This window comes from Callospermophilus lateralis, unplaced genomic scaffold (assembly GCF_048772815.1).
Source record: "Callospermophilus lateralis isolate mCalLat2 unplaced genomic scaffold, mCalLat2.hap1 Scaffold_65, whole genome shotgun sequence".
NCBI lineage: Eukaryota > Metazoa > Chordata > Mammalia > Rodentia > Sciuridae > Callospermophilus > Callospermophilus lateralis.
In genome coordinates, this window is record NW_027514826.1 from 1,346,026 (window position 1) to 1,490,204 (window position 144,179).

Sequence of the window (144,179 nt, forward strand, 5' to 3'; positions counted from 1 at the left end):
CTAGGCAACAATCTCTATGTTTGTCTGGGAAATGAAATGAGACACACAGATGAAGTTTTCCTTACACATTTGATAAAACATATTGCTGTAATGTACCTTTTAATAGGTGTCCATCTCAATGTATTTTATTACGTCTGAAAAACTCACAGAGACTATGAGGCAGAGTTCAAGACGTAGCCAGCAGACACTCTCAAATCTTCCCTTGTATGGAGAACTGCTTGGGATGTGACTGAACAGAATAAAATTCAGGATATATTTGAATTTTTTTGTACTTGACTTTTGGGACTAACTCACAAGGGCAAGATTATTTTATTTTAATCCCTTAGGTTTTAATTTCTTTGAATTTATTTTGAGTTGTAAAAGGATAAACTCTGTTGCTTAATCCTTGTTAGTCTGCTTTCTCCCTGCAAATGTCCTAAGGAATTATATTAAAGTTGAGAAATCTTATACTGGCATTTTTACTACTGGAACATTCATAAATTTTATTCTTGCACTATCCCAAGGTGACTTGAATTCATTATATCACCTCTTGTTGCCTACATCAGCTATCATGTTGCGACATAATACAAATGCAAAATTGAAACTTATAATTCCAGTTTTCAATTCCAATTCCAATTCCTTGACCCTAGATGAAAAATTGAGCTTTGAATTTGAAGGCACAAAAATAAAAATAAAAATAAAACTCTGTGATTGTGAAACACAACAAAAAGCCTGCTAGCCAAGTGTTTTAGTCAGCCTTTTGGTTGCTGTAACCGAAATATCTGACAAGAACAATTTTAGAGGAGGAAAAGTTGATTTGGGCGTACATGGTTTCAGATTTCAGAGATTTTGGGCCATTCCTTGGGACTGGAGGTGGGGCAGAAGAATGTGGTGGAGGAAAGTGTCTCACAAGATGACCAGAAAACAGAGAGAGAGAGAGAGAGAGAGAGAGAGAGAGAGAGAGAGAGAGAGAGAGATTCCACTCACCAGACACAAAATATATACACCAAACTCACACTCCCAGTGCCCATCTCCTCCAGCCACACTCTACCTACCTTCAGCCACCACTCAGGTAATCCCATCAGGGGATTGACTCTCTAATGGGGTTAAGGCTCTCATAACCCAATCACTTCTCCTTTCAATGTACTTGCATGGTCTTACACATGAGTTTTGGGGGCACACCTCACATCCAAACCATACACTCAGATTATAAGGTGGCTTTTTAAAAGAATTAAGAAAAACTGGAACAATTTGTGAGTATTGTGTCCTATTGAGCAGAGTAGACACACTGTCTTAGAAATGTGGCATCATACAAGTTAGGGACAGATTGAGGGAAAATTACAATTGTTAAAACTCTAGAATTTTCAGATTTTTATTGATATTTCCATATAATCAAGAAATGTGCACCATCATGTTTTGTAATTCAGTACCTCACATCTGTAAGTAACTAAAAGATAGGACAAGAGAAAAATTATTTTGGGGATACTGGTGGGATGGAAACACAAGGAGAGAGAACAGCTCTGTAACTGTAACATCTGTGGGTATTTTTTTCTCTTAACCTATTGGATTTGATCTTTAGGCTAATGATCAATCAAGGGCAGGACCTTTCTTTTAGAAGGGATCTGCATTCTATCAGGGCTAACAGCATGAACCTTTAGAAGCCAACTTCACCAAAACAAATACTACATTTTTTTGATTACCTTCTATGACTATTAGCAAGCAGTTTATATTTTTCCTCCCAGGAAGCCATGAGATAGAATTGATAGAAACCAAAAAGTGAGTTTCAAGCTGACAAAGTAGTGCCCCAACTCAGAGACGTATGTTCCAGAACTAAGGAGCTGAGTATTTCTCTAAGAAAGCACCAAGTGCCATCTGAATGCTTGCGGATATGCTGATCTACCTACCCTGTAACTATTTAAATAACTCGTTAGGTAGACTAGGAATTCTTTAGCATGAAATACTTTTGGTTAAATTCATCTGTCCCATCAAAAGCCATGAAATTCAGACCAACATTGATTCATTAGTTGTAAACATGCTCCCATACATTAGTTTTAAACATGCCCCTTGAACTACAATGGAGTTATGTCCCAAGAAACCCACTGTGAATTGGAAAATCTGAAGTTTAAAGTGCATTTAATACACCCAACCAACATCACGGTGTAGCAGCATGGTATGCCGGAGACTATTGATGGTTTACTCTCAAAAATGGCTGAGTGAGATGCATGGCTTGCTGTCTCAGAACAGCAATGAGAGAATAACATATTGTGAGCTCATGAAAAGATCAAAACTCAACATTCTAGGTACAGTTTCTACTGAAGATCTATCACTTCCACTCCACTGTAAAATTGAAAAACCATAAGTGAAACCATTGTAAGTCAGGGACTATCTGTATAATTTTGTCTCTATCATAAAAATCTAGAAATAAAGGTAATGGAAACAAAGAACAGTTGAATAGGCATTGGCAAGCATGATACACCTCTTCCAGATCCCCATGGAGGCAGAAGGCCTGGGGTGGCTGCCAACAGCAGGAGTTTACAGTGGATGGACCCAAGTGTCACTCAGCCTAAATCATCCTTTTACTGGTTACCCAACAGGCCAAACTGGCAGCTTCTCCTGAATATTCTTTTGCTCCAGGTATCTGCAAACTATGAGTCTAGAGTACTTTTATTATAGTAGTAGTATATTTGTAGTTTATAAACGTTTGAGGCTATACTTTTCTTTCTTCTGGGATTCTTCATGGTTTCTTCTCCTTTAGGTTTTGGCACTTAATGCATATGATATTCATTATATGTATTATAGTAAGCTTGGTTCAAACCCTAAATATACATCTTGTGAAAAACTAAAAGGCATCCCCTAGATTTCCAGGAACAACTAACATGGTCATTGCCATAGTTATCTTGTTTTTAAACTACTACTTCTAAAAAAGTACTACAAATAATATATGGCACTGTTCCAAACCTTGTTAACTCTCATTGAACTCAAAACTTTTTGAGTTCACACACTACAGTACTCACAGAAGATCTCTGAAGGCATAGCTGACTTTACCTTTATTCTGTACATATGACCTAGACTGATATTGCTGCAAAATACATAATTTGAAATTGAATATTAAACACTATCCTTTTTGTTTTCTACCTCAAATAAGTCAGTCTTGAGCCATATCCAAAACAAACACTACATTTTTCTTGCTCCCCTTTATATTTTAGCCTCTGTATTTGTTTTCTTTCTCACGGTCTCATTCATTTCTATGAAGATCTAATGCATTTTGATTTTCCTAGTTTTCTGCTAATTATTGCCCTCTAATTGTGGTAAATAAACATCTACCTCACAAAAACTCCATTGTTAGCTTTTAAGGTTTTAAGATTAGTTTCTTTCTTTTCTTTTCTTTTTTTTTAAACTTCATTAGCAATAGACTGAAGTAATTTTCAGCACAATTTTATGATTACTTCATTTAGAAACTCATCTAAATTCTTGAGGAGAATGTTAAGAATTTTTTCACATATTATGCAAAACCATGGATTTTCTGAAAAGAAATCATTGATCAATGAATAATATCAAATAAGTGTATTTTCCAATATATTGATTAACTTGGACAAATTTCATAGTAGTTTATCCTGCTTTTGTGTAATAGAAGAAATAATTTAAATCAGAAAGTTTAAAGGAGCCATTCTGAGTTATTTTATTTATTTTGTTTTGTTTCATTTAATGGTATTGAAAACTGACTTTTATAACCTATTTGTAAAATTCTGTGAGCCAAAATAATATCTTCCATTCACAGTGATAAGATATCAGCTAAATACTTATACAAACACAAGTATGTGATTAAAAAATGTCTCTAAAAAAAGCTGTTAAATGCCACTCCTGCTATACATCTCAGGAGGGGTTCCCTGCCTGTGGGCAATCTAGGGAGTGCTCATTTCTTGAAGCAGAGTATGGACTTGACTTTTCCCCCATCTGTTCTCCAAAATAATCAACAGTATCAAATATGTCCAGCTAAGGTACATTATTGTAATGGCCTTAACCTAACTAAGTAACTCCTAAGTAACTCCATTTTTAAAATAAACCTGCAGTTCCACAAGACATAGCCTACAGAGTCCTCCAATAAGAATCAGGCATAGCCTGATTAAGACAAGTCACTTTTCACAATCCTCATAAAACTCAGAGTGAAGTTACTGTCATTTGCCTTTGCCCTGATGAGAGTTAGAGATGAGAGATCAGGGTGGAAACCACCAAACCAGACATCCTGACCTGAGAATGTAAGATGTCACTAAGAAAACCAACAGCCGATAGGGACTTAAGGGGTGAGTAGAAGCCCACAAATTTAATATAAATGATGGAACAAATGTAGGACATTCAGCCAGCCGACACTTATGCCCACATGCCTGATAACCTGATGAGGACCTGGACAGACATCCCAACTCTTCTCATCATCTGCTTGATCCTCTGCATCATCCTCACTACTCTCAAACTCTACAGACACATCTTGACCTTGATGAGAAAGGTGACTTCTCCATAGGACCCTCTCCTCAACTGGCCTTCAGCTCTACCCCTGGAGAGACCTCCATCAATTCCAGACCTGATCACTGCAGTCTGAGTGAGTGTGCATCTGCTGGACTTCAACCCTAAGATTTTAGACTCTAGACCTGGCACTTAAGCCTAGCATGCAGAAGGAATGTCTTTCATGAGCCTGTCATGATTAGGTGTGTTGCAGCGCTTAGAATTAACTTAGAATTGTTCGTTTTGAATTGATTGTGTCTATTGCAGTGCCCAGCATGAAGGATTGTCATTTTCTTAAGAACCTATAAAGTGAAATTGTATTGAGTGATTTGAGTGAATAAAGTATTGAAAAAGGCAGAAGCACATGGACATTCTTTATTTCTCCCCTGGACTCCATATGTTGCACCTTTGTCCATCACGACAATTTTAGGGACTGGCATTCAGGGCAAGCCCAGGGATGGAATATGAACACTGGTGTGATTCGCAGAGATAATGGAAGAGTTCTAGTTTTGACATAGAAAGTAGGGAGAGAAGAGCAAAGGATCAAGAAGAATTTTTGATCAGTCCTTAATGCTTTGATTCTATGCCTTTACTAGAAGTTAAATGTCTATATCTTCTGGAATTAGGTCAGTAGAAGTTTGACTTTGCTTATATATAATTTATATAACTTATATATTGCTTTCTCTGTAACCACTTGTATATAACTAATAGACAATATATAATTAACTGATAATTGCTTTCTATGAATACAAAAATTCAAACAAAAAATCCTCCACATAATAATTAGCTGGAATAATAGCCAAACCCTGTTTTTAAGGTTATTTACACCCCCCTCCAAAGCACCTATGTTTGAAACCCAAGAAGAGTACTATTGTCCAGAAGTAGCATTTAGTTTGTCTTTTGTTATGGTTTGGAAGTGAGGTGTCCCCCAAAAGCTCATGTGTTAAGCAATGCAAGAATATTCAGAGGCGAAATGATTGGATTATGAGAACCTTAACCCCTTCAGTGGATTAATCCCCTGATAGGTATTAACTGAGTGGTAACTGAAGGCAAGTAGGGTGTGGCCAGAAGAGGTGGGTCACTAGAGGCATGCCTTTGGGTATATATTTGGTGAGCTGAACTGAGTCCCTCTCTGCTTCCTGGTCATCCTGTAGCTGCTTCCCTCCACCACACTCTTCTGCCATGATGTTCTGCTTTACCTAAAGCCCAGAGGAATGGAGCTGGCTGTCTATGGACTGAGACCTGTAAAGCTATGAGCCCCCAAATAAACTTTTCCTCCTCTAAATTTGTTCTTTTTAGATCTTTTAATCATGGCAACAAAAAAGCTGACTAAAACACATTTATAGTGCTAATGATTGGAATTATTTCTGTAGGTTTCCTTTGACATCTGCTAAGAAACAATGATGATTTTGTGTAATGATTCTATATTCATAACTTCTATTTGTCTTCCTCCCCAAAATGCAGGAATTCAGTACTAAAACACTTTAAAAATATGTTTTTCTTTTTTCTATTTCTCATTGCAAAAATAATTTTTGTAAGGTATTTTAGGCATTGTTATATTCAAGGTTGAAAAGGGCATGACAAGTCAAAATATTAACCTTAACTTTATGGAGAAGAATGTAGAATTAAATGATCTATTTATTGAGCACTTGAAAGAACTAAACCTGTTCCTACCTCCTAGCATGCAATCTGGGATACAAGGACAGTGGCCTCATGTTTATAAGAGGAATTTTAACTCACTCTTCCTGCTATGTCACTTTGTAGCACTCTATCCCTTACAATCTTAATAAACTAGTACAATAATGGGTAAGCAATAGGTATATTTGTCTTCTCAAAATCACAGTTTTTTCCCATAGGACAAGAAATATTCAGGTTCACCCTTGGCTAGGTAACTTGAATTTGAGGATTATATCAATTATCTGACTCAATGCATAAACATAGGCACAAAAATTTGGAAAACTGAGAGTACTCATATTATATTCTCATGTTAATATTGAAAACTACTAAACTGTGCTGTAGTGTTAAGTGTCAAGTGTTTATATTGAGAGAATGTCTGTCTATTTTCCATGCACCTTCTCATGATTGCAGATAGCACTCTTGAAATAAATGTGATGTATTAACATTGTTTCATAGTTCAGAGGAAAAAATGATATATACAAAGCATATGCAGGTATATAGAATAATCTTAATTACTTTAACCTCAACTTGTGAAAAAGCTATAAATTCCCATTTCACATATGAAATGGCATAATTTTCATTGGTCCACACTTCTGTATTAAATATGGATTGGACATATATTTCAGACATTTGTTTTTTGAAGAAATATTAGATGCTCTATTACATATGGAATTAAAAACAACTAGCATAAGGCAATTTCTGAAAATTTTCTAAGTAAAAATAAAATTCAACTTAAATTCATGTTATTGCAATCCAATAATTTTTCATTGCACATTTAAGTATTCAATATTAATAAACAAAACTGTTTCAGGTTAGCAGTAAGAGGAATCCATGCTGTTTACTTGATTGGAAGGTACTAGATCTCCTCAGAAAATACAGTGACAGAACAGATGAGCTTTCTTTCAGGATATAAGGTGGCCATAAAGAGAAAATATTGGCATAAATGTGATTTTTAAAAATAAGCTTTCTTTTTCTATTTTAAATTAATTGTCTCCTAGCATGTATTTAAATATTTTTAGTGGTAAAAAAAAAATAACACAAATGACATAAAATATCAGTAATCTAAATGTTTTGGGGGGTCATTTGAAAACAAAATCAATGTTTTGTATGGTATCTTTCCCCACCTGCTTGCTTTGATTTCCTTTTTTTTGCATCTCATGAATAAAAAGTATTTAGTTAATGACCTCCCATCCTTTTAAGAAAATGACTATAATAAATTTGCCTCACTCAGCCTCTAAGATAATCAATGGTAGAAACGGAAGAAAATAAAATTTACAACAGCCACAGTGGTAAACTTTTCTGAATCTGAGAAAATGCTCTATAAACTGCAGGCTGATGGAAATAAGAAACCAATCAGTTCAGCTGTAGAAAGCAATAAGCTGTCCCCTTTTGATCCTTTGCTCTTGTCTTCCTGTTTTAGGATTTCAAAATCTTTATCAACTTGACAGCCATTCTTCTATTTCTTAGATTCAACTTCATCATATCAGCATCTACATGTCAACTCAACATCTTCTATATTGAGTTAGAGACCGTTTGTGTTCATCAGCTTTCCATTACTATAACAAATAGCTGGGATGGTCAACTTTCAAATACACATTGTTTATTTTGGCTATCAATTTTAGAGGCTCCAGTCCATGATCAGTTGGGTCTTTTGCTTTTAAGGCGGTGATGAAACAGTACATCGTGACAGAAGATCGTGGCAACACAAAGGGGCTCCCTCTTGGCTAAGAAGCAAAAGAGAGAAAGGGAACAGAGCCTGGGAGTCTCACTTCCCTTTCAAGGACAATCCTCTGGTGACCTAATGACCTCTCACTAGGCCATAGTGCTTGAAGTTTCTATTACCTCTGAGTAGTGCCAACTGCAGACCATGATTCTAACACATGGGCCTTGGGAGGACTTTTGAGTGATAAGAATTTGGGTGTAGCATCTATATTCCCATAAAACAAGTGGGAGAGAGCCAGAGGGCACTGGGGGGAAAATGTTAGCTTACTTTTTTTAAAAATTTAGATGTAATGACTATAAGTTGAGTATTAGAAACAGCGGTGGGGTCAGACGACCAGTCATGGTGCACAGTGGGATTTTTAAAGATTCATATGCGCTTTTCACTCAGAATGTTAAAAACTCCAGTGGTATAGAGGGTAAATGAAGAAAGGGCACCTCTTGTCACTGTAGGACCCAAATTGAGAAACTTCTTCTAGTTAATGAAGGAGCACATGAAATCAGCACACACTCCTGACAGTATTCATGTTCAAGAAAAGAATAGGACCTGCACTCAGGGTGGTACATAATGGTTATAACCATTTCTTATTCCATGTGATTTGCTGAGCACTGAAGTCTGGGGAGAATTCTCCTCATTTAGTAATGAGGGACTTTTAATAGAGAGAATATTAAAATGCATGATAAAGAAACAAAATCATCATGAAGTTTCAGAGAAGTGAAGACTCTCAAAATTTTATATTGTAATAAACATTTATGACCATTTTTTACTATTCTTTTCAGAACACGGGATGTTTCAGCATTAATTAAGGACCAGGTGCTGAACTATGCTGAATTCAATGATTCTACAATGTAAGGGCTTTTGAAAGCCAAGCTCTCTAGCCAACAACTCTGCCTTATATTGTATTTTTCTTTCAAGCTTCAATAAAGTCATGCTTCAATTTCAGATTTGTTTAAGCAAGAGACATAAAGCTTTAACTGGGCAAAAGAAATAAGTAAATTGTTTTAAAGTAGTTAAGAATATGGCATTTCATTTTTTACTCATCTTAATAGGAAGTAGTTTTTTTAATTTAAAAATTTATTTAAATTCTGTTTGTTTTGTTTTTTGCTACTGATATCTGTCTTCTTAAAAAAAAACCCACTGCATTAGTTCTTTGCAAATATCTTGTCTATATTTTCTAAATAGTGCATACAATATGGAGAAAATACAACTGAATCTTGTGGAAATGTGGATCTGAAATAGAATGATTAGGCAATCAAAGAATAAAAAAGTAATTTTATCATATATAGCTGTTTCACACAGAATATTGTATGAAACCTCCATTTAACTTACCCAAATTTAATAGATTCGAAATTTGGACTAAATTACTGTACAGTCTTTGCATCGAGCCACATCTTTAGAAACGTTATGTTCAGATTTATACCAAGGAAGAATGATGATAAAATCAATTCCAAAAAAATAGGTAATCATGATAATGGTTCAGCATATTTCCATTCAAAAGTACTGTCCCAGAATTGCAGACCCTGAAAGCAAATCTTTAGTACCAAACATATGGTATTATACTGAGGCACTGGAACAAGTTCCATGAGACTTATATTCTGACTCTTCTCTTTAGAAAAAGGCATGTGTCTTTGGACAAATGAACTTGGGCTTCCTCTTCTCTGTGGTATCATTCTGGAGACTAATGTCTGCCACATAATAGCCTGAATAGGTAGTAGTTATGGTGATTATTAACCTTTTTCCGGGTCAGTCCTTTTGCTTCATTCTTTCATTCATCTACTCAGCTATTTATTAATATCTACTCCTGACATTGGATAATGAACATTTCTGGTGATAAACAAAGAAAATTTGATTAATGTTCTTTTCCTATTATTGCTTAGTTCTTTGAAACAGTTCAGTGAATTTATTGCCAGTGTTCCTCAGAAAAGTACAATATGATATCCGGCACAAATTCTTTCATCTGGTTCCCAACTACTTCTGTGGTACAGTGTATCAGAATGATTGTCAAAATTATACTTTGATGGGGAAGGAGAGGGGTAGAAGCTGTTGTTTAGGTAACTGGGGGGTCTGTGGGAGAAAAGTGGTTAAGGGTATCAGTCCGTCAGAAATGTAGACCTAAGATTTCGTCACCTGTAGCTGCTTCTCCATTTTCATGTACAACATACAGTCTGATCTTCTGAGCTTTTATTTATTATATAAATATTATATATAATATAGTTAAAATATTTTTACACCTTTATGACTTACAAATAACAATGTGATACATGTATATGAGGTATAAGGATCAAATAAGAGTAATGAACATTTTCATCTCATTAAATATTAATTATTTCTGTGGGTTGCAAACATTCTTATTGTTCTAGTTATTTTAAAGTCTATCAAAAATTGCTGTAACCAATCATTACCCTCCTTGGCTATAGAAAACCAGATATAATTACTTTTCTTTGAACTTTAGTGACTCTTATCTAATGTCTTCCCCCTCCTTCTCACTCTATTCCACTCTATCATTCTATGAGAGACATTTTAGTTTTTTTTTTTTTTAAGTGGGTTTAAACTCATGGTGTTTGTCTTTGTCTAGCTTATTTTATTTAACACAATGACCTCCAGTTCCATCCATGTTGCTATAAATGACAGGATTCAGCCTTTCTATGACTGAAAACATTCCATTGCATTTATTTGCCCCATGTGTCTTCTCCATTCATCTACTGATATATACCCTGATTGATTCTGGATCTTGACTATTGTAACTAGAACTACAAAGAATGTTTGGAATACAGGTATTTCTGATCTGATAATTTAGTTTTCTTTTTTAACATTCTTACTATGGAGATACCAATATTTTTATTTTCTGAATATGGTATTTATCTTAATCACTTTTACTACTGTGCATTTATTTTGAGGATGGAAGTTGGAGCAGATTACTCATTGATTTGTACTAAAATATCTTGTGACAGGGTCCTGACCTTTGCCACCATCTAGAAATGGACTTTTAAACACAATTAATTTTTTAAAAACTAAAATTATTATTTTAAGAATTTCTAGTTAATAGAACACACTTTTTTTTAGACCAAAGTATTGTATAGGTATTTGGATTTTTTTTTAAAGTACAGTACTTGTCTGGACTTAAAGGCTTGGGTTAGTTGAAGCAAAATGCCTTATCATAATAAATGTTGCTTAAGAGTTACTAAATTTTTACCAATTAGTAATTTTTTTTCAAAATATAATGCCAGATTCTTTATATAAACAGGAAAGTTTATTTGTTATTAAAGGACCCAAAACACATCAAAATGGTATAAGGATTTTATTAAACCGAAAACATCTGAACAAACAGAAGCCACAGGAAGAAACTTTATCTCAATTTCCCTTTCCTGACATCCAAAACCACCCAAACTTACAGCTTCCATAAATCCCCCACTGAGGGAGGTTCCTGTTCAACTTTTAGACTGATCTCTATTACTGGATGTGAATAATCAGCTGCTATAGTTCATCCATTTGAGGAGTTCCTGGCCAGGACGAAGGCTGCCAATCAGCACTGGTATGAAAAATTGTGAAAATGAGCCCAGCAGCCCTTCCAGACTTTCCCCCTGAAGCCCTTAACACCCTTTCCTTTGTTAAGTGGGTAGACAAGCACTTGCACCTGGCTGTTTGGGAAGCCACTCCTCACAGAGTACTGCACCTGTGTGAATTAAACTTTTATCCTGTATGACTGCTAATTTTTGTACCTTGACAGAGTCACCAGGTCAAACATAATTCTGAGTGTTTCTGTGGAGGTGTCTGAGATGAGCTTAACATTTTAGTTAATTGATTGAGTAGAGCAGATTGCTCTCCATAATGTGAGTAGGCCTCTTGCAATCAGTTGGAGGCCTGAATGGAAAGAACTAATCCTGCCTGAAATATTAATTTTTCTGCTTGGCTGCCTTTATGCTGAAACAACAGTATCTTCAGGCCTTCGGACTAGAGCTACATTATTGACTTTCCTGGTTCTCAGGTCTTCAGACTGAGCTCTCTTTTGACTGCCCTGAGTTTCTAGCTGGTCTATTGACAATCTTGAGACTCGTCAGTATTCATGATTGTGTGAGCTAACTCCTTATAATAACTCTCTTTACCCATAAAAGTGCACACTGATTCTCTGAAGAACTCTGATAAATCCTGCTAATCTATCTATTTATTGTCAATCAAATTGTGGACCCTGACCACCCAGAAGTGATTTAGCAGGGAAATATTTTCCCTCCAAAGGTTTTGAGAACAAGGAAAGTTCTCAAAGTATGGTCAGGACTTCCTGCTTATTCTGGAGGCTGCAGATGAAATCTAGGACACTCTGATCAAACTGAAAAAGCTAAGCTTTCTCACAGGTCATTCTGCTGGGTCTCTGCTCAGAATCTGGTGGAGCAAGGTAAAAACAATCTTTACTTGCCCTTTACAAAAGAGAAATTTCCAAAATTTAGATTTACAATTTTTTTATTGTTGTTTAGAACAAGTTCTTTGACTGTTCTGACTTGGTTTGATTAGTACTTCAGAGGCTTCCAAGAGATAGCCACTGTATCCATTTGTCTCTCTCTTGTGCTATTGTTCTGTCTTATACTAAGTGTACTTTGTTATAAAAAATGAGAATCAAAGGGTAAAACACAGTCAAAGGTACTATATGTATATTGTTTTAGTTGGCCTCACAGACACATTATCTAGAGGGAAAATACAGACCTATCCCATCAGTAGCCCCCAAACCTCTTTCTTGCGATGAAATTGAAGAACTGGTTTAATTATAGATTTCCTTTTACAACAGGGTGTTCTTATCCTCACCTTTTCACCCCACACTACTTCAGTCTTTTCAGTGAAGAAATAAAGGACATTGGATTCAGGAGGAAGTCAAATCTATTAATTTGTGCAAAAAGTATGAACCATAAACTCTTTCATGATCCCTCACTACTCCATGGTCTTTGCCATGGTCCTTACTTCAATCCAGCTTTCATTCCTCTTCAGTGATGGAGATCCCCAGTCTATTCTACATGATTGCCTTACATCTATAGAAGTGTGCTCAAAGCTGAAAAAATTATTCTCTCAGACACTTCCTTAGACTTAACCCTCTTCTTCAATATCCCTTGCAAATGAAATTTTTAGGGAAACACAATCTGCTGGCTGATTCATGGATCAACTTGTTTGGACCAAGAAACACCAAGATTGCTGCTAAAACATTATTTCTTAGTGTTGGTGAGACTGTTTCTAAAAGAAATAGCATTTTAATTGGTAGTCTGACAGAAGAAGATCGTCTTTGCTGATAGGGGTGAACATCATCCAATTTGTTGAGGGCCCGAATAGTATAAAAGGGTGGAAGAATGAATTTGCACCCTGTATAAATTAAGACATTCATATTCCCTGCTCACAGACACTGGAACTCTGGGTTTTCAGGCCTATGGACTTGAATTGGGATTGACACAACTGCATCCCCCACCCCCAACACACATTCATACACCATTTTCAAGCCTTTGGACTGGGACTTAGACTTAGATCCTTATCTCTCCTGGTTCTTGGGCCTTTAGAGAGACTGAATTATACTGTTGGTTTCTTGGTTCTCCAGCTTGCAGATGGCAGATGATGGTGTCTCCGGCCTCTATAAACTTGAAAGCCAATTCCTATAATAAACACCTCTCTCTCTCTCTCTCTCTCTCTCACACACACACACACACACACACACACACACACACTTATACAGACATGGACTAAGTAACATATCCATCAGCAGTGAACCATATATAAGGCAACAGTCCCATAGGATTACAATGGAACTGAAAAATTTCTATTGCCTGCTGACATTGCAGCCATTGTAACATCATTGAGCAGACACACATGATGTATTACTTGTGTAAACAGACCTTCTGCCTTCCAATTGTATAAAGGTATAGCACACGACAATTATATACAATATAAAATATGTGTTAATGATAACAACGAGGTCACTGGCTTATGTATTCATTATTTTATGTTTTTTATTGTTATTTTAGAGTGTACTTCCTCTATTTAAAGAAAATAGTTAACTGTATCTAACCTCAGGTAGGTCCTTTAGAAGGTATTCTAGAAGTCATTGTTATTATAAGAGGTGATAGCTTCATGCATGTAATCATCTCTGAAAACCTCCCATTGGTAGAAGAGATAGAGGTAGAAAGCAGTAATAGTGATGATCCTAACCCTGTGTCTGCCTAGGCTAATTCATATCTCAGTTTAAAAACCAAAAAAAAATTAAAACTTATTGAATATGACAAAAGAATATTTTTGTAAAGACGTGCATTGTTTTGTTTCATTACAAAAGTCAAAATTTGTAAGTTTAAAAAAGTAAAATATTTTGATAAACTAAGTTTAATTTATTTAGCATTAAAGAAAATTATTTAATACATTTACTGTAACTTCAATGTACATGGTTAACAAAGTCTACAGTAGTGTGATGGTTTGGATGTGAGGTGTCCCTCTAAAAGCTCTTGTGTGAGATAAATCAAGGTTCAGAGGAAAAATGATTGGGTTATGAGAATACTAATCTAATCAGTGAATAATTTCCCCTGATGGTATTAACTGAGCTGGGAAAACTGGGTGGTAACTGAAGGCATGTAGGTTGTGGCTGGACGAGTGGGTCACTGGGGGCATATATTTTGTATCTGGTGAGTAGAATCTCTCTGCCCCCTGATCATCATATGAATTGTTTACCTCCACCACACTCTTCTACCATGATTTTCTGCCTTATCTTGGGCCTAGAGGGATAGAGCCAGTTGTCTATGGACTCAGACCTCTGAAACCATGAACCCCTAAACAAACTTTTCCTCTTCTAAAATTGTTCTTGTCAGGTCTTTTAGTCACAGCAGCAAAAAAAAAAAAAAAAAAAAAAAAAAAAAAAAAGAAAGAAAAAAAAGAGAGAAAAAAAAAGAAAAAAAAGCTATCTAAAACAAGTAGTCAATGGTAACAGCCTAGGCCTTCACATTTACTCATGAACATAGTACTCACTGAGTCACCCAAAGCAAATTCCAATCCTATAAGCTGTATTCATTGTGTCTTAATAAATGTAGCCATTTTTATAATTTGTACCCCGCTTTTACTGTATCTTCTCTGTATAGACACAAAAATAACATTATGTTACAATTGTCTATAGCATTAGGTATTCAGCCTAGCATGCTGTACCAGTGTATAGCCTAGGAGCAATGGTCTATACCATATAGCCTAGCTATATAATAAGTTATTCCATGTATTTATTTGTACACATGCTCTGATATTTGCACAATAATAAAAAATGCCTAATTACACTTTCCTCAGAATGGATCTCCATCATTAAATGACATATGACTATATATCTGTAGATAACATATATTCATACATTTAGCCACACATGTATCCTATTGGTTTTGTTTCTTCCGTGTACTCTAATGTATATAATAACTGGTTACACAATAGTTTTTTCACAAGAAACACCTGAGGCATACTCTTTGCCTTCTCTAAGATCAGCTCATTGTCAAAATCCTAGTTTTACTAGCTCTTATGCTTTGTCAAAGGAGAAAATTACCATATTTACTGATTCCAGACATAGTTTTGAAGTTTTGCATGTTATTGGGACAATTACAAGTCTTAGATTCTTGGCCTTTGCCAGCACTCCTATTGCTAGTGGACATTAATATGCTGACCTATGATAGACTATTCATCTTCCTACTGAACTTGCTATTGTTCAGCACATACCAATAAAACTAATAATCTCTAAGAAACAATGGGGCTTAAAAAGCTGCTGAAAGTATCCTGCATTTGTCCTTGATATTACTATCAGGCAAGTGTTGAACAACCTGAAAAAGACAAATGGCTATCAAAGGCTGCCAAACAATGATTAGATGTGTTTATTATACATTGGAACAAATGCACATGCTGTAGCTCCCTATCCTTTGACTTTTATCTCCCATCTAATAGGACATATGTAAAAAAGAGAGGAGGTCAGGAAACTTAATGACAATTGGTTCTGTCCTAAAATCCCAAACATTCTGACCAAGCCACTTCCCAATGCATTGTTTGTTAATCTCAACAAGTTTCTGGAAGTTATCATCATATTTCATGGAATTATTTAAGACACATTCTGCTCTTGGCAGTAGTCCAAGTATACTCTAAAAATTTATCTCCAGCCTTTGCATATTCTTACTCTTTGGTTATTGTCTGTCTGTTTGGTGGACTAACTGAAACTATCAAACCAGATATGCTGATTCTAAAATAGTGGTGAAAAAAATAAAAACTGAGGTTTTCCCTTATTTTGGCATTCCTTTATAGATCAAATCAGATCAAGCCACGTTACTGTAGAAATAATTTTGATGAAAAATACTAGGGTAGTCATTGAAATTTAATATCTCCTATCATTCTCAAACCTCAGAAGCAGAGATTCATTACCTCTCTTCTCTTTCTCCTTTTATAAAAATCCAGTCCAACACTGGGTGTGGTGGCACATCCCAGCAGCTCTTGAAGGTGAGGCAGGAAGAACCCAAGTTCAAAGTCAGCCTCAGCAACTTAGTGAGGCTGAAACAACTTAGCAAGATCTTGTCTCAAAATAAAGAAAGAACTAGTGCCGCAGCCCGGCTGGCTGGGCAAAATAACCGGGGGGTGACGAATGACTTGTGTACGTTGATGCAGCAGGAATGGAAGCCCTTTATTGTAGGATAACAGAGGTATTTATACATTTTGCACAGCTTATCTTAATTAGCATAAACTAGATACAGCAGTCAACCAATCAGGAATCTTCACACTTAATGGCTCGCTTTTGTTACTTTACAAACTATTCCCTCTGGCATTTTGCCAGGCGCCATCCAGACTTGTTTACAGACTCTAACAAACTAGGAATGTGGTTCAGTGGTTAAGTGCATGCCCCTGGGTTCAATCCCTGGTACACTTACACACATGCAAATCTAGACTACCCAAATAGGAGACATGGATTCACCCTGTTTGAATTAGCTTTTGGTTGTCCTATAGCCAGGCATCTCTAAGCTTCTCATTCCAGGATTAAGCAAGCATTATTGGATTTTCAATGAAGAGTTGTTATGATGTCTATTTATATACTATATATAAATAGACATCATAACAACATTCCAAGCATATATATATATATATATATATATATATATATATATATATATATATATATATATGCTTGGAATGTATCATCAACAGGTATAAAAAGTGTGGCTTCTACCCACTGACAAATCCTGCCATCTTTTTCAATGAGGAGATAGAGTACATATCAAAGTTTCTATTTATTTATTTTAAATAAATGTTATAGTGTATATTTAAGGTATACAACAGAGGGCTATGGGACACATAGAAATGCTACAATAATTACTATAGTGAAGCAAATTACTGTGTTCATCATCTCATAGTTACCTTTGTGTGTGTGTGTGTGTGTGTGTGTGTGTGTGTGTGTGTGTACGGCAAACTCTACTCATTTAGCAGAAATCCCTAATGCAATTCAATTTTTCCAACTATGGTTTCTCATGTCGTACACTAGTCTCTAGACTCGTGCATCCTAAATCCTTGACCTATATCCATTTTTCCATTTCCTCTGAATCCTAACCCAGGTAACTGTTCTCTAAACTCTGTATGTTTGACTTCTATTTTGGATCCCACAATCAGAGAGATTATGAAATATTTTTTTCTTTGTCTGGCTTATTTCATTTAGCATAATGTTTTCTAGGTCCATTCATGTTGTGACAAATGACAGAGTCTCCTTTTTAAGGCTCAATAATTTTCCATATTAAACATACACACACCACAGTTTCTGTATCATTTGTCCACCGATAAACACTTAGATTGTGTGCATATCTTGGATATTGTGAATAACGCTGAAATGAACATGGGAGTACAGATATCGCATCAAGGTGCTAAATACATTTCCTGTAGGTGTATACCTAAAAGGACAATTGCTGATGCACATGATAGTTCAATTTTTAATTTCTTTAGGAATCTCCTACTTTTTTTCCACAATAGCTGCATTAATCTACATTATCACCCACAGTGCGAAAGGGTTTTTTTTTCTCCACATAGCTAATATTTGTTCTTTCCTGATGTTTTGGTACTAGGTATCCTACTGGCTGTGAGGTTATATATGACAGTACTTTTGATTTTCATTTTTTTCATGAGTAATGTTAAGCACCTTCTCATTAACATCTGACTATGTTAGTGTCTTTTTAGATAAATGTGTATATTAAAATCCTTTCCCATAAGTTTTTTTTTCTGTTATTGAATTGTATGATTTCCTTCTAAAATTTAGACATTAGCCCCTTTTTTGATATATGGTTGTAAAGAAATTTTTCCCAAATGGTAGATTACTATTTTATTTTATTGACCCTTTCCTTTGCTATGCAGAAGCATTTTAGCAGTACTGAGTATTGAACGCAGGGGTGCTCTCCCACTGAGCTGTATCTCCAGTACTTTAAAAAAAAATTTTTAGATCTAGGTACTAAGAGTTGAACCCAGGAGCACTTTTTCCAGTCCTTTATTTTTTATTTTGGGGCATTGACCCACCAAATTTCCTAGGCTGGGCTTGAATTTGTGATCCTGCTACTTTGGCCTCCCAAGTCACTGAGATTACAGATGTGCTCCACCATCTCAGCATGGTCATAGGTAAAATTACTGGAAGGAAATTTCTTCCTTTGAATTGAAAACATAAATGGCATTCAACTGTTCTTAAGTAAAAAATACCAAATAAATACTATAATCATTCTCTATAATTTGACTGCAAAGTAGGTTTCTTTCAGTTCTCTAATAATATCACAGGGAAAGAGAATGACATTTAGATGGATATTTACTCAATCACAGGAAAATATTCCTGGGCTTAAGGCTCTACCAAGGGAACATGGAATAGAGCTTACCTATTCTTATCTTTCCTGGTGACCAGAAATATAGATGAGTGCATTTAAGATCTGGAGTATCCTGATTGGGTAATATTTCCTCTGTGGAGGCTAAGCTGAAGGTTTCCTCTACCTTCTATTTCTCAATTTGATTTTGCTATCGTAGCCTGATGGAGGTGCAGGGAATACGGAAATATATAGATGTTAATACAGCTGATGATAAATGTCATAAGTCACCAGACCTCATCCTTGTGGGTCACAGATTCTAGCCTGACCTTGGTCATGTTCAACCTTGATCTCTTTATTTGTTATGACAATGAAGTATATAAAAGGTTATTACTCAAGTGGTCAGGGCAATGTAGACTCAGATACCTGGTGCCACTTTCTTCACCAGATATCCTGCCTTAAATGCCAAAGTGTGAGGTCCTTTGTACACAAACATCACAGTATAGATGTACCAGGTAAGTCATCCTAGAAAACTCACTTTTGAACTGAAACATCAAGCTTCATTCAATAATGTGGATAGTTTTTCCAAATTGAGGACTTATGATTTAGAAAGAACAATTATAAGAATTTACAAAGCAATTATCTAGATATTTAATGTCTCTATGTGGTTCTTGGAAGCTTCCAGTTGTACTCTGAAATCATCCCATCTCAGATACACTGACTACCCAACAAGGAGAAGGTTGTGCAGTCTGCAGTGGACACTTCTTATTGTTTTTAAATCAGAATGGACAAGTAGCATCTGATTTACACCATTTCAAAGATGGTAATATTCTATATCACATTAAGGAGACACAGCCATTTAATTGCATTGACCCATTCCCAGAACTAGAAGACTGCTTCAATGGGGGTGGGGAAATGTGTTTAGATTTGTTCCTTCTTGCTTATTCATTCTTTTAATCTATATTATTATTTTTCTTTTCAGTTATCATACAATATAAATATGAACTTCACTTTTCTTTCCATAGCAATTGGTTCAGCTCTTTGTGAAACTTCTTGTGAAGTTTCAAGTAGGGGAAATGAAGTAACCACCAACTCACCAGAATGGCATAAAAATGACTTTAAGTTGAAAACATATGAACAAACAACAGTCATTGAAAGAAACCTTTCCAAGCTTATCTTCATGGAGTTAACCAGAGCCTTCTGAATGCACAGCTGCCAAAAATCTCCCTCTTTGACTCTTAGCACTGGAAGGTGAGAGTTCACTTGCCATAAATCCTTCCCTGGTGAGCTCCCAGCCAGGAAGGAGACTGCCCATCAGCGTCTGGGTGAAAAATGGAAGGCTCCCAATGGAACCTGCCATATGTTACCACTGAAACCCCAAACTCATTGTCTTTAGTTAAGTTTATATATAAACCTTTACCCTGGCTGCCCTTGGAGCCACTTTTTATAGAGTGTTCTCATATGCTCTAAACTTTTCTGTTAATCTGTCTGTTTGGGACTGTGATCTAACTTTAATTGTAGGTAATTTTTCTGATTTTACCACTTCCTCATGCATTAGATATTGATTTATAAAAATTAGAAAATATGAGAATATGCATACTGTCTAATTTTGTTCTCATATTTAAGATTCTTGCAGCATAGTAGAATGGATTCAGGCTTACTTAAAAGTGAACAGATTTTGAGAGTGAGAGATTAAAAATTGGAAAATAAAATCCCCAAAGTTAAATAATTTTAATAATTCTTAACTCAAATATACAGCATTGAGGAAAACTGATAACTCAAAATGTTATAGGATGGTGACAGATATTTCCAGGCATATTTTATATTTTTTATATATGTATTTTTTTTAGTTGTTTAGATCTTTTATTTTATTTATTTATGTGCAGTGCTGAGGTGCGAACCCAGGGCCTCACACATGCCAGGGAAGTGCTCTACTGCTGAGCCACAACTCCAGCCCCTATTTTATATTTTTTAATAATGAAATACACCATGGTAAAGGTGACTTTTCTAGTCTTCCATGTGTTTCAAGTTGGTTGACTTGTTCAAGTTAATACTGAGATACTGTATTAGCTTTTCATTGCTGTGAAGAAAAGGTGGCTGACATGAATAACTTAGAGGAAGAAAGATTCATTTTGACTTATAGTTTCAGAGATTTCAGTCCATGGTCAGCTGGCTCCATTGCTCTGGGCCTGAGATGAGGCAGATCATCATGAGAAAGGTCATGGTGGAGGCCAGCTGGTCAACTCATGGCAGCAGAAGGAGGGGGAAGAGAGAAAAAGAGAGGAAAGAGAGAAATGGAAAGAGATAGGGAGAGGGGCAGAGAGAGACAGATAAATAGGTAGATAGAGACAGATAAAGGGTAGGATGGGGAGGGAGACAGAGAGAGAGAGAGAGAGAGAGAGAGAGAGAGAGAGAAACAGGGACAAGATAAAGTCCCCAAGAGTAAATCCCCAAGGATGCACTCATTTTTACTAGGTCCCACTTCCTACACTGTCCACTACCTCCCAATAGTCCATTCAAATCGTTAATCTCTCACTTAACCCACAGATGACGGCAGAGACCTCATGATATATTCACATCCCAAGGATTCCCACTTTGGATACTGCTGCATTTGGGACCACATCTTCAAACACATGAGTCTTTGTGGGACCCAACATATCTAAGTCACAACGTGCACTTTCCTGTCTGTGATGGAAGAATTTAACAAAAATATCTTGCAGTTCTAACATTTTAATTAATGTAATAGTATTTCAAGATATATTTCTTACACAAAGCTATTCTGAATTGCTAAGAAACATTTTTTTATATACTTCCAATAATACCAATCACAACAAAATAATTTAGGTTTAAGGTAAGTTACAGAATTAAAGAAAAGATTGAGGTGAAGGTGAAGCTAAGCTTTTTAAAGATATGCTATTTCCTAATTATGCAGAAGCCATTTTTCCCTTTGGCTTGATTCTAAATTGAAAAAAAAATGTGAATGTAAAACGAGAAGAGTATGTGTTTCAAAAGCCAAGAAAACATAGTTAAAACTACATAAAGCACAGGTCAGGTTTTCATATTGATCAGATTAAAGTAGATTAATGTTTGTTCTAAATTCTACTATACTTAGTTAAATTCAGTTACTCCTTTTGTTAAAAACATATCTTTATTCTTTTAAACAGTAAGTATCTATAAAGTGCTATTCAACATGCAAAAGAAACATCTAAGCATGGCCCTTCCTACTAAATTTGGTGCTCTACTCACAAAGGAGTTGCATGATTCTTTCAATTAGCTTTAATAATTATAATTCTTATCATTCTAATTTATGGTGGGCTATAAAATTAACAAAAATGTTTTTAAAAACCCCAATTTGTTTAATGTGTATTCTATCTTCTAAAATAAATGAACCCAAAATAGAAACATTTTTTGGACAATTAAGTATTAGATATCAAACATTAATGAAATATCATTCTATTTACTTATTAATTATCAAGATTTAAATACATTAAACATATTCTCTCAAACCTGGCTGGCAAAAGAGGTAGATAATGTAATACTTACATAGCCAACTTAATGTTCATTATAAACAAGTAAGAAGTAAAGAGGCAGGAATCCCCATTGAACTCATATAACAAGTTAATGACTCAAAAGCCAATCCCATGATAATAATCTTTCCTTTGGTATCACTGTCATATGTCTTCATTTGATAAAATAAACCTGAAGTACATTAAGGCACAGAAAAAACTTGAGTGAATGTAAAAAATAAAATGTTATTAACAAAGGAAACAAAGTCTATTTATAACATATTCACTAGGAACCACATGCAACTCTTAAATATTTGCATTACTTTCTTTTGGCAAATCTAATGTTCCGAATTACAGCCTAATTGTACTTGAATATTATATTAACAATATAGAGAAATCACAGTACCTTATCCACAAGTGTTCAGTAGCTGACTTTTAGTTAATAGTTTAATGAAATTTCATCATCAGTACTAAAATAAAATGATACAAAGTATATTTTTATTGGCAATGGGTCAAATATATTATGACATACAAAAGTAGTACATTATATTATTTTTAAAAGCTTTTATCATTTGAGGCAAAAATTGAATAGCAAATCAGATAAGTCATGTTTTCATATATTTCAAAAACGACAAGACACTCAAGAAATTGCTCAGTTTTCTTTAAACAGAATTGAGATCAATGAAGATACGTATTATCTGAAGGTAATACTAATATCTTTTCTTTTTCTTACAATTTCGGAATTTTTGGCTGAATTCATTTCCTCTATTGTTTTCTGTGCTACTATCACTGTCACTGGTTTGCTTTTGCCTCTTTCGGGTATTCATCTGATAAAGGTCAGAGTCACTTGGTTGTTGGATAGTCCATTCATAGGAGCTAGGTCCAGCATCTAGATCTGGAACATGACTCAGTGAGGAAGACCCAGACGTGCTACTGGGAAGTTGGGCTGTCATCTCATAGAAAGGAAGCTGCAGCACTGGATTATGTGCATGCCGCTGCTGTGGGGGAAAAAAAAAGTCAACTTATATACCAAAACAAATCCAAAATGCTAAGTTAAATGCACATTAAAAAGTCTAATGCTTGTTAAAAGTAACATGAATTATGCAAATAGTCATGAGTAAATCAAATTGTATTTTGGTATAAGAAAGGCAGTGACTTCATAGTAGGAATGTGGGAGCTTCCTTAAATCCTTAACATAAACATTTAAAGGTTTATTAGTTTACTACAATATAGATTATCAAAGAAATATAATGCAAACCACATATGTAGTTTTAACTCTTCTAGGAGCCACAATATAAGAATAAAATGAAACAGATAAAAATTTTTACAAATGTATTAATCTCAATATATGGTAGAGACATGATAACTAAAATTTCTAACTACTCACAGCAGATTAGAAATAAACTGTGATACCTTGAACTTGTCTTTCAACTCACTTCCATCTCTACCAGAGAGGGGGGGGGAGAAAGAGAGAGACAGAGAGAGAGAGAGAGAGAGAGAGAGAGAGAGAGAGAGAGAGAGAGAATAGAATGGAATATGTTGGGAAAAATACTTTCATAGTTTCAGGTAATGAATGGTTGTTCATTAATATTAACTATATGAGCACCAAATACTATGAATGTTTTTCATGTTCTTCATAAATTTGTGTCATATATATGCTAAACTAAATGGGTATCAAACTTACCAATTTATGAAAGAAAAAATATTCTTGAGGTAAAGCAGTATTATTAATGGGAAAAAACTGCATGGGAAAGGAAGATCTGCCCAAGGTTTCTTCATTCCTTTTGAGAAATAAAATGGAAAGCAAAAAAAAATCCTTAAAATTCTTAGGTACAAATATTCTTTTCTCTTAACAACTTAATGAGGGTTGTCCATAATCAGAAACAGAGACAGAAAGATCTTCTCTGGTAGCAGTTAGAATTAAATATCTTTAACAAACACATGCAAATAATGTTATTATATTGATAATGTAGTGTCAAAACAATACATTAATTAATTATTTTATTACTAAATATTGAAATTTCAACATTCAGAGTCACATTTGGTTTTCTGATATGAAAATGTTAGACCAGCACTTGTATTTATATAAAGACATACAACATTTAGATAGTAACAGAACAATAGCAAGTCATTAATCATCACTGGACATACAGTTCAATCTTCTACAGATATAAAAACAAAGAGGGAGAAATTATCATCAATTTATTTTTAAAGTATCTTTACTATGTAAATATATAAACTGTACTCCTTCCTAAATGGACTACTAATGTTAACATAAACATGTTGACTGATATCTTTCAGGCATTAAGATAATCAAAACATCTCTAATTAAAAAACTGTGGTGTTCCCCAAATTTCATTTATACATGTGATCGTTGCTCTTATGGAGATGTTATAAATCCTGGCTAGGTTCTGCAGCTACTCTTCAATAGTCTACTAGCTCTATAGTATACCCTAATTTTAATGCTAACCACTAATCCTTAGGCTAGGAAGCATACTCTAAGGGAGGCTGAAATCAGCACTGGAAGATGGGAAGAAATGACAGAATGTAGTCAGATGGATGGGGGAGACTCCATTTATAAATACTGAGAGTAGTATCCCAGAAGTCAGTAGAAGTCAGAAGTCCATACTTCATTAAGAAAGAAATTAGAAAAATATAAGTTGTTCCATAGGGGTATACTGAATAAACATTGAGGCTGCTGAATGGCTGATCAGAAAGTTCTCATCACCTTAAAAAGAGTAGCTCTCATATAACAGTGGGGTTAAAAAATGAACAGGAAGAAAGGATGTGAAAGATAAAAATATTTATTAGTGAGAGGAAGAAGAAAAATATGGGAGCCCAGTTAGGAGACAAGGTGAAAGGTGAAGGGAAATTACAGAGTAGGGATGACTCCACAGCAGAGGTGAGATAAGCTGCATTATGAAAACAAGTGTCAATTGTCTAAAACCAGTATTTTTCCCACGTGAATCTTTGGACACATAGTTGTCTGCATGGAGGAATCACATGTAAATTAAAAACTGTTATGGATTGATACATTCTCTTCATTTTCAGTTAATGAAACCCTCAGTACCTTAGAATGTGGCCATATTTGAAAACAGGATCATTGCATATGTCATTGGTTAAGACATGTTAATACTGGAATAGGATGGATCCATAACCCTTTATGACTGGTATTCATATAAAAAAGGAATATTTGGAGATAAAAACAGAAGAACAACATGTGAAAATAAAGGCAGAAATGTGGGTAAAGCTTCTGTCATTCAAGGAATACCAAGCAATGCTATCAAAACAACAGAAGAATAGGGGAGAAGCATGGGATAGATTCTTCTTCATAGCTTAGAAGAAACCAGTGCTTCTAATATTTTGATCCTGGATGTCTAGCCTCTGAAATTTTAAGACAATTAATTTCTGTTGTTTAGGCACTCTATAGTACGTTGTTACAGTGGCTCTAGCAAATTAAAAATTAGTTCAATTAAGAGCAAGGCATAAGAGGCAATAAGAAGTCAAAAAACCCATTTACAAGGAAGACTAATGAAGACTAGATTACATTTGCACATCACAACCAGGACATGATAACTCATTCTCATACTTCCTTTATGAAATACCAAATACTAGAAAAAAGTACTACCAATGAAATGTAGTGTCATGGGATATACATATGACTTTTTTGACATTATAGTCTAGACTCTGAGATGATTTACAAACCATGTATCAAACATAAGATAGTTATACTGCAATCTTCTATTGCCTATCTATTCTTTTAAACTCCAAATCCTACAAATATTTTGTTCTTTTCCCAAACCCAAAGAAAATAAAGTAGTTTTTTGCCCTTGGTATTAAAGAAGAGGGGAAGCTATTACATCACATATATGGCTCAATCCATAAGTGTATAATGATTTCCCTATCTTAGTAGTAATTTTCCTTTTGTTGAATACTTACAATATATTCAGTATTTTAAGTACCTTGTATTTATTATAAAATTTTATTCTCATAAAAACTTTTTAAGTATTATTTTAATTTTAGAGATAAGGATACAGAAAGGTAAAATAACCTCCTCAGAGTCACAGCATTAATAAAGTGGCACTGGCAGAATTCAAATCCAGGCAATCTGATTTTATTACCTACTTTATTAAGTTCTCTTTATTCTCCCCAATATGGAAATTCTGGGGAGAATAAAAATATGGAGCACACTTATTTGGGGTTTAGTACTTCTGCCAAAGATAATTCTGGGTATTTGCCAGTCCCAAAAGGTCACTCTCCCATGCCTTAGGGGGCTGATACAGTTAACAAGGGATAGGATGTTTGGTTATTATTAGTTTATTTGAAAATATTCAGTTCTGCCAAAGACAACAAGAAAACAAACAGGATGGACAAAATTCTTAAAAATGCTTAGTGTAGATTGTAAGTAAGTTAGCAGTTTATTAATAGCAACAGAACTGTGAGGGATAAAATAAGCAAGAAACCTAGGAAGCCAAGATAGAATTCATAATATATACTAATGGATAGTGAATGATTTAGATCTTATAACACACAAAAGAGATGGATACCTACTCCTGATCATGCCTAACAGTTATAATATAAAGAATAGTAGTGTACAGTTTATCATATTTATTTTATCATTTATATTTATATTCTGTTGCATAAGTCTCTTAATAAGTGTTTGTTTATGTAGTACTTAACTTGGGCACTTTAAAAGTTAGGGAAATTTGAACTCTGGGCTCCTAACCTTATGTGTCATTTTAATGTCATAGTTTGTGATCATTTTCATATTGTAGTTTCACTATGAACTGTTGGGCAGACTTCCTGAGATTGTTTTGATTAAAGCTTTAGTCAGTTGCCTGAGTTTTTTAATTAGGAAAACTCAAAGAATATTACTCAATATGTTTCTCTGTTGACAGTTTCATTCATGTATGATAATGATTAAAATATAATAGAACCTTTATATATTAACAATAGCAAAAAGAAAATAAGGTAATCAAAAATTTTGGTGTGTCTTGAAATCATTTTTAACCCATGCAAACTCTTAAGATTTCTCTCATCTTCCTTGAATCTATACTTGATAAGGGAATTGAGTTGAATTTTCAGTAGATTATTTCACATGATTGTTTTATTCAAATCATACCTGCTCTTCCTAAACCCCTAGATATTTACCTCTAGGATGGCATGCTTTGCTCTTGTTGACATGAGAAATCATTGATTACATCTGTCTTTTAAAAAGGAAAAAAAATCTGATAAGTGAAACTAGTCAGGTATTTTAAGAAAAATGAATATAATGGAAGTGGAGAGGTAACAATAAAAACAATATATAATTTATATGTCTCTCTGTGTATATTCTAATTATATGCATATATATTTGTAGTATAGTTGCTGACTCATACTACCTGTAAAAATGGCAGTTTTTGTTGTTGCTATTATTTCTGTCATTTAACAATATGAAAGCTATTCTTAGATTTCTGACAGTATTTGTCTCATTTGTTTCTCATAGTTTTCCAAATCCTGTGTTCTAATATTCTGGCAAAGATGTAAAAGATAGATCAATTCAGCTTTCTCATTTCATAGATGTGAAAAGTGAAATATAGGAAATTGAGTCATTTTCCTAAAAATCATGAAACTTGCATTTATGGTAAAGTACGCTTAGCAAACTTGGTAAAATGCAAATTCTCATTCATGGGCTGGAGAGGAAGCCCCAGTTTCTGCATTGCTAATAAGCTGTTAGGTGAGGCATGGGTACGGAAGCACACTTCAAGTAGCAAGGGAATAGCATAGCAAGTCATGCAACCTTAATAGCCAGTATGTAGGACAGTGACTTTTCCAAGACCCATGGGATTCTGAGCTCATTGTCTCAAACAAAATTATTATATTTGTCTAAATTGTACCAATACTCTTCTGATGTGTCCAGTAATTTATTACTGTTGACTTATGAAAATCAAGTGCATACAAATGACTAATTTACTGTACTAAAGTCACTTTAACACAAGGGTGTTGTGAAAGAACATGAAATGTGTAATTTTAAATTCATGTCCTGGTGGCTAGATATCAGGGCTAAGTGACTCAGCCTCCATGAACTTCAGTTTGCTCATTTTTAATTGAAAAGAATAGTTACAATACTACCTCATAGAATTGTGAAGCTCAAATGAGATAATGTAAATGTGTGATATGGTAGATTGTAAAGCAATAATCCACTGTTTTCCCTTTAAATGCATTTTCTTTTAATTCTGTTGAATAATTTCCAACTGTAGATCTTCTCCATGCAGTTTCATGGACTACTTGAATCTCCTAGGTTATACATTTAAAAATGCAAATCTACCTACCAATCAGAATCTCTGGAAATTGCCCCAGGAAACCACATTCTGAACAAACGTACCCAGTATTTTTTCACACAGTTTTTTAAACCTATGCTTGGGAAATCCTAGTTTGTTTTGCTTGTGTAGTCAGATTTCTTGTCAGTCATTGTCCACATATTTTTATAAATAAGTGATTGAATATCTTGATTTTGTATAACACATTGAATCAATATTTATTTTCTGAATTTGCATTGGTGGCTCAGAACTAAAATTTAAAATACATTTTTGCCTTTACTTTTGCTTTTGACCTCTATCCTTGAGGGATCTTAGAGTTTCACCTATACAATTTTGTTTTAACTGCTGCTATAACCACATAAACACCTGTCTTGGTGACATCAGTGGGTCAATTGTTTCAGGTTTGGGATTCTCTTTATTCTTGATACACACAAATAGGCAAATGGACTAGTGAACTTCTGATGGGGGTCTTATTTGTGTTGCTCAAATGTGTACAAAATAGCTTATACCATAAATATGTTGCTATGGCTTTTTGGATTTCACCTGAAAATGTTCTGTTGTTTCTTATTTTATGACCTTAGGTCATTTAATCTGTTTAATCATCACTTTATTCATATGTAGAATATGTGAAGAGTAAGGAAATATAAAACAACACAGGACTTGGCATGGAGTGAGTGCTAAATAATCATATGCCATATGATTATTGTTGATATGAATGCTGTTGATAACAAATCCATTTTGTTTTCAGAAATAGGGAAAGAGAAGGAAGGAGATTTTGGGGTACACTTTTTGGGATGAGATTGTGGTTTAAGGGGATTATCATAGAACAATGGATTAAATTCAGGATATGTGTGAGGATTTGTAACTTTTTATGCAAGTGTTGGTCAACACTGAAAGTCACAAGATAAAATCATTTGTCTTAGTAGTTTACCAACCAGGAAAATGTGTTTGGAGTCAAATAATATTATAGTAGTAGAGGACATTTGTCTCAACTCCTTCCATTTAAAGATGAGAGCATTATTGTATTAAGTGAGTAAGTCAGAAAGATAAATATCTCATGGCATGATCTTATTCATATGTAGAATCTTAAAAAAGTTATCTTGTAGAGGTTGAGAGTTGGATAGTGGTTACCAGAAAATTGGGAGGGGAAGTGGGAAAGGAAGATCAGGAAAAAGTAGGTCAACACATCCAAAGTTACAATTGGATAAGAATAAGCACTGGTGTTTTATCACCTGTTAGGGTGACAATATCTAATAATATATTGTATATTTCAAGATAGCTAGAAAAGAGGATCTAGACTTATCACCAGAAAGAGGTACTAATGATTGAGGTACTATATATGCCAATCTGATTCAGTTTTTTTTTTAAAGGTTTAGGCATTGAAACCAGGGGCACACTATGACTGATGTATATCAATAGACTTTTTATTTTTTATTTTGAGACAAGTTCTCACTAAGTTGTTCAGACTGACCTTGAATTTGTAATCCTTCTGCTTCAGCCTCGTTACAGGCATGTGCCAGTTATTCAGTGTATATATGTGTTGAAATGTACTCCATAAACATGCAATTATTATATGGTTGATTACATAAAGTAAGGCAATAAAATATTTCAAAAAGTGAAGAAACCCGGGCTCAGGGTTGAGAGGCATAAGAATTTGTTCAGAGCTGTAAGGGAAGTATGAGAGGGACTAGAGGCCCTTGGGTTTTAGCTGCTCATGCCAAGGGCACTGTTCATTCTTTGGAATGTTGTGATCATTCTGTTCTCATTATTACAGCCATTGTAACTGTAATGAGAATGTATTGTGAAGATACAGTTGCACAGTGTAGAACAATTTTCCCTAACTTCACCATGTATCTGACATTTTTTAAACATTTTTCTGCTACTTTATTTAAAATTTGAAACCTAAAATGATTTTCAGCATTCTTTATCAGTGTACCTCTCTTTTGACAATTTCCAGAATCATTATCTTCCTAAGAACTAGCAATAAACTCCTATATTGTTTCCCAATTCTCAATTTTTAATCACAATAATGTTACATAATCTAATCCTCAGACCCTCAGTTTGTTATTCAAAAATTAATATTTCTTTTTCTGCTTTGATTTCTTTGACTTTTTTTTCCAATAACATTACTTTTTGGTGTTTTCAATTTTAATTCAGTGGGGTCTTTTTAAACCATTTTTCTTCACGATAACACCAAAACGTGAATATTTTAGATTCAAAAATCTAAGAAAATATAGAAATACAGGAAATAGAAAAGACAAAAGTACAAATAAGGAGAAAAAAATCGCTGTAATAGTAGCATCGCCATAAACTATACTTTATGGATCTGTATCCTGGTTCTATTACAATAAATATGTATGGTTGTGTATGTGCACATGTACATGTGTATATTTGTATTGTGCATACACATACATTAAGTATTACAGATGAAATTAGGACTATACCTATGGACTACACATAGAAATATATTTATGTGATTTATTTATATGTTTTTGTAATCTTGCTTTTTATTTTATTTTATATAAAAAGTTTTATAATTTATCACTAGTTATTATAAATGATTTTTAATTTGTTTCATAGCCTTCATCTTAAGGATCCACTATAATTTATTTTATTAGTCTCTCATTGCTATAATTTAGTTGATTCCTAAATACTGACCATTAAAATTATAGTACATTTTGATGTATTAATACTAATAAGGTCAATTGGTATGATAGTAAAAATAATATGGTAATATTTTAGTTAAATTTTATTTCTTTGATCATATTTTAATAATTTTGTGAGCCCTTTATTTTGGATAGTATCTGTTTTTCCTTTGCTTCCATGTATCATTTTCCTTTACTCATTTATGGTTTTTTTTAAAAAATGCATATATATTTTTCTTTTCTACCTTATATTGAAACTATTTTTCTAATTTATTTTTTATATTATAGCTAGTTTATAGTTTCTATATACAGACATTTTAAGTTTATGTGCTGTGGAATATGTTGGCTTGTATTTATATTTCCACCTTTGTTTTTATGCTTAAGATCATTTCTCAGTCTGTAATTGTATTAATTGTATCCTTCTAGTTCACACAACTTGGCTTTTACATGGAATGATTTAGTATAGCTAGACTCAAATAATCATCTTAGCATTGTTTATTTAAAAATCTACTGCCTTTGACTGTTTTAATTGCCCTCGTTTTCATAGCTAACATGATACTTATTGGTGTCCTCATTTTGTTTCATCTATTAGTTCTTGATTCAATTTCACAGGCCTCTTTATTTATAATATTGGGATAATTTTAACCATGCCCCTTATTATCTTCAAAAGGTCATTCTTTTTTAAATACATTTTCCCCTTCCTGTGACATCTTATTAACATCTTAATTTTAGAATTGTAAAATTAACTTGAATAAAAATTATTTCATATTAAATCTTCCATTCTGGATTGTGGTATATCTTAGTGTTATTCGAATCCATTCTATTTCTATGTACAGTTTCTTTGGCTTCGTAGCTTTGTTTTCATTTAAAAAAAATGTTTATTGTATATATTTTTGTCTTTGTTTTTTTTTTTTTCCTTTCTTCCTCCTTTTCTTCCTCTTATCCTTTTTTTAAAAGTTTTGAAGTATTTTTTTCATTGCACAAAATATACATTGTTATTCATCATCATAAAATTTGAAACCATAACAATATCTACTGTCATAACATTATCTACTGATTTTTAAAAAATGGTAATCTTATTGTGGAAAATGACTTGCTTTGTTTTTCTTTTCATCATGATTTCTATTTTCCTGTTCCTTACTTCTTATACTTACTGCACACCTGCCTTTATGCCTTATTGCTTTTTTCAACTGTTCTTCTATCAAGATGGCCCTCTGATATTAATACCTCATCAAGTAAAAAAAAAATCACCTAAAATCAATCAATCAATCAATCTATCTATCTGTCTATAATGTTTTGTTGTTGTTTTCTCCTAATACCTCTTATTCTTTCTCCTTTCTCCTTACACTCTGCTTCCTCTTCTTTTTTTGAAAGAACTAGTTGACTTGCAAATCATAGAACCTTGTTCAAACTAGGTTAAACAAAAACATGAGTTTATTATCTTCTATAACTTAAAGAGTTTTGCATGAAATACCACTGAATACGAGTACTCAGGAAATAATAGCTTCAGGATGTATTTCCTTCTAGCTTGAGCTCTCAAAAGAATAAAGGCACTTTTTATTTCAATGCCTCTCTCAAAAGGTTCCTAAGTGGGTCTGCTTAGATTTCACACACTCCTGTGGATCCAATCCAATACTCTGTTTGAGTATTCAGAGTTCACTGAGATGGAGAGAGAATACACCTTTGCAAATTAGCTTAAAAAAATCATTTAGGATTGGGAGAAGTTTCCAAAAATGTAAGGCAGGAGAGCTGAAAAACAAATTATACAGATAGTAATATTAATTAATATTTTTTGTGGTTCTGAATATTTTTAAAATTATATTTTATATTGACTACTGTTGCTGTGAGCCAAGTTATTGACTTTTATATAGTAACACTAAAGTTTCTCACTGGATTACTTTTTCAGTTGCCATCTTCTTATTTTTGGTAGAATATCATGTCATATGCAATAATAAAGAATAATATCTGCATTCTTTTAATTACATCATATTTCTTTTTCTTATTGCTAATTTAAAAATATTAAAAATGCATAATAGTATTTATTTTTATATTTTTTATATTATTTTAATGGATATATGCTATTATTATTTCCTCATTAATAGGATTATGACTCTTAGCATGAAATTCACAGAATTTTCTCATTTTAATAAATAATATCTGTTTTAACTTATGTAGAATACTTTGTAAAATTTATTTGTTCTAATTAGTTATGCATGCAACAGAATGCATTTCAGTTCATAGTACACAAGCAGTGCACAAATTTTCATTTTTCTGGTTGTACAAAATGTAGAGTCAAACCATTTATGTCACCATACATGTATGTAGGGTAATGATGTCTGTCTTATTCACCATCTTTCCTATCCCTATGCCTTCTCCCTTTCCCTTCTTTGCCTTTGCCCTATCTAAAGTTTCTCTATTCCTCCCATGCCTCTCCCAACCCCCATTAAGGATCAGCGTCTACTTATTAGAGAGAACATTTGGTCTTTGCTTTTTTGGGATGGGCATAATTCACTTAGCAAGATATTCTCCAACTCCATCCATTTACCTGTAAATGCCATGATTTGATGATATTCGACAACTCCATCCATTTACTTGTAAATGCCATGATTTTATTCTCTTTTAATGCTGAGTAATATTCCATTGTGTATATAAATCACTGTTTATTTAACCATTCAACTGTTGAAGGGCATCTAGGTTGGTTCCACAGTTTAGTTATTGTGATTGTGCTGCTATAAACATTGATGTGGCTGCATCACTGTAGTATGCTGATTTTTAAGCTCTTTGAGTATAAACTAACAAGCATCATTGTTGATCCATTAAATTTTTTTTTTTTAATTTTGTCTAATGCTGTGTATTTTTGTCAATATGTTATTTAGGCATTTTGCTTTTGAGGTTTGCATGACTTAGAATAATTTCTAATTCATGTATCTCTGTGTGTGTGTGTGTGTGTGTGTGTGTGTGTGTGTGTGTATGCGTGCATGCGCTTTGTGCATGTGTGTCTTTGTCCTATTTTCATGTTTGGTATTAAGGTTATTGAACTATTTAAAGTGATTTTAAAAGTTTTTTTTTTCTATTTGCTGCTAAATATTGGGTACTTACTATGACATTTTTATAAAATTAAGGTTATTGAGGTGTAATTTAAATACAGTAAAATATATACTTTAATTATATTTTGATGAACCATGAATATGTATGTGTACGGTTTTATAAGTCTTAGTAAAAACATATTAAGATTTAAACATTTATTTTACCCTAAAAGTTAGCTCTTTGCAATTAATTCACTTTCCTTCTCTGATTCCTTATAAACTGGACATATTTTCTGACATTCTAGATTCAAGATCCTTTTCTAGAATTTCATATAAATGAAATCTTCTTTTCTATAGGTTTTATAGCTATAGTTTTGCTTAGAATATATATTTTTTGTGATTCATCAAAGTTGTTCATGAATAAATACTCTATTCCTTTATATTGCTGGTGGCCTTACATTATATAGATAATCACACTTTGTTTATTCATGCACTTCTTGATTAGCATATGGGTTCTTTCCAATTTAGAGTTTATATAAAAAAATACTGCTGAGTGGTACATGCCTGTGATCCCAACAACTCAGGAGGCTGAGGTGGGTGAATTGCATGTTCAAAGCCACCTCAGCAACTTATTTTGAGTCCTGTCTCCAAATTAAAAATAAAAAGGGCTGGGGTGTTGCTCAGTAGTTGAACATTTTTGAGTTCCATCCCTAGTACCGAAAAAGAAAAGAAAAAGTGCTACTATGAAAATGTACATGTTGTGGTGAGGACATATTTTCAGTTCTCAAGGGTTAATACCTAGATGTGAGCTTTTTGTGTTTATGTAAATTACATATTTAGCATTATAAAAAAGCTATCAACCTTTTTCCCCAAAGTATTGTATTATTTTGTCCTTTTTCTTCATTAATGTAGAATGGTTTCAGCTTGCTTTTGCCAGTTTTTTAAAATTCTAGTGGGTGAGTAGTGGTGTATTATTTTGTTTTTAATTTGCATTTTTTGAATGACTAAAGACATTGAGCACCATTTCTTGAGATTCTTGGCCATTATTACAATCTTCTGTTAAATGTCTTCAGTTCTTTTGCCTATTAAAATATTGGTGTGTTTTATTATTATATGTATATTCTACACACACTCACACACACAAATCTTTTGAGCCCAAGTACTTGTCAGATATACATATTGCAGGTCTGCATGTTTGTATCCTTGACACTGTTATTTGAGGAGCAAATCGGTTTCATTATGAGAAGGTCCAATATATCACTTGTTTCTTTTTTGTTTCATTCTTGCAGTTTCTTATTTGAGAAATCCTGGCTTCACTCAAAATCGTTAATGTTTTCTCTCAATTCATACACATATTCTGCTTCCTGCCATTAAATGAGACTGAATCAAAGCAAGTAGAGTTGAAAACATGAGAGGGCGAAAGGGCTTGTCAAAGTTATCTTTTACTTTATATGTGGTTTAGCAGCATGGCAACTAATGTCTGACTTTCTGGGGTCTCTAGAGGATGGATATGTTTTCACTAATGTCCTTCTACTCTATCTAGTTGAGACATTAGTGTCTTCTTTCCCTGCATGACCTCTGGAGTTGTTCAGCTTGTAGCTCCTTGGGCTTTATTCTATGCATGTGTAGGTTTGTATACAGCAACAGACACAAAGAAACTGCCCTATAAATTTCAAAGCTCTTCTTCTTCATGGCTTCTTCCTCTCTAGCATTCTGCTGTTCAAACTTCAATGGCCAAACTCCAGCTTTCTCCTATGTTAGCAAGATCGCCATGCTCTAACTGGATTCACCCTTCCTACACTGCAGTCAAGAAAGGACCTCCTAGCAGAAAGATATTAGATTATAGGATTCAAATAATTTGTTTCTCTTCTTTCAGGGAACACATTCCTGTGATTGTTGTTGTCAAATTTTAAACTTATTTGTTCCAATTCTTATCCAGTGTTCTTTTTTTAGAGAAATATCTGCAATGGATATCCATCATGACAGGAATTGGATTCTGTAAAGCATTTACTTATCTATTTATTTTTGTTCTTAATTGAGGTAAAACACATAAAAATTTACATTTTAGCCATTTCAAGTGTATAATTCTGTGGCATTAAGTATAAAAATATTGTCATGTAACCATCATCACTAACCATCTCCAGAACTTTTTCTCCTTCCCAAACTGAAACAATGTTCCTTTGAAACATTAACTCCCCTTTACCGCTTTCTGTTCAGCCTCTGGTAACCACCATTCTACGTTCTCTCTGAAATCAACTATTTTGGTCATTGAAACTAGGTTGATCATGTAAGTGGAACCATAGAATATTTGATCTATTTTTGACTTTTGTATTTTCACTGTATCATATCTAGTCAAGGTTTTCCCATATTGTAACGTGTAAAATTTTCTTCCTTTTTAAGGTTGAATAACATTCCATTGTATATTAGAGATTTCGCTAATCCATTAATTTATTGATGGGTATGTAGGTTGTTTCCACTCTTTAGCTATTGTAAATAATACTGCCATAAGCCTCAGCCTTCAATTATTTGGTTATTTACCTAAGAATGGAATCACTGGATTTGTTTCTCTTCTTTCAGGGAACACATTGTGTAATTCTATTTAATTTTTTTTTTGAGAAGACATCATATTGTTTCCACAGCAGTGGTACCATTTTGCATTCCCACCATCAATGCACAAGAATTCCATTTTTCCATATCTTCATCAATAGTTGTATTTTTTGATGTTTTAAAAAACAGTAGAGGTTCTAAAGAGTTGGAAGTGATATTCAATTATGGTTTTAATTTAATTTTCTTAAATTTAGTATTTTTTAAATCAGTTTATTTACCATTTACTTTTCCTCATTGATATGTCTATCCTACTCCTCTGCCCATTTATTTTTTTAAATTGAGTGTTTGATTTTTATTTGTTACATTGTGGTATTCATCTGAAAATTATCTGCTTTTTGATGAATATATTTTCCCATTCTGTGGGTTGTCTTTTCACTTTGTTGATTCTGTCCTTTAATGCACAAAAGCTTTTAATTTTGATAAAACTAAACTTATCTATTTTTGCTTTCATTGCTTGTGCTTTTTAAAATCTTTTTGGTATTCTTTGAGTAATCAGGGAATCAGTGCTAAATCCAATCTAATACAGTTTTCTATTTCTGTTTTTTTGGAGGTTTTATTGTTTAAGCTTTATAGTGTTTTTCCTAATCTTTTAACAATTTTTAATTTAAAGCAATTTTGTCTGGTATTAGTGTAGCATTTCTACTCTCTTTTGAATTGAATATTTTTTTTCATCTTTTGACAAAATGAGTCTGTTATAGATAGAATATAGTTGGAGGCTGGATTCTTTGTTTTGTTTTGTTTTGTTTGTTTGTTTCCCATTCTGTCAATGTACACCTTTAGATTAGGGGTTTCAATACATCTACATTCACCTGCGGTGATCTACTCTTTTGTCATTAGTTTTCTACATGTCTTCAAGTATTTTTTGTTCCTCATTTCCTACATCAGTGCCTTTTGTTGGGTTTAGTTGACTTTCATACTGACATGCTTTTAGTCTCATTCCCTTTCTTATAAATCCTATAGATAGTTTTTATGAGGTTACCATGGAGACCACAAATAACATACTAAAATTATACCAATCCAACTTAAACTGATACTAACTTAAATTTAATCCCATGAAAATACTACCTCTCTAAAGTTCCACTCCACCCTACTTAATGTTACTGATGACAAAACTTTTGTCTTTATACATTGTCTACCCTTGAACATGCAGTTACAGTTATTTCTATTCATTTGTCTTTTAAATCCTTTTTTGTTCCTCATTTCCTACATTATTACCTTTTCTTATGTTTAGTTGATTTTCATACTGACATGCTTTTACAGAAAAGTAAAGTTATAAACCAAAATTATGATAGTATTGTTTTCTGTATTTGTTGTGTGTTTTGTCTTTACTGGAGAACTTTATATTTTCATGACTTCAAATTACTGTCTAGTGGACTTTTATTTCAATTTGAAAGATGCATCAGCATTTCTTATAGGACAAGTCTAGTAAGTAAAGGAGCTTCCAGCTTGTTTGGGAATATTTCAATTTATACCTAATTGTTAAGGATAATTTTATGAGGATTCTGATATATTTTTGATGCCTAGAATTTTATTCTTCTTTCTACTCCAAAGATCTAGAATTAAATCAATTTAATGTTCTTTAAGTCTAACAATACACTATGTTAACTCTTTTGTATTATTTGGTATCTCTTGTTTTCACTCTCTTTCCTACAATATTATAATCAGGCAAAAATAAAGCCAAAACAAAGTAAATGCTAACATCCTTAGTGGCACTTGATGTGAATCCATTAGTCTCACCTGTGGACTCAGTGAACATAATAAGGAACAATTATTATTCTTGCTTTTGGTTGTGATCACCAGCATGTCTGACTGTTGAGTGGCCATCATCTGGACTGACTAGGGGCTAGCACAACTGAGGAAATAAACTTTTCCACACATGTCTCATCTTCTAGCTGGACAGACCAGTCGCCTGGTACAAGTCCATTTCAAGCCTCTGCTTCCTTCAAGTCTCCTAAGGTACTATTTGTCAAAGAAAGTCCTATTTTTGTTTCTTCATTGTGGGTTTGGGGCAAATCACCCCACTTAAATGAGAGAATACCTCAAAGTGACACAGTAAATGGCCCAGACTTGGGAAAGGGTGATGAATTGGAGCCATCATTGTGCTCTAACAAAGCTACCTATGCCCCTTTTGTGAGGAATATACTTATCTGTCCATTTATGTTCTTATTTATTTTTAAAATATTTTTAGTTGTAGATGGATACAATATCTTTATTTTGTTTCTTTGATTTTTTTATGTGGTGCTGGGGAACAAACCTAGCACCTCATACATGCAACGCCATGCATGCTAGGCAAGCACTCTTACCACTAAGCCACGACCCCAGCCCTGTGTTCTTATTCTAGATGTGTTATTCTTATTTATTTATTTATTTTTACAAAAGCTGAAATTGATTATTTTTTAATAGGCCAACTTTACAGTTACATGTCTATTTACATATCATATATTTTTCTCTAGTGTAACTTTAACATTGTCTTATGCTTTCTAGTTTCATTACTTCAATTTTCAAATTTTCTTTTATTTTTGTATATTTTGTATATTTTGTATATATATATATATACATATATATATATATACATATATATATACATATATATATACTGTTATATGATTAAATATTTAATTTATATTCTAAATATTTTTATATTTAGAAATTTATGTGTTATGTTTTGCATAGCATAGCAGTTGACATTTGGGTTTTCAATATTTTTTAATACCCTATTTTTCTATTTCTACAGTTAAAAATTTTGAATTTTTACAAATTCCTCCTCTATTAAGAACTTTTTGCACCAAGCCCACTTCCTCTATACTCCTTTTAATATATGCTTCTGTCTTATTAGTTTAATTTGGACATACAGAAATAACTTTTGTTATTGCTTTTCTGTTTTATCCAATTTTGTAACATTCAACCTAAATCAGTGTTCACCTTATTTGCACATTCACTTTCAATCTTTTTCATACTGTGAAATTCTGTCGATCTTATCTCCAATAAATCTAACATTTTTAAGTAACAATGATGATTCAGAAAGTGTGCTGTATTATTTTTCGTAGAGTCCTCTAGAAAGACATAGACTTCTAAGGCCCCAAACTTTCCACTTATAACTTTTGTCTGTCTGATGTATTCATTTAAAGGAAAACATGAAGTCATCATTACTTCATTCCTCTGTTTGCAACCTATATTTTCTGCCTTACTATTTTTAGGATATATCTCTCTTTCATGGAACTCCAAACGAATTTCTAGGAAACCTCTTGGTGTGTCTGATTAACTGACTTTCTCTGCATTGTAGTGAACCTTCTCAGTTTGCAACTCCTGGTATGCAATTCCCTTAATTTTTGTAGTTTCTACCCACCCCCTCCCCAATGCCCCAGCCCATGGAACAACAACATTTTAAAATTTGAATCATCTTTCTTTCTCTTGTATGTATGTTTCCCTTCATAATTTTAATTTTTTCTTGTTTTATTTCTTGCTATAAGAGAGTTCCATGTTTGTTATGACATTTACAATGTGAATTTTAATTCTGCAATTGCTTCGTTTTACTTTCATAAACTAGAATATTTCATTATTCTGTTCTCCATGTGATGCTGTGTTTTTTTTTTCTTTTTTAACCTCAGTTAATTTTCTCTTAATGGCTTTCTGCTTTGTGTTTCTGAAATGATATTTTTCTTCGCATTCCAATGGGGATGCTATCTCTATAGAAATTATTTCTGCAATTATTTGTACATCTGGTAATAAATAATATATTTCTCTGCTGGTGGTTTTGGATGATAATTTCTTTCCTTTATTTTTTTTTTCACAGTAATCCTACTGAATAATTCCCCATTATTCATTCTAGGGCCATGTAACAGCTACCTAGAGTTGGAGTGGGTCAGCAGTTTGGATTCATTGATTGCATTGGGCCCTTGTCCAAGTTCTGCTGATAAGATAAGGTGGAGGTACAGAATTTCTTACACAACTTGAACAGTGTAGCAAGCATTCATAGGCACTATGATTCAATCTATTTCTTCTCTTACTTCCTCATTCTCTAGTATTTAAAACATATAAAGAATCAAGGTTTTAACTTTCCAAGGATACCTTAGTTTTTTTGCCTGGGAATTGAATGTATAACTTGCTTCTCCTTCAATGTCTTTCTCCTTTTACTGTACCTCAGTGATTATGACAATATTGCAAATATATATTCACAATTAAGATTATTATAAAATATATATGTCCAGTAATAAAATAATATTTGTTAGTTCATTTCTTTTTGTTTTTTTTCCTGATAGATTCTTAGAAGTAGATTTGCTGAGATAAAATATACTAACACATTTGTGAATATTTCATATATATTGACCAATTCTCTTCCAAATATTATAGAGTTAATGTTCAAGAAGGAATATAAGCACACATTCTCATTAAAAGTTTATTTGGAAAAAAAACTTTGGGATTATGTTGTGAAAAGAGTTACAATTCTGAAAATCAATGAAAGAGAAAATAAAAAGTGGCTGTTGTTTTACTATGTGGCAATGAGCATTTTTAATCTTTCTTAGTTATTTTATTTTCTGCCTTGGTTTCTTCTGGGAATTATAAAGGGAGAGAAAAAGAAAGAGAAAGAGAGAGGGAGAGAGAGAGAGAGAGAGAACACATATGGTTTCATAATGACATTTAAAGTGATTTATAATTTTGTGCCAAGAATAAGTGTGTGGTGCACACATATGGAGATACACACATAAATATAAATTTTTCAAAGAGTGTGTCATTTTATATGTTCTCACTGTGTTTATCAGTCATTTGGTATTTACCCTTATCAATGGTATAGGAAGATTTGTCTATTTTTATTTGATAGAAAATGTTATCTTGTTTTTATTCATATTCATTAGAGAACTGGTCAAGTAAAATGTCTTTTTACCTAAAGCTTATTATTCATATATAAGTACTATTCTATAAAGCTATTGTTAAAGTTCATAATTCAAAATCAATTTATCTATCTTATTGGTGGTGGGCTCATCACTTCTTTATTAGCAATATTCATGACTTTAGTCACAAACATTGCTATAATTTCCTATTTTATACAGATAAACAACTCATGATTTTTAACCAATCGTATTTATTTATATTTTCTATTGTAACTTTTTTATTATTTCTAGTTTAGAAATTATATTTTTTTGCCTGATCAGTGCATTACTTTGAACAGTGCAGTTGATTAGTGAATTATATTTGATTGCTAAGAAAATTTTGAAATCCCCCAACCCTCATATTCAACTCTGTTCTTTATAACAGCATCAAGAATCCAATAATATCTAAGTTCTCAGCTTGATTGACTTTTTTAATTTTAATTTCAGAGAATAAAAGACCATGCATTGAATTCTCTCATCTAAGTGTAAAGGATTCCTGAAAAGATTTGTTTATTCCCAGATTAAAGATAGTTCTGATGATGTATACAAGGAACAAGCTGAACTGTGCTGAGCCACTTTTAGGGCTCAATAACTCACTCAATGTTAATTTCAACACACAAAAGAAAACAGTCTGGCTGATTCTTGGATACAGACCAATGGGCTCCACCCCATCATGGCTTTCAAATTTTGTAAGGAGTTTATTGCATAAAGAAGATATTAATGTAATTGTAGTAGACTGGAACCATGGTGCTACAACTTTTATTTACAACAGAGCAGTTAAAAACACCAGAAAAGTTGCTGAGACTTTGACTGAGTACATTCAATATCTTTTGGTAAGTCTGGAAATTTTATCATTAATCTTGCTATACAATATATAATGTGTTATGTAATACTACTTGTGATAATAAAAGTAATACTTTTTTCCCATAAGCATTTAGAATTATAGCTTTGAAATTCTAATTTGTGCAGTCTTATTATCTTTGCATCAAAATATAATTGTATATCTAGATTTACCTTATTTTAGAATAATTCTCATAAACATTTATTATGATTAATTTAAAACATTGTAAGACTTTTTGACTCTAACTAAATTAACTTTAGAATAAAGTAGTGATCCTAAGTGGGCAGAGGGGATAAAGTATATAATCTTTTCATTCTTTGGATATTCTCCATAAAATATGTCTTAACATGTTTACATTAATCAAATATGAATTTGGTAAAAGACAGGGGAAAACAGTCTGAAAAGTAGATTAATTTTATCAATGTCAAAGGAAATTCCATTCAGGTTTGCTCAAAGTGGGGATGGGTCAGGTAAATTTAGGCCAGTTCTGGGTCATCTATAGTTTGAATGAGTTTTCTTAACCATGTCAACCTTTATGGAGACTCATGTTTGTCCTGAGAGGTGGTGGTTATGGGTAATTGAAATCAGAGGCCACTAACTGGATTGTGCTACTTATATTTTAGAAAAAACAGACACAAGGAGGTGGAACTTCTAAAGCTGTTTTATATCTCACACAGAAAACCATGTGAATTTAATCAAGTTTAGGATGTTCATGTGAAATTTGAACAACTTAGGTTACATACATGCCTATAAATCTGTCTTTGAAATGGGAATCAGAGTATTGCATTGCAAAGACATGTGAAATCCTAGAACCTAGGTCTATTGAGGGCAGAATTGGTCTATTGCTCATTGTAGAAAAATTTTTAAAGTATACCCTTGGATGAATACCCTTCTCCACAAAACTGAAAATGATGGATACAATATTTAAGAGAGTTTCAGGAATCATCTATATTTAGTTAATGTTTCTATAATTCCTGTATTTCTAAATGCCTAAGCTTTCAAACTTTAGCTTAAAATGTACGAATTTAATTATTATTTTTTTTACATAGACTAACCCTTTAATAATTTTACTAACTTTGTAAGACAGGTAATGCATGTGCATATTCTTTGGGGATAGTGAACATTCTGTTTCTTAGTGGAAAATTGAGCATAGTCTGTGGCCAATAGAGTAGAAGAAACAAACTTGTTGCATCAAAAACATAGCAGCTGAAGCCAATAAATAGTTTAAAATAAAGTTACCATGTCTACCTTTTCGTGCCTTTGGTTTGTCTTGGTAAAATTTTCATTCATATATAGTAAGATTATCTTGCTCTGCTACAAATCATATATGTATTTACTTTAATGTCATATATATGTGTGTGTGTGTGTATACACACACACACACACACACACACACACTTTTTCCTATACAAAGAAAGCTTACTTTGTTTCCAACATTCATGCTTTATTACTACTGTGTTTGTTGCATTTTGCATAAACAGTCAGTAACTATAGTACAAAATGTATGTGGAGTGTGGTCACCTAAAATAAAAGGTAAATATTTGTTTCAAAAATGCTAGCTTAATTTGTGTTAAATATTTATCTCTCATATACAACAACCAGATGTAACATTGATAGAGTCTCTTCCCAGTATTTAACATTCAATTAAAATGTTTCCTTTAATGTTTTATTGTCCATACAACAACATACCTTCCAAATTTAAAACATTGTATTTTTATTTCTTGTATTATATTTTATTTTTTGCATTGTTGACTTACATATAGCATACTGTTATGGTTTAGACTATTTCACAGCAACTATAATGAAGAGTCAGCATATTATTTATATTAAAGAAAAAATAAGTCTTCAAAGTGAGGCTATTTAGCTTCTCTAATAAAAAATAATCACTTCTTAATTTGAAAAATAATTATTAAGAAAATAATATTTGTGATAAAAGTACTAACTCTTCAATAAGAAAATAGCCTCTACTAGATATTTAAAGAAAGACTCATGCAAATGCTCCTCAAATTATTACATGAAATAGAAAGTGATGAAACACTTTCAAATTCATTCCATGAAACCAGTGTTGCCCTCAAACTGAAACCAGATAAGGACACATCAAGGAAAGAAAGCTATAGAACAATATTCCTGATCAACTTAGATACAAAGTGCCTAATAGGCTATTAGCAAATCATATTCAACACATATGGTAAGATGATTGCACATTGTAACCTAGATAGTTTTATCCCAGGAATGTAACAATGGTTTAAAATATGCAAATTAATAAATGTAATTCACCATATAAATAGAATGAAGGGAAAAAATCCTGTAGTCATCTCAAAAATGCAGAGAAAGCAAAAAAATCACTATCCATTTATAACAAAAACACTGAAGAAAGTAGGGAGAGAAAAAATTATCTAAAATCATAAAAATTGTATATGACAAACCCAAAGCAAAGCCATAGTGAATGGGGGAAAGATGAAAGTATTTCCTTTAATATCCAGAACAATACAATTATGTCTACTGTCACCTGTTCAATATAGTACTTGAAATTCTAGTCAGAGTGATTAGGTAAGAGAAGGAAATAAAAGGGATTAACATAGGAAAAGAAGAAATCAAATATCAAAGTTTACAGCTGATGTGATTCTATACTTAAAAGATCCATAATATCCACAGAAGATTACTTGAACTAATAAACAAATTTAGCAAAGAAGAAGTTTACACAATTAATATACAAAAATCAGTAGCTTTCCTATAAACAAATAATGAATCTGCTAAGAAAGTAGTAAAAAAAATCCCTTTCACAATACACTCAAAGAAAAAGTACCTGATCAAATAGGTGAAAGACCTCCACAATGAAAGCTGTAGAACACTAAAGAAAGAAATTGAAGAAGACACAAGAAAATGAAAAGACTTCCAAGACCTCCATGTTCATGGATAGGCAGAGTTAGTATTTTTTTACAGGGCCAGTCTCCTTAAAGCAATGTACAAATTCAATGTACAGAGTCAATGTTCAAAATACAAATGGCATTCTTTACAGAACTAAAAAAAAGTCATAAAATTAATTTGGAAGAATAAATGACTCAGAATAGCCAAAGCAATTCTAAGCCAAAAAGTTGTGCTGGAGGCATCATGATATCTGACTTCAAATAATACAACAGAGCTGTATTAACAAAAACTGCATCAAACTGACATAAAGTCAGACATATAGACCAATGGTACAGAACAGAACACAGAGAAATCCACAGATAGGGTCTGATCCTTAAAAAAGGTACTAGAAACATACACTGGAGAAAAGAGACTTTTTAACAAAATGATGCTGGGAAAACTGGTTACCTGTGTGTAAAATATTGAGACTACATTCTTGTATCTTAGCCTTCACAAAAATAAACTCAAAACAGATCAAAGCCTTAGGAATGAGATCAGAAATTAAGCAAACTCTAGAAAAAAATAGATGGTAAATATTCCAACTTACATACATAGGTCACACTTTTTCATTAGGAGGCCCGAAAGCACAGGAAATAATGCCATTTTTCAGGAAAATGGATTGAACTTAGAATATTATGTTAAACAAAATAAAACAAACTCAGAAAGTCAAGGTCTCATGTTCTCTCTAATATGTGGAAGCTAGAGAGGAAAAATATAAAGTTGTGTAGAGGAATCTTAGGAAAATCAGAGATCAGTAGAGGAGAGGGACCAGGGTCAGAAAGAAGGTGAGGGAAAGGAGAAATACTGGGGAATGATTTTCGCCAAATTATATTATTTTATCATGTTAATGTGTGAATATGTAACAACAAAACCCACTATTGTGTAGAATTATGATGCACCAATAAAGAAAGAAAAAGAAATAGCCAATGATCTGTGAGAAACTCAGCAAATCAATATAGGTATATTTTATAATATCAAACTGTAGAACTGTAGAATAACTGAAGATAGAACAAATAAATATTAGTCCCATTGAACATGCACTAGAACTATTTAAATTTTATGATTAAATCCTCAATTTCAATTTTCTTTAAGAATATTTGGGAAGTAAATCACTTTTTTTTTAGATTACCTAGGCATATCTTCCCCATATTATGAATGTTAAACTGATTCTAAATTTACTAGTTTAAAATAAAGGCTTATGTAAATTGTAAGAAGCAAAATGGTAAGTTTCCAAGTAACTTATGAATTTAGATTATGTTTCCAGCCATTAATTGATGCTTCCACTGTAGGAGAAGGGGAGGGATAAGAGGGAGAAAGGGAATGCTATCTAGTTTGACTGAACATGACTGAAATTCACAAAGATAATTGACAACTTTCCCTTTGTAGTGCCCAGCCTGGGTGGTAAATCAGTTACTTTAAATCATCCCACATGGTGAAGTTTATCCATTTATAATGTATTAAAATCTGGGAAATCTGCAGCTACAGAATATTAACAGCAGGTCAACAGAGAATCACATCTGAAATTCAAAATAAACAATAAAAAAAAAACTAGTCAATCTTAGGCTCGTTAAGTGCATTTTTATTGATTGTATTTTCTTTCTTCAGCGTGAATCCAAAGGACAAAAACTGGCCCTGTGGCTTTTACTCTTTCATTATCCCAAACAAGAAAGGAAAGATGGTGTGGAGAACAGAAACATAAAATAGCTGTTTCTACAAAAATGATCATCTTCCTCATAGCTTCATAATTTACTCCCAGTCCATAAGGCCCTCAGTTCCTGTGATTGCAATGATGGATGACTCTGCTTCAGCTACATCGGGCAAAGATGCTGCAGGATGTACAATAGAACAAACGAACCAGCAGGACGAAATGGCAAGCGGGCGTGCCAAGGGAATTCTCCTCAGTGGAAGAGTAGATAGTCAGTCTCCAGAATTATGTAAAATGTGGCTTGTAAATATTGCTCTCATTGTGGACACGCGCATGTGTAACTTGACAGAAAGGGCAACACTGGCATAGGATAATGCAAAATATTTTCCACTTCAGTGCCCATATTTTTCACATGACCAGATTTTGCATTAAACAGAGCTCTAACTCAATGCCCAGTGAATTGTTGAGGATGTAAATATATGTATTTAAACACAGAGGGAAACCATTTATAGTTTCATCAATGAAATTTGGTTTACTCTGAAGCTTGTAATTCAGTACTAAGGTAAAGCTAAATTGTTGGTAATACTTGATTAAAATCATATTTAAAGATTACCCTGAATCTCTCTATAAGTCAATATTAAATTTGGACTGACTCAATTAGCAAGTGCAACAATACCCTATATATTTGATCTCTTCTGCTCACTCTGCCATCCATTAACAAAAGGAGCCTTGGATTACAAGGCAGACATACTTATTCCTACACCTGTCTTGTGCAAATTGTATAGGGAAGAAAAATTCTAAATAACCATACTTTACACTGTCTCATGTAATCTAATATATATAGACCCTATACTGAAGACTAAACGCTTATAATCCTAACAGGACCTTAGTAGTTTAGACCTTGAATCAGCAGTGAATTAGAGTGCTCATTTGCAATTACTTTGAGTTACTATTATCTGGCCAGATCCACTCCTTGGCCAGTTCTTAGGAACAATTTACAGATCCATTTTGCCAGATATGTCTTTATCTTCTTTCTCAAATAAAAACTTCTGTTTCACAGGGGTCCTATTTTTGGGGTGTGTATAGTTTATCTGTTTTGAATTTTTTTAATTTTTATTTTTAGTTTTTTTGTAGGAAAGAAATGTGCTATTTCCCTATCATACCAACAGAGTAGAGTTGAAAAATAAAGTAAATAGAGTAGAAAAATAAAGTGAAAACTCTCAAGTAAAAATAAATAGAGTAGAAAAATAAAGTAAAAAAATCTTAAGAAGTACCCTAATATTACCCACCCGTATAGAGTTCTGTCAGATTTAATTCATATAGACAAGAAATAGACTGTTGCCTGTGTGTACGTGTTTGGGATGGGGAGGGGGGAACCATAATCTTAAGATTGGCTCTCCGGACAGATGCAGTGACCTGTATTCATTCATTCAGTAAAAAATGAATGAAACCAAGATGTGAGTTCCATCTTTTTCATATTGAAGCAGTTTCATTCAATGTTTTTGACTATTTTTATCTTTTGTGGGTTTTTAATTTTTTGGCTCAGGAAAGGAAAGGAGAAACTAAAAAAGGGATGATTATCATGAAATAATATTTTGTGCAGTTTTTATTTTTCAGGAAAGTGATTGGAAGTTATACTTCGGCTTAGAAATGAAGATAGGACTTTACTGTAGTTTCTCTGTACACACGATATGCATTAATTTTGCATCACTCATTGCACTTTATGCAATATTCTTATTTCATAAGGGGTTCTATGGAAAAAGAATTTGGAGAAACAGTGAAACAAAGTTAATTGGATAGTTTTACTATATAACTTAGAAGAATGTTTCATATGGGCATACGAAGTGTGCACATCATGAAGAGATATTTCATAAGTTTCACTCAAGTATATTTAAGTTGGAAATTTTTGTTTTCACTTTTACAGCCTATTCATATCCTGAGAAACATGCCTTGTACAAACTATATTTTGAAAAAGTCTACCTAAATGTTGCATGAATAAGCAAGAATCGTTGATCTTAAATTTTATTTATCATAGACAGTATTTTGATAAAGTGGATTGCTATAATACATGCAAATTTCTCTTTGTGCATTCTACTTTATTTATCTTCTGCTGCTTTGTAGAGTTAGAATATTATGTGAGTTATCTCTTGCTTTATTGAAAAAACTTCCAAATAGGTTGATGACCATTTTTGACATGCTGAAGCATTGGCTGTGCTTTGGAAACTAGAACACTATATTGTTTTTTAACCACTATGTAAGTGGTTAGAAAACATCCCATACCCATGCAAAATCACATGTAATCTGGTGCTCTTATTTATATTGGTTGTTTTTAAAATATACTTTTTTCATTTGACATTCAGGAACTCAAGTTCAGTGAAGGAAGATGGCATATTAAAATGGAAATAGCATTAGACTGAGGTTTAAGGAATGAGAGTTTAATTAATATTGGCAGTACAACTCCTGGCAGTTTATTTTATGGGCCTCAGTTTCTTATATAAAAGATGAAGACTGTATGATTTACATATTCTGAGTGTAAGATGTGAAATCAAAACTTAATAAGGATTAAGAATAATTATTTCTTTATACATATATGAGCCATTCTTATTGCAAATAAAAATCATGAAACAAAAAATTAGCATTTCTATATTTTCTCAACATTTATGTAAAACATAAATATTAACATTTGAAATAGACTAGATGTTTATTAAGTGAGACTTCATATAATAAGGAAACATTTCTTCCCTACCTTCAGACTCAAATTATTTCTGGTTAAAATATTATTTTTAAATACAAATTGGGCAAGGAGACCAGAGAATCTTGTTTTTAGTGTGTGTTCATCTATAGAAATTTTTCTCTATCAAAATAGTCTTTAGATTAATAGATTCAGAATTCACTTGCATATCTTTCAACACATCAATCTAGGAGCAAAATGCTTTTTAGTGCGTTTTTGTTTAAAGAAGAATGTGTACCTACTTGTTAGAAATCTTGGCACCTTCCCTCCTCTGTATGTAGAAGATATAATAGCTTGACATTAAAAGAACTTAGCTTCAACAAAATATACTCATTAATTGTCACAGCTAAATTCTTCTTGGCAAAGAAAAAAGGGTACAAAAAAGAAAAGTGCGAGTTCATGAGAAGAACACAAATTAAGCCTTTTAAAATTCCTTTGGTTTAAATGCCTATGTTTTATCCATTGTTCAGTAAAAGACATTCATTACGTTTTTTTTTCTTATGATTCATTGCTAGCTTTTTTATTTTAAAGATGTGTCAATTGTACCCTTTTAACATAAATGCAAAGTGCTTTATACCATTAAAATATTTTAAGGAAAAACATGATCTTGAATTTTTTAAAGACATACTTCAAAATTTGTGCTTAAAAATATACTGTGGCAGAAAAAATTAAAATGTTTGCAATTCATCTGTCTTGTGAGAGGTTTAGAGCAAATCTAAACATGAAATGTTTCATCTTGAAATGGGCAGAAAAATACTTTACTTTTTTTGTAAAGATAAATATCTTTTATTTTGAAAAAGAAGGAATCGTTTTACTTTCTTTGTTGGGCCACTCTATGTGGGTCTGTTTAGTTTCTTGTTTATCATTTCACTTTGACATTATGGTGGCACAATTACCCGGATTAGAGGCTACTGTAAGCTTGTTGAGGATGATAGGTATTCAGTTATGGCTTTAGGGCAAGCAGATGGACTCCCCAGAGCCCAGAGACACTGAGTCTTGTTCTACCTGCAGGCTCCAAAGCAGGTGTGCACTGCTGATGGGGTTGCTCCAAATGGAAAGTACACAGGTGATGCTAATTAAGGAAGCTCAGGGACTAGGAAGGAGCTCTCAGTTTATTGCTGATGGTGGAGTGCCAAAGGTTAGTGAAAAGCAGTATTGTCTGCTGGCCCAGGGAAGATAAGAACACAAAGGGCACAGGAAAGGATTTGAATACAGGCACTTATCAGGGTGCCTTTTAAACTACATAATGCTGCAAATAATGGAGTGCTTTTAGCAGTAAAACTGGGAGTCCTTTTATGAATGTACTAATTTATTAACATCAATTTGTGTTACCATTTAAGTAGTTAGTTTCATTTTTTCCTGACTTGAAGAGAAAACATCAAGAAAACCTTAGACCAACCTCAAATAAGCTATGATTAAATTAAAAATCAGCTATATCACACACTTATAAATAGTTTCATATGGCATAATTTTATACCCACCTTGGCAACAATTCTTTCAATTCAATTGGCTATGTGTTAAATATATTTTCCTGTTATTTGGAAAATATGTTTTAGAGACATGAATACTACATTCCACAGAATAATGTAATTGCTTTTTTTATGTGATGATCAAATGGCTAATTTTAATAATTATAAACCTGAATTCATGATAAACTTGTAGATAATTGTGAACTTTACATATGCTACTTTGTATTAACTGTATTAGATTTGCTTTAAATTAATATCAAACTATAAATTATCAAAAGAACAATGTTTAAAATTAGAAGCATATCACTTGAATATTCCAGACTTCAGCATGGTTTTCCATAAAGTAACTTATTGAAGGTAAACAGGTCATAGATCACCTCAAGTGTAGGCATTCTATAATTTATCATTAAGAAATTTAATTAGTGTCAGGTTTGTTTTTGTTATCTTTTGTTACTCAACTATCTATCCCAATATTTAATGGCTTAAATCCAGAACAGTTTTATTTGCCTAAGATTTTATAGGTCAGGAAATAAGGGGTAGGTGTGCTTGACTGGGTATTTCCTCTGTTCCTTGTGGTATTTTCTGGGATTGAGCATTTGGCTGGATTCATCTGGGTTATCAGCTAGTGATCAGGGTCAGTTGGAGTGCACAGCTAGCTGATGAATGGAATCCATTCACATATGTGGTGTCTCAGCTTGAATGGCTGGAACAGCAGGGGGATGGCTGGCTGGACCTCTACCCATCTCCATGTTCTTTATCCAGTAGGATAGGTGAGGACTCAGAGAAGTTAAAAGCTGAATATAAGACCTGTATCTAGAATTACAAGGTGGGGCTGGGGGTGTGGCTCAAGCAGTAGCGCCCTCGCCTGCCATGCGTGCGGCCCGGGTTCGATCCTCAGCACCACATACAAACAGAGATGTTGTGTCCGCCAAATACTAAAAAATAAATATTAAAATTCTCTCTCTCTCTCTCTCTCTCCCTCTCTCACTCTCTCTTTAAAAAAAGAAAAAAAAAGAATTACAAGGTGTCATTCCCATCACATTCTATCGGCCAAAGACAGTAAGCCTAGATTCAAATGGAGGGAAAATAGATTTCAAAGCAGTATGAGATAATGGAATGGCAGATATTATTATATCTTCTTCCCAAATGCATCTGAATCATTTTAATGTCTTTCACTTTGCAACCAGAATTTGCCCCCTATTTATGGAACTATCTACCTAAATAAAACACAGGTGACTCTAAAATACTAATATTTATTTGGAAATGGCAGAGTATTGCAAGGGGACTATGCCTGTCGTAGGAAATAATGGGCCTATTCAAAGACACTGATGCCAGGGGAAGTTTTTAAAGACAAAAATGAAGAGGATTACCTCATATATTTCAAAACAATAATCCTTAGTCACAAGGGTTAATAACAAGTGTGGCACCAATTCAAGTTTGAACAGACGGTTGCTGGGCAGATGACCTTGTGGAAGTACTTTTTGCATGAGTTTTTTGGTGGCCTCTGCGCAAGTTAATGGTTCTAGCAGAGCCTTTTGTGATAGTTCTTATCAGGCAACAATTCATAACCCTTCCTTCATAAACTCCTGGCTGTGTTTGCTTTTTTAGAATTCACCTACAAGCTAAAAATGATTTGTTCTCATGAGGAATGGGGTTCAGGTTGAACTCTGCCCCCACATCCTTCCCTAAGCAACACCCAAACCTACCTGGACACCAAAGGCAGGAAAAGTCAAACATCCCACACCCTACTTTTAAGGTCTCATTAGACTGTAAACACAAGCTCTACCTTTGGTCTTTTATGAACTAATCACTTTTAAAGAGATTCAAAGCCAGGGTCAGGAAAGGGATAGTAGAAAGACTAAAAATCATCTTGAGCCTCAGAAAAGGTAGAAAAAGAACACAAAAACTTTGTTGTTTTGTTGATGTCTCAACTAAACATACATTTGTAATTGTATTCAAAAAAGGAAGTTAAATGGTAATCTATTTTAATAGATGCAAATATTTAACAGCAAATACTTAGCCCTCCTACAATTAAGATTCATTAACTTTAAGCCTAACATTCAAAGTGGAAACATTCTTAAACCCCACATATGATCCCTAATAGTCATATTTAAAGTCAAAGACTAAACTTAAACCTGAACTGAAATTAGCTTGGAAATTGCTTAGCTCACCCCACTACTGTTAAATGTTTAACAAGGCAAACTGCTAGTCCATTCAAAATATTAATAGATTCTGATTGCTATGGTTTCATTGTCTGTGCCCCTCCCAAAACTCATGTGTTAAAATTTAATCACCAAAGTGATAGTATTAAGGGGTAGGACCCTTTGGGAAGTGATTAAATCACAACGGCAGAGTACTTATAATAGGATTAGAAATCTTATAAAAGGGTTGGAGGAACTAGCCCAGACCCTTTTACAAACCTTCCACCCAAGTAGAACACAGCATTCAAAACACCATCTTGGAAACAGAGACCTAACCCTCACCAAATATCAAAACCTACCAAGAACTGTGAAAAATAAAGTTCTATTATTTACAAGTTACCCAGTCTCCAGGATTTTGTTTTAGCAGCATAAACATATTAAGACAGTGACCAGGCTTCAAGGATAGATGCCCGTTTGAAAGAATAAAGGATGTATTGAGACACAAACATTTAAGATGATGCACATCCACTTAAGATGGTAAATTAACAGGTCTTTTCTAAACCTTGATAACTTCAATTTTCTGCCAGACATTGTTTTTCCTTACTGGGATCTTAAGTATGGAAGAAAACTGAACCAAAACTACTTATTAAATTATAACTTCTGGGGCTGGGGATGTGGCTCAAGTGGTAGCGCGTTCGTCTGGCATGCGAGCAGCCCGGGTTGGATTCTCAGCACCATGTACAAACAAAAATGTTGTGTCCGCCGATAACTAAAAAAATAAATATTAAAAAAAAATAGAAAGAAAGACAAGGTCTTGGCTGCTCTTTTTAAAAAATAAATAAATAAAAAATAAATAAATAATAACTTCCTTGAGAGAAAAGCTGTGGTGTTACAGCTATTTGGTCACAATCTGACTATTTGGTCACAATCTGTCTTGGTGTTAGCATTCCAAAATAAATAATGTGTGCCTGTATTGGTAACAGTAGGGAAGAAGAATCTAAAGTTTCTTCTGGTCCCATCCAGTGATTTACATATCATAACTATGAGTGACCGAAAAGAAATATTAGTTTTCTGTTAGCTTGTCATGATTAGCTCACATCATGATTATCAGTCCATTTGGGTAGAAGGTGATTTGTTCTAGGGATTCAGTTAGCTTTTTTAGAATCCTTCTTCGTGAATTTTAAAAAAGATATTTTCATTATAGGCCTGTTAAGACTTTCAAGGAGGGGCTGGGGATGTGGCTCAAGCGGTAGCACGCTCGACTGGCATGCTTGCGGACCAGGTTTGATCCTCAGCACCACTTACAAACAAAGATCTTGTGTCTGCCAAAAGCTAATAAATAAATATTAAAATTCTCTAAAAAAAAAAAAAAAAAAAAAAAAGACTTTCGAGGATATGCCAAAATCTGTATAAATCATTTCAGTAGGTGATTTTGGGAGACTTCTGATGAGTAAATTTGGGAATGGTAAGATATCTATGTGGTCTAGTTAGCTCCCTTACTCTACTGTTTATGAACAACATGATACTTGGCTGGTTCCTATAAAGTGACCTGACAGGAAACTGTTTCTTTGAGGTTTGATGAAAAAAGATCTCTGAGAGCCATTTTATATTTTCTTCTGGTTTTGAGGACCTGTAATTGCCAAGTTTATATATACATATGCATATATATGTACTTTTTATTGTTCTGAAGATTGAACCCAGGGCCTAACTGACTAAAAACCCAGCCCAATTACCAAGTTTTGTTAAAAGTGGTGAAAAGGGAATTTAAACAACTCAATTTAAAATTAACACCCCAGGCCCCAAAATTAATCCAATTAATAAATGAGTTAAGCAGATACTTCTCAAAAGAATTAAACCAGATACTTCTCAAAAGAAGCATACAAATGACCAACAAATATATGGAAAAAAATGCTTAGCATCTTTAGCAATTAGGGAAATGCAAATCAAAACACAACAATACAGCTGTGATTTGGGAGGTTGAAGTAGGAGGATCAAGTGCAAGGCTACCTCAGCAATTTAGTGAAGCTCTAAGCAACTTAGAGAGATCCTGTCTCAAAAAAACAAAAAGGATTGGTGAGGTAGCTCAGTCTTGGAGCCCACCTGGGTTTAATTACCCCCACACACACACACCAAAAAAAAAAAAAAAAAGGAAAGAAAATACAAGTAATAATACAAGCTGGAGAGGATGGGAGGAAAAAGTAACACTTTTAAACTTTTGGTGGGATTGTAAATTAGCACAACCACTATGGAAATTAGCATGGAGAAACCATCATATGACCCTGCTAGACCACTCCTATTTATCTTAAAGAATTAAAGTCCGAAAACTGTACTGATACACGCATGCTCATGTTTATAGAAGCACCATTCACAATAACCAAACTATGGAACCGTAGTCTAGGTGTCTCTCAGTGGATGAATAGATACAGAAAATGTGGTGTAAACATAATGGGAGTTTTATTCAGTGATAAAGCGGAATGAAATTGTGTCATTTTCGGGAAAATGGATGGAACTTGAGAACACTATATTAAGCAAAGTAAGCCAAACTCAGAATGTTAGAGGGTCAGTATGTTTTCACTCATGTGGAAGCTAGAGAGGAGAAAGGAAAAGAAAGGTTGGGGGAAGGGGTCTCATGAAAAAGGAAGGGATATCAGTAGAGTAAAATAAAGGGACCAGTGAGAGGGAGGAGAAGGTTAAGAGGAGATCCTGGGGAATGATATATGAACATATGTGTTAGCAATGAATCCTACCATTATCTACCATTCCTTTTCTTTTTTTGTACTGGGGATTGAACTCAGGGGCACTCAACCACTGTGTCCATTCCCAGAAGTATTTTTGTATTTTATTTAGAGACAGGGTCTGTCTCACTGATTAATTAGTGCCTTGCTGTCGCTGAGGCTGGCTTTGAAGTCGCAATTGTCCTGTCTCAGCTCCCAAGCAGCTGGGATTATAGCTGTGCGCCACTGTGCCTGGCCTACCTTTCCATTCTTGTAGTTGTACATGATTTGGAGTTACATTGGTCGTGTATACATATATGAAAACAGGAAAGTGTTAAATAATATAGTTCTTGTAGTTTTTATTTTGAAAGTTAAAACTATATTTTAAAGTTTTAAAAATGAAGGAAATTAAATCTCAGCAGGGAATTTATTTAGAACCGCTTGTAATCTATGATTTCTTATTACTTTATGGACTGAAAATATTGTTTTTCTGTAAGAAAAATGGTTTATTATTGGGCTGGGGTTGCGGGCTTGCCTAGCATGTTCAAGGCTCTGGGTTCAATTCTCAGCACCACATAAAAATTAACAAAATTAAAGTATTGTGTACAACTATTAAAAAAAATAAAAAATGACACTTTTTGTTTTTGGGTGTACAGGGAATTGAACCCAGGGGCACTTCACCAATGATATACCCCCCCAACCATTATTATTTTTTGAGATTGAATTCTTGCTAAATTGCTTATGGCCTCACTGAGTTGCTGAGGCTGTCCTTGAACTTGTGATCCTCCTGTCTCAGCCTCCCCAGTTGCTGTAATTACAGGCATATTGCGTCACCATGCCTGGCTAAAATTTTTTAAAAATCTTTTTTCTGTATTGCCATGGATGAATCCCACAGCTTCATTCATGCTAGGGAAGCCCACTACCGCTGAGCTGCATTCCCAGCCTTTAATCACTTTATTGATTAGGTTACATGATATTTTCCTTTTAGATTAAGTGTTGAGATAGAAAATTTCAAAATGTTTGTAAGTGGAGATCTTATTATTTGACTTCTTAATCTGAAAATCATTTCCCCTAATTTTTACTTATTAGAGCCTTTTTATAATGGTTTCTTATCTTTCTTTCTTAATGGCTTTCCCATCCTTATTTAAAACACATGACCCAATGAGGCCAGACTTTGCCAAGGCTCTCTTGGGTTCCCCATGATAGTGAGCATTCAAATAATGTGCAGTTCTTGTGTTGTTGTTTTTTTAACACTGGGGATTGAACTCTGGCACTCATCCACTGAGCTACATCCCCAGCCCTAGTTTGTATCTTATTTAGAGACAGAGTCTCACTAAGTTGCTTAGGACCTCTAGATGATGAGGCTGGCTTTGTGGTCCTCCTGCCTTAGCCTCCTGAGCCTCTGGGATTACAGGCACATGCCACCGCACCATGCAGTTCTTTTTTTTTTTTATTGGAGTACACCTTTGTTACTGAAAATGAAAGTCCCAAAAGGAATGGCATTTATCTTTTTTCCTCTAATTTGCAACTGAAAGAGGAGGCAAACATTTGAGTAGATATTTTAAAATGAAAAAAAATGATTTTTGAAACCTTTAATTATAAATTTTAATTGATGTGTCATTATAAAATATAATTGAAGGGATTCTTGATGTGTCACTTTTAGTATTCATTTTATTTGAGGCTACAGGCTAAAATAAGCATAAATTACTTATAGAAATATAAAGATATACTTTAATTTTTCAAAGTTTTTCAGGCTTATCAGGACATGAAATTTCTATATCATCTGTTTATGTTTAGGGATTAGAAGGCTTATTATCTATCTGATCAGTCAGGGAATAATTTATATCACCTTCAAATCCTTTTGGATGGTATGATAAAACTAAATATTTGATCACTTGTTCGTATATGTGATACAGGGAGAGAACCCAGGGACTTTCAACCATTGAGCCACCTCCCCAGCCCTATTTTGTATTTATTTAGAGACAAGGTCTCACTGAGTTGCTGAGTCTGTCCTCAAACTTGCCATCCTTCTGCCTCAGCCTACTGAGCTGTTGGGATTATAGGTGTGTGCCACTGCACCTGGCAGACTTTCATCTTTAAAAAGATGGACACAGCACCTTTATTTTGTTTATTTACTTTTAAGTGGTGCCTGAGATTCATCCCAGGGTCTCACACAAGCTAGGCAAGTGCTCTACCACTAAGCTAGAACCCCAGCCCCTAGACTTTCATCTTTTTGACTAGTATGGAGTATTTTTAACTTTCATCTTTAAAAAGACGGACACAACACCTTTATTTTATTTAGTTTTAAGTGGTGCCTGGGATTCATCCCAGGGTCTCACACATGCTAGGCAAGCACTCTACCACTAAGCTAGAATTCCAGCCCCTAGACTTTCATATTTTTGACTAGTAATGGAGTATTTTTATTTTTTTTATTATTTTAAAAAGAGAGATAGAATTTTTAATATTTATTTTTTAGTTTTTGGTGGACACAACATCTTTATATGTGGTGCTGAAGATCAAACCCGGGCCGCACTCATGCCAGGCGACCGCGCTACCGCTTGAACCACATTCCCAGCCCTAGTATGGAGTATTTTTAACTTGAACATAACTACCATTTAAATATTAGCCATAGTCTTTATTTATTTATTTATTTGGTACTGGGGATTGAACTCAGGGGCACTCGGCCACTTAATCATATTCCCAGCCCTATTTTGTATTCTATTTAGAGGCAGAGTCTCAACTGTTGCTTAGCGCCTCACTGTTGCTGGGGCTGTCTTTGAACTTGTGATCCTCCTGTCTCAGCCTCCTGAGCTGCTGGGATGTCATAGTCTTTATTGAGAAGGCAGTGTGACTGAAATGGCATTAAACATTGTATTCTTAAACAACTAACCCTCACGTGTTAGAACTTGCAGGTGGGCATTTCAACTGAAGTCTTTTATATCACTAAAACAAAACTAAACTTCTATTTTTTGTTACCCCCCACCCCCATCCCTGGTACCACTGGGGATTGAATGCCAGTGTGCTCTACCACTGAGCTTCATCCCCAGTTTCTTGACAGTTCATTAAATTGCCCTGTTGTTATCCTGGAACTTAATCCTCCTGCCTCAGCCTCCTGAGTTGCTCTGTCGTGCCTGGCTTTTTTTATTTTTAAACAAAAAAACTATAGTGATAAATTCCTGCAGTATAGGTTCGAAAGGTGAAAAAGCCTTTCTTCCTTCTTCCTGTTATGGTAGTCTTTAAAGTACATAAAACTGTGAACACAATTTTTCATGTTTTGTTTTTGTTTACTCATTGAATCTTAGCTATTTTCAATGTTGAATGCCTAGATATTTTATTTATTACCGCTGATTAGTTTTATTATTTACAGATGTACCAACATTTGCTTAACTTACTCCTCACTGATACATATTAGGGCTTTGTTGTCATTTATTTTTGTTTTGTTTACTGAGGACTGAACGTAGGGGCTGTCTACTGCTGAGCTATGTCCCCAGTGCTTTCTGTTTATTTTGCTCAAGCTGGCTTTGAACTAGTTATTCCTCTATCTCACCCTCCCAATTAGCTGGGATCACAGCTGTGTGTACCACCAAGCCCATCTTAGTGTATTTGGGTGTGTTTTTTTTTAAATAATTTTTAATTTATATGTTTATTTTTAGTTGTTGATGGACCTTTATTTTACTCATTTATATGTGGTACTGCAAATTGAACCCAGTACCTCACACATGCTAGTTAAGTATGCTACCACTGAGTTACAATCCCGGCCCACATATTTGGTTTTAAGTTGAAACAATTCTACAGTGAATTTCCTGTGTCTACATCTTGTTATTGTGAATACTAATGCATATTTGTAAATTGCTGTCAGGGAATTTCTGGGTCAGAGGGCATATGCCTTAATAAGCTTCCTAAATATCTTACCATTAAGAGTGCACAGTTTGTCACAAATTTCTAATATCGATGGTATGTGTATTTTTAGTCTTTGCTAAGTAAGATAGGTAGAAACAATATAAGCTTTGATTATTTCTTATTTGGAATTAATTTGGACACTAATCTTGGGATGATTGGTCATTTTCCATTTCTTTTTAAAAATTTGGTTCGGGGGATTAAACCTAGGGCCTTGTCCATGCTAAGCATGCTCTCTCACTACTGAGCTACACCCTAGTTTCCCCCCCAATTTTTTCTTATTGATCAGAGATTCTTTATAAATCTGGCACTTGCAAATGCTGTATGTTATTCATTGTTATTTTAATATCCTAATATTTCTTCCTAACATAATACTGCAGTTAATTTCACACATGAAATTTGTTCACTCTGGTTGAATTATTCTCTTAGAATAAATTTCTGTGTATGAAATTCGGTTAAAGGATATGAACTTTCTTGAATTATATCTTTTCAATATTTTATTTTTCTATTTCAAAGCCACTTTTTCTTTTTTCCCTGATCTCCTTGATCTACTTTATTGATTTCCCTGTTCCTATAATTATGATTATGATTGTTTTGGTTGAATACATTTACATTGTTGTGCAACTATCACTGCTATCCATCTCTGGACTTTTTCATTATTATTTCAAATGAAATTCATTAAAAAGCATTTTTAAAATATTTTAGCTCTTACCTTATTGTAGATTTTTGTTTGTATTTAGCTCCACATAGGTAAATTTATATGTTTTTCTTCTTGCTTGATTCTTTCCTCATGATCTCAGTTCTCCCAGTATAGAAGGATTCTCTAGAGATCAGGTATCTATATGAATAGACATATTAAGGATAGTGAAAATTGGTTTTGGATGTCAGTTTCTCCTTCCCCCTATTGAAGAACTTATCTTCAACTTTTTAATAAAAGCTAATGTGACTAGAAGTTTAAATATATAAAAATATATATTATGGTGTTGATATAGCTGTTTTGTAGTAAGATACTTCTGTAGTAAATAAGAAGTTAGAGTCTCTTTACCTAAACCTGTTTTTTCAACACAGGCTGGCGCTTAGTGATATTGCTGGGCTCAGCAGGGAAGGGGGGGAGTATATGTGATATATCATTCATTCGTGTATATATTCTGCTACTAAATGTCAAATAATTATAAATTCTTCTAATAAGAGCTTTTGCTCTCTCCTAGGATTGGCAGCCACCTTTTGCATGTGATGTTGATAAAATTCATTTTACTCCACGGATCCAGAGGCTGAATGAATTGGAGGTAATGTCTTTACTATTGTTCCTGTTTCCTGTATTCCTGAGGGGTCCACTTTGAAGAGGCTTTGTCACCAATCTGGTAGGGAAAGAAATTATGTCCAATAGTTGATGATCATGGTAAAACAATTTGCAGTAAGGCCATTGAAACAGACAAATTTTACTAAAAGCAATGATACTTGTCAGACACTTTTTGGTCTGTTAGTAAATCCTATATTAAGGTGATAATCATTAGAATTTAGGTTTTGAAAAGAATTACACAGTAGAACAGATTCTATAGTCCTAATTTCTTCAAAATGCATAACTTTGTCACTTAGATTTAATAACACTTTAGTTTCCTAAGGAAGAGTGAGGAACACAGAACATTCTCTAGAGAACAGATGTTTTTTCAGTTTCTAGCCACCAAGAGCAGGGTAGATAAGACTTGTGTTTTTTGTTAGTTTTAAAATCTGATTTTAATTTTGAACTAAACATCCTTAACTGAAACAGAGCACATATCCAACAGAATTTTATAGACATTGATAATAGGATTAAAATGTGTATACTGTAAATAATTTCAGTGTATTTTCAAATTCAAATTAAACCTGAAAACAGAAGATAATTACTAACTTGAAATCTTGGTATGATTGAGAATATCTGAATATTGATCCAAATTTTGGTCTGGCTTCAAGTTAAATCTCCCCAAACTGTCCAGCTTATATTTGGCAAAGAGAGTAAAAATAAAAATGACTGTATAATAATAATATGTTTAAAAAGTTTCCTTTTTTATCTTTAAATTATAGGCACTTTTAAAAATTGATATGGGGGCTGGGGTTGTGGCTCAATGGTAGAGCATTTGCCTGGCATGTGAGAGGTACTGGGTTTGATTGTCAGCACCGCGTATAAATAAATGAATAAAAATAAAGATCTTCTAACAACCAAAAATATATATATTTTTTAAAAACTGATATAGACCGCATCTGGTGTTGCATGTTTATAATTCCAGATACTTGGGTGGCTGAGCTAGGAGGATCAGAGCTGGGGATGTATGTAGCTCAGCAGTACAGTGTTTATCTAGCATGCACAAGGCCCAGAATCCAATCCCCAGGACCATTGAAAAAAATTTGCTATAGAAGCACTATTATAAATCTGGTTTTAGATTTGTGTTTGAGCAAGTAAGAAAATTTCTACTTGCAACAAGCCTTTGAAATCTTGTTGTAAAAAGACCAAGGTGGGCATATAAAAACTTGTCACGTAACTTAAGCTGTAAAATGAAATTGTGTTTACTCTGGTACCTCTTAAATGAAGCACCTTTTAGGGTAAGAACTTATGTTATAAGACTGTTTATTGAGTGTAGAACTCCTTGCCTGACACATGCATGATAAGGGCTAAATTAAGGTTTTGTTGAGTTAGTATATAAGTTTTTAGCCAACTTCATTTATTTACTTTCAGCTATTTCTCTATTAAAGTATGATTGTTTAATCAGCTTTATCTTGTATCCTTTGATTATTTCTCTTGAATTCAGAAATAGTTTTGCATTTAAATATTCTAAGAATGAAAATGTGGCACAGGCAGGTAATAGACATGAGCTTTAAAATAAAACTAGGTAAGTTTATTTTATAAGCAGGCATATGTGCCTGTGGTCTGAGCTATTCAGGAAGCTAAGGTGGGAGGATCCCTTGATCCCAGGGATTCAAGCTCATCTTGGGCAACATAGTGAGACATGTCCAAAAATAAGTAAACAAAGACATAAACAAAATATCTGAGATTAATGCTCAGTTTTTTGTCATTTAGGCTCAAACTCGTGTAAAATTGAATTTCCTGGACCAGATTGCAAAGTACTGGGAGTTACAGGGAAGTACTCTAAAAATTCCACATGTGGAGAGGAAGATCTTGGACTTGTTTCAGCTAAATAAGGTAAAGGGCTAATGACCATCTTACTCATTTATATAATTGTGAACAGTGCATTTGGTTTTCTTTGCCTTGTGAAGAAACTTGTTTAAAATATATAAAGTGAAGCTGGGTGAAATGGCACACTCCTGTAATCCCAGCAACTGGGGAGGCTGAGGCAGGAGGATTGTTAGTTCAAAGCCAACCTTAGCAACTTAGCAAGGCCCTAAGCAACTCAGCAAGGCCCTGTCTCTAAATAATTGAATATAATAAAAAGGGATGTGCCTCAGTGGTAAAACACCCCTGAGTTCAATCCCTGGTACCAAAATCAAAGTAAAGTGAGATTTTTAGTTCCGTTGAGTGATAAGAATCAGGTTCCATCTGTCTGGTCTGGAAGTCTTGTGTATTTTGCTGCCACCCGTTTTTGTCATTTTTAAACTCACCAATAATTCTGTAAACTATTTCTTTCCATTTTAGTATAGACAGACAAACTGAAGCTCATGGGGATTTAAACAAACAAACAACAAAAAAAAATGACCCAGTTAAAATGGCTGAGCTCATAGTTAAATTCCAGGTCCCACTTTCTTAAAAAAAAAATATTTTATTTACATTTTATTTTTCGGCAGACACAACATCTTTGTATGTGGTGCTGAGGATCAAACCCGGGACGCACCCATGCCAGGCGAGCACACTACCACTTGAGCCACAACCCCAGCCCCCCAGGTCCCACTTTAATCTAAAGCCTGCATTCTTTCCACCAAACATTATTTCAGGCTTTCTGTCCCTTAGTTTGTGGAGATTTTAAGGGTCACGGAGTAGGACCAAGTACCTAGGGCCTTTGCTTTAGTAGAGATTTGATTATGATTCTTTTAAGATGACTGCTTTGGGGAAGCAAGAAGTCATTTTGGGAGGGACAAAATGTTTATGAACATATTGTTAAAAAAATGTTTTAATTGTCTAGCTTGATATTAACAGCACATGCATTTTTTCTTTTACTTGGGAAAAGTATTTTTAAAATATAACATTAGCCAAGAACATTTTGTTCTTGGAGTCTACCTAGGCATGATTTCCACATAAGTGTTTCTAACTTTTGCTATTTTAACAGTTAGTTGCAGAAGAAGGTGGATTTGCAGTTGTTTGCAAGGATAGAAAATGGACCAAAATTGCCACCAAGATGGGTTTTGCTCCTGGCAAAGCTGTGGGTTCACATATCAGAGGGCATTATGAACGAATTCTCAACCCTTACAATTTATTCCTGTCTGGAGACAGTCTGAGGGGGAGTTTTGGGGCTCGCCACATACCTGTTTCATTTACTGCTTGTTGGTATATTATCTTTTAGGGGGAATAAAAAAGCCTTAGTTGTATTTGAATGACACTGTTCAGAAGACCTTGGTTTTTGGCTGTTTTCTCCAGTGTTGTTATTCTGTTTTGAGAGCAACCATACTTAGACATTTGTTTTTAGAATGAGTAAGATTATAGAGGACATGTTATTTTACTGTCAAAACCTGAAATCTGTATTTACTCCACAACAGGTGTTTATTTACAGCAAGAAGTTAATTATTGTATACTGTTAGGTTTATACTTTTGCATTTGCTTGCTATTTAAAGCATCCCTGGTTCCCATATTATGAAAGTATAACTTGGAAAATAATTTATTTGTTCTTTTTTGCCAGCAGAGATTCCCAAGGAAAGGGTCATGTAGAATGCTTATATTTGTAAAGGAGAAGGAACTTAAAAATACTGCATAGCTTCAGGGTGTGTGGTGGGATTTAAAACTGTAATCCAGTTAATGGGAGGCTGAAGGAGAAAGAATACAAAATTTAGGACCACCTGGGCAATTTAATGATGCCCTATCTCAAAATCAAATTTAAAAAAAGGCTGAGAATGTAGCTCAGTGGTAGAAGATTCGCCTAGCATATGCCATTCCTGGTTCAATCCTCTGTAATACAATTCAAAACAAAACCAAAAAACCCAAAAGCTTTGAAGCTAATGGGTTCCTTTTTCAGTAGTTCTTACCTAGCCATGTTTGTTTCCATACAGAAATGGTATTTGTGAATTTACTCAGATAAACACTTTTGTTCTCATTAATTAAGGTAAAACAATATTGTAGAAACTTCCCACCTATTTCAAGATTCTGGCAAAAAAAAAGAGAGTCACAATTTATTTAAATCCTTTGAGTTATTCTAAGACTAGAGCAGTGAGCCCTATAATTTTAAAAGTTGTTTCTATGTTATAGAAAGGTAGATAATAACATGGTTTCTGAGGGCAAACCAGTAATCAAAACCCTGTTCTAATATTATAATCTAATACCATTTGTAATGCTTAAATCCTATAGATTTTCTTCCCTTTCTCCTTTCTTGATTTCAAGTAAATTTTCATTTTAGCCTAGAAGAAAGTGACCAATCTGATATTCAGAAAGCTATGTGTCTATTTTTGTTACTTGGAACTGAACCCAAGGGTGCTTTTATTACTAAGCTACATCCTTACCCTACCACCTGCCCCCACCTTTTTTTCCTTTACTTTTTTTTCCCCCCAATTTTGAGGCAGGGTCTTTTTGTTAAGTTGCTGAGGCTGACTTCAAACTTGATCCTCCTGCCTCAGCCTTCTGTGTAGCTGAAATTACAGGCATGTGCCACCATGCCCAGCTGTTTTAATGTATATTACATGAGTGGTTAGTGAGTCCATGGATGAAATTAAAAACAATATTGAATTTGGAACTTGTATGGTTCTGTTTTATAATCAGACCTAGATAGAGTTGTCCATATAGATTTTTCTCTTTTTGAATCTGAAGTGTGGAAGTTGCAGTGACTCAGGGGAGAGAAAGTTCCTGCTTTAAAGTTCCAACATTTCAGAAATATGCCATCTGTATACTTAGGCAGTGGAGTTTTGTTGTTTAAAAAGCATTTAAAAACACAGGGAAGTATCATGAAAATAAATTGCCCCTAATCCTCCTGCTTGTTACTTCTCTTGGCTGTTTTTTATGCATGTATATACAAATTGGCAATGGGTTCTTCCTATACAATATTGTTATCCTGTCTTTTCGACATGAGCATCTGCTATGTCATTGAATGTTTTTAAAAACACAGTTTTGAATGATGGTGGCTTTCCAATTTATATCCAGGTCTTGATTTAATTTCTCCTACTATTGAAAGTTTATATTGGTTTATATTGGTCCCCCTTTTTTTGAGGGGGGGGGCGTGGACAGGGAATGGGGGTTCTGGGATTTAACCTAGGGTCTCACACATGATGAGCAGGAGCCATTCCACTGAGCTACACCTCTAGCCCCTATGCTCATTTCTCATTGTCAAAATTTGTTTTTATGGTAAAGGAGAATTAGAAAATATAGAGTTTTAAAAAAGAAGTGCACATAATGAAGGATTTATTGCAAATTTATTGCCTAAATTTGGAGAAACTTGAGTAAAGTTGAGCAATGATATATGGGCATTATAGAACACAGGTCTCCATCTTGCATCATCATGTTTTTTAAATGTCTTAAGGGATTACTCTGTGGGATGATGTGCTTATGGTGTGATGCTATTAATCATTTGTAAATTTCTGTTTCTCAAGTAACGGTTAAAATTAGTGTTTGTGGTAGCATTAGATATAAAACCAAGGCTTCAGGTGTGTGTTTTGATTTATGGTTCAGAACAAAATAATGAAGCTCTTCATGCATATTTCTTTTTTTTATATATAGAGAGAGGATTTTAATATTTATTTTTTAGTTTTTGGCGGACACAACATCTTTGTTTGTATGTGGTGCTGAGGATCGAACCCGGGCCGCAAGCATGCCAGGCGAGCGTGCTACCGCTGGAGCCACATCCCCAGCCCTCTTCATGTATATTCTAAAAAGCTGCTAAGCTCGTAGGTCTCAATATATAGAGTCCCTATAGAACTGAACTGATCATAGATAATGGAAATCATTGAAACTAGTGGGAAATAAAAATGGTCTAAATATTTAGTATCTGAATTTCTGACCATCCTTACAGTAATTAGTATTTCCCAACTTTGGTGTCTCAAATAGAGAGTTCATAGAACACATAAATGGGTTAATTTATGTGATGGGCAAGTTTATTCTTCTCTGTTTGCTTTCTTTAAATGTGCTCCAGATGCTCAATAGAAGACTTGTTATAGAATGGTGGATATTATTTCATAACAATTTTTTTTAAAAAACTCAGGTTCTCTCACTTATTACTGGTATTTTATTCATAAGTTTTTCAGACTGTTTAATTATAATATTAATGATATAATAATTGACTTCTAAATAAAATCACTTAGAAAGAACAAAATATTTAGTATTGCTATGTTGTTGGGTCTTTGGTATATTCCTCACTTGATATTAAGTAATCACTTGATGTTCTGTTTTATATATTATATTTCTTAAACATTAGAAAATAGACTGATAATTTGTTTCTCTATGGTTTCTTTTGTTTATTCTCCCCACAGCGTCTCTATTTTCTCTGCAAATGTAAAGGAAAAGGAGCTAAACATGTAAATAAGACTATATGGTAATAGTGGTATCCATAATGCCAATAATTCTGGAATTTTGTTATTTTGGTACCTATCATACCAAATACAAATGATATAAAACCTCTAGATGGTTACATTTTGGAACATTTTGCAGGGGGTGTTGCACAGCTGGTATAGGGGATTGAAACCAGGGGAACTTTACCACTGAGCTACAATCTCAGCCCTTTTTATTTTCTATTTTGAGATGGGTCTCACTAAGGTACTGAGGCTGTCCTGAAACTTTTGATCCTTCTGAGTTGCTGGGATTATAAATGTGCATACTTTGCCTAGCTGGAACTCACTTTAAAAAAATGCTTGCCATGATCCTTCGGTTCATAAGCGTGACGATTGGGTGTTCATGCTCCTGTGTGAGATGTGCCTCCCTCTCAACCTTGTTACGACATGGCATATTACCTTTCTGGCGGGAAAAAAAATGCTTTGCATGCAAGGTAGGATGGTGCACACCTATAATCCCAGCAACTCTGGGCCTCTGGCAGGAGGATCTAAAGTTGCAGGCTACCCTCAGCAACTTAAAACAGTAAGGCCCTAAGCAACCAAGTGAGACCCTGTCTCAAAATAAAATAAAAGGACTGTGGATGTAGCTTAATGATAAATTATCCTGGGTTTAATCTCCTCTATCTCCACCTCCCGAAAGCTTAAGATGTTTGTGGGTTCTCTTATGAAATGGAAGTGCTAACTTAAAATTCATATTAGCTTCAGTGGTGATACTTTGTTGTGTTATGCTGTATTGGCATTAAATACCATGTTTTAGTCAGCTTAGAATTAAACTAAAGGAGAAAGTGAATAAGTAGAGACTTGTATGATGAGCCAGTTATTGCTTTGAGCTACTGATTAATCTTTGCTTTGTGAGTTAGACTTTGTTGGAGATATGCAAACCTTGGAATGCTTGTCACATGTCCTGTTTTCTCAATTCAGGTGGTATATTTTGGTGACAGCATTGCTTAGTTATTTCTAAAACTACAAGATGGTAAAATTGTAAAAAACCTATTGGATTCCCCTTTTTATTACTCCAAACACTTTTTGAAAAATAAGATAGTCTTAATGTAGGAAATTATTTTTGGAACATATTAGGGGTCTTTTTAACAACTTGTCTTCAATTAATTGACAGTTGCAAGCAAGGGAAATTGCAAATGGCTCTTTGGGAGTGTCTGGAACCTGCTGTGGTTTCCTGTGACTTAATGAGATCAATGAAATAAATTGAAGAAACCAAATTTAGTTGTTTAAAAAAATTTAAGCTGTTGTACTTATTACATGTGTGTATATTATTAGTTGTTAGTTTTTTAAAACAGATGCAAACTTGTCTTTGTATTTAGATTTTAAAAAATAGACCTGTATGTTATCTACATAAATAATTGTACCATGTAAAAATACATCAAAACCAGATTAAAAAAAAGAAGGGAGATTCATTAATGCAATTTATTTTATGTTTAGTGTCTACAGAAGCCCAACCTGACCACAGACACAAAGGACAAGGAGTACAAACCCCATGATATTCCCCAGAGGCAGTCTGTGCAGCCCTCAGAAACCTGTCCCCCAGCCCGAAGAGCGAAATGCATGAGAGCTGAGGTGAGAGCTTCTCCAGGTCCATTAGCAGGCATTGTGGAATTGTGGTGCTATGGCTGTCCAACAACTGTACCTATGCTTTTTATTGTTTTGAACCTTATTCATCTCACACAAGGAGGCTTTGTGTATTCCAGCATTTACGCTTGTGGGGTGGGGGTGGTGGGAACTGTTCCAGCAAAGGGATAAGAAATTGAAGAGCTTTTTCTGGGCTTATGTTGCCTGGATAGCTGCTGAGTTGTAACTAGTCAATACTTAGGAAGAATGGGTGTTCTTGTGCTTCTATTTGGATTGCCCATTGCCCTTTCTTTCTTTCTTTTTTTTTCAATTTTTAGTTGTATATGGGCACAATACATTCATTTATTTATTTTTATGTGGTGCTGAGGATCAAACCCACTGCCTTACATGTGCTAGGCAAGTGTTCTGTCACTGAGCTACAACCCCAGTCTGCCCATTGTACTTTCAAAGGTGATATACATTGGAGATTAAGGGTGGGAGATGTGAAGATGGGGAGTTGTTAGTTTTTTAAAACAGGTTAGAGAGTGAAAGCCATAATTCTTAGACTTACTGAAAAGTAGCATGGAACCAATGTCAAATACTTAGCTGAGAGAGAATTGGGAAGCTTAAAGTAGCATTAAATATATGAGGTGAAATAAAAGGAAAATCAGGAGAATAGTAAAAAGACTGATAAGAAGTTTCCCTGGAAAGAAAGAATATTTTTTCAGTTATCTTGTTCCATACAGAGGTGTAAACTTTTTGGATTCCTGTATAGTCTGTCTGATAGCATGTATGTTTTAGGATTCAGAATATATAGGGAACATTTAGAAATGAGAAGCTTCATATTGCAGTAACCACACTTCTCAATCTCTTGACTATTTAATAATCATTGACAAAGATGGAAAAAAAAGACTCAGCCATTTTGCTTTCTGAGAAAATGAATAAATAAGAGAAGTGTTTTTTTACTTTGAAAAGTTGGAAATATGAAAAACTTTAGTATCCCCATTTTTTGAATGAGGGAAACTATCTAGAATAGGAAAATAGTTATTCAAAAGCCATAAACATATTAAGTTTGTTAATTAAAGAATCAGTTTTTTTGAGCATATCCTTGATCTTTAATAAACCTAAGTACTATGTGTAACTATAATGCTCTAATAAAAAATAATTGTGTAGATAAGCTGGGCATGGTGGCACACCCTTGCAATTCTAGCTATTTAGGAGGCCTAAGGCAGGAGAATCACAGGTTTCCCTCCAATCTGGCATAGGTGAGACCCTTTCTCAAAATAAATAAGGGCTAGGGATATAGCTCAGTAGCAGAATGTTTGCTTAGCATGAGCAAGGCCCCTTGGTTCAATTCTCATTACTTCAAAAAAAAAAATAAATAATAGTCGGGTGTGGAGACACATGCCTGTAATCCTAGCAGCTAGAGAGGCTGAGGTAGGAGGATCACAAGTTCAAAGCTAGCCTCAGCAACTTAGTGAGACTCTAAGTGGGACACTGTCTGCAAATAAAATATAAATAGGGCTGGGGATGTGGTTTAGTGGTCACGTGCCCTTCAGTTCAATCCCTGGACACCCCCCTCCAAAGGGGGAAAAAACGATAAAAGAAATAATGAAATAACTGAGACACGTGTCCTGGGATATGGATGCCTACATCTTACCTCAGTGACACCTTTAGAAGAAAATCTCTTACTTATGGACATCCTTAATATATCTGAATGAACAAGGGCAAAGTGATATATAGTTTCAGAAACACTACTTGGTTAACAGATCACAAAAATAATTTTGGTTTTTTTTCCCCAAAAAATATCAGTACTGGGCTGGGGATATAGGTCTATTGGTAAGAGTGCTTGCTTTGCATGCACAAGGCCCTCGGTTCTAATCCCCAGCACCGCAAAAAGAAACAAACAATAACAACAACAACAAAACCCAATAAATATTAGTACTTTGAGAAACAATAGAAACCAAGACTGGCTTATATACCCTCAATGAGAAGGAAGTCCTTAATAGTTTATTGATGTTAAAAGTATAGTTTATAATAATGGTTTGTAAAAAGAATTGAAGAAAATTTTAGAAGCTGAATTTTCTGTGAATACTGGTAGACCTTGAAAAGAAGTCAACAAAAATAAATAAGCTTCCAGGAGGAAAATAAGAGTTGTTTCCAATTTGAGTAGTAATATTTCCCATAATTTGTTCCTGATTTTTCATTGTTATTTTTGGTGGGGAAAGGGCCTATTTTATTTTATTTTTATTTTTTAAAACATAAAATAGTGGAGAATACTCTGTTAACTTCTAAGTTTCTCCTTTATACCTTAAGTAAGAGTTGTGTCAGGACTGGTGTTGTGGCTTAGTGGTAGAGCCCTCACCTAGCATGAGTGAGGCACTGGGTTCAATCCTCAGCACCACATAAAGATAAATAAAATTATTGTGTCCATCTACAACTAAAAAACATTAAAAAAAGAGTTGTTTCAAAGATGAGGTGGTCTCCAAGGGAAGAGAGAAGTGTGTTTTGAATTCCTGATTAACAGATATAGTTTGTAAGATTATATAAACCTGTACAGTTTATATTCTTTAAAGATTTCTTTCTTTTTAAAGAAAGTATTAATATATATGATAATTTCTTTTAGGCCATGAATATTAAAGTAGAGCCAGAAGAGACAACAGAAGCCAGAACTCATAATCTGAGACGTCGAATGGGTTGTCCAACTCTAAAATGTGAAAATGGTAAGAAAGTTTATTCATAAATAAGAAAGAAAACATAGCTGAGTACGGTGTATTCCCAGCTACTTAGGATGTTGAGGCAGGAGGATCACAAGTTTGAGACCAGCCTATGCAACATAGTGAGACCTGTCTCAAAATAAAATAAAATTTCCTGGGATGTAGCTCAGTGCTTGCCTAGATTTGGGAAGCTCTGGGTTCAATACCCAATATAAAAAAAGAAGGAAGAAGGAGGTGATGGGGTGAAGAAGGAAGCAGAGAACAGCATAATACAGAAAGATCTAACTTTGGATTGCCTCCCACAGACAAAGAAATGAAAAGTAATGTCAAGGAAGAACTCACTGAGAAGAAAGATTATATTGTAGAAAGTGAGAAGGAAAAGCCCAAGAGTCGATCTAAAAAATCCACCAATGCTGTGAGTTGATTTCTTCCTTTCTCTTTTCCCCCATTTCTTCTTTTCTCCTTTCATTTCTTCCTTTTGAGTCTCTTTACCCTGAAGCTTATACTTTTGTGCCGTACTTAGGTTAGGTTAACTTACTGCCTGACAATGAAAAGATCTTTTTGAGTCAGTTTATACTATCAGTTTGTAAATGAAGAAATACACGAGAACCTTATAAAGACAGTGTAGTAATATGGGGAGGTGGTAGGGGCAGCTGTTTTTCTAGAGTACATTCTGTTGAGCACTGAATAGTAAACGAGCTGTATCATATATTGAATCAACGAACCTACCTTCAAATGAGCTGAAGGCTATCTCAAAAATCAGTTTGGTGTTTTCCGACTTTCCATCTAGCAAGGGAAAGGAACAGAAAAAAGAAATGAAATATAAAACAGAGAAAGGAAGGAAAGAAGAAGAAAGGAGCCTAGGGATTAGTGGGTAGGACATGGCAGAGATGGGGAGCTGTTTACTCTGTTAGACACTTTTGTTTAAAGTGAAACTAGAGTGTTAGGCTCTGATTGCCCTCATTTCCTGCTCCCACACCGGTAAATATACCTCACCAGTGGGTATTTTGGGGGAACTTTTAAACACTGACCCTTACTTAATTAGAATTTGAAGTGGTAGTTTAATGTAGTTAATTAACTTTAAAACTTCTCTTCTTTTAAATATGGCAAAATTGAATTTTTCCTTCATAAATTCTACTTTTGGTTAGCGGGTAATTATTACCTAGCACCTTATTCTTCTAGAAGACTTTTTTTTTTCTATTAAGGTTGGGTCATAAGCTTTTTAAAATATACTTGTTTTAATTGTATATAAACACAGTGCTGAGGATAGAACCCAGTGCCGCACAGGGGCTAGGCAAGCACTCTACCACTGAGCCACAACCTCACCCCTGAAAGACTTATTTTTAAACTACCAAAAGGTAGCAATGTAAATATAGGACAATTGAGAAAAAATATTCAGAAACTTGGGAGATCACATTTTGGAACTGAGGTTGCATGAAGTATTATGAAATACCTTTTATAGAAAATGAAGGTTTTTTTTATTTTAAATATCCCTTATAGAAGTTGTACAACTGGAAGCAGGCTGGAAAGACTACATACATGTCTTAGATCCAATTCATTTTTACAGTTTCACTAAATCAAGTAATAGCTCATTCTGCTTTGTTCTACCCTCTTTTTCATTGATGCAGGTGGACCTGTATGTCTGCCTCTTGTGTGGCAGTGGCAATGATGAGGACCGGCTTCTCTTATGTGATGGCTGTGATGACAGTTACCATACCTTTTGCTTGATTCCACCACTCCATGATGTTCCCAAGGGAGACTGGAGGTGTCCTAAGTGTTTGGCTCAGGTAAAAATTAAAGACAGTGGTAACATTAGAAAATGTCTTCTGGAGTACTTTTTCTTTGCCTGGTGGTTTAGATTTGGCAATGGATAATAGTGAAGTTCAGGAAGAAAATTGGATTGACCCTGAATAGGATAGAAGTCTTAGAAGTAAATTCCACAGTGTGGCTGAGAAGGGGGGGGGAAGTAAAAAAAAATGTAAGATATAATTACATTGCTTTTAAAAAAATCTCATTCTAAAAAGCACTGCATATTCTTAGCAAGAATTCTTGAAACACTGAACAACTGAAAATAGAGATAGTTCACAGTGCATAGATAACCATCATATCAGTGTATATTCATCCAGACTCTCTTCTATTTTAAACAAATGAAATTACATTACATAAGCAATTTTAGTGATCTACTTTTTAAAGTATTTTTGTGTATTTACTGATACTTGCCGTCACTTTTTATGAGGATTATTTTATACTATTTATAATGAAACAGTCACTTGAATACTATGTTTGAGTTAGGATTAGATTATATAATAAGGTGGATAATAGGGATGAACTTGGCTGGGGTTGTGGCTCAGTGGTAGCACTGGGTTTGATTCTCAGCACTACATACAAATAAATAAAATAAATGTCCATCAACAACTAAAAAATATTTTGAAAAAAATAGGGTTGAACTTGCAAGATGGTCTGGAATATTCAAATTCATTAATTTTCTATAATCTAGGGCCACCTGTAACTGCCTGCTAACTTCTCAATGTTTAGTTTTATTTTTTTAGTACTGGGGATTGAACCTAGGGCTGCTTTACCAATTAACTACATTGCTGATCCTTTCTATTTTTTATTTTGAGACAGGATTTTACTAACATGCTTAGGGCCTTGCTAAGTTGGTGAGGCTGCCCTTGAACTTGGGATTCTCCTATCTCAGTCTTCCAAGTTGCTGGGGTTATAGGCATGCACCACTGTGCCTGGCTCAGTGTTTGTTTTTGATGGCATAGTTAGGATATAATTAACTAATGCTGTTCAGAGAGCCATTCTACTTCCATCAAGTGTTTTATCTCTATTTTGATGATATATTATGTGTTGATTTTTTTCTTAGTTTTAACTCTCTGAAGGACATTATTCCTCTCATTATTGAAAACATTTTTTTTTGGTTCTGAAAGAAGCAAGGTTTTAGGCTGCCTCTTTTCTGTGTGTGTATGTGGGTGTGGGGACAAAGAGTTAATAATTGGTGATTGAACTCAGGTAACTGAACCACTGAGCTATATTCCTAGTCACTGCTTTATATCCCCCCATTTAAATTTATTATTTTGAGATAGGATCTCACTTATTTGCCCAGGCTGGCCTGGTAGTTGTTATCCTTCTGTTTCAGCTTCCCCATGCCCAGCCTAGGATGCTTCTTTATAGAGATTTAAATTATTCAAAGATGTGATTATTTAAGTAAATTTATTTGCTTGCTAGAACACCCTTCAAATTTCAGGCAGATTGATTTTTTTTTTTAAACGGAGACATTGCATAGAAGTAAAAAAAAATAAAACTTTTTTTTTTTAAAGAAAATCTGTCCTTTTGATGATTGACCAGATAGACTTGTAGTCTTGACATTTTCAGGTGCCACCTAGAACACAAACTTTCTTTTTTATTTGCAGGAATGTAGTAAACCACAAGAAGCATTTGGCTTTGAACAAACAGCCAGGGACTACACCCTTCGTACTTTTGGGGAAATGGCAGATGCATTCAAATCTGATTACTTCAACATGCCAGTCCATGTATGTACACATTTACTGCTTTGATAGAGGATTTTAATAACTTTGGAGACAGAAATGACACTTTTAATTTTTAATGATATTAAAATTCCACAATAAAATGCATTCTGATTCATCTAAGAATTTCACTAGAGATACCTTTTTCACAGAGATTATACAGTAGCAGTAGTAAAAATAGCAATAAAGAAAATCACCTACATTCCCTTTAGCCCAATGCATGTAATTTAAAGAATACAGCAAAAATTTATTGACAACTTACTATGTGCCAAGCTGTGTGCTTTGCCTTGGGAATGCATTTGTTGTATATTAGCTAGTTGCATGTAAGTTAGTATTATGATCTTCATAGGATTCTTGTTTTAATTCTCCCTGGTTCACCTAGCACTATAAGCATGCTTCATTCAGCATTTAATAGTCTATCAAATGAATATGACAAAACTAAATGATTTCCTTTAGTAATTCTGGTTATTTAAAGCTGGGGTCTTCCTCAGTTCTAAATAAATGCTATAGCAAACACTTCATCCATGTTGATCTCTGTAATTGAATTATGTTCTTTGAATGATTGCTGAGATCTAATGTTCTCATAAATAAGAATATTTATTCCTTACCCTACCCCCACAGGTCCATCAATTTATGGCACTCCAGCTTTACTTGTGTGTGTGTGTGTGTGTGTGTGTGTGTGTGTGTGGTGCTGGGATTTGAACCCAGAACCTTGTATATGCAAGGCAAGCACTCTACCAACTGAGCTATATTCCCAGTCCCAACATCCAGCAGTATATATTAATTAGCCTGTTTTTCTTTATTATCACCAACATTAGCTAAAATGTTTGTTTATTTAATTGGCTTATATTTATTCTCCATTTGAATTTTTAGGTCTTTTGTTTCCTTGTATATTATAGTATTTGCCAGTTTTTGCTCAGCCAATTCTAGTGACTTGCAACCTATCTATGGTTGGCTTTTTATTTTAATTAAAAGATGAAAGATGTTTAAGTTACTTACTTGACTGTGTACTCAAGTCAGATATCAACAGATCCTTGACAGTCTGGTGCCTTTTTATAGGGCATTCTGCCCAAATTAATTGTTCTTTTTGTTCATACTCTGCACTCTTGTCTCTTTTTTTAATCATCATTACCTACTTTACTCTTCTTTTCATATCTAGTAAAAAAAAATGGATGGACTCAAAGACAATGTGTTCAAAAGCCTCTTGAAGTATAAAGCATCATTCTAAACACAGATGACCATTATTTTTATACTGTCCTCAACCAAGTTGTGTACTACATTTCTGAAAAGACAAACATTCCCAATTTTTGAATATCAGCATTTTACATTCTTTAGCTACTTTTTATAATCATAGCCAGGTTCGTGATAGAGGAACATGAATTCTTAATTTTTTTTTTAGAATTTAAAAAAATATATATATATTTTTTTAGTTTTCAGCGGACACAACACCTTTCTTTGTATGTGGTGCTGACGATCAAACCCAGGCCACACGCATGCCAGGCGAGCGCGCTATCGCTTGAGCCACATCCCCAGCCCCTGAATTCTTAATTTTTATGTTGCCGTTTCTTTTCTTTTTTTGGTAACCAGGATGGAACACAGCATGCATTACCACTGAGCTTCATCCTTGGTGCCTTTGTATTTTATATTTTAAGACAGGGTCTCACAAAGGTGCTCAGGTTGGCCTGGAACTTACAATCTTTGCTTTAGACTCTGAGTCTCTGGGATTATAAGCATTGCACCATTGTACCCAACTCTTAATGCTCCTTAATTATAAAATTCCTTTTAGAAAATAAAGATGTTTCCTGAATTGCCTGGGATCAATTATGGAATGATATGGAGAGAATCTTCCCTTAGAAGTCTGGTCCATGATTCCTGTCATTAATTTACCTAGTTACATCAGTCATAGGCAGTTTGTAAATGAGTAAGAAAACTCACCTTTTCCTCTTATTATATTTTTAGATGGTTCCCACAGAACTGTGGAGAAAGAATTCTGGCGATTGGTAGGCACTATCGAAGAGGATGTCACAGTGGAATATGGAGCTGATATTGCTTCAAAGGAATTTGGAAGTGGTTTTCCTGTTCGAGATGGAAAAATCAAACTTTCACCTGAGGACGAGGTAGGCCCAAATAGTAAGGAACTTTTAGTTTGAGGGAGACTTGTGCATTTAAAGCTATGATGCAGCATATCCTTGATCTAAAGAGCCTGCTACTGGATTAATAGCATCCTTATTATTATTATTATTTTTTAATGGGATCATTTTTTTAAACCTTTATTTCACTTATTTTTATGTGGTGCTGAGGATCAAACCCAGGGTCTTGCACATGTGAGGCAAGGGCTCTACTGCTGAGCCACAACCCCAGCCAGCACCCCCCCAACCCCAGCATCCTTATTATAAAAAATGAAAGTCCATGTATGTGGCTTGAAAGTTTAAGTACTTATTGAAATTCTGTTTGGTCCTTGAAGTAATTTATTATTACTTTCAGCAGATCCTTAATTATCAGATTTTTAGTGATTTCAAGAAAAGTTGGAAGACAATAGAACAATTCTAGTCCTAATTGTACCACTACATTTTATATCATGGTGATAAGGGAAAATAACTTTGCCTTCAGATTGTATAACTTAATTTCTCCTTCTGAAGAAAATCTAAGAGTTTTATTTATTTATTTATCTTAAAATTATGTCTATGAGTCTATTGTTTTCTACACCATCAGGTTTCTTAAAAAAATTCTATCCTGTTAGGAAGTAAACAAAAAAAATAAATATATAAATATATTCTAACACACACAGGAAATGGGTAATCCTATATCTATAGCTTGATGAATTTTCACAAACTAAGCACACCCATGTAACCAGCAGTCGAATAAGAATTAAGAATCCGCGCCCAACTCCCCCTTTGCCCTCTCTCCTTCATTACTTTACCTCTTTCAGGATAACCACTATTCTGACTTCCAATACTGAAGATTACTTTGCCTATTTTTGAACTTTAGTATCTCTGTATCCAGGGTCTTGTTAGATTGCCCAGACTGGCTTTGAAATTGCAGTCTTCCTGCAGCAGCCTCTTGAGTCACTAGGATTACAGCCTTTTCCACCAATCCTGGAACAAGTCCATTTATATAAAGCTTCAAATGAGGCAGAACTAATCTACGGGCATCCTAAAATTGAGCATGTTGACCCCTCTACTTCCCACTCCCTTTTATTTGGAAGGAAATTATTTTCCAGACAGCCTTTGGAAATAGAATTCTAAAGTATTAACATGGTACAGCTAAAACTTTACCCTCATTTTTCTTATTTTTAGGAATATCTTGATAGTGGCTGGAATTTGAACAATATGCCAGTGATGGAGCAGTCTGTCCTTGCCCATATTACTGCTGATATATGTGGCATGAAACTCCCTTGGTTGTATGTGGGAATGTGCTTTTCTTCATTCTGTTGGCATATTGAAGACCATTGGAGCTATTCCATCAAATACCTGCACTGGTGAGAAATCCCACATAGAAATTATAAGCAGTATGTAAACCGGGTAGAAAAACTTTCTGTTCCTCTCAAATATGTCTCAGCTATGTTTGAAGACTGATGAGCTAGTTTTTTTCACTGCTATTATAATAGGCATCCTATTAAGGCAGTAGTAGTTTATAAAGCTTCCTAGAAAGTACATGGATCCTCTAAATTGTACACTGTAGCCTGAGAAGTGTAGCCTGTTTCTGTGGAGTAAGTTTTTACTCATAGAATGGTTAAAAAAGCTTTGGACTGTACTTTCCTATAGAAAATTGTATTCAATGGCAATTTGGGAATAGAGGCAGGCTATAGGTACATAGTATCTTCCAGGTCCTTGGGATGCCAGCTTCCTTTTTGTTGGGTGGAATTCTGTCACCACAACACTTTGAGGGAACCTCATCCTTGTGTCTGTGAATTTTGTGGATGCAGATACTTGGATCTCTATTCTCAAAGCCATTTCTTCACATCTGTTTTCCCCCCTTTATTCATCTTGCTTCTAAATATAAAAATATTTGAAGATTCATAATTCACTTAAATCCTTATATAAGGAATTCAAGAATGTACCACAAGAAAGAAGAGATGGCATATATACGTATGGCATCAGTTCTTCCTCCCTGGGCAGTTACTCCCAGCTGTAAAGTGAAGATGATATTTATCATATCTCACAGGGATGTTACAGATTAATTGGTTGACAATTGAAAATGCTTTGAAGAATAAGAGCTCTTTAGAAGTGCTAATTGCCTTATCATTTTTAATGTAACCTCATCTGTCAGAATGGGCAAGGGAAGAGGAAGATGGAGAGTTGCCATCTCTTGTCAGTTGCTGTAGGAAACCGTGGAACTTCATATCCTGTAGATCCCTTATTATTACAAATTCTGAATATCTGCATTTTTTAAAGGGTTAGTTAGTTAAAAGTGGGAGCTGGGAGAGGAATGGACCTCAGCTAGAAAGTCTCGTGCTTACACTTATACTTGAAGGTAGAAAATGCATTACGTATGTTCAGATCACATTTATAATGATACTTCCTCAATTTGAACATTCCTTTGTAACTAAGTCTTACACAGCAGGGTCTGAAAAATACGAACTGATTAACATTTTGTTTTGTGTTGGTATTGCAGATTGATTTATTTTTATAATCTCTTTCCAGGGGTGAGCCAAAAACCTGTATGGAGTTCCAGGGTATGCTGCTGAGCAGCTGGAAAATGTAATGAAGAAACTAGCTCCAGAGCTCTTTGTGTCCCAACCAGATCTCCTCCATCAGCTTGTGACCATCATGAACCCCAATACCCTGATGACTCATGAAGTGCCTGTATGTTCTGGTTAATCCTCCTATCACTCCAACTTACTAATTCACCATTTATTCCCTATTATTTACTTTTTAATGAAGTTGATTTGGTTACCTGTTTTCCATAGGATACTTCATAGCAGAAACAGGTGCTTGATGCAAGTTGGTATTATATATATAGCATTAACCCAGTGGGGGTAGTCACTCAAATACCACAGAAACTGATTTGTTGCAGCTAATACCTGGATAACTGAATGGTCTTGCTTTGCCAACAAAAAAAGTGTGATATTTTTCTTTTTTTCTTTCTCATTGTTCATTCAATGGCTTTAGTATATTCATAGGTTGTGCAACTCTCACCACTAATATGTTCTAGACTGAATTTTTTTTATGACTTCAGTCTTACAATCAATAAAACAAAAACTTTTTTAAAAAAATATTTTTTAGTTGTAGTTGGACACAATACCTTTATTTTATTATTTTTATGTGGTGCTGAGGATCAAACCCAAGGCCTTGCACGCTCTACTGCTGAGCCACAACCCCAGCCCTAAAGCAAAAACTTAAATGATCTGTCAGTATACATAGTTTACTATGAAAATGGCTAGATTTTGTTATAAATAGAGTGGTGTTAGAATTCTTTATATTCTGTCCCTATTTGAAAAATAATTATATTGAATCTATATGATCTTCATTTTGAATGGTGAACCAAAGTATCATTCTTAATAGAAATTATTTATATTGTACCCCTATCCCTAAGTTTTATTTTAAGTGAAAATTTACTTCTAGGTCTTGAGCTTGTTCAGGGCTCCCAGTCTTGACTTGGAAGGTGCTGTGGATATTTTCTCTGAGATTGCTGTTACATAAAGTAACATTCATATGCTTGCTTTCTTTTGGATAATACTCTGAAGATATTTTGGGAGTCTATATTGATTTTTTTTTTTTTTTGGTGCTTGGGATTGAACCCAGGGCCTTGTGCACTTGTGTATACAAGGCAAGCACTCTACCAACTGAGCCATATCCCCAGCCTGGGAGTCTATATTGAGATGTATGGAATTGAAGAGTCCATCCTAATTAGCTAAATAAAATGTAAATGATAGACTAATAGTGTTAAAATGAATTATTTTTATTTTTATTTTTTTAATTATAGATGAACACAATACCTTTGTTTTACTTATTTATTTATATGTGGTGCTGAGGATTGAATTCAATACCTTACATGTGCTAGGCAAATTCTCTGTGACTTAGCTACAACCCCAGCCCTAAAGTGAGTTCTTGATCTTGCTGTGACCTAAATTTTATCTGTTTTGGCGTCACAGGTTAGTTAGTCAATGGGAATAGACTGAAAAGACATTTCATTGAGGTATCATAAGTTATGCATGGGCTATAACTGATAAAATAATGACCAATAAGTACTAAAATTCTTCCATACTTTCATTGTTAGTACTTTGCTCATTGATCCCTGCCCCCCCCCAATGTGGATTGGTCTTGCCCCATTTGTCAAAAGTAGCTTGCTCAATGCAAGACTTGGCTCTAGTTCTTTAGTATTTGAGCAAATCATGCAAGACTACATTCTGGACCTACAGAAGTAGATGAATAAGCTGGGTGCAGTGGCTCACACCTATAATCCCAGTGATCCAGGAGGCTAAGGCTGGAGGATCACAAGTTCAAAGCCAGCCTCAGCAATTTAGTGAGGTCCCAAGCAGCTTAGTGAGACACCCTGTCTCAAAAATAAAAGGGTCTTGCCAATTTGCACTCCTGAGTTTAATGCCCTGTACCCCAAACAAACAAAATAGATGAATGAGCTCCTTGTGAGCTCCTTGTGCAATAGGGATTCACAATTTAAGGGGAAAAGGGACAAAGTTTATGTAGAAAATGGAAAGGGTGGTGTGGTTTGTTAGTGTCAAGTAGACTATTGAGATTCAGAAAGGGCTTATAAATTAGATGCCATCTGAAGTAGGAGTTTGAACTTCTGCTTATCAGTGTTTGGCAAAGAGTAGGAGAGGAAGAAAGTAGTTCAGATAGAAAGGATTTTGCTCATGTGACACAGTCTGTCTTTATGAGAACCCCAATAGAGTCATTACCATGCATATGTCTGGGCCCCATCACTAGAATTTCTGATTTTTGGGGGGTCTTGACCACAGTTGGAACAACCATAAATTTGAGATACAGAGGCTTAAAAAGCTGTGTGCTCTTATGTAAGTTCAGTGTAAAAGTTGTGTGCCTTGAATAATACAGGTGCTTTTGGTGTTTGGTTAATCCAAAGAGTGGAATGATAGGAAGTAAATTTGAGATCCAAATCAGGAAGAGCTCTGTATGAGATTCTTTAAAAAAAATTATTTTTAATTGTAGTTGGACACAATGTCTTTATTTATTTGTTTTTATGTGGTGCTGAGGATCAAGCCCAGGGCCTTCCACAAGCTAGGCAAGCGCTCTACCATGGAGCCACAACCCCAGCCCTATTATGATATTCTTGAAATAGAATCTTCAGCTGGTGGTAGGCTATCCTGTTTGGGGCTAATGAAATTACATTAGGATTTTTTTTAAATGATATCAGGGATGCTTAACCACTGAGCCACATCCCCAACCCTTTTATTTTTAAATTTTTTAATTTTTTAAAAAATTTTGAGACAGGGTCTTGCCAATTTGCTTGCCTTCCAGAGTATGCCCTTGAATTTGTGATCATCCTGCCTCAACCTTCTGAGATAATGGGATTACACCATCATACTCAGTAGGATATTCTTTATGGTAGCTGCATTTAGAAAAATGATCAAAAAATCGATCCTGGATGTGGTCAAAGTTTTGTATTGGAAGCCATATTTTTTGTTCAGAGTAACTAACTATGGTAGCCTGGGGTACTTGCTCCATCTTGTGGCAGAAATTAGGTGACATTCTATCTATATTTTTTCTTTTCTTTTTTTCTTCAGTTTTAACTGGCAGAAAGCTTCATGTTTTGGAGAATCACCTAATAGTTTATGTCCAAATTATCTTTGGTGAGAGTGTAATTGCGAACCTCAAAAATCTCTAATTGTCTGTCTTTTTAGGTTTATCGAACGAATCAGTGTGCTGGAGAGTTTGTGATTACATTTCCAAGAGCTTACCACAGTGGTTTTAACCAAGGGTTTAATTTTGCTGAGGCTGTTAACTTCTGCACTGTTGACTGGGTATGTAATTACAAATTAGTGAGCTTTTTCTAACTGTGGAAATGGAATATAATGCTTTCAAACCTGCCCTGTGTATTGTTACTATAACCCGTTGATGTTCAGCTGGACAGTCTGCAAATTGTTTTCCAGTCCATAAAGAGATAAGGCTCTTTGTACCACATTGTAAATCAAGCATATGTAATATAATCACAATTATTTAATTCCACTAACTTTTTCTTTCTTTTGTAGCAAGACTTTATTTTTTGTTGTTGTTGTGACTTTTTGTTTGTTTGTTTTTTGTTTTTGATTATTGTTCTTTTGAGATGGGGTTTCACTATGTTGCCCAGGCTCACCTCAAGTTCCAGGGCTCAAGTGACCTTCTTTAGCCTCTTCAGTATCCTGACTTAATGATGAAAGGAGGCTATTGATTAATATTCTGAAACTCTGGTCTGGAACTTTGTCCATACTGGTTTAAATTATTCACAGTATTGCAATTTACTGACACATTTGGTTTCCTTTAGTTATAAAGTTGAATATTTTAAAAAAGTATATTTTAGTTGTTGATGGACCTTTTTTTAAAAAAAAAATATGTGGTGCTGAGATTCCATTGCCTTCATACATGCTAGTATGATATTTTATAGTGTGATATTTGGTGATATTTTTAATACCACTTTTCAACTAAGGTACCCAATATGCTAGATCTTTGAGATCCAAAGATATATAAGGTCTGGGTCTAGTCTTGGTATCTTAGTCTGGTTTTAGAGTTGATAAATGTTTTAACCCAGAATGCGACATTTGATTAACTGATAGTACAAGTTAGAAGTTTTGGGAAATAGAAGATGAGTGTATCTCCTCCTTTCTTTCAACACAGCTGCCATTAGGCCGACAGTGTGTGGAGCATTACTGCCTGCTTCACCGTTACTGTGTGTTTTCCCATGATGAGATGATATGTAATATGGCATCTAAGGCTGATGTACTAGATGTTGTAGTGGCTTCAACTGTTCAGGAATACCTGGCCATTATGATTGAAGATGAGAAAGCCTTAAGGGAGACTGTTCATAAATTGGTAAGGTTTCTCCTCACCTAATTGCATGTCATCCGGGTATAACTTATTAAAGTTCTTACACACTTTAAGAAGTCTTTTTTTAGTGTATTTAATTTCCTTGAAAGCCATTCTAGTAGATGTATAGTAATATATCATTTTTGTTTTTATTTACTGCCTATCTTATTGTGGACTTATTTGCCACCTATTTCTCTATCTTTGTATTCAAATGTTTGTACCCCTCCTTTAAAATATTTTTAATTGTAGATGGACATAATACCTTTTATTTTATTTGTTTTTAAGTGGTGCTGAGGATAAAACCCAGTGCCTCACAGTGAGCCACAACTCCAGCCCATATTAGGCCCTTTTTATTTATTAAATTAGATTATTCTAAGAGTACATTATATATTGTGTATACCAGTCCTTTATCAGATAAGTGTTCTGCTAATATTTTCTCCCAGTCTGATTTATCTTTGGTTCTCCTAGCACTGTCTTTCACAGAATAGAATGTATTCATTTTAATGAAGTCCATTTTATTTCTTCCTTTGTTGTTGCTGTGCTAGGGATTAAATCCGGGGTTTTGTGCATTCGAGGTGTGCACTCAGCTAACTTAGCTATATCCCCAGCCAGATTTCTTCCTTTTGTAGATCATGGGGTGGGGGGGTGGGGGGTATGGGTCCTACTTTCCTATCTTTGCTGCATCCCCAGCACTACCCTCCCCCCCCAGGGTTTTTTTTTTTTGTTGAGTTGCTGGGACTGGTCTTGAACTTTAGATTCTCCTGTCAGTCTCCTGAGTGGCTGGATTATAAACGTGTGCCACCACTCCTGGCTAGAATCTTATAGTTTGAAGACTATATTTAGGCCTTTGATCCATTTCAAGTAATTTTTGTTGTGTAATAAGGTATTGGTCAAAGCTATTTTTTTTTTCATGTGGATGTCTAGTTGTTCCAGCATCATATTTTGAAAAAAGTATCTCTGTTCATTGTTACCTTGGCATATTGGTTGAAAATCACTTCATACATATGTACATCTGTCCTATTGCTAATGCCATATGCTCCTCATTATTGTAATTTTCTAAGAAGTTTTAAAATTTTGTATCTTACAAAACCACCCCTGCCTCCCCTACTGGGGGCTGGGGGTTCAACCCAGGGTGAACGCAAACATTTTAACACTGAGCCACATCACCAGCCCCTATGTATTTTGCATTCTGAGCCAAGGTCTCACTTGCAGTCCTCTTTATTCACCCTCCCAAGTTTCTGGGATTACAGGTGTGCACCACTTTGCCTGGTTTACAACTTTGTTCTTTATTTTAAAAATAGTTTTGTCTCTTTTATTTTCTTTGAATTAGCTGATTGATTTCTACCAGAATGACTCATTAGGATTTTGTTTGGGACTTTATTAAACCTATAAATAGTTTGGGGATAATTGATACTTTTAACAATACTGAGTCTTTTAGTTCATGAACATGGTATAGTTATGTTTTTCTCTTTTTTGGCATTATTATAAGTGGCACTTTAAAGTTTTTTATTTTCTAATTGCTAACATGTAAAAATACAACTGATTAATTGTATTCTGCAACCTCACTAAACTCACTTTTAATTTCTAGTAGATTTTTTTTGTGGGGGTGGGGTGGGGTACCAGGATTGAACTCAGGGGCACTCAGCCACTGAGCCCAGTCCTATTTTATATTAGAGACAGGGTCTCAACTGAGTTGCTTAGCACATTGTGTTGCCTAGGCTGGCTTTGAACTCACAATTCTCCTGTGTCAGCCTTCCAAGCCACTAGGATTACAGGCATGCACCACTGTGCCTAGCCATTTCTAGTAGATTTTTTTAGTACCTTTTTTGTTATCTTTTTATGTGGTGCTGAGGATCAAACTCAATGCCTCACACGTGCGAAGCAAGCATTCTACCACTGAGCCACAACCCCAGCCCTCTAGTAGATTTAAAAACAAAAAACAAAAAACAACTGTACAAGTATAGGCTGTCAACGATTCTTTACATTTTTTTTTTTTAAAGAGAGAGAGAGAGAGAGAGAGAGAGAGAGAATTTTAATATCTAATTTTTAGTTTTCGGTGGACACAACATCTTTTTTTGTATGTGGTGTTGAGGATCGAACCCAGGCCGCACACATGTCAGGCGAGGGCGCTACCACTTGAGCCACATCCCCAGCCCCTCTAATAGATTTTTAATGGATATCTTTGGGGACAAGTCTTCAAGTAGAATTTAGTTAATTTTTTTAAAAATGTGCCTTCTTTGGGTGTATGCTGAAATGTTGACTCTCTGAGGTCCATTATGAATTAGTTGCAGGATATCTACCTTCCCCTGATACTTTATAGTTGGGGAAGCTATGCCCAGAGGATTTAAATGACCTACTAAGCTCATACATTAGTAATTGTAGCTAATCTTATTTTAAACACAAAATTTCAACTGTCTCCATTCATGACATTCTCAATTATAGATGTAAGACCAAAAAATTACATATTTATAAAAAACATTAATTAGCATTTTCCTTACTCTCCTTGTTTTTGTTGGTCAATATATTTGTTAGAAGTGAAATAGCCAAAAGGTTAAAATAAAACAGAAGGCTCAGGACTGGCACTTTCAAGTTGGATTTGGATCTAGAAGCAGATAATTAGAATAGGTGGTAGAGTTTAGGCTTTGAGTGGCAAAAGATACATCCCACTAGGGCCCTCTAAAAATTGGATGGTGTAGAATACAGGTGAAATTCACTGCTTAAGACTATTTTCCCTTGAGAGTCTTACTTTGAAATTAGTCTCTTCTATTACACACATTTTATAACCTCATGAGATAATGATATCACTGCAGATAACTTTTTTCTGTAAAAAATTAAGAGACCACTTAGTAAACAGTTACTGCTTGGGTATCTTTCCCACTTGCTCTTTTATTTTTATTCTTTTTATAGATTATCCAGGAATATCACTATGAAGCTCTATGTAGCATTTTCTCATAAATAGAAATCTTATCTATTTCTTTTATCCCCATCTTTGCTGAAGACGTGGACAAGGCCATTTTGGAGTAGGATAAGCAGCTACTCATTGTTAGTACATTCTGTTTTTATACTTAGATCAGAAAAGCCAAACATAAGACCTTACGTTATTCAAAAAGGTGGAGGTCCTTGTTACTTTGTATTCACACATTTTTGCCCTGCTTCTGTATTTTGGTAAGACTTTTTTTTTTGTTAGTCTTGGGGGCAAGGAGATTATTGTCCTTTAGAAGTCTCTAAAGTCTACTTCATTTTAAGGAGTAATTGATTTGGAGAGAATGGATTTTGAGTTGTTGCCAGATGATGAGCGAAAGTGTATAAAATGCAAAACAACATGCTTCATATCTGCCATCTCCTGCTCTTGTAAACCTGGCCTGCTTGTTTGCTTGCATCATGTAAAGGAATTGTGTTCCTGTCCTCCTTATAAATATAAACTGCGGTAAGTAAGAGGAATGATTTCCCCCCTTTATGAATAGCATGGAATCTTTATTAAAAGCTCAGTGATCTTCTTGTTCTCGGGCTAAAATGGTAAGTATAAAACATTAAGTTTTCTCCAGAGCCATGTGTCTCAAAGCTGTCTGGTATTCTCTTTCCAGTTTTTGATACACTCTGGATGATCTCTACCCTATGATGAATGCATTGAAGCTTCGAGCAGAATCTTACAATGAATGGGCCTTGAATGTGAACGAAGCTTTGGAGGCAAAAATCAATAAGAAGAAAAGTATGTGGCACAGAAAGTGGGGCTGGCTGAATAGCAAATTGGGGCTGATTGTGATGCAGACAACTTAAAGTTATCAACAAAACAGATTATTAGAAAGAGCTGAAGTCATCCTTGGTTACCACCTCTGTGCAGCCAGGTTTCTAGAGCATTGGCAACACATTTAAAACCCAAGAGTGAATAAAGCAGATGCCCTTACATCAAAGTGATGACTTAGTATATGAATTGTGCTTGATAGTTTATTTAACAATATTGTTAGGAAACACAATAACCTTTTACACCTCTTTGTTTCAGAGATGAAAGCATTTTACATTTCACATAGAATCTTGGGAAAGCTTTTATTTATTTATTATTTTGTGGTATTGAAGCTAGAGGCACTTTAGCACTGAGCTATATCCCTATCTTTTTATTTTCTTCCTTTGAGATAGGGTCTTGCTAAGTAGTCCACATTGATCTTGAACTTAGAGTCCTCCTGCCTCAGCCTCATATACATACAGGTGTGTACCATCTTGAGTAGATCTTAATATTTTCATATTGAAGACCACATCTAAACAGTTGTTTAAAATCTTTTTCTCCAGCCAGGCGTGGTGGTGCATGCCTGTAATTTCAGTGACTCGGGTGTCTGAGACAGGAGTATCACAAGTTTGAGGCCAGCCTAAGTGAGACCGTGTCTCAAAATCAAAAGGGCTACAGGGCTGGGATTGTAACTTATTGGTAGAACCCTTGTCTCACATGTGTGAGGAACTGGGTTCAATCCTCAGTACCTCCTGCACTGCACCCCTGCCAGTCAGTTTCTTGCCCAGCTGCCACCCCCACCCCCCACTCAAATGAATAAGTTTATTAAAGTAATCAATTTCTTTTTACATTTTGGTATTGGGGATTGATACCAATGGCATCGAAACACTGACCCACATCTTCAACCCCCTTTTTTATGTTTTATTTTCAGATAGTCTCACTAAGTTGCTTAGGGCCTCGCTAAATTGCTGAGGCTGGTCTTGAACTTGCAGCCCTCCTGCCTCAGCTTTTCTCAAGTTGCTGGGATTGCAGGCTTATGCCACTATGCCCACTTCAAATGAACAAATTTATTAATGACCATTGCAATAGTGTTCAAGTTATGTTTATAGATAAGAGTAGATAAAAGCAATCTCTCCCTCTCAGTTCTATGACAGTACTAATAAATATAATAATTATAAAAAGGTGACTTTTTTCTTTATTCCTAGGTCTTGTCAGCTTTAAGTCTTTAATTGAAGAATCAGAAATGAAGAAATTCCCAGATAATGATCTTTTGCGTCACCTTCACTTAGTCACACAAGATGCAGAAAAGTGTGCCTCTGTTGCCCAGCAGTTGCTTAATGGCAAAAGGCAAACTACGTATGTACTTCTGATCATTTTTGTCACCTAAACTTGGAAACCTGTTTTAACTGATTTTTCCTTCTGTCCCAGATTTCTTTGACATTGGAACCTGTGAGTGATGAATAAGGTTCTCATACAGCTTCCTTGGACCTTTTTTTTTTTTTTTTTTTTTTTTGCAGATATCGATCTGGTGGAGGAAAATCCCAAAATCAGTTGACAGTGAATGAACTCCGACAATTTGTGACACAGTTGTATGCTCTTCCGTGTGTCCTCAGTCAAACACCACTGCTAACGGTAATTATAGAGGATGTGTGGGAATACATTATTAATTCTGTGTTCTGTAAATAAACTTTAATCATTAAATTATCTTTCCTAATTACTTTGTTCATTTATTTCAAATACATTTTAATATACATTAAAATTGGGTGCGCATAAAGAAATTATAATATGTCTGTAGAAGAGAGAGAAAATTCAAAATTTTTATTTTGAAAGTGACCACCAGCTAGTTCTTACAGTTGGTGTAAGGTTTTTTTTTTTTTTTTTTTTTTTTTTTTAAACATAGTCTCTTGTTTTAGCAAGAAACTTGCTACAGTTGGCTTATGTTAGTTGCCTCTTTTACTTCTATTATTAGTAAAATCAAGGAGGGATGATGTCAGAGGATCACATTGAATGTGAATTAAAGATTTTAAGTCTGAAAGGAGCCAATTTCTGAAATTACTTGTTTATTTATTAGCAATTAAACTCAAGGGTGTTTAACCACCAAATCATATCCTAAGCCCTTATTTTATTTTATCTTTTTCCAGATAGGGTCTTGCTTAGTTGTTTAGGACCTTGTTGAGTTGCTCAAGCTGGCCTTGAACTTGGGATCCTCCTGTCTCAGCCTCCCAATTTGCTGGGTTACAGGTGTACACCACCACGTCTGGCTTTGAAATTACTACTTTGGTGGGACAGCTTGTAATTTGTTGCATTTGCACCAAATGCAATTTGTTTTTGTTTGCTTTTTTCCTTTTAGGATCTCTTGAACCATGTAGAAGACTTCCAACAACACAGCCAGAAACTACTCTCTGAGGAAATGCCTAGTGCTGCTGAGCTACAGGACTTGCTAGATGTTAGCTTTGAATTTGACGTTGAACTTCCACAGCTTGCTGAGATGCGGATACGCCTGGAGCAGGCCCATTGGCTAGAAGAAGTTCAGCAAGCTTATCTAGATCCCAGCTCCCTTACTTTAGATGATATGAGACGTCTCATAGACCTGGGAGTGGGGCTGGCCCCATATTCGGGAGTGGAGAAAGCTATGGCCCAGCTGCAAGAACTGCTTACAGTGTCAGAGCACTGGGATGACAAAGCCAAGAGTCTTCTCAAGGCCAGGTAAAAATAGTAAACCCATATCCCTATCTTGGGGAAGGTTGGATGATAGTTACATTTTAAAGCACAGAGAGCATATTTGTTGGCATTTTGCAAGTGTTCAGTTGCTAAAATGCATATAGAATACATGTGGAAATAGCTTAGATATTTTGGCCTACTTTGCAACTTAGGTGAAGAATATTATTATTATTATTATTATTATTTTATTTTACTCATGATGAAATTAATGATTTAAATGAACTACCTCTTCTAGGGATAAGATTTAATGAAATTTTTCTGGATCCCAATGAGACTGTCTTCAAGAGAAGAAAACATTTACAAATAGGTGGAAATGTTTAAACCAATAAGTGGGGTGTCAGGAAGTCTTAAGAGAAATAGCTGAGAGATAACATGTAGATAATGCAACTTTTCTATAGAAACAGGACTGTACATTTGTGCTGTTGATTTAGTAATTCAGGATACTTTTATCTGTTTTTGAGGTTTAGATTTAGATTATACACAGGCTAACCATCTGAGGGAGAAGAGAGAATGAAGCTTCTTCCTACTCTTGCTTTTTCTGATAGATTTTTGTTGGTCCTCTTGACAACATAAAGCATTGAAATTATCTAGGTTATAGACATTCTTTTGTAATCCTAAAATAGAGGTCTTTGAACAGAGCAATTTTTGGTACTCTGCTTTGAATGTGTTAATATCCTGTAGAATTTCACTTTGTCCTTAGTGAAACTCTCAATTCTGACAGTTTATCAAGTTTAACGTAGAAGAGATGTCTGTCAGTAAGTTGTTTACCTTGTGCAGATGGAAGTTTGAGTTTATACCATCATAAGATCAGGTCCAAGTAGAGCTTAAATGCTTTACTGAATCATTTGCTTTTTAATCCTATTTGTGATTATAGAGCAATTAAAGTTTAATTTTATATCTAATAACCAGTGCCATTTGCATTTGCAGATTTATTTGCCATACTTAATTTCTTATTTTTTAAAATGAGGGTTTGTTTTAGCTTTAAGAAAAATGAACCTTCATAGAAAATGCTGAGAAGTCTTTTTGTTTAATTTATGTAGACCACGGCATTCGTTGAAAAGCCTTGCTACAGCTGTAAAGGAGATCCAGGAGATCCCCTCATATCTGCCCAATGGTGCAGCCCTGAAAGATTCAGTGCAAAAAGACAGAGACAGGCTTCAGGATGTCGAGGCTCTGCAGGTTGGTTTAAAAACAAAAGAAAATGTCCCAGATTTGTAAGTGCATCTATGAAGAGCAATAATTGACAAGCAGGTTTTTTGGGGGGAGAGGGTGTGTGTGTGTGTGTGTGCGTGCGCGCGCGCGCGCGCGCGCGCACGCGCACACACATGTTGGTTTTTGGATTTTTTTTTTGGTACTAGAAATAAATGGAATAGAATCTTCAGTTAGTGGTAGGCAGTCCTGTTTGGGAGTAATAAAATTACAGTAGGATATATATTTTTTTGGTATTAGGGATTGAACCCAAGGGTCTTAGTCACTGAGCCACATTCCCCAGCCCTTTTTATGTTTTATTTTGAAACAGGGTTTTGCTAATTTGTTTAGGCCCTCGCTAAGTTGCTGAGGCTGGCTTTGAACTTGGGATCCTCCCACATCAGCCTCCTGAGTCACTGAGATTACAGGTGTGTGCCATGGCTCCCAGCTAATAATTGACATGTTATTAAGGATGGTGTGTGGAATCTTATTTCACTGCACAGATTGTTTTTTTTTAAGAGTTGAGACCCAAATACTGATTCTTTTCAGCCTTTTGGGATATACTTACCTGTTATTATCCTGACCAATTGGATCAAATATTTAAAGCATAGACAATTCAACCCACTTTTTGGAGTCTTTCTTGAGTACTTGGTTGCAGATCAAGGGAAAAAAAAGAAAAGAAAAAGTTGTTGAGAGAAAAAGGTTATCCTCTCATCCCCCCCACCAAAAGAAAATGGGTTTCAAAGTTATATCCAAAGTAATTATCACCAATTAAGTAATTATGTGGCCTTTTGCTAGATATTATTGACTTGGATATAAAGTTTTAAAAAGAGAGTTATATTTGGGCTAGGAATGTAGCTAAGTGATAGAGGCCTTGCCTAAAATACATGAGCTCTTGTGTTCAATCCTCAGTACTGTCTGCTGTGTTTCCTTCCACCCCCAACTCCAGTTCACTTGAAACATTAGTAAGGTTCAGAAAAAATGCCTTCTATGATTTACCCAATTTTTAGCTGGATAACAATTTGAAAAGCAGTTGGTGGGGGAAATGGGTGTCTTCTTTTATCTTTGTAATTATTGTAGGTTTGATGGACCTTTTGAGGGAGGAAAAAGAGCCTCAAGCTTTCTTTTCAGATTCTAGTAATAAGACACTCTTGTTTTCTAAATATTTGTGTAATTTTAATTGATGCTTATTGACCACTTGTTAATAAGAAATACCAAATGGGACATTTGTAGATAAATGTTTGCAACAAAATATCTGGGCCTCTGTTCTGGTTAACAGGGCTTAAAAGAAGATACATTGTTTGAGGGATATTATGTAATTAAAATGTAATCCTAGCAAGACAAAAGTATTTTACATGCATGTAAACGCCCAAGGAGTTGTAGTTGCAGGCTCTTCTCAATAGTTGTTGATGTTATAGTAATTAGTTGTAGTCATGGCCCTCTTTTCACTCAGTGATTGGTAGCAACCAGAAGGTGAGGTTATGCAAATGGAGAGGCTAGCTTATTTAAATCAGAAAGCAAGGAAATGCTTCTGGATAGGTATATTGCATTCATTTCTTTGCAATAGTGTCCTTAAGACCAAAAAGCAAGTTTTGCTTCTTACTTGAAAAAAAATAGCCTTGCCTTTTCTTACATAGATTTGATTAACAACAGGAAACCAATCCACTTGATAGTTAGATTATTTATTTTAGAAGGTTATGGAGTATTCTTTTTCCTGCCTCAGCCTCTGGAGCCACTGGAATTATAAGCATGCACAGCTGTGCCCAGCTGTGGGAGGCTGTCATATCATGTGACCAGCGTTTTTCCCTCCTGATTGTTTGAGGCACTATCAGTCATCCCTGTTGATCTGGCTACTTTTAAGTGGCTGAAGATGGTAGCCCCAATCTTGAGGGTAGTAAAAATGCAGCCAAATGTGTCTCCATGCATGGGCGTGCCTTCCTCTTTCCCCAGGAATTGAGTTACCTTACCTGTCCTTGTAACCCTGCCCTTCTTGACCTTCATTGGATGGAAATTTCTAAAGAATCTAGAGTCCCCCCAATAAAAGTCCACTCCGAAACATGCTCACTCTCTCTCGCCAGGCTCTTATGATATTCCTCGCCTCCCCATTTAGGGAGCTTGAGGCTGAGGGCAGAGGAGCCGAATTTAAAGGTAAATGTGCATTTGTGTTTTATTTGATATCTTAGGAAATTTGCTTGAGAGATCTCTAGTTTAGCTGCCTCTGCTGGCCGTGGCCAGTACCCAGCCACTCCATTTTCTTCTGAATAACAATGATCGGAATGGCATGTGACTCATGAGTCAATGCTTTTATTTTAAATGTCCATCAGAAATTTATGCCCTAACAGATTCATTTCTTTAAGAATAAATATAAAATAGCATAAATATTCAACTGCCCAGTTTACCCTGTTGCCCTAGAAATGTCGTTTAGGGTTGTCTAATCCATTGCACCTATAGCTCTTTTTATTTTTTTTCTTAAAGTCATGGAGTTCTCCCCATCCCATCTCCCCCCCCTCCCCGGTTTCACTGTCCAGTCTAATTTTCCTGAGGTATGCTCCACCTTCTTGATTTGTCTGGTTAAGAGATTCTTTGTGGTGTGTTCTATCTTCTATAGTTTCAAAGTTAGTTTCAAAGCCTTGCTGGATTTGAGTTAAATATGTTTAACTCAAATAAATACATCCATATGTGAGGTGGTGATGTATCTGGAAGATTGACCATTAGCCATGTTAAGTTTTACCATTGTATTAGAGCAACACTGGTGCAGTTCATCCTCCATAACCTGATGCTTTTATTCTTCTTCCAGTTTGGCATTATCATTCTCAAATTGTGGTTCCTGGACCAGCAACATTAGCATCACCAGCAGCAGCAGCATCACCTGGGAACTTGTTAGAAATGCAAATTCATGGACCCTTCCCTCACCTACTGAATCAGAATGTCTGGGGATGGGACCCAGGAAACTGTGTTTAAACAAGCTTTCCAGATGATTCTTATGCATGCTAAAGTTTAAGAACCACTGGGCTTTCTCAACTCAGATTTTAGTGTCCTGAATAATTTATTCTGGGTTACTTTAATTCATCATTGGTGAGTGGATTGGAGAAAAATACTTTTTTGTTGCTTTTTAAAATATAAGTCAGCATATGAAAGGCTTGGGTCACTGTAAGCTTTTATTTCTGTTGAGTTTTTTCAGACAGTCCATAGGGACCAATGTAACAAGTCAATGTAGAATGACATAAATAGAACAAAGAGACACCACAGTGTTTGTCATGTTGACATTCCATTGGAACATCTGGGAATTAAACATGTTGAAGTCACAGAGTAATTTGAATTGGTCCATTGATCATGGACCATCTGAATTATTCTTTCCTTGTTTTACATGGAATATTTTTTTTTCTTCCCTAAATTTCTGTAATTTTTCTTAATTTATTAGGCTGGAGGACGTGTGCCAGTGTTAGACATGCTCATAGAACTTGTTACAAGAGGTCGATCTATCCCAGTTCGTCTAAATTCTTTGCCAAGACTGGAATCACTAGTAGCTGAAGTTCAGGCTTGGAAAGAATGTGCTGCTAATACATTCTTGACTGAAAATTCTCCATATTCTCTCTTAGAGGTAAGTTTACAGCGGGCTCACTTGGAAGCACTAAAATCTCCTAGCTTAGTAAAATATGTGGTCTATCATATACAAAAATCACATCATTACATATGAATCTGTGTTCTGAATTGTTTTTAGCAATCTTAAATTATTTTTGGATACCTGTTGGCATTCAGTGTCTAAAGACCATGTTCTCATTTAAGTTCCTCTATCTTTGTTGAAATTGTACTTTTAAACTTAGTTTTACATCACTACCAGATTAGAAAGCACCTATTTCATAAAGTGCTTTATCTGTACTTTTTTATTATATTTTTTTCTAAGCTGATGCTCATGCACCATCACTAGAGTCTGTGATATATTGCATATTTTTTTAAAGAGAGAGTGAGAGAGGAGAGAGAGAGAGAGAGAGAGAGAGAGAGAGAGAGAGAGAGAATCTTTTGATATTTATTTTTTGTTATCGGCGGACACAACATTCTTGTTTGTACGTGGTGCTGAGAATCGAACCCGGGCCGCACACATGCCAGGCGAGCGCGCTACCACTTGAGCCACATCCCCAGCCCTATATTGCATATTTTTACCTATTTAATTGAATCTGGAATCAAAGTAAATATTTTGTAAGCAATCCTGTCTTCCTTTCCTTTCCCCATTCTTCCTTCTTTCCTTTTTTTAATAGACTAGTCTTTTATTTAGCTTTATCTGAAACCCATTTTGCTGATGTTTGTGCTTTGTCCCACATTAGGTGCTGTGTCCTCGATGTGATATTGGCCTTTTGGGATTGAAAAGGAAGCAGAGAAAGTTAAAGGAGCCCTTGCCAAGTGGGAAGAAGAAAAGCGCCAAATTGGAGAGTTTGAGTGCCCTGGAGAGGGCTTTAAGTGAAAGCAAAGAGACTGCTTCAGCTGTGCGTAGTAGCGTTTTTTCTTCTCCTTTATTATTGGAATATTATTGATATATATATACACACACACACACACACATAGTAGTTGTAGATGGACAGAATGCCTTTATTTTATTTGTTTATTTTTAATGTGGTGCTAAGGATAGAATCCAGTGCCTCACACATGCTAGGTGAGAGCTCTGCTGCTGAGCTACAGCCCCAGCCTTGGGAAGGATAATTTTTAACCCTTTCAGATATACAGGTATACTGGGAAGGCAAGTAGAATAAAGTGCTCAGTTTTATTAGAAATTGTCAAGTATAAAAGATTTATACTTCCCAGGATACCTGGCATGGTAGCACATGCCTATAATCTCAACTACTTAGGAGGCTGAGGCAAGAGTGTCACAAGACCAGATTTGGCAACATAGACTATCTCACAAAACAAAAACAACATCATCATAAACAAAACCAAAAAACCTGACCAACACAGAAAGATGTCAGGGATGGGGGGAATTAGCTTAGTGGTAAAGTGCTTGTCTGGCATTCACAAGGCTCTGGGTTTGATGCCCAACACTGCTTATCTGAGTCTGACCTGCATTTAGTAAAACTGTTGATTCAAGATACCATCTTCAAGTTAATGAGTCAAGTCAAGCTCATGTTCAATGAACAGTATTAGGTAAAAGAAGATAGCTGCATGATTTGGAAGCTGTTTTTGTGTGGCTCTGGGAATTGAACCCAGAGCTTTCCACATGCTAAGCAAGCACTCTACTATAAAACTATACTCCCAGCCTGATTTGGATGCTTTTATTGGCACAAAGTATGGCCCATTACAGAGCAGGAATACATCACCTGTTGCTAAAGGATGGGATAAGTTCTGGGAAGGGTGAACATCATAGAGGTGTACCCTTACAACTAATAGGGCTACAGTGTCAGTAGGCAGTATAATCTTACAGGAACACTGTCATATATACAGTCTATTGTTGACCATAACATTATGTAGCAAGCAACCTGATGTTGGAACGTGACTGGATGGGTTCATCTTTGCGCCAGGGCACCTTTTCTCCTGTTTGCTTTTTTGTAGCTCACTGACCTCTTATGATCGATGTGGGATTGCATTGGTTTATTTATATATTTGACACATTGTTTCTTTGGGGTATATGTATATATTTCTGCAACCCAAGCACTATTTTGGTGTAGTTACTGTAGTTCTCAGATATAATAGTGAACTACACTATTATATCTGTGCTTCATTTTTGTAAAGACTGAGTCATAGTCCCTTTTCCCTGAAATGCATATATGTCTGTCTGAAACTTTGTGTGTAATCAGTCTCTGCCCATCTAGTCCATGGACTCTGGTTTAAGAGCTCCTCCTATGCACGCATGCCAGAACCCTGAAAGGTCAGTCACTTGATTTCCATTTTTTGGTTATAAGAGGACACCTTGTTATTAGATAACATATATATTGCTGAACATCATGTTCATTTTCAATAAGATTTTTTAAAGAAATATATCACAGGTTTGTTACTTAGTATACTTTTGGAACTATTTTTTCTTGCCCCCCCCCATAGATTTTTCTTCCTCAATCTCAAAAAGAGACAATAATTCATTCTGGTCTTATAATTCATGGTGTGACTGAAGGAGGATGGATGGATATGATCATTAGGAATGGTTTCACCTTTGACAAATTAACATTTTAAAGACTTGAGAAAATAGAATAGGTCCTGCATCTGATAGCTTTTTAAAAAAATCTGTTTCCCTTCATGTATCTGTTTTCTTTTAGTAATGTGCTAGAGGAGGGCTTTAATGGTCCAGCTTTTGATTGAGGTTATGGCCAACTCTGACATGGTACAAATTTGAATTTGCCACCTTTATACTCTACTTTTACTTCATGATGGATAGTGAATAAATCTGTAATGCTTGGGCTTGCTTATTTACTGGAGGCCTTATAGATAGAAAGTGCTTTATTCTCTGCATATAAAAAGTTTCACTTGTGGGCAGCTTTAAATGGTCATTTCAGCTTAATGACTATGAAGTTGATTGTGTTTGTTTTCAAGACAAGGTGACTGAACTCTGCTGGGTGCTGGCTTTCTTTAATAAAGAAGAAAGGCTTTATGAATACATTCAACTTGCTGCAGAACAGCAGTTTTGCAGTTTACTTGTTGTTGTGTTTGCATTAAATGATCTTAGTTTAGTATGCATGTGTACATGTAATAAAATCTGAGCTGGCGGTGGTGGTAAACACCTGTATGAGCAACTCTGGAAGCTGAGGCAGAAGGATTAAAAATTCAAAGCCAGCCTCAGCAATTTAGCAAGGCTCTGAGCAATTTAGTGAGACCCTGCCTCAAAAAAAAGGCTGGGGACATGGTTCAGTGGTTAAGCACCCCTGAGTTCAATCCCTGGTACGGAAAAGAAAGAAAGAAGGAGGAGAGAGAGGGAGGGAGGGAGGAAAAAAATAAATCTGGTTAAAAGGTTTCTTTTTTTTCTTTTTTAATGAGGACTCTAGTTTCATTGCCTGTAATTGCTGTACTCAGCACACATGGAAGACCTCAGCATTGAAGAGCAGTTAGACATACACTAGTACTATGTAATGGCTGGCCTAAGAGACCTCTATCTCATGTACCTTTCTAGAAGAATGCAAAAGCTAATGGGACTGAAAGCAAGTGGAGAGCCTCAGAAATGAGCTCACATGGAGTATAAAAAAAGTCTCTATTTACAGAGAAGTAAATTTTCTAGGAGATAAATGTACATAGATGTTGGATTTTTAAGAAGTGATGTATGTTAAGTAATTGCTCATACTGTGCTTCCTATGCCCCAGGCAGAGTGATCTATCTCACGTATCACAGCTAATCATCATTGCGGTCCTGTGAGGTGCACACTATTTTCATCTCTATTTTATAGAGAGTGGAATATGTTCCCCACAGTTCCTTGCACTACAATGTGAGGCTGAGCCAGGCTTTGAATGCAGATAAATTACTGTGGGGCCCTTTCTGTTAACTACTAGGACCTTGAGTTCTGGGGAAGTCAATTTCTTTATGATACCATCCTCTCTTTTCAGATGGCAACACTTGGGGAAGCTCGCCTAAGGGAAATGGAAGCTTTGCAGTCTCTTAGACTTGCCAATGAAGGGAAGTTGCTGTCACCTGCCCAAGATGTGGAGATGAAAGTCTGCCTATGTCAGAAGGCCCCAGCTACCCCTATGATCCAGTGTGAACTCTGCAGGGATGCTTTCCACACTAGCTGTGTGGCGGTACCAGTATTTCTCAAAGCCTCCGAATCTGGCTTTGTCCCCATTGTCAGAGGTCAGAGAAACCTCCATTAGAGAAAATTCTTCCCTTGCTGGCCTCCCTGCAGCGAATCCGAGTTCGCCTTCCTGAGGGAGATGCACTTCGATACATGATCGAAAGAACCGTGAACTGGCAACACAGAGCCCAGCAACTGCTCTCGTCAGGGAATCTAAAATTTGTGCAAGACTGTGTGGGCTCAGGACTGTTATATAGCAGATGGCAAGCCTCAGCAGGACAGGTGTCAGAGACCAACAAGGTGAGTCTGGACTCCTCAGGTTTTAGGAATCTCTGTACCTTTCTCCTGATCCTGGTGTCACTAGCTATGGTGTCACTGTTTGTTCCCTTGGTAATCACCTTGTGTTACCAGCACTCGTGGCACCTACAGCTTCCTACTTGGAGGATGTGCTCATCTGCCATATCCTTTTAGTTTCCTCTGCTCCTAATAGTTGTTGCCTAGGCATTCCATTTCCACAGAACAAATGTTCACCTTTTCATATATACAAGTATTTTTTCCATTTATATGTCTGTTAACCCAAATGTGTATTTCATGTGTGTATATATCTTTTTTAAAAAATTTTTAGTTGTTAATGGACCTTTATTTCATTAATTTGTATGTGGTACTGAGAATCGATCCCAATGCCTGGCATATGCTAAGCAAATGCTTTGCCACTGAGCTGCAACCCCAGCCCATATGTGTGTATTTTAAATTATTGTTTGACTACAAATTTGGCACCTGCCCCCGTTTTCCCTCATGGAATTTGCTGAGAGTGGAAGAGCTTTTGTCTTCTGTGTATTCAGCCTTTGAGAAAGAATAATTTTTGGAAGTATTGGAGTCCTTTATTTCTTCAGTAGAAAGGCTGTGGGTTTCAATACCTTGTGCATTCTTTCTGCCAAAGCCAGATTCCCTGACCATCACTGGAAGGGGTAGGCCGTTTTCTGTCTTTTCCTCCATTGAAGCTGCAGGAGAAGAATGTGAAGATACCAGGAAAGCACAGTCAGAATGACAATAGTCAGTCTTTTTATAATTTGACTTTTAAATCTAGTACGTATTTCTCTATCTGAGATAATTATAGTGCTCTTGTGCCATTAAGAACAGACATGAACTAAATGAATTAAATCTTCAGCAACTTAAGGGTTAAGGAACCAAAAATGCCCTTGTCATATTTGTTTCCTTGGTTTCTGTGTTTTTGTTTCTTTCCAGGCCTTAAAAATACAGTGCCTGGCATATACCAGATGATCAATTCAATACTCACTGCATAGATAAATTGGAGCTATCTATTTCGTGGAATTGCTTGTGTTTTTTTTACACAGGGTTTGCTAGGATTATATCAGTAAAGGCAAAGGACACAACTGTTATTTATTAAATCATGTTTCCCTATTTCCTTTAAATACAGGAGAAGATAGGGAGATGAATGTGAATGATTCTGACAAATTCTCCTTTGATCTGTTCAGAGCGGTACTTGACTACGTTTATTGTATTGTAATCTTCAATAAGGATAATTACATAAGGTTATATGATTGTTCTCCGAGAAAGTGGCTTATTTCCCAGTGGTCTTCTTTACCTTTCTGAATTCAGTCCAAGTAAAACTGGGAAGATTAAAGGCTTGGTCTTCCTGACAAAGAATTGTTGAGTTAGTCAGTTTAGAAACACCAGGAGACTCTTCAGTTTGGGAGAATTAGTCTTTCTTTTTCCCAGTTACCTTCCTGATAACCCAAGTTACTTTCCTTTGGTTGGTGCCAGTATTTTTAATCCTGAAAAGGCCTTGTTGTAAGATGTTTTTCTTCCATTAGGTATCTCAGCCTCCTGGTACAACCTCTTTTTCCTTGCCTGATGACTGGGAAAATAGGACCTCATATTTACACTCTCCCTTCTCTACTGGACGGAGTTGTGTCCCTCTCCATGGTTTGTGTATCATTATTATCATTACTACTACTACTACTACTACTACTACTACTACTACTACTACTACTACTACTCTTTTGAGGGCTGGAGAGTAACAGGTCATCTAGATATAACCAAGTCTTTTGTTGTAGAGGATCAGGTACAATAAAAAACTTTATCCTTCCATTAGGGAGGTTGAGGCAAGAAGACCGTAAGTTCAAGGCTAGCCTGGGAAACTTATTGAGACCCTGTCTCAAATAAAAAATAAAAAGGGCTAGAGATGTACCTCAGTGTACTAGAAATGTTATTGAAAGTTGCCTAAACAAAAAATTGTATAAAGCAATACTGTTGCAAATCTATTTTTAAGGCATAAACAATTTGTAAAGTATATATTTCACTTTGAAATTTATGTAAACAAATTTTCATGTTTAAATACTGCTGACATTGGAATGCACCTGTACATTTTCCTTAGTATAAGTGGAATATATATAGAGCCAACAACAGAATGGATAATCCAGCTCCCTGTTTTGGTTTTGGGTTAATTACATAAGGTGAAGGGCTGTGATCTGGTGAGTTTGAGTGTGTTTTTAATTTTCAGGATAACCTACTGCTTACCAAAGTGGAATTGAAATGGTGAGATCATTTGATCTGTTCAGGTGAGTGGAGGCCAAAGGACTATTCTTTTTGCTTTCCCTTCAGGAGGAACAGACATTTTTTTAAAAAATTGCCCTTCTGGGTCTGGGATACGGTTCAGTGGTGGAGCACTTGCCCAACATGCAGGAGAACCTGAGTCAATCCCAGCACCCCCCCCCCCCAAAAAAAAAAGCCTTTCCAAGGAAACATTATTTGCTGTTTTAGGATACACCAAAAATTTCAGCTCCTGGCAAACTTTCTTGGCTAGAAGCTGCTGTTCTCTGCCCCACTCGTAAATCCCAAGGATTCAGGAAGCTGAGGCAAAAGGATTGCAAGTTTAAGGCTAGCCTTTGCAACTTGATAATACCTTCAGTAACTTGGCAAGACCCTGTCTTAAAGTCTAAAAAGGACTGGTTGATATATTTAGATAATATAGCACCCCTGCCTGGTTCAATCCCCAGTACTGCAAAAATAAAGGATGAAAAATACTCAGTTAAATTTTAAAACAATTTTAGTTTGTGGATGAGGACCTGAGCAGACTTAAGTGCTCAGCAGGCCAAGACTGAATGCACATGTTAGAGAAGGAATGTAGAAATAGAATTGGGGTCAATCTATAATTTTAAATCATGTGGTTCAGTATTTGTAAAAATGTTCTAAGCTCCCAGGAGACAACTGCCATTACAGATGAGGCAACTCCTCTGCAGCAGCTGTGATGCATTGGTAGTTAGTCTGCTTGGAATTGTGTTCTTCAAAGCTGGTCTACTATTCCTGAGGATCACCTTTCAGGGTGTATGTGGCAAAGAGCCCGATTTCCCTATTTCACAGGTCTGAAAACTGAAAGACGGTAACTTGCCAAGATAGGAGATATGAACTTTGGGCATAAGATGAGACTGATGTAGGCACCCTATTCTAAGGGCAGAGCCTGTTGCTCTGATTTGCAGGTTCCTTTCCACAACTTTCTACAGGTTTCAGAGAACCAAGAATATGGGCACTCAGGTGGGTGATCTTGCTTCCTTTCTCAGTCTTCCACCTTCCCCTTTCTCCCAGCCTGAAGGGAATAGAGTGGACAGATGTGACTCGGGATTTAACCTCCAACCACTGGATTCTTAGTTGTGGCCCAGGTTGGGAGGTGCTTTTGTGTTTTATAGATGTCTGAAAACTAGCAGCCACATTTAGCATTTAACACTAGAACGACACCAACCCCCACTCGCCTCTGTAGGCCCAATACCCTACTTCCTTTTCCCTACTGAGACTGAGAACACATAGTCAGTACAGGGTGTTTCATAACTAACCCCACTAGATACTGCTGGTGTCCTCAGGCAGTTTCACAAGGGAAAGCAGACCCTGGGCACAAGTTCCTGGACTTTGTTCATTTCCTTGCTCTCTCCATTTCTATCCCCCACCCCCCATACCACCCACTGCTCAAAGAAGCTCCTCCAGGATCCTATAGGACTATAGAAGCGCTGTCCAGAAAGCAAATCAGAGGAGGATTTGGAGGTGATGTGCCTGGGTGTCCAAGCTCCCAGCTCGGTGATGATTTTCCACTGATTGAGCACACCCTCTTTGAGCTACTGCTAGACTTAAGGAGCTGCCACTCCTGGCGTGGCCACCAGATGGCACTATTTGCTTTCTATAAGTGCCATGGATCCTCTGGCCTTGTCCATGTAGGTTGGTCCTGTTCAGGTTGGTCACAAGGAAATAAACAAACTAGAGTGAGTTTAGGCAAACTTCAATATGATTATTAGGGCTTTTAAGGCTCCAGCCATTTTTAGTTTTTTGATTTTTCAGCAATACACCACTGAGCTACCTCCAAATCCTTTAAAAAATGTTTAAATTTTTATTTTGAAACAGTCATGCTGAATTGCTTAGGCTGACCTCAATTTTGTGATTGTCCTGCTTCAGTCTCCTGAGTAGCTGGGATTATAGTTGTGTGTCACCAGGCCCAGCTGGGCTCCAGCCCTACCTAGCAGAGAAAGTCATTGGGTCTCTATACATTGCTTTCCTCCCAAATCAGTCTTTTTATTGGGGTGGTGGTGTGTGTTGGGGATTGAGCCATGGGGCCCTTTTGAGATACATTTTCACTAAATTGCTGAGGCTTGGCTTGATCATATGATTCACCTACCTCAGCTTCCAAGTCTGTGGGGTTAAAGGCCTGTGCCACCATGCAGGGCCAAAGTGTCTTTGGATAGGTTTGTTTTTCAATTCAAGGGAAAATAAGGTCGAGGCCCTCTTTTTTTGTTAGCCTGTTTTGCTTTTGGTACTAGGAATTGAACCTATGGGGACTTAATCACTGAGCTGCAACCTCAGCCCTTTTTAATTTGAGACAGAACCTCACTAAAGTTGCTGAGACGGACTTTGAACTTGTGATCCTCCTGCCTCAGATACTATTCCTAGGACTTTATGTATATTTAATCCTCGAAACACAAGGTAATAGTTCCCTGTAGGTAAGGATGGAATTTCGATGCATAATTGTGCCCTTAAGTATTAGCTTTAGAGTTTAGGAGCATGCATGTACTGGTTCCATGTCTGCCAGATCCTTAGTGGAGGGAAGTACAGGGTTCAGAAGGGAAGAAATGCTCAATGTTGGTGCTTTTTGCCCAGAAAGACCATAGTCTATTTTCTAGTCTGAACTAGAAACTGTGGCAATCACAGCTTTCTTGCTTCTAATATTAACCTCATGCACTGAAACCATGAGGGTGTGGGGAGAAGGGGTATTAGAAGATTGGGTGTTTTTCAGACTGTGAAGCAGAAGCCACCAGGAACTTCTAATAAACAACAGAAGAGGGCAGCAGAGGACCAAGATTAAACTGCTCTCCCATCCTATTTCCCAGACCTGAGCTAGGCCTTGTAGAGAGAAACACTTAGGTACCCAAGGTCACTCTGCATTCGTTTACATCTACATGGCCAACCCTAAGCCAGAGGTAAGGATCTGTCTTCTGCAATGTGTAGTCTTTCAGTTCATCATCTAAATCTAACTTGCTTGCTGTTTGGGAGAAGATTGGTTATTGACCTAAAACCGAAGCTCTGAATCCTTGTTCTCTCAGTTGATTGATAGGAGGCAAGCCCTAAGCTAGTGATGATCTCAATGAATTGCCCAGCACATTGAGCACCTATCTCCTATATTCGTAGCTCTGCACTGGGTTTTATAGATTCATGACCTTAAGGAATATAAGCCCTGTGTTCAAAGGAACTCAAAGTTGAGTGCAGGAGGGAACTAAGAAAACAGATCATTCTAGTTTCTTGTTCTCCTGGGAATACGTAATTGTAGTAGAACTAGAGAAGAAAAATAAGACTGGCTATGAGATCCCCAGTGTCATTTGGGCCCTATTTCCCCTCTCCCTAAATGTTTGGCTTGATTGCCACTCCCTTAAGTGGTACCTAAGATCAGCCAGAGGCACTGATGGCAAATTGTTCCAGTAAAGGCTTTGGCCCAGGAGGACCTTTGGGTATTGAGGCTGGGAACAAATTTTGGATATGTGAGTGGAGAAGAACCAAATGAAATGGTCCTAGGAGTCTGTGTTCAGTATCTTTAGGGAATGACCAGAAGAAGGTGTGTGTTTAGGGAAAGGTGAGGAAGAGGCATTTCAAATGACACCCATAACCGTGAAAAATGGTAAAACTAGCACAATGCCTAATGCAGGCTCAATCTTTACCATATCCCAGCGGGGTCAGTATTATCATGCCCACTTTACAGATAAGAAACTTGAATTCAGAGAAGTAAAAGGCCATCTAGCTGGTACGTAGAGGAACTAGAATTCGAACCCAGAGTCTGAACCTCAAAAGCAAAATGAAAACTCTCTGAGTACCCCTGAGCCTCGCCTCTGCGGCATGTGGCTCTCCAAAGCAATAAGCCATTCCTAAACACTCCCCAACACAGCTACTAACTCCCCATAGGCTGTGAGTTTCTTGTTCTACCCCAGGTTTGGTGAGGCTTATGAAAGCCTCATTTCAGAAAACCCAGTAAACATTCTTTTTTACTAAACGGGTAATTGAGCCACGTTGGAAACGCATTCAGCAGCCTTTTTAAGGTTCCGGTGCCTGCTACACGCAGGAGATAGGTGTGCAGGTCTATGCTGGGACCTTGCCCTCAGGAACTTGCTGGCAGGTGGGTGGCAGCTCCACCACAGCCCTCAGCCTCCAGCCACTGTGAGCAAAGTCACCTCAATTGGGACTGAGGCCAGGCATATTCATTGTTCCTGGCAAAAAGAGCAAGTCAGTCCCAGAAAGCTCAGACCTTTAGAGATGGAATTGCATAAGTAAAAGTGGAAAATCTCAAGGTGACTGGCCTGACTGGAAGAAGAGAACCTCAGGCCTGAGGCAAGCTTCTCTTGTGGCAGACACTTACCAGGAGAAGCACACACTCAGTGCTCTGAACCCAGGTAGCCAAGCCCAAAGACTGCCATGCTGGTGGGTCTTAGCTGCACACAAAGGGCAATCATTCATGCAGAAAGGAGGGCATATCTGATGCCATGTCCTCTGTGTGTGTGTGGGGGGTCTAGCTCAGGGCATTCAATGGTCTTCAAACCTTCCCCCAGCCAGGCCACTGAGAATGAGGTGGTAAGCAGATTTCTAGACTCACTGGGTTTCCTTGGGAAAGTCACTCAGCCTCTCTGAGGCAAATGATGTGGGGAATCTCTAGTTGCTGGCCTTATGGAGCTAAGGAATAAGTTACCATAATGCCCAAAATTCATTCAGCTCTTGCTACAACATCTATCACCATGTTGGATACTTAAGAGTTATCGGTTGATTATGAGGTATCCCCCCAAATTCCCGTTAATGTAGGAATGTTCGGAGACGAAATGATTACGTTACGAGAGCTGTAATCAAATTAGGGATTCATTCATTTAATGAATAATTTGATTTTTTTATTGGTACTGGAGGTTGAATTGGGGCATTTTACCACTGAACTACATTCTGAATCATTTATTTATTTATTTAGAGACAGGGTCTCACTAAGTTGATAAGGCTGGCTTCAAACTTGCCATTCTCCTGACTTAGCCTCCCAAGTCACTGGGATTATAGGTGTGTGCCATCACATCTGGCTTTGATGAATAGTTTGTTTCCCCCACCACACAGTTTTTATTATTATATTATAGTTTTACATAATGACGGGATTTGTTGTTACATATTCATAATCCATGCACATAATTTAGCAATACAATTTGGCCAATATCACTCCCCAGCTCTTTCCCTACTCACCCCATGGTTCCTTTTCTCTACTGATCTCCCTTTGATTTTCATGAGATCTGCCCCCACCTTTCCTTTCATTTTTTTCTCTCTAGCTTCTGCATATGAGAGAAAAAAATATGACCATTAACTTTTTTAGTTGGCTTATTTTGCTTAACATAATGGTCCCAAATTCCATCCATTTTGCTGCAAATGACATAATTTCATTCTTCTTTACGGCTGAATAAAACTCCATTGTGTATGTATAACACATTTTTGTTATCCATTCATCCATTGAGGGACACCTAGTCTGGTTTCATGGTTTGGCTATTGTGCATTGTGCTGCTATAAACATGGGTATGCATGTGTCACTGCAGTAAGATGACTAATTCTTCAGGATAAATACCAAAGAACTGTATAGCTGGATCTTGTGGTGGTTCCATGCCTAATCTTTTGAGGAACCTCCATACTGATTTCCATAGTGGTTGTACTAATTTACAATTCCCACTAACAGTGTAAAAGTTACTTTTTCTCCACATCCTCTCCAGCACTTATTATTATTTGTGTTCTTGATGGCTGCCATTCTGACTGTTGTGAGATGAAATCTCAGAATAGTTTGATTGTTGATGATGTTGAACATTTTTTTATTTGCATTTCTTCCTTTGATAAATGTCTGTTTAATTCATTTGCCCATTTATTAATCGGATTATTTGGCATTTTGGCATAAAAATTTTTGAGTTCTGTATATATTCTAGATATTAATCCTCTGTCAGAGGAGTAGCAAGCAAAGATTTCTCTCCCATTCTGTGGGCTATCTCTTCACATTCCTAATTGTTTCCTCAGCTATGCAGAAGCTTTTTAATTTGATGCCATCCCATATATTAACTCTCAGCATTATTCCTGAGATTTAGGGTCCTGTTGAGAAAGTTGTTTACTGTGTCTATATGCTGAAGTATTGACCCTATGTTTTCTTCTCAGAGTTGCATAATTTTTGGTCTAATTTCTAGGTCTTTGATCCATTTTTAGTTGATTTTTGTGCAGGCTGAGAGATAAGGATAGAGTTTCATTAACCATTTTTCCCAGCACCATTCGTTAAAAAGGTTGTCTTTTCTCCAATGTATGTTTTTGGCCCCTTTGTCAAGAATCAGACGACCGTAAAATAGTCTATGCATCTGTTTTTATGCCAGTACCATGCATTTTTTTTCTTTTTTGGCTCTGGTCTTTTTTTTCCCCCTTTTGGAACTGGGGTTGAACCCAGGCTTCACAGATGTGAGGCAAGCACTTTGCCACTGAGCTACATACATCCCAGCCCAACAGGCAGCGTGTTTTTTTGTTTGTTTGTTTGTTTGTTTTGTTTTGTTTTAAGTATAGCTCTGTAGTATAATTTAAAGTAAGGTATTGCCTCCAGCATTCTTTTTTTTGGCTTAGAATTGCTTTGGATATTCAGGATCTCTTAGTCTTCCAAACAACATTTAGGACTGTTTTTTTCTAGTTCTGTAAAGAATGTCATTGGTATTTGGATGGGGATTGCATTGAATCTGTATATTGCTTTTAGTAGTATGGCCATTTTAACAATATTAATTCTGCCATTTTAACAATATTCTGCCTATCCATGAACATGGGAGGTCTTTCCATCTTTTGAGGTCTTCTTTAGTTTCTTTTTTTCAATATTCTATAGTTTTTGTTGTAGAGACCTTTTACCTCCTTGGTTAGATTCATTCCTAGTTTTTTTTGTTTGTTTGTTTAGGCTATTGGGAATGGAATTGTTTTCCTGATTTCTTTCTCAGCCAATTCATTATTGGTATATGATGGATAATTGGAATGGACAAACTGGGTGGCATCTGTATTCGGTAGAGCATATGGCTAGAGCAGGCGGTGTCATTGGGTGCGTACCTTGGGATTACGCATTTTGTCCCTGGCTCCTCCTGCACTCTCTGCTTCTTGTCTGTCTGGGATGAATAGTTTTCCTCCTCTATGCTCTTCTGCCATGATGTACTGCCTGACCTTGGACCTAGAGCAATGGATTTGGCCAACAAGAACCGAACCTCTGAAACCATGAGCCAAAATAAACTTTTCCTCCTCTTAAGTTGTTCTTGTCAGTTATTGGAGTCACAGCAATGAAAAGATTGACTAACATACTTAGATTACCTAGTTTGGTTCTCAGCATATTTCTATAAATGAACTAACCTGCCCAAGGTCTTACTGCCTGTGAGAGGTGAGCTGAGATTCAAAATCAGGTGGTTTGGCTTTAGAATCCAAAATGGTGAGTACTATGCTATGTGGGCTCTTTTGAGAGGCCATCAGGAAAAGGGTCCTTATGGGTCCTTCAACTTAACTTCAGACTGAGTGATTTTTCTAAAATCAAGTGGATCAAGTTTTGGTGAAGGCAGTGGCAAAAGCCTCTAATCCTAGTGGCTTGGGAGACTGAGGCAGGAGGATTGCAAGCTCAAAGCCAGCTTCAGCCTTAGTGAGGCCCTAAGCAATTTATGCAGACCCTGTCTCTAAATAAAATATAAAAAGGGGGCTTGGGATGTGGCTCAGTGGTTAATCGCCCCTGGGTTCAATCCCTGGTACCAGAAAACCTAAACAACAAGGGGTGTGTGCGTGGGCGGGGATGTGGCTCAGTGGTAAAAGCACATGTGTGAGGCTCTGAGTTCAATCCCCAGCACCGCCAAACAAAAACAAAAACAAAGCAACAACAAAAACAAATGGATCAAGTTTCTCCTGAATGTAAGGCCCTAATCCACACAGCTGGCCAACAGGCTCTGGCGTGGTCTTGCCCTGGCCTCCCTGCTCCCCAAGCCCACTCTGCACTCCAACCTCACAGAACTATTTTCACTTCCCTGAGCATAATACCTTTTGCTAATGCACTGCTCAATCTTTACATACACCTAATCTTCACAACAACCCCTCAAGGGAGATGGTGAGGTCTCCATTCAACGATAAGGAAGCTGAGGTTTCAGAAGGTATCCCAGGTCACAGAGCTTTCCCCCTACAAAGCTCAAGCGCTTTGATAAGCTCACTCTACCCATTTACACCAGGATTGTCTCTGCCTGGCCGGCCTTGGACTTCACTGCCTCCCCAGAGAACTAGTCCTTCCTCTGGAGGTAGCTGAAAGGTTCCTCTAGGAGGGAAGGCTGTCATGGCTTCCGCCTTCCTGCCACGCTGACCTGGAGACTCTCACTGCCATTCTCATGGTACCTTTAACTTTCCTATCCCTGATCATCTCACTCCCTGCTTCCAGGAGGCTGTGAACTCTTGGAGGTGTGTAAGTGTCCCCTCCACACTGCCAGCCCCTAGCAGGGGTCCTAATAGACCTTGTCCTAGGAGGTGAGTGGAAAAAATGCTGACTGGGTAGCCCATGGGGACATGGATGATCTGAAGCTTAAGAGAACTGGCTCCAGAGGTGCAGAGAAGGGTGGAAGATGCACCTGGGCAACCCAAAAGAGGACTGTGTCTAGAGCTCTTCCCTGGTGTCCTCTGCTGTGGCTTCTGGTACTCACCTCCCACAGCTGGGGCTCATCCAAGGGCAGTTCTGTGCTACAACCCCAATGTATGAAAGGTTTTAATGGACGCTGGGGTATTAAAGGGCCAGGATTAATTCTCCAGAAAGTGTTTCAACTGACTTGCTTTCCATCTCCTTCTGATGGGTAGCTTCGAAGCCCATGGTTGCCCTCTGGAAAGGAAAGACATCCTGCCCTTGTAGATCTGAGTTCTGAGCCATTTGTTCCTCACGTCCCAGAAGGTACGCACCTCCCTGCGCACAGCATCTCTTCCACATCTTTAGAGTCACCATAAGAGTGTAAGGGGGAGTGGCTGGGGAAAGTGGCAGTTTTCACATTAGGTAGAATAGTCCAGAACCCTATTCTGTATTACAAGGGCAGAAACTTAGGCTCAGTATAACTTGTCTGGGACATAAATCTGTGTGACAGGGACTCCACTGAGGAGGGAGGAAGTCTGCTCTGGTGTTTTAGATTATTCCCTTTGAATGTGAGAATCATTTTTACTTTCGGACAAGAATGTGAAAACATGAAGTCCTCATGATGTCCTCTCGTCCCTGGGATCTAATAAAATTCTGTGGTTAGTTTTTCAACTTTCTTCTGTATGTCATATGGTCCTGAAAACTTCCAGACACTTTCCTTCTAGGAGTGTTAAATTATAAATAAATAGCCCTCCCCATTCTGTTGTATTTAAGAGTTTTATTTGTGCTCCGTGTTATTTGTTTTATTGTTTTGTTCACTGCACAGATCATAAATAATTACAATTCATTTAATAGCCTTCCTGGAAAAGCTGGCCTTCACCACTTGTTAGGAAACCAGGATTTTTATTTTTAGTTACAACTAAAAATAAGATATCTTATATCACATGGATTGTACAATATTTAACTTTATTTTACCCATGTTTCATCCTCCTCTGTCTGATGAGTTAGTGTCTTCTATTTTTTCTTTTTTTTTCTTTTCTTTCTTTCTTTTTTCTTCTTTTCTTTTCTTTCTTTTTCTTTTCTTTTTTTTTTGTAGTAGGGATTGAACTTGGGAAGTCACCCACTGAACCACCTCCCCAGCCCTATTTTGTATTTTATTTAGAGACAGGGTCTCACTGAGTTGCTTAGCACCTTGCTTTTGCTGAGGCTGGCTTTGAACTCATGATCCTCTTGCCTCAGCCTCCTGAGCTGCTGGGATTACAGATGTGCACCACTGTGCCTGGCTTGAATTAGTGTCTTCTATATTGAAAGCATTTTTATAGGATGTCTAAAAATTAAGTGGACTTTATAAATATATATAAATAAAACCAAGATATATTCAAACTTGCTACGTGTACAAAATCCGAGCAGAAAACACTAGTGAAGAAGACCTCAGTGACAGGAACCGCATGTCAGTTTTATAGACCCATATACTAAGTGCCTGCAGTGGGGCAGGTGTGTTCAGAGGCGGGTCCAGCCTTTATTGGCTTAATTGTTGGAAACAACAAGCAGAGATAAGATGGATGCTTGTGGGCTAGGGGATGGGAACGGCAATCCCTAGCCCCATGTTTGTGTTTGAGTGTGTGGAGAGGAGGCAGGAATGAGCTGGCCAGGTCTGCAGGTGGACAGGAAGGAGGGTGCTCCTGCCTGATCTCTTCTGTTTACTCTAAGGACAGACAACGGGCAGGGCTTTGAAAAGCTGTGTGAGAACAAAGACCTTCCCAGGATAGAGGGGGAAGCAATCTAGGTGTTCAGTGTAAGTGCTAGCAGACCTGGGAGCAACCAGGGACAAAAATGCTGGGCTTTATGTGCCGATTAGTGGCAAGTGGGGGAGGGGCACAGAGACTCTGCATCCCCAGAGAGTCGTTTGGAGGGAGATGCTGCAATTGGTTCCTTGCTCTCTCTTCTTTCCTACATGAGAAAAATTAGAGAATGAAGCTATGAGGAAGCAGTGTTTAGTAGAAAGTGGCAAAACAATGTAATCAAGGGAGGTAGATTTCTCCCCATATAGCTCTATGTTATATGGGCAGACCCCTACCTTCATGGGTTCAGAATGATCTTGCATACAGGCAGAGTGTTTGCCCTAGTGGTCATGCAAATCAGTGATGATGGACTAAGACTACAAGGGCTCATCTTTTAAAAATGATGAGTGGTTGAAAATAATAATAGGTTGGGTATGGAGAGAGTGGATGTCTTTTCCATTCTTTGCTCTTCCAGCTCCTGGGGGAATAAGCGAGAGGGATTCTGAGCTCGTGATTAGGTTTATAACTCAGACACTACTGGTCCTGATGAATTAAAAGAACATTAAGGCTGTAGCCAGGGACACCACATTTTTCATTTAACCAAATTGATTGCAGCATTGACTTCCTAATAGTCTGGGAAGGCAGGCTGGCTTCCCCTGACCTTAGGTTCCCAGGCAAGCTTAGGAGAAGTTGGGGCACCAGATTGACACAGGCTTTCATTGCATGCGCGCAGCTGGGCCAACTGCCATAGAATTGAAGTGTGTTAGCCCCGTCAGCATGGGAACTGCAGTCCTGTAGTTACACACTGTCAGTATTAGGAGTATGAAAGAGCAAGGGGAGAAGAGCTTGTCCCTGTGTCCAAGAAACAAGTCCGTGAATATGCCTGGCTCAGAGAGGGGTTGGACATCCTCTTTTGCATGGGAACAACAACATAATGACAGTCACATCTTCCTTGATTAAAATTTGACTCTGCACATGTGGAGCACACCTGTAATTGCAGCAAGTTGGAAGGCTGAGGCAGGAGGATCACAAGTTCCAGGACAGCTTCTGCAATTTAGCCAGTTCCTGTTTCAAAAACGAAAAGGGCTAGGGATGCAGCTCAGTGGTAAAATAAATCAATAAATACTAATACTAATACCACTACTAATAAAAACTGACTCTGGAAGAGTTAAAGTGGGTATTGGAGTTGTGCTATATTGTGTGAGTTGTGTGCCTTCCTCCTCATGCCCCCAGGGATCCTGAGTAGGTTAGGGCTCCACCCTGTGCTTGCAATACTCTTTTTCCCCAGACTCTCCCTCAGTGCCACCACTTGCTGTGTGTGGCTCCTTGGTCCAGTACTGTACCTGAACTGTTTCCCCATCTATAAACTAAGCATAATACCCATCTTAAGAAAGGGATGTCTTAAGAAAGGGATGTCTCACATATTCAGCAAACTAACACGTAGGGAAAATCCATCATTTAGGGGTTTCCTCCCTACCTCCTCCCCTCTTCCTGGACACCACCCTATTGTCACAGGCTCCAGGCACCTTTATCTTCTCCCAGAGATCCTCCTCTTCCTCACTCATCCTTTAGGCTGAAAGGCCCCCACCATCCCGGTGACCACTGTAGGTAGACTTACTGGGGCGGGGAGAAAAGAAAGGGATTCAGGGGCCCCAAATGGCTACGGGGGGTTTCTGAGCCTAATAACTTAGCCTTGAGCTGCAGAGGGTTCTGCAGATTGGGGAGAAAACGCTGTCTCAAGCGAGACAACCCGTCGCGGGTGGGGAGGAGGCGGCCCCTTTCCTTGTCCTGCTCTCCCTGCCCTGGGAGCAGCCGCCTTGACCTTGAGCAGGAGGCGTGGGCGCGGAGCGCGGAGGGGGCTGCGCAGACCCGACCAGGTCCCTGCAGGCAGGTCCTTCCCTCCGCCTCCTGCGGGCCTCCTCCCTCCGCAGTCCCCACCCTCCCTCGCCGCCCGCCTGGTCTCCTCTCCTCACTGCAGCGCTCGCCGGGCTCCCCCATCGATCAGGCCCCCTCCCGCCGCCGCCTCGGCGCAGACTGCTAAGCTCAGCAAATCTTGCGGCAAAGGTACTTCGGAGCCCAGTTGGGGCCGGGGCGGAGCGGGGACTCCGCGCCCCGGGGGAACGGACGCCGCTGCTACACTGTCGCCAGCGCCGCATCCTTACAACCCGACGTGCCCTCGCAGCGGGGACCCCGAATCCCTCCTTCCTCCTGGGGGTCTGTCTCCAGTAAGTCCGTACCCCATCCGTGGGGGCACCGACCTCCCCCTCCGAAGTTTCTCCATCCCCGCTACAAATTAGAGGGGCCAGGGTGGCGCTCTGGAAGTTTGTGGCCAAGGGGTCCAGGCGCCCGCGCAGCCTCTAGGGGAGTTTGGAACGTCCGGGGGAAGAAGGTTCGTTTAGGGGAGCCGGATGAGGGGCGAGGGGACGGCTCCTCTGCGGGCTTGGGGCCAAGAGGGAGCAGATTTCCTCTCCCGCCTCCCAGAGAGGAGCTGTGGAGGAGAGGGGGCCAACGACCCCTGCGCCCTCGCTCCTCTTGGCTGCTTCCCGGAGCCCCCCTATGCGCATCTTGCGCTCCCCCGCCCGCCTGAACGGTCTCTGACCAAGTGGGGACCCCGGGTTCCGTCGTGGGAGGAGAAGGGAGGGTCCGCGAGCCCTGCGAACCGGAGCCCCTGGATCAGGGAGCTGTTGCAGAGCCAGATACAGGGACTGTCTGGAAGTGAGGGTCCAGAGGAGCAGGGACAGGGAGGAGCAGGGATGGAGGAGCCCCTTGCCTCCCTTCAAATCTCATGACTCAGCATCACCTAGGACGTCCCATTCCTGCTCCAGCCCTTGTCCCCAGGTGCAGACAGCCTCACTCTTCTTTCTGGACTCTTCCATCTACCTTTCCCTTGGCACGGGGTTATGTGAATCAAAGAGGAGCTGTATCCTTTCCCCTCCACTAGTCCCAGGCATCCTCCCTTCATTTCCACACTCCACAGGTGCCTCTTGGCGCCCCTGGCCCACGCGGCCCAAGTGGGCATGGGGTTTCTTGTTGGAGTAGAGGAATGAGAGCCCTCCCCTCTACACTCCCCGCAGCGGAAGAAACCAGTGCAAGGACAGAGAAGGCACTAGCCCAGAGGGACCACTGCAGTGTGGAGAGGGCAGAGGCTGGCTGGGTGCAGGAGGCCTAGGTGGGAATGGGGTGGGCAGGAGATGAGGAAATCCTTAGCATCCGGGGTCGGGGCAAGAAGGTGGTCTGGGGCCTGACCCAGAAAGCCTGGGGGTAGATGAGCTAACCTCCTCTCCTCCTTCCTCTGCCCAGAGGGGTCCTCTCCCTGTGTAATAAATCGTCCTCAATCCAGTCGCTCCAGCTCTTGGCAACCTGGGCATTTCATTACAAGGGGTGACAAGGAGGAACAGGATGGCCCTTAGTCCTTCCAGCCATCTCCCCCTACTTAGTCCAAGTTCAGCTTTTGGGCTGCTGGAAACATCCCTGTGATCATCAGAGGTGTTGAAAAAAATAGCCATGCCCTGTGCCCCTAGGGCTGAGTGGAAGGGGCAGGTGGAGGGGGCAGGGAGGCTCTGATGCAGTGGGATGTGCCTGGCGTCCTGGCCAGCGAGCAGTGGCAGTGGCCTGGCAGGCACTGCAAGCTGCAGCTTGTGTCAGGGCCTCAGGGGGTGAGTCAGCGTCAGGGGTCCATGCCAGGCACACTGAGGCCTGGCCCTGGGAGTCCAGCCCCAGACCTTCTTTTCCTCCTGCCCCTGGGGAATAACCCATGAGGGCTGCACCCCCACTCCTGGGCTTCCTCCCTCAGTATGGCCAGCCTCTGACCTGCTCGGCTCCCAGACACATTCTTAGGACTTCCTCATCTAGGACACATCTTAGGACACATCTAGGACTTCCCTCAGGGTCTGGCTTTTACTGGAGACTTCTTGGGTTTCCTCCTCACCATCTCTCCTCTGTACCTGGCCCACAGAGGAGCAAAGAGATTTGGGAAAGTGGCGAAGGGGGAGGCAGAGGTAGGTGTTCCAATTACAGCCTCCCATAGACTGGCCTTGCGTCCCTGGAGAGGCAGAGACCAGACCATTGTGTTGTGAGTCAGCTTTACTCGTGAGATCTTTCCACTCAACCTGGGATCTTTTTTTTGTTGTTGTTGTTGTTATTGTTTTGAGGGGGGTGGATTGTGCAAGCACATTTCTTTTTCTTTTAGTTCTGGGGCTTAATGTCTTCATTCAAACCAAGGGTTTGGGGGGGTGCACACTTTGCCCATTTCCCCATAGAGGAGGCTGACTGGCTTCACCTGTGACTGGGGTTGGTCACATCCCTGGACCTTTCCATAGTCTCTGCGTAGCCAGAGAGGCCTTTCCAGAGCTGGGTCTGGGTTGCTGGACCTACACTGCAGATGGAGCTAATTCCAGCTCTTTCCTCCACAGGCATCTTCCAGGCAGATGCAGCCAGGCCACCCCTGATACTGTGGAGAGGGGCGGGGTGGGCTTCGGAGGTGGCTGGAGAAGTCTCTTCCCTGCCAGCCACCCCAGTCCTCCCCAGCCTAGGTGTGCCTGACCTTGAATGGCCTCTGCTTGTTCTTTGTCCTGTCACCCCTGGATCTCCTCTTTCTCTGCTGAGTGGTGGAAGGGGTATGGGCAGGCGTGGTGGTGGTGGTTGGGCCTAGTGTGCTGGAGGAATGACATGTCAATCCCTTGCTTGCACTGAGGCACCTGGTGGATGATGGAAGGCTGCGGCTGAGTACAAATGCTGCTTTGCTCAGCTTTGGGATTTGCTGTGTGGACTTTCCTGATGTGGGCAGGTTCTACTAAAGCTGGATTTGCTTATCTTGAGCTAAACATCTTAGATGGTCCAGTTTGCTGAGATTATTCTTTAGGAACTGGAAGGACCAGCCAGAGGGAGCAACAGAGAGGGTTTTTACATAGATGGTGGTTAAAACAGGAAGCAGCAAAGTAGAGAGGCCCGGAGCCAGCTGGGCTTGGGTTCAGATCCCTGGGTCCTGAATTACAATGGTGTGGCCTTATTCATTCATTCACACAAGTATTTTTACTAGTGAGTACCTACTCTACCTACTCTGTGCCGATGTTCTAGTCACTGGATGCAGCCGTGAGCACAATAGACAAAAAATTCCTGTCAATCTGGGATTTTGTATCCTTTGCCACCCTGATGTCACTTTCCACACTCACTCAGTTCTTGCTGTTTGACAGTCTGCTGTGTCCAGAGCTATGCTAGGCAACAGATTCAGATGGCAACAAAACAGACCTGGTTCCTGCCCGTGGCGCTGATGATCTAGTGAATTCCAAACAATTAGATGAATAATTACACCAAGAATCCATCGTCACAGCCCTGATAAGTATCATGGCAATAATACAGGATACTCCGAGAGCATTTCATGGGGTGGCCTGACCAGGTTTAGAGAGTTTTCTCTATGAGAATAAGTAATACTATTTACCTTACAGGGTAATATTGTATAAATAACTATAATTCCACCTTTAAAATAGTCCCTGGATCACTGGACAGATGCATTTCTAAATTCTGTGCATGAATCATCTCTACACAGGCAACAAGTTGATTATTCATCCTCCACTGGGTCAGAAGCCAGGCCAGGAAGCTGGGATTCAGTCTGGGTCAGAAAGCCTGTGATAAATGACAGCTTCAGTTTCATCGGAGAAATGTCAGTCATTCTTTATTCTTTTTTTTTTTTTTTTTTTTTGATACTGGGGATTGAACTCAGGGTACTTTGTCTCAGAGCTACAGTCTCAGCCCTTTTTATTTTTTTCTTTTGAGACAGGGTCTCCCTAAATGACTCATGGCTTCACCATGTTTCTGAGGTTGGCCTTAAACTTTCAATCCTCCTGTCTCAGCCTTCCAAGTTGCTGGGATTACAGGAGGGGGCCATCGTGCCTGGCTTTTTTTTTTCTTTTCTAAGAGGCAGTAGAGTGACTATCACCAGATTGCCTGGGTTCCTCCTGGTTCTGCCACTTGCTCTGACTTTGGGCAAGTTAATCAACTTCTAAATCTCAGTATTCCCATCTGTAGAATGGAACTAACATTCCTGCCTCTGACTTAGGTTTCTGTGGGTGAGGAGTAAATGAATTGAATCTTGTAAAGTGCATTGCTCAGGGTGAGAGTCATATAAGCTTTTCTGTCATGGTGCTCCTCACAGCCCTTTCCTTGCCCACAGACAGGACTCTGTCCTGGGATCTTCAGCTGAAGGGACCATATTTCACCTCTGTTCATCTTAAAAACTCAAAGAAGATGCTGCTCTAACTGCCTTGGTGGTCACTGCAATATTTCATCCTTGCGATTTCCAGGGGCTTCTTTATGGCTAACAAGCCGTTTCTTGCCAAAGCTTGATTTCTGGGAAGGCTCTGTCCTGGCAATCCTTCATCTTCATCCCTGGAACAGACAGTTCCAAGAGGGAGCCAGAGTAAATTTGGATGCAAACCCAGAGGGACCTGATGAGTGAGTGGAGTCCAGCCTGCAGGGGGCACCCAACTGGTGGCACCACCCCCTACAGACTGGCTCTGAGATCCAACTCCACGGAGGACTCTGAAATGTGTGGCAAGCAAGAGCTGCCGTGGAACCACCTCAGATGAACTTCCAGATGAGGACGGAGTCCCCCAGTGAAGGGACGAGGAGTGCAAGTTCTGGAGGTCCCTTCCAGATCCTGCACTGTAGGAAGGCAGGAGGAATGGGGGCCGCTGAAATAAGCATTGCACCTCAGAGCGTCGGATGCTCTAGCCTGCCCCCACATCTGAGGGTTCGGGAAAAGAGAGAGAGAGACAGAGAGACAGAGAGAGAAAGAGAGGGAGAGGAGTTGCCTGCTGCCGTCAAGTCAAGAGGTCCTTCTTTGGCCACTTTATCTGGGGCCCCAGGATTTCAGCTTTGGCTGAACACATGCCCCTTGTCACCCGCAGCATGCTGCCTGCCCACGAGACAGCAGTTCAGAAAGGGTTTCCAGTACCACCATCAGATCTCAGAGCAGCCATCACTGTCCCCATTTTACAACAGAGAGGCAAGGTCCCAGAGACATGGTGTGACATATCCCAAATCTCCAGGCCACGGGTCCTTGCAGGACGGAGATGACTGGTCAGAGTGGAGTTGGCCTGCTGTGGTCAAGTCCCTCCCCATCCTCACCAGTTCTGCCTACAGCATGGAGCCAGAGAATGGGGTTGGGGAATTCTTGGGGGCCCTTGGGGATGAAGTTACTGTTACTTTGAGTGTAAACTGGAGACTAGATGTTTGAAATCAGGCAGCAGATTTTTTGAAAAAAATTAGGCAGTGAGACTTGGAGAAATTGAATTGGCTCTCCTTCCCTGCCACAGGGTTTCCTTGGGATTCTCCATAAAGGCTCAGGCATCTTCTTCTGGAGCACCTGCTCTGAAGGGGATAGGGAGGAGCCATGGTAGGCTGCTGGGGTGACTGATGGGATGCCCGCTGCAGCTGAATCTGAATCTGCCAGCCACCTTGGGTGTAATGGGACACTGATCCCCTGGGCACCTGAGCCTCTGCAAGTTCCCAGTTTGGTGATTAAATGATAAATGTCTGAGATGCCAGACATGTGGCAGCCTGTGGAGCCTGGCACAGTGTGTGTGCACGTGTGTGTGTGTGTGTGTGTGAGTGTGTGTGTATGTGTGTGAGTGTGTGTGTGTGCTGGGTCTTAGGATTAGCTGCAAAGGCAGGGGAAATGGGAACTCCTTGGAGCCTGCTTCTCTTTCAGAGCCCAGGCTCGAGAAGTCAGATCCCCATGGGATGCGCAGCCTCAACACCAACCCTCAGATGCATGGGTAGCTGGAGTCCATGCACAGTCTGAGCCACAGTGCCCTGTGCTTTCTCGATTTCCCACCATCCTCCTCTTCCCTCCACTTTCCATTCAACTCAACTAAGTACCCACGGCTGCAAAGGGAGCTCAAATTAACCACGGCTCCTCTGCCAACCCGGAGCTCCTCAAGGGCAGGGCATGGAACTCTTTCCCCTGTCCTGGATCCCCGAGGACCCAGAGGGAGCACTCATGATGGCCCATGTGGGGCGGCAGGGTTCCCACTGCTCCCCCAGCCCAGGCTTCCTGATTGCACAATCTGGGATCCTGGGAGGAATCAGGAAGGCTCCCTGGAGGCATTTGTGGGGACCAGGTGCCTCTGAGTGTGACAGGAAGTTGTCAGGCTGTGAACACTGGCAGGGCTTTCATAATGGGGCTGATGTGGTAGCTCTGGAATTTAGCAATTAGGGAATATTGCAATTAGAGGCAGAACTTACCCATTACTATTCCATGCATCTTAATATCTAGTGTAAGTGGTTGTGACTATTAGCGTGGCACTAGAAAGCTGGGAAGATAGAAATGAATGAAGGGATGCTGTGAGGGGCTTGCAGGCTGAGCATGGGGTGGGGCTGGGAAGAGCTTAACCCTTTACATGCCCAAGCTGAGGAATGATCTGGAGACGCAAGCAGCCGGTCGCATTTGTAAGATGTGACTGAGACAAAATCACCCAGGCTCACCCTGGGCCTTTTTAAAAAATTACTTTTAATTTTAGTTCACACACAGTAATCACACATATTTATGGGATATAGTGTGACATTTATATATATATATATATATATATATATATATATATATATATATATACACACACACACACACACACACACACACACACAATATGTAATGATCAGCTCAGGGAAATCGGCATCTCAGACATTTATCATTTTGTGTGTGCGTGCGGGGTGTGTGTGTGTGTGTGTGTGTGTGTGTGTGTGTGTGCATGTGTTGGGAAACTTCAAATTCTATGTGCTTCTTCAGCTCAGGTTGCTTGCAGGTGCGGAGGGAGTGGTGGTGGAAGCCATGGGGCAGAGGAGAAGCAGACAGTGAGTCCTAACCAACTGTGAGAGAGGGGACGGTGCCTTCCTCACACCTGACCTTCCCTTTTCCTCTTGTTCTTTTCTCTCCCTCCTCACTCCTACTCCTGGCTTCAATTTCTTCTGAAGCCAAATGAGACCAGATGTGTTGGTGCAGGATCAAGTCAAGAGGGGACATTTGGAGTTAGTGGACGGTGCGTGTTTGTCCCTTTTCAGAGCAGATGTGGCTTCCCCAAGGTCAGCCAGTGCTCTGGGCTCCAAGGACCCTCTGGACAACCCCTGCTCCCTAAGAGGTGGAGGATTTGAGAGAAGTATCTTTTCCTCACCGCTGATTCTGCTCTGAACTAATGGTCCAGATGCGTTGGGCTGCTGCTTCCTGTTTTGGAAAGTGTCTGGGGAAAGAGCTTTTATGTCTTAATGGAAAGGATGTGTGACCTCACCTTCTCTTGCTGCTCCTTAGCTTCTTAGAGAGGAGGAGAGCCTGAGAGACAGCCTGCAGGGGGGTCATGGAGGGTCCTTGACTGTGGTGGAGGTCTCTGTGTGCCTCTGCGTCTTGTGTGTATCTAGAAAGAGAATATTTAACAAACACATAGTCCCTTATCTCTGTCCTTCCTGGGGCTGTCTGGTTCCCTGTTTTGATTGTCAACCGTGGATCACTCATTGTGCCAACTCAGATGAACCCAAATCACACGTCCCAGGGTAGGGTCTGGGACCAGATGCCAGGAGGAATGGGATCACCCACTCCACAGCTCAGGAGTGGAGGGAGAAAACGAGAATCTGTTGGTTCAGTGCTAGGGGTCCTGCGGGGAAGCAGACCTGGGACTGAAATCCAGCCTCCCCATTAGGAGCCAAGAAAAGTTAGAGGTTAAACCCCAGGAAAGTCAAGGGCGGCCTGTGGCTAGGATCCGCGTTAGCAGGAAGCACGGAGTTAATTGGTGAGGCGGGAGGCCTCTCTTTCCCAGTGTGAGTCTCCTAGGAGGAGGAAAAAGCATCACTTTAATAAGGCTGCCCTGGTTCCAAATCAATCCTGGCATTGCAGGAGGCAAAGGGGGAGACACAGCCGAGAAATCAGATTAGCTCTTTGATGCTGGGAACTGTGCTCCGCTGCTGTGGGAGGCAGGGAAGAAGCCAGGTCTAAGCCAGCCATTGGCAGCCCAGTTCCAGGGGTCTGAGGCTGCGGGAAGGCCTGGCCCCCACTACCATCCAGGCTCTGCTGGTGGAGGGGCAACGGGGAACCCAGGATGCAGGCAGTACGGGGAGCCCAGGTTCTCACTGCTGCAAGGCTGGGAGGTGTCCAGTGAGCCCCAAAGACCCCAGGAAGAGAGGAATGAGAAGGGGGAGAGGAGGCGTTGACACCCCTGGCTCCATGCCCCCAGTTGCATGTTATAAAAGACACCTCCAAAGAAGGTGTAGGTCAGAGAGTCAGGTGGCCTAGGTTTAAACCAATACTCCCACCTCCTGGCCATGTGTCCCCAGGCAAGTCACTTAAACTTTCTATACCTCAAGGTCTTCTGAGAATGGAGCTAGTAACACATAGGACACGTGGCTCTGGAAGACTACATGTGATGTCCTACAACAGTAGTTCTCCAGATGGGATCCATAGATACCTGGAAGCCCCCAAGAATTTTTCAGAGGGAGCCCCAAGGTCAAAGAAGTTTTCGTAATAACCCTAAGTTATTGACATTTTCACACGTGATGGTGATGGGTACTGAGGCAACTGTGGGCAAAACTGCTGGCACCTCTGCAGAAGTCAAGGTTGTGGCGTCAACTGTACTGGTCATTGTCTTCTTCCCCACCACACACCGCAAATAAGTCAGTAAATGAGGAAATGGCAGTTTCACCTGAGAATGTCTTTGATCAAGCAGCAGATGGTAGGGTTTTATTAAATCCTGACTCTGTAGTACACTCTCTCTCTCTCTCTCTCTCTCTCTCTCTCTCTCTCTTTGTGTGTGTGTGTGTGTGTGTGTGTGTTGCAGTGCTGGGGATCCAATCTAGGATCTCGTATACTAGGCTGAACTATATCTCCAGCTCCTGGAGCACACATCTTGTTTTGTTTTTGGAACTGGGGATTGAACCCACGTCACATCCCCAGCCCTTTTTTGTGTTTTATTTACAGACAGGGTCTCACTAAGTGGCCTAGGGCCTCACTAAGTTGCTGAGACTGGGTTTGAACTCTCAACCCTCCTGCCTCAGGATCCTGAGCCTCTGGGATTATAGGTGTGCGCCACCACACCCAGCTTGGAGCACACATCTTATAAATAGTCATTGTGGTGAAATGAGAAGTACGCTTCTGCATACTGAAATAATTCTCTCATAAACTAAAGATTAAGGATTAGGGATATAGCTCAGTGGTAGACAGTTGCCTAGCAAGCACGAGATCCTGGGTTCAATCCTTAGTATCTTAAACAACAAAACAAAACAAAAACTCACCACCAATATCTATGCATTTGTTTGAGTTACAAGCTAAACTAATCACATTTAGTGGGGGACATCATTTTTACTTGAAAGAATGACGGGCAAATTACAATTATTTAGAATTGGGTGTTGAGCAGGCATTTTTACAAAAATGAATGAATACAGACTGTGACTTCAAGAAAATCAACTGATAGTATTTGTTTCCAATGATAAAATTCAAGCTTTCAAGCAAAAGAATTAGAATTTTGGGAAACTCACATCTATTGCCATAAAAAAAAAGACTTCTGATTAGATTAGCTAGAATATTAATGGATGTGATTTGTCAATATTTTGAAGTTTTTCAATATCTGAAAGATCTGCACAACTGAGCAAACCAGTATCTTCAAAATGATAAATTATGGTGTTATAAAATCATGCTCAGAGTTAAAAGATCCATTCCAAACTTAAGGTTTCAGATTCCACACTGCCGCTAAACCTTTAAGAAACTACCATGTATTGAGTTTTGGTGTCCCATCAAAGAAGAATATCCACAGTGATCTGCAAAGGCTTTAGCAAATCCTCCTCCCCTTTCACAGCTACACTTCTGTATAAGTTTGGATTTTCTTTTCTCCTTCAATCAAAGTAACTTATTGCAACAGATTGAACACAGAAGCTGGCATGAGAATTTAGCTGCCTTCTAGTAAACCAGCCATTGGAGACATTTGTGGAGATGTAAAATGAGGCCTTCTTACTAGATAGAACTTCCACTGTGTGTGTGTGTGTGTGTGTGTGTGTGTGTGTGTGTGAGAGAGAGAGAGAGAGAGAGAGAGAGAGAGACACTGGGGATGGAATCTAGGGCCTTCTGCATGATAAGCAAGTGTTCTACCACCCATTTATATCCCCAGTCCTTTTTATTTGTGTTTATTTTTAAATTATTTTTAAAATTTTAATTAATTTATTTTTGTGGTACTTGAAATGGAACCCAGGAATGCTTTACCACTGTGCTATATCTCCAGCCTTTATTATTATTTTTTTTATCTTGAGACAGGATCACACTAAGTTGCTGAGGTTGGTGCCAATCTTACTATCCTCCTGTCTCAGCCTCCCAAGTTGCTGGGAGTACAGACATGCACCACTGTACCTAGCTTATCGTTACTTAAAAAAAATATTTTAATTTGTTGTTGATGGATCTTTATTTTATTTACTTATTTGTGGTGCTGAGAATTGAACCCGTGTCTCACACATGCCAAGCAAGTGCTCTACTGCTGAGCCCCAGCCCAGCCCTACAGTTACTTTTTATTGAACTATATTATGATACTATATAAAGAGTTTATTGCTTTTTTAATATAATAATTTAGAAATTTCTCAGTTTTAATTTCTAACATTAGGGGCTGATGTTGTGGCTCAGTGGTAAAGCACTTGCCTAGCACACTTGAGGCACTGGATTTAATCCTTAGCACCACATAAAAATTAATAATGAATAAATAAATAAAATAAAGGTATTGTTCATCTACAATTAAAAAATAAAGTTAGAAATTTATTATATGGTAATTATTGGTAGCTATAACCCACATAACCACAGGCTCTTGGAGGGTTCTCCATCAATGGGTCTTGGGACCATATTTGAGAACACCATCCTAGGTGAAGGCAAGCTGGTAGCTGGGCACCCAGTAAATGCCAGACAAAGACTGCTTGCTCCTCAGAGCTCCTGACTTCCCAGGATTTGGTACTGTGGGACAGAACCTGGGACATTCTGTGTCTTAAATGTCCAGGGTTACCTAGTAGCCTTGATGGGCATCCTGCATGAGACCAGCTGGCCCCTAGAGATGCACATCCAGGGTCAAGGAAGCCCCGGGGGATACCTAGCCTACTGGCTTCATGAGGGCCTCTGGGGCAGGGGCTCTTCCTGGACTGCTTTTCTTGGAGTTGGGAGAGAGGATACCCAGGGACTGGCCCCCTCAACTGCCCCAGTTCTTTGTTTTAAATACAAGACCAATAAAGGGAAAGTGACTTCTCAAAAAAACACAGTGAGCCATCAACTCAGCAGTGATCAAGTCACAACCAACAACTGAGACAGTCCCTTGTAACTGGAGCGCCTCCGCCCACAGCGCCTAGGTACTCTGTGGTGGGGCCCTGCAAATGGTCAGGCATGCATCCTGATGCCCCCTGCGTGTCATCCAGTTTTATCTTTATAACAAGGCTGAGCTCTGCTGAGGTGAATTTGAAGATCACATTATCATCTGTTTAAGGTGCACATTTCAATAGTGTCTAGTAAATTTACAGCATGGAAAATCATTACTAGAATCCAGTTTTAGAGCATGTTTTACCCCATTTATAGAGAGAAACCGTCTCAGGTAGAATAAATTCCAAGGTCACCCTGGGAATGGGTGGCAGAATTAACACCCAGATTCAAGTTTATTTGTCTTCCCATGCCACATTCCCCAGGGCACACTGCAAAGAAGAGGGTCAGCTGGTCCATTGTTTGAGGGCTGTGGGCAAATGTCACCCCTGAAGGCTGGTGTCACAAGAGCTGGTCATGTCAGTCCAGTTTGAGCATGATTCTGGCCACACAGCTCTGTGGATGCTGAGGAGATCTGGATCTCTGCTCTTCTCCAGGGTAAAATTGCATGAACCGGGAGCTTCCATTGCCTAATTTAAAGGAGACCTAAAGCTCCTTGCTGTGCAGGTCCTCTAGGGTCTGGGAAATAAAAATTTCAGGAAGTAAATAAAATTGGTTCTTAACACTAGTAACCTCTAATGGTAAGGCATCTAGCCACATTCCTCCTGCTGCTAATTGACTAACCGTTTCCACTTCCCATCCACTCTTCCAGTTCTCCTACCCAGTGAGTCTGGGGGGGTCAATGTACATAGTTTAGAGAACAACTCAGAGCCAGATGCAGATTATGGACTGTGTCTACCTGGACACCTACCTGTTATAATGAAGATTCAAGACCCTGATCTCTGAGGCTTGGAGGTAATTGCTTTTCCCACAAGAAGACCAGGCAGTTTTCGTGTCTCTTCTGTGGCTTTTGTGGCTCTGGCATTGAGAAAATGTGGTCAGTTTATCCTGGAAGAACAAGTGGAGGGCGGGGAGGCTCTGGAGGACAGCAGAAGAGCCACCTTCATGCGGGGTCATGCACATCTGCTCATGCACATCTGGCCTAACAGGGAGCTCACCTCCCTCAGCTCCTGAGCAGAACAGGCTGACATAATTGATTGTCCTGACACGTGGCTCCTTCCTCTGCATGAGCATCCCTGGCTGCCCAGCTTTTGAGTGCCTCTGCAGGGCTGCTTTCACTGCCCATTTTAGACCAGGAATGGGAAAGACCAAGACATAGTAAAAGATGGGGGGCCGGGTGGGAGAGAAGGGTCACTTGAACTTTCCTTGGACATTGCTTTGGAGGGGCAGACATTGCCCACGGAGGTCATCCAACCATGGCAGGAGTGGGGTCTCTGAGCCTTCACCCTCCTAGAACCCCCAGCTGTGTTTTCCTTTCCTCTCCACAACATCGAGCAGCACTGTAGAAGGACCCTGAGCTGACAGCTGTCAGGTAGGGGAAAATCAACACTGAATTTGCAAATGCTCAGAGGCGGGCTGGGGCAGCTCATTAGGCAGGATTACAATTGTTTTAAATCATTTTTTCCCAAGCTCTATTGAGGTATAATTGACAAATAAAAAGTCTATCTATTCAAGGTATACAATGTGATGGTTTGGTATATGTACATACTGTGTAATATTCACCATAGTAAAATTAATCAACACATCCATCACCACACATAAATACCTTGTGTGTGTGTGTGTTAGATAGAACGAGGTGCCACAAGAAATCAAACACGTGGTGGCAAGTGGGTGAGCTAGGCACATCTTTGCACCTGGCAGAGGACTTGCTCCTAGAACCTGGCTACCAAGTGACCCGGGTGAGCAGCCCGCCTGCTTTTATCTTTATCCTAACGTAGCTCTGCCCTTCACTCTGATTGGACGAGTTCAGGGTTACCTTCTACGGGATTGGCTTATTTTAGAGTTGGGGCGGGCAAAAGGGAAGGGCTCCAATCGGATCCAGTTCAGGCGTTATACTGTATTCTGAAAATGGACCACGAGACTTTCTGTTTCTCACAGTGTGGATGAGGACTTGGGGGGCAAGTGGGTGCCCCCAGGACCCACCTGTCATGTCCGTTCTGGGGCACAGGGTTCTGGCCACCTCCCCCTCCAAAACAACAGAGACAGGTTCCCAAAGCAGCTCCTGGAAGGGTCCCATCGGTACCCCACTTTCTGAAAGCATCTCCTTATCTGGGGTTGATGGCACCTTGGGAAATTTGGTTCCGAGGGGGAAGGATGAACAACGTCCCACCAGCTCACCAGACCACCTAGGCCCAGTTTTGGCAGGGTGCCCGTGGGCAGGGGCCCTCCCTCTCTCATTCCTTGGAAATCGAGAATGAAATTCAACCTGAGGCCTCATCTCTGTGTTGTCTCTGGAGGAGACTCCTCAGGTGACACAGGGCCTCCTTCCCCAGTCCACACGCCACTGCCCCAGCTTGGCTCAGCAGTGCTCTGGGTCCTGCTTGGTGCTGGGCAGTTGTGTGGCCTGCTTGCAGACTCTAGACCGAGGTTTGGAGAAGCATTTTCTGGAGAGGGACTTGGGTCAGGAGGAAGGTGAATGAGACAGTGTATCTGGGACCAAAGCCCGGGACTCCAGTCACTGCTTGAGTGACAGAGGTGGCAGAGGAGAAGGCAAGGGGGAGGGAAGAAAGGTAGGTAGGAAAGTGTGTAGATTCCTTGGGTCCTTTCACTAACTCCAGATGCTAGCTTGATCCATGCTTCACCATATAGTGAGAAGATTTTTTTTTCTTTTTTTTTTTATTGTGCCTGAAATTCTGTAGAAAAGGGAAACTCTTGCCAGTGTTAAAACCAGGAAGAGGAACGGGGACCTCTGCCCCACAGCCCTTCACTTATGGATGCCTCCAGGTCATCACATGCCTCAGGGCCACCCTTCCCTGGGATCACTCTTCCAGGCTACCAAAAATCAGGGAACCCCTCTGTGTGCCACTACAATGGTGAGGAAGATGGGACAGAAGGTCCCTGTCCTCCTGGCCCTTATTGTCCAAGGGAAGCAAGACATTAAGTAAGAGAATCACAAAATTGTTCATGTAATTGCAGCTGTGGTCATTGGCATGCAGAGAGAAATGCCTAATGCTTCCAGGGTTTATAGTGGGGAATGGGTTTGTGGCCACCTCAGCTCATGGGCACTCCTGGGCCTTCTTGAGGGGTGTCAGGCCGCTCTCTGGCAGTGCCCGAGTGTGTACACCTGGAAGGCATGGGCAGGAGCATCACTCCGACTTGTAAAGAGAACTGGAATTTCTGGCTCTGCCTTTAGTTAGTTCAAATGAAATCTTACTCAAAATTTTCTGATGTCCTTTCCCAGAATCCCAGAAAAGCATCAGTTTCCAAGGGACAAACCATAGTTCTTTCCTAGAAAGGAACTCAGGAATGGGATCTTCAGCCACTCACTCCAGAGAACGACAGATAGGGAGGAGAACAAGCCAGAGTCAGGAGATCATGGTCCTTTGGCAGCACAAATGGAGGGGTGTGGGTATGACAGGTGCATCCTACAGTGGCTGGAATCAGGGAGATTTGTACTAATGGCGGGACCCCAGGGCAGTGGTTGAAAACTACAGCAAGCAGGGTTTAGGTTAGATATTAGGCAGTACTTTCTTGCCTATAATACTAAGACATCTGGCAGGCGACCAAAGAGGTTGAAGGAGAGTGTCATAGCTATTTCATAAAAAGCAGAGAAAGAGCTTTTCAGAGGGAGATGGTTGCGTGGAGGCAGGGGCAATGGGTGACCTTACAAGGTCTCTCCCCAGACAAGTCCATGAATCTTTCCTGGCGCTGCCACTGATGTCAGTGCTGTCCGGGTGTCTGGGAGAGGAAGATGTCAGGTCCTCTTGGAAATGAGTTTTTGAGCATAAACTATCCCGATTCACATCTCTTGATGACACATGTGGCTAACTGTGCAGTTGTCACCCTCAATCAAATGGAGGCCAATTACACCTTTGCCCTTGTGTCCTCCTGTAATAGAAACATGGCTTCTGAAAAGTGTATTAGTTTCTGGCAACCTGGGGGCTGGGAGGCATTTCATGTTTCTGACCCAGAAACGAGGTCTGAGAATGCACTCCTCGAGGGTGTGGCATTGGGTAGCCAATAAAGCCTTCTGCTCAGGCGGCACCAGGGCAGTTATGTCTCTAGATAAAGGGGGATGGATCCCATGTCTTATCAAGGTCCTTTGTGTCCTTGGACTTTAAAAAAAAATTGTTGTCCAGGGACACAGGTCCTCCGTGTGTCATTATTACTTTTTTTTTTTTTTGGTACCAGGGATTGAACCTGGGGCACTTCACCACTGAGCCACATCCCCAGCCCATTTTTGTTTTATTTAGAGTCAGGGTCTTGCTGAGTTTGGTTTCACTAATTTGCTGAGATTGACCTCGAACTAGTGATCCTCCTGCCTCAGCCTCCCTAGCTGCTGGGATTACTGCATGCACCACCACCAAGCCTGGCTGTGTTACCTTTATGCACATGTCTGCACCCAGATTCTGAAAAGTCCTCTGCTTCTACTGAGGAACATACTGTGCATCTGAAAAACATGATTCATATTGTTAGAAAGGCAATGAGATTAGCTCTACCATGAAGAATATCAGGTAGATGGAAAGAGGAATTTCCAGACATTAAACATAGACATTGTCACAGAAGACCAAGCGGGTGGTGAGACAGACATCCTTCAACAGGAAGAGAAGCCTCAGATGGGAAAGACATCGGGGAAGGAAAAATTGACAAGATTTCTCCCATACCAGGGTTTGTGTGAGTGTGGGTCTAGACAAGATAGGAAGAACAGATCAGTTGTCAGTCCATGAACGTGTGTTCAGTGAATGCATTAGTGTCAGGGGAGAGAGGAGCTGGGGGAAGGGAGGAGGCAGGAGGAGAGTAATGCTGGACGTAACAGGGCTCAGCAGAGTGGAAGCCCTTTTTTAGCAGTGTCATGGTGTTATCTGTGGGCTCAGGGACATTGTGTGGGTGAGTGTGTGAGTCAGGAAACTTGAGTTAGGAGAGTCAAACCTGCCACAAGGACCTGCAGGTGACTCTCCAGCCCCAGCTGAGTTGGCAGCGCTGCCAGTTTAAATTCAGGGTGCCGCATGTCCCATCCTTTGTGTGTAGTCTATTTACACACGCTAAGCATCTACCCAGCCAGCAAGCCACGATCCTTGAGCCTCAATATTGAAGGGAGCATGAAGAGCCTGGATTGGTGAAGAATACAGTTTCCAGATTCACTCAGGAGGACTCCAGCCTGGTGTCAGGATAGACTCCGCTTCCCCGCCTCCCCTCTCTGTCTCTCTTTCTTTCTGCAGCATTGAGAATTGAGCCCTGGGCTGCGCCACCACTGACCTATATCCCCAGTTCATTTATTTTTGGTACAAATCTCCCTAAGTTGCTGAGGCTGGTCTTGAACTGTGATCCTCCTGTCTCAGCCTTCCAAGTTGCTGAGATTACAGGTGTGCACCTCCTGGCTTTAGCTCTTTTTCTAATACAACTCTGATGTCATTTCAGATGTTTCTAAGGGTGTCTCAGCCAGAAAATGCATAAACCTCATCTCAGGTTACTTTACTACCAACACAGAGGCTGAATGACCAGTGCATTAATATTTTTAGTGATCTTCCCAACTTGACTCCTGGGACCACAATCCAGGAAGGGTCACAATCATGATTCTGGATTTTGGAAGTGTGACCTTGAAATGTCCTGATACCAAATCTCCCGCCTCGGGGTAGGACCTTCCTAAATCACCCCATATCCTGTTAGGTACATGTTCTCCAAATTTCTCTTGGCCTTTCCTTCCTTCTAGTAGTTTTATATATATATATATATATATATATATATATATATATCTTTATTTATTTTTATGTGGTGCTGAGGATCGAACCCAGTGCCTCACATGTGCACGGCGGGCGCTCTACCACTAAGCTACAGCCCCTTTTTAGAAAGTGTTCCTTTTGGCTAACTAGTATCCATCATGTTGTTTAATCACATTTGGCTTCTGGGAAAGGGTCTGATTCTCAGTGTCTTAGGGCCAGGTTGTCCTGCCAAGTTCAAGATGATAGTGAGAGGTTGGGACTCTAGACTACTTTTCTTTGTGATCTTGGTATCTGCCTATTAATCCCCTTAGAATTATTCTCAGCCTTCAGGTCTCTTGCATAGTGCCTTTGCAAAGCTGGAAGCCCCAACTGTGCTTAGAAATGCAGTCCGTACCCGCTATGGTGGTACACCTAATCCCAGCCACTCAACTGGCCATCCCAGCCTGAGCAACTTAGTGAGACAGACCCTGTCTCAAAATAAAAACAAGAAGGGCTGGGGGTGTGTCTCAGTGGTTCAATCCTCAGCACCTCTGCGCAGCCGGGCTTGGAAAAGTTTCAGGACCATGGACAGAGCTGAGCACCTCCCTCCTCTAGACAGGAAGGCCACAAAGCTGAATCCTGACTCCACTATTGGAGGTAGAGACAGGGTCAAGGGAAAACCGGTGTTGTAGGATATTGGTTCTGCTTTTTACAAGGTGAGGCCTTGTCAGAGACACTTCCTGTCTCTGGGCTTCACTTTTTCATGTGTAAAACGAGGTGGCTGAACTCCAGGGCTCTGCTTTACTGTGAGCTTGAGTGACTGTGAATGTCTTTCCCAGAGGGTCTTTATGAGTGATCTCAACCTGTGAGGCGTGGATAGAGCTACTCTGGCCTGTAAGGGGAAGGATATGTGATCCCAGGTCCTGCATCCTGGCCATGGCACCCAAATCAGTGTCATGCATATTTCTCCAACATGTAGGGCAGGGCCGTCTTCTCTGCCATATTCATGATTCCAGATCCCCCACCGCCCACTCTGCTGATGGGCAAAACCTGTCCTGGGTTGTTGGGAGAGGCAAGCTTTGTGGTGGCAGTGGGTCAGGTGAAGCTTAATGTGGGGTAGAGCCTCCATCCAGGCTGGGGCTGAGCAGAGTAGACACACCTGGGGGGGAGGGGGCTACCTAGGCATTGGGAGGGAGAATCCAGACCTTGCTGCCTTGGCGATGGGGGCAAGGTATCTGAGCAGGGTCCTCCCTCCCTCACTCTGTCACAGTGGCTCTGCCTCAGTACAGGGCTGGACTGCAGAGGATCCTGCAGAGGGAGGAGGAGGCGCAGCCGGATAGAATGGCGTGGGGCCAGATGCGAGGGCAGGGCTGGGTGGAGACTGGCAGCTCTCCAGAGCTGGGGGCTGTAGGAGTGACAGTAGGAGAAAGGATTGAGTGCCAGACTGTGGCTGTGTCCTCATGTGCCTGGAGCAGGGCTGCACCAGGCTTTGGCCTCTTGATGAGTCTGAACAGGGTCATCCCTCAGTTCCCAGCCCTCAGGTCACCCAACAGGGATGGGACGTCCCTCCCCTCTGTCCTCTCGCTCTTCTTCCCATCTTCCCCACTTCTGTGTCTTTTCCTTGACCTCCACATCTCTCACCATGCTAGGAATCCAAGCCCTGTTGGTTCCCCTGTCCAGGGCACTTAGCCTGGGGTAGAAGGCACAATTGTCATCCCCAGAAGTCACAAGAAGGCAGCACAGGCCTGTCTGCTGAGAGGGGTAACCCGGAGCCCTCCAGACCTACTGAACAGCAAAGGGGAGACTCCAGGCAGTGTGTAGTTACCTGCACCAACCCTTTTGGTGCTCTTGCCGTTAAGCTCCCCTCAGAGATGACAGGTACACCTGCTGTCACTTGCAGGCTCACCTCATCTTCCTCCTCCAGCCAGAAGAACAGTCTGGTGTGTTTTATTTTATAGCCCTAGGCCCAGGTTCATGGTCCCCCCGCCCCCCCCCATTCTCTTCCCACACCAAGGGACACCTGCATGTTGACTATGCAGTGAAGTGACCCAGAAAAGGCTGGGTAAGCAGGCTGGGAATCCGGGCACTGCCAAGGCTGCTGGGGAACATATTCTAGGCAGGATTTCCCTGTACCGCTCGTGCCGCCAGGTGGCTCACTACCTACCTCACCCAAAGTTAGTTCTTAGGTGTCAAGGGGTCTGGGCGAGGTGGAGGCAGACTCTTGGCTGGCAGAGACATCAGGGGTGCACAGGAGCGGGCACAGTGTTCTAGGGGGTGGACGGGGGCTCAAACCTCTAAAACCAGGGCTCCCCAATGCTCAGGTCCTGCTCTGGAAACCGTTGCCCAGATCAGGAGGGCAGTTCCAGGGCACAAGCCCAGCCTGGGGGAGCAGGCTGAGTCCCACAGTCTTAGAGCAGGGACCTCATGGCTTTAGGTATAAGCAGAACTGATTCACATCTCCCCCATCTCCGAGCAGGCATGGGAAACATCAGCAACCTGGGGACTGATTTTGTCCCTCTGTCAGGAAGGCGATTCTAACAGAGAAAGAACTTGGCCTGTTTCAGTTGTAAACCAGGTGGGTGCCTCATTCAGAACCAGGTGCATTGAAATTCAGTAAATAATTGTGATGTTGTAGAATTAGCACTGTCCAGAGACTCAGTGGCCGGCCTCAGATATGGACACTTGTGCTTGGGCACAGTTGAGCAGAGGCCAGGTGTTGGAGGGACTTAGGAACCATTGATGGCTTGAGGACCTTTTCTCTTTGGCTTTGAGATTCCATGATTCTGTGACCTCTTTTGAAGAATGGAGACCTCAGAGTGAGGCCAGAGCTGAGCAAGCAATAGGTGTCTCACTCAGGGACACGCTATGCAGCACCTTTTGCCCTGCTACCTCTGCTACATCAACCTGTCGTCAAACTGGGTAAGGAGAGCATGTCTGCCTCTCCTTTCTTGGAAATCCTTATTGCGAGCTTCTAGGTTGCAGTCTCAGCTTGCCCTGTGTCTGGGCCATCTGTTCAGTTGAGCGATATCCATCTGACTCCTGAATACACTTTTCAGAAGTGGATGCTCAGGAAGCCCCAGGTGGGTGGAACATGGGAGAGACTGTTGACTGTCTCAGGGGGTCTGGAGGTGGGGTGGGGGTGGTTCCCAGCTTCAGCTGCTCCCTGCTGCCTCCCTGGCTCTGGCCCTGACATGGATGAATAATTGATGGTGACTAATGGATCGTTGCTCCTGTATGAAATATTCAGCAGGGACCATGGCAGGTTTGTATAATCAGATGTTTCACGCTGCCCTCCTAGTAGGTGTGGGACTCCTGGGTTTCCCTGACTCTCAGAACCATGGGGTGGAAGGGGACCCTTCCCTACAGATAAGTGGATTCTGTGCAGAGAGCTGAGTGGCATCCTTCTCAGGGGGCACTTTACTGGGGAGGGAGCCCCACAGTCCATAATTCTGGGGACTGGATGTGTCTTCTTTGTGGAATGTCTACACTGACCAACATTTAGAATATTGGGGAACTACCTGGAGGGGTTGCCAGCAGCAAACATAGGGATTGCATACACACCAAAATGATTGGGATGGATAGTAGGATGCTGACTCTGGACATTTAAAGCATCCCTGTAGACCAGCCTGATTATGCAAATGAGGAAGGGTGCCTGGGGTTTTGAATGACTCTAAGGCCTTACAGCTTTTGCTCCACAGAGCTGGCTCCACCCACAGCATTCCTCCATAGTGCTATCCGCCATGACAGTGCCTTGGTCTCTTCTTTCCACCCCACTACCACCTCATCCTCTCCTCTCCTTTGTCACTGACCCTGTAGGAATGATGTCATGGGATCCCAGGATGGAATTACAGCCACCAGCTGCCATGTGTTTGAGAGGGCTGTTTGTTCTGCGCTGGGGGATGGGGTGATGGGTGTGTATGTGTGTGTGTGTGTGTGCATGCGAGCGTGCGTGCGCGCGTGCATGCGCATGCACGCCCACAGCCTCATCCTTGCATGTATGAAGGGGCATGCTAGTATGTGTACTTCGGAGGGTGTGATAGTCTTCTTTCCCTACTTCAGGAGTCTAGGGCTAAGAGGGTTCCGGTCACACCTGCCTCTGCCCCTTCTGATCAGCACAGATCAGACCTCAGGATTCAGGGAGGAGACAGGCCAGACTCAGAGGTGGGGTTGACTGCGTAGTGCCTTGCAGGAGGCCCCTTCTTATGCTTGATGTGGTCCCTCTGGGGCTGCTCCCATGAGGGTTTAACCTCCCTGGGGTTCCGGGCCACAAGGAGAACCAGCATGTCCTGTCTTCTGCTTTGGATCTTCCCTCTGCCACACTGTTCTCACGTCTCCTATCACTGTTGGAGGCTGGATGGGGAGGTCACAGGAAGGCATCCCTCCCTGAGGGATGAGCAACTTAACTCAGTCCACTCTCACCAGTTCTGAAAGGCCCCAAACAAGGGTGCACCCCACCATCCATTTCTGAGTATCAAAATCAAGCTCCCATCAGTAGGAAGTTGTTCCTGCTCTCTAGTCTGAAGCCTTCCTGCTGCCACCAGATACATCCTTCTGTTTCTTGGGCTGCAAATCTCTCCCTTCAAGGTCTCAGGTAACATCGCCAGCGTGGGAGATGGATGAGTAATGCTTGCTTAACAGAGAGGAAAATGCAATTCAGGATTTTGGGGTTAGAGCCAACTCCCTCCATAGTTATCTCTCATTCCAACCTGACACATCTCTCTGCTCTATACCTGGGCCCTGTCCAGGGGGCTGAATCAGAACATCCTTGCAGGAGGAAACAATGAGGACCTGCTGGCTGTCCCCTGCTACTTACAACTCAACCTATTTCAGACCTGGGCCCTCACACTGGGTTAGGCCCCAGCATGGTAATCCATGGTCATCCCTGCTAAGGAGTGAATAAGACCTCAGTGAGCTTTTACCACAAGCTGGTTCCACTCTTATGGTGGTGGGGATGGAGAAAAATGGTTGAGAGAGCCCTTGGCAGAGCCAAGGGTGGGGTGCACCCTTGTTTGGGGCCTTTCAATGGCACATCACACTGTCCATTTCACAGATAAGGAAACTGAGATTCAGAGTAAAGTGCTGTGCCTGGGTTCACACTGCAGGTTGGAATGTGAGAGCATTTTTTTTGGTGTGGGGGGTCTGCCCTGAAATCCAGCCTCAGGAAGTGAAGTGTGATGGTGACAGGAAGTCCAGCTCTTGGCCATGGAGGGGGTCCCCTGCCCGGGGCCTCTGCTGCAGGAGGCTCTGGCTGAGGCGGCGGCAGCGTGCAGCAGGCCGGTGTTGCCACCCAGAATCTCTGTCCCCATCTCATTAATGTGTCCTCTGCGTTGTGATGACTAAAAAGACATTTTTTTTTTGTTGCTCATTTCAGTGTCAGGAACAAAGAACTTGGAAAGGAATGGAGGGGAGGAAGGGTGAGCTTTTATCTTTTTATGTCTCAGGTTCCCAAAGGGAAAAATTAATGCCATGGATGAAGATCCTTATTTATTTTTTTAAGGTGAGCACTGGGGGGGCTGAACCCCAGGGGGCATGCTACCCCTAAGCCACATCCCCAGGCCTTTCTATTTTTGTTTTGAGACAGGACCTCCCTAAATTGCTGAGGCTGGCCTCGAACTTTCACTCCTCTTGCCTCTCGGCCTCTTGAGTTGCAGGGATTACAGGTGTGTGCCGCCGCTAAGCCTGGCCAGAGGATCCATCTTACAACAAATACACGAACCCAGGGCTGCTTTGCACTGAGCCCTTTGAGCCCTTGCTCATCTGAGCCCCGTGTGCTTTTGGCATCACTGTCTGCCAGCAGGGCTCCCTGTCTCCGCATCTGGTCCCGGGGAGCCCCCTCCCCACAGAGAGGGCCCCCTTCTGGTGTCAGCCACTCAGTCACCAACCTGGACTGATTTCCACCCCACAGCCAACCTGGCACTGGGCTTGAGAAAAGAGTGGCCCCTCCCTGCCTGTGGCATTCAGAGTACCTCAAGTGGAGATAGGAAAGGGACAGGGGACGGCCACACAGACCCGTCACAGGGAAGGGCATTTAGTGCCACCTGAGGAATCTTAGCAAGATGGGATTTTGGAATTCAAGGATGGTGAGGAAACTAAGGGCTGGGTGAAGGACACTTCAAAGAGGAGGACACTTAGACTGGGCCCACCTCTTCCTGGGGCCTTGGGGATCCTCGTCATCCATGCAGCCAGCAATGTATGGTGCGCACCCCGGGGACAGGCCTCTGCTAAGTGCTGGGATGTGAAGATGTGTGAGTGCTGCGCTCCCCAAACCTGCAGGGCAGATGCTAGCAGGGAAGCAGCAGGTTCTGCCAAGGGCGCTGGAGGAGACTTTCCAGAGCAGGAGGACCTTGAGCAGCGTTTTCTGGCATTTTCCAGATGGACAAGAGGAAAGGAAGTGTGTAGCAGAGGCGATCACAAGAATGAAGGTTCAGAGGGTGCAGAGCCTCAGTGGGCTGTGGGGGCCTGCAGGGGCGAGCCAACACGGCGGAGAGCAGGGCCAGGCCCAGAGATGCCATGATGCTGGGTTCTGTGGGGCAGGGTAGAGGGAGAGGGAGGATGTGCACCTGAGCAGGTTGAGAGAACAACATGGAGGGTATAGTAAGAGGCAGAGAGCTAGGCGTCAGGAACAATGGCCATAGGAGGTGACAGGTGGCAGGAATTGGTAGGAGTGAGGCGGTTCTGTCTGCTAATGCTCAGCAAAGTACAGGGAGTGTGTTTCAGGATGACTCGTCCTTGTCCCATGGAGACATCAAGCAGCAGGACTTCAGCTCAAGGAAAGGGAGCAGCTGAGGGCTCACGGTTTCCTCGAGAGCTTGAGGTTAGGGTGGAGAGAGTGGTGGGGAGAAGGAGGCGGGGCAGGAAGAGCCAGGGAGGACCTGTGCCCCAGTACTGAGGGTGGCAGGGCTGAGGCACTCTCTGACACATGTGGCCGGACCTGCCCAGGCTCCCGGGCTTCGCCCCCCGGAGGCAGAGCTGAGGCCTGCCTGTACCTGCAGGCTCTGCGCCCAGGACCTATGAGACCATTTCCGATGATCTCATTCCCTCATCTCTGCAGGGAACATGCCTTCCAGCAGTGTGTGCCTGTTTCCCTAGTTAATGGAGCTGGGGAAATGTGCATTCATTTCTCCCCTGAGCTGTGACAGGCAATACGAAATTTGCCCTGAAATTTGTTCAGTGTGGATTGAAATAAAGATGCAGCATATTTTGCAACAGAGCATTAAGGAGGAAGAGTGTGGGCACCTCACCCCAACACCAGCTTCCCAGGGAAGCATTTCCCCCAGACTTTCTTTTCTTTCCCACTCAAGTACCCCTCAATGTGCTACAATGGGGAGATGCGTGGTACCTGGCAAGAAGCTACGGGTGTTCAGTAAGCACCATGCCAGTGTGGCCGCTGGCCGGAGACACCAGGAGACCTGGGAATTCTCATTTCTAGAAGAATGGGACTCTAGAAGTCTGGAGGTAAGAATGGGTGTATTTAAAGTGCCCGATGCCTGGATCTGAATAATTAAAGGCCATCGATTCTCCTCATTGCTAATGGAATCTTGTCGGTGTGTGCCATGGTGGCAATAGGATGGGGCTGGAGAGATGCGCCCATCTCTGGTTGGTGGAAGTGCAGCCCTTCTGTTCTGATAACCTGTTTATAGTTTCTGCCCCGAGATGACTAAGGCCAGCCAGGAGCGTGGAAAGGGCTCCGTTTCAGCTTACTTTACTTGTTAGGAAGTGACAACGCTGTTTCCTGGCAGCCACTTTTCCAGAAGGTAAGTTTGCCAGGAGAGGGCTGAACCCCTGAGCCTGAATCTGTCAAAGGCTCCGTCTCCCTCTTGGAGAGCTCAGACTACCCCCGGGGATCCACCTCTCCAAAAACACCTTTTGAGCATTTCATGCCCCTGCCCAGATGTTTATGTAGGATTAAGGCAGATAAATAAAGCTAGAGATTCAATGTCCAGCACGGGCCACCATTAACATTATCTACTGAAAATTTGCTAGGAGAGTGGAGGTAGGTACAGGTGACTGTGGAAAGTGATGGCGATGTTAATTTGCCTCCCTGTAGCAATCATTTCACTATGTGGATGTGCATGAGAGCATCATGCAGGGCACCTTTAATGCGTACAATAAATATTTTAAAAGTTTGAAATATACATACAGAAAAGTGCACAGATGATTTAAGTGTAGAGTTGGACGAATGAATATTCACAAATGGAACACACCTGTGTGACCTGCAGCCAGCTGAAGAAAGAGAACCTCTCCAGCACCCCAGAGGGAAGAAACCATCCCAGATGGATGAGAGAAGCCTCAGCTTCCCCAGCCAGGGTGTCCTGTGCTGTCCACTAGCTTGACCTGTGTTTGAACTGGAATAATAAGGCATGGGCTCTTCGGTAATTGGCTTGTTCCCCAGGATTATATCTGTGCCATTCACTCTGCTGTTTCGTGTAGCTGTTATGTATTTATTCTCATCAATGTGTCATGTTACACTGTATCAATGTACCTCAATGTTCATTAACATTAACATTTGTGGAGTTTCAAGTTAGGGTCCATTACTGTTACTAATGCCACTATAAGCTTGCTTCTTCTACATACCTTTTGGTAACTGCCTTTCTCTTGTCAGGTCAGAGTGTGTATGTATGTCACTGCAGGGTTTGTGTTTTCCAAAATGCTTGTGCCAACTTACGCTCCATCGACGGTGATGGGGAATCTCTGCTGCACCTGTATTCTTGTCAACACTTGGTATTTTCTGTCTTGTATTTTAGCCATACTGGTGGTGGGTGGAGAGGCTATCACTCTTTTTGATTTCAACATGCATTTCACCTATGACTGAAAAAGTCCAGCCTCTTCCATTTGCTTGTGGGCCATTTGGATATTCTTCTTGGAAGACACTATTTTAGTCTTCTGCTCATTTTTTGACTGAATTGTTTTTTGCATATGTATTTGTGAGCAGGAAGCCCACCTGTATTGAAAGCCTAGGTGCTAAGACTTCACTTGGGCTTTTCTTCCTAAAGTAGAAAAGCTGGGATGCTTTCAGAACCTAGAATCTAGCTGATTAATGTGACATTCCCAGGATCCCACCATCACCTCCCTGTGGTGTCACATTTGCTTTGAGTGTAGTGTAGAGCCTGGGCCATGCCCAGCTGCAGGTTGGCTCTCCATTCTCATCTCTCCATCCTCCTCACCCTGGGAAGTCTGCCCCTTGGTCAGGTGAGACCTGTATCCAGCCCACACCACTTGGTACTTGGCCACTTGTGTTCCTTTGCTCACGTGTCTCTTCACCTAGAATGCTATCTAGGAATCCTTTGTCTTACTGAAGGTCCAGTTAAATCCCTCCACTTCCTGGAACCCTTTCCTCCTTCCCACAGCTCACCATGGTTCCTCTTACCCGGCCTCAGCCCTTGTCTGCTTGCCTCTTGGAGCAATTAATTATATTTTGCTTTGTGACACCTCTTCTATTGTTGACTGATCTTGTGATATGACCTTTGGTGCACTAATGTCCAAGCTCCCCATGAAATCAGTGCCTTCTCTGTTTCCCGCTGTGTGTTGGGAGTCTAGAGGGATGGGGTGGCCAGAAGTCATGTCATGGGACAGTCTCAGCATGCCCTGCCTGTCCACCAGGTCTGATGGCTCAGTCAGCCTCCCTGGGTGCCTCCTGTGTGCCTGATTCTGAGCTGGGTGGGGGATCAGGATGCAGCAGCGAGGGCTACTTTCCATCTGGGTTGTCAGTCTCCCCAGCAACAGAAGGCAGGGAGCACAGAGATGATGCTGGAGCAAGCGTGGGCTCCTGGGAGGGGTCAGGGAGGCTGAGGGGTGGGAGGTCTCTGGGTTACTGTGGCCCTCATTAGGAGGTAGTCTGATCAGGGACTCACATCTCATCCCTGTGGAGGCTCAAGTGGCTCTCAGGAAGCAGCATGGCTCACCTCTGTTCCAGGCACCCTGCTTCCCCCCTCTCTGGTGATGCGGTGCAGGGAGATGTGAATCATTCCCCCTCTGACTGCTCAGCTTGCTTAGTGGTGCTGCTGTCCCTGAAGGGAGGAGGAAAGGCTCAGTGCCACATCACAGGGGCCCTCTGAGGCCCTGCGTCCCTTTTCCCAGAGGATAGCATCACTGCCTGCAGGAGGGCTCTACGCACCTGCCCTCTCTCTGGAGGGTGTCCCGTCCTGCTCCTCTCTGATCTGGGGCCTCCTGGCTGAAGATTCTGAGCTCTGATCTGGAGCTTTTTCTTATCCCTGTGAATCAAGGGCCTTCCGTGGGGAGCCTCTTAGAGATTCCATTTAAGGTTTCCTGAGTGCTCGCTGTCTGCAGCCATGCTGGAGGAGTTAAGGACCCTGCCCTGGGGATTCTCCAGTTAAATAAGACGAGACACCTGTGGGGCAGGGTGGTGGGGCGGAGGAGAGTTCTCTGCAGCTGCTGGTTCTCGCTTTCCTTTCCCTGGTCTCTGGCCCCTCAGCTCTTCCTGCTCCCTCTCTGCAGCCATTCAGCCTGAGGGAGGATCGCCAAGGAAGCCTTCTGGTCAGGGGGTGACTGAGTGGGCTCAAGGAGGGTGGGAGGGTTGGGGCAGGAAGGGAAGGAAGGTGGGCTCCTGATGTTGGCTGGGGCTGGGGGTGGAGGAGGCGGCGTGGCCAGGGGATCTGGTCATCAGATGACCTGGCACTTCATGAGACACTAGCTAGACTGCATTTGAGCCAGGGACTTGGGAAGAGCCCCCACCCCTACCCGGCAGAGGCAATCATACCACTGGGCCTTGGGCATCTGGAGTGAGGGTGACCTGTGTTCCAGGTCCAATGGCTCAGTGTTTGCTAAGGGACCTTGCCTTGGCCCCAAGATCACCTGCCATCCTAGCCTAGTCTGGCCCAGCCCTATTTGCCCAGGGTCTACCACAAGCAGTGATGGCCATGGGCATTGTGCGGGAGCTCGGGAGCCCATGCCCTCTGTCTGCATGTGCTTTGTCTGTTTCAGGACTTGCCTGGTTGGACACCATTTGCATTTGACATGGGCTGAGGCTTCAACACTGGGAATGTTCTTAAATGAAGAAAAGCAAGGAGGGGCTGGGAAGAAGGTTGGAAGTGTGGAAATGATGCGATTGGGTAGTTAGGCAGGGTTGGGGTAATTCTTCCTTTCTCTTCTTGGGCACCTTCCCATTCTTACTTCATTCCCTTGCCTACCAGCCAAAACAGCAATAAATGTCATTCCCAACTGATCCTATATATGAAAGGAAGCCTCATTCCCAAAGAGGCCATAGTCAGGTCCTCTTTGCTCCAACTTCTAGAGGCAGGGACTGGTGTTTTCTGGTTCCGTATTTTATTCACAATGACATCATGGCCTATATGGATTTGAATCCTCTGAATTTTCAGGTTTGAATTTAGGGAAGCTCTATATTTAGACAACATGTATAGAGCCCCAACTTCATGCAGACTCTTTACTGGATTGGGAGATACAGAGGCCAATCGCCATGGCTCTTGCTTTGGGCCGTGTGTCCTGGGAAAACTGCCACACAGACTGTTAATTCAGGACAGGAGGAAGTTCTGGGGGCTGGAGACACTAGTCAGACAAGGAAGAACTGGTGGACTTGAAGAGGAGGTGATGCTTAAGAATGCCCTGAAGGGGACTGGGAATATAGCTCAGTTGGTAGGGTGCTTGCCTCATGTGCACAAGGCCTGGATTCAATCCCCAGCACCACAAAAAAAGGGAATGTCCTGAAGGAAGAGTTGAGGTCCTTTGAGGAACAGAGGGTACTATAGGCAGAGAGAACAAAAAGCAGAAGGGCAAGTTGCATCACTGGGGCCTCCAGGAAACATGGGGTGTGAGAGAGGGACCACTGGGGTTGAGGCTAGATCAGGAAGGGCAGGAATGTGGAATGTTGGGCTGAGGAATGTGGATTTTATCCACTGGAGGATATTAAGCAGGAGTGCAAAATGACCAGATGTGCATTTTAGAAAGTTTATTCTGGCAGAGATGTGATTCCTGGTTAGAGGGAAGCAGCGCAGACAGCAGGGGAAGCAGTCAGGAGATAATCGTGGAATCTAGGTGAGAAATGATGAGGGTCTGGACCTCTGGGAGATGGAGTCTGCATTTGAGAGATAATTAGGAAGAATAGAATAATACACCAAACTTGTTAACCAGTTATGAGTGGGAATAAATAAAAGATAAGGAAGCCCTGGGATGATTCCTGAACCAGACAACTCAGGGATGGCACCTTCAGCTGAGCAGGGAAAGAGAGGAGGAGCAGCAGGTTTAATTTGAAGGATGAGAATGAGTTTAGTTTTGGCATGGTGAGTTTGAGGCACTTCTGGGACAGCTGTCTTAGTGTATTTTCTGAGGTTATAACAGAATACCTGAGACTGGGTAATTTATAAGGAACAGAAAATTATTTGGTGCACAATTCCAGAGGCTGGGGAGTCCAAGAGCATGGTGCT

The 144,179-nt window shown here is 38.9% G+C and overlaps 1 protein-coding gene, 1 non-coding gene and 1 pseudogene across 2 annotated transcripts; 2 read left to right on the top strand and 1 right to left on the bottom strand.

Annotated features, from left to right (window-relative positions):
- Positions 1 to 22,879: 22,879 nt before the first annotated feature.
- Positions 22,880 to 28,518, bottom strand: LOC143389801 (splicing regulator RBM11-like). The gene is made up of 3 exons (XM_076842602.1): positions 28,481 to 28,518; positions 23,854 to 23,950; positions 22,880 to 23,167 (listed from the first exon to the last, which is right to left on the bottom strand). The coding sequence occupies exons 1-3, from the start codon at positions 28,516 to 28,518 to the stop codon at positions 22,880 to 22,882; spliced, it is 423 nt and encodes a 140-aa protein (XP_076698717.1).
- A 14,398-nt stretch (positions 28,519 to 42,916) lies between these two features.
- LOC143389802 (lysine-specific demethylase 5B-like) lies at positions 42,917 to 115,266 on the top strand (annotated as a pseudogene).
- On the top strand, positions 67,936 to 68,036 carry LOC143640829 (small nucleolar RNA U13). Its single transcript, XR_013155157.1, has one exon. It is a non-coding gene; the product is annotated as a small nucleolar RNA U13 (small nucleolar RNA).
- Positions 115,267 to 144,179: the final 28,913 nt, after the last annotated feature.

Bases quoted from the DNA above. Each gene is read 5' to 3' on its own strand.
- LOC143389801 (XM_076842602.1), bottom strand. From the start codon at position 28,518: ATGTGGTTTCCTGGGGCAATTTCCAGAGATTCTGATTG. The intron at 23,951-28,480 runs GTAGGTAGATTT...ATTTCTCAAAAG, and splicing joins ATTTCCAGAGATTCTGATTG to GAATGAAGAAACCTTGGGCA. The intron at 23,168-23,853 runs GTAAGTTTGATA...TTTCCCCCACAG, and splicing joins ATTTTTTCTTTCATAAATTG to CAGCGGCATGCACATAATCC.